The 141240-nt window shown below is 44.8% G+C and overlaps 11 protein-coding genes and 2 long non-coding RNA genes across 26 annotated transcripts in view; 5 read left to right on the forward strand and 8 right to left on the reverse strand.

Annotated features, from left to right (window-relative positions):
- The window catches only part of lhfpl2a (LHFPL tetraspan subfamily member 2a), a 34789-nt gene extending 17356 nt beyond the window's left edge, over positions 1-17433 (reverse strand). The window contains exons 1-2 of one of the 3 annotated variants that reach the window (XM_037117974.1): positions 17179-17433; positions 4427-4493 (exon numbers count right to left, since the gene is read on the reverse strand). The gene's annotated coding sequence lies outside the window, so the exon portion shown is untranslated. Of the gene's footprint in view, positions 1-4358; positions 4494-17178 lie in introns of all 3 variants that reach the window. The other 2 variants (XM_037117975.1, XM_037117977.1) reach the window with 2 other exon arrangements.
- Positions 17434-23000: 5567 nt separating this feature from the next.
- Positions 23001-36086, reverse strand: arsb (arylsulfatase B). The gene is made up of 8 exons (XM_037117947.1): positions 35570-36086; positions 34701-34887; positions 34014-34204; positions 33335-33542; positions 30789-31032; positions 29428-29498; positions 24574-24687; positions 23001-23845 (listed from the first exon to the last, which is right to left on the reverse strand). The coding sequence occupies exons 1-8, from the start codon at positions 35828-35830 to the stop codon at positions 23592-23594; spliced, it is 1530 nt and encodes a 509-aa protein (XP_036973842.1). The 5' UTR covers positions 35831-36086; the 3' UTR covers positions 23001-23591.
- A 938-nt stretch (positions 36087-37024) lies between these two features.
- On the reverse strand, positions 37025-50662 carry dmgdh (dimethylglycine dehydrogenase). Its single transcript, XM_037118051.1, has 17 exons — positions 50375-50662; positions 49904-50072; positions 47969-48067; positions 47725-47889; positions 46560-46764; positions 42364-42612; positions 42054-42252; positions 41391-41560; positions 41147-41300; positions 39650-39815; positions 39420-39550; positions 38602-38819; positions 38356-38513; positions 38156-38215; positions 37942-38076; positions 37468-37676; positions 37025-37281 (listed from the first exon to the last, which is right to left on the reverse strand). The coding sequence occupies exons 1-17, from the start codon at positions 50494-50496 to the stop codon at positions 37227-37229; spliced, it is 2664 nt and encodes an 887-aa protein (XP_036973946.1). The 5' UTR covers positions 50497-50662; the 3' UTR covers positions 37025-37226.
- Positions 50663-53279: 2617 nt separating this feature from the next.
- On the forward strand, positions 53280-57881 carry LOC119030198. 6 transcript variants are annotated; one of them, XM_037117610.1, is made up of 3 exons: positions 53280-54509; positions 54750-55829; positions 55890-57881. In XM_037117610.1, exons 1-3 carry the CDS (start codon positions 53439-53441, stop codon positions 57165-57167), a joined length of 3429 nt encoding a protein of 1142 aa, XP_036973505.1. In that variant the 5' UTR covers positions 53280-53438; the 3' UTR covers positions 57168-57881. The 6 variants fall into 6 exon arrangements, with proteins under 6 accessions (XP_036973505.1, XP_036973506.1, XP_036973508.1 ...); XM_037117611.1 differs by having other exon boundaries at positions 53280-54506; positions 54747-55850; positions 55911-57881; XM_037117613.1 differs by having other exon boundaries at positions 53280-54431.
- Positions 57882-62709: 4828 nt separating this feature from the next.
- On the forward strand, positions 62710-67051 carry LOC119030143 (betaine--homocysteine S-methyltransferase 1-like). Its single transcript, XM_037117531.1, has 8 exons — positions 62710-62877; positions 63009-63141; positions 63234-63346; positions 64071-64262; positions 64516-64663; positions 65849-66031; positions 66299-66527; positions 66604-67051. Exons 1-8 carry the CDS (start codon positions 62854-62856, stop codon positions 66782-66784), a joined length of 1203 nt encoding a protein of 400 aa, XP_036973426.1. The 5' UTR covers positions 62710-62853; the 3' UTR covers positions 66785-67051.
- Positions 66852-73882, reverse strand: LOC119030142. The gene is made up of 2 exons (XM_037117530.1): positions 68775-73882; positions 66852-68685 (listed from the first exon to the last, which is right to left on the reverse strand). The coding sequence occupies exon 1, from the start codon at positions 72063-72065 to the stop codon at positions 69222-69224; it is 2844 nt and encodes a 947-aa protein (XP_036973425.1). The 5' UTR covers positions 72066-73882; the 3' UTR covers positions 66852-68685; positions 68775-69221.
- A 923-nt stretch (positions 73883-74805) lies between these two features.
- LOC119030144 lies at positions 74806-75460 on the forward strand. The gene is made up of 2 exons (XR_005078185.1): positions 74806-74838; positions 74931-75460. It is a non-coding gene; the product is annotated as an uncharacterized LOC119030144 (long non-coding RNA).
- Positions 75461-76733: 1273 nt separating this feature from the next.
- On the forward strand, positions 76734-79687 carry LOC119030620 (tripartite motif-containing protein 16-like). Its single transcript, XM_037118375.1, has one exon. The coding sequence runs from the start codon at positions 76775-76777 to the stop codon at positions 78452-78454; it is 1680 nt and encodes a 559-aa protein (XP_036974270.1). The 5' UTR covers positions 76734-76774; the 3' UTR covers positions 78455-79687.
- A 2636-nt stretch (positions 79688-82323) lies between these two features.
- On the reverse strand, positions 82324-85694 carry LOC119029423 (tripartite motif-containing protein 16-like). The gene is made up of 2 exons (XM_037116232.1): positions 85400-85694; positions 82324-84591 (listed from the first exon to the last, which is right to left on the reverse strand). Exon 2 carries the CDS (start codon positions 84410-84412, stop codon positions 82751-82753), a length of 1662 nt encoding a protein of 553 aa, XP_036972127.1. The 5' UTR covers positions 84413-84591; positions 85400-85694; the 3' UTR covers positions 82324-82750.
- A 3046-nt stretch (positions 85695-88740) lies between these two features.
- On the forward strand, positions 88741-111777 carry jmy (junction mediating and regulatory protein, p53 cofactor). The gene is made up of 10 exons (XM_037116972.1): positions 88741-90452; positions 95947-96120; positions 104503-104653; positions 105631-105800; positions 106074-106239; positions 106651-106841; positions 106934-107020; positions 107265-107357; positions 107859-108381; positions 109089-111777. Exons 1-10 carry the CDS (start codon positions 89655-89657, stop codon positions 109397-109399), a joined length of 2664 nt encoding a protein of 887 aa, XP_036972867.1. The 5' UTR covers positions 88741-89654; the 3' UTR covers positions 109400-111777.
- On the reverse strand, positions 90462-104598 carry LOC119029828. Of its 5 annotated transcripts, XR_005078102.1 has the most exons (5): positions 104461-104598; positions 103857-103947; positions 101054-101244; positions 97790-97868; positions 90462-92619 (listed from the first exon to the last, which is right to left on the reverse strand). It is a non-coding gene; the product is annotated as an uncharacterized LOC119029828 (long non-coding RNA). The 5 variants fall into 5 exon arrangements; XR_005078101.1 differs by lacking the exon at positions 103857-103947 and having other exon boundaries at positions 104461-104547; XR_005078099.1 differs by lacking the exon at positions 104461-104598 and having other exon boundaries at positions 103857-104451.
- Positions 111778-115045: 3268 nt separating the features above from the next.
- Positions 115046-131673, reverse strand: LOC119030512 (homer protein homolog 1-like). 3 transcript variants are annotated; one of them, XM_037118178.1, is made up of 11 exons: positions 131540-131673; positions 129317-130579; positions 121662-121818; positions 119905-120036; positions 119699-119791; positions 119284-119337; positions 118566-118708; positions 115966-116125; positions 115768-115878; positions 115599-115679; positions 115046-115364 (listed from the first exon to the last, which is right to left on the reverse strand). In XM_037118178.1, exons 2-11 carry the CDS (start codon positions 129319-129321, stop codon positions 115176-115178), a joined length of 1125 nt encoding a protein of 374 aa, XP_036974073.1. In that variant the 5' UTR covers positions 129322-130579; positions 131540-131673; the 3' UTR covers positions 115046-115175. The 3 variants fall into 3 exon arrangements, with proteins under 3 accessions (XP_036974073.1, XP_036974074.1, XP_036974075.1); XM_037118179.1 differs by lacking the exon at positions 131540-131673 and adding an exon at positions 131333-131430; XM_037118180.1 differs by lacking the exon at positions 119284-119337 and having other exon boundaries at positions 115048-115364; positions 131540-131672.
- Positions 131674-134645: 2972 nt separating this feature from the next.
- Positions 134646-141240, reverse strand: part of fgfr1b (fibroblast growth factor receptor 1b) — an 8725-nt gene continuing 2130 nt past the window's right edge. The window contains 15 exon segments of the mRNA XM_037118175.1: positions 134646-134787; positions 135110-135215; positions 135554-135691; positions 135985-136055; positions 136146-136268; positions 136688-136878; positions 136971-137081; positions 137354-137475; positions 137571-137716; positions 137977-138167; positions 138258-138402; positions 139112-139302; positions 139614-139737; positions 139822-139994; positions 140084-140185. Coding sequence (XP_036974070.1) covers positions 134704-134787; positions 135110-135215; positions 135554-135691; positions 135985-136055; positions 136146-136268; positions 136688-136878; positions 136971-137081; positions 137354-137475; positions 137571-137716; positions 137977-138167; positions 138258-138402; positions 139112-139302; positions 139614-139737; positions 139822-139994; positions 140084-140185 — 2018 coding nt within the window. The 3' untranslated portion in view covers positions 134646-134703.

The following is a 141240-nucleotide window of genomic DNA, read 5'->3' on the forward strand; positions in this document are numbered from 1 at the left end:
CTCAGATGTTTTGTTCTGTCCACAAACAGAAGATATTCAGTTTAATGAGGAAAGGATCCATCATTTTCTTTCTTTTAAACAATTACTAACAGATTAATTGATTATCAAAAGAGTTGCTGGTTAATTCAAGAGTTGACAACTAATCAATAAATCACTGCAGCTCAACACGTTCATGTCAGCGCTATAGAAGCATTAAGTTTGGATGTCCAGCCTCAGTTCTACCTTCTACCATCTGCTTGATTTTAACATAAAGTTTAGAGTTTAAAGTTGAAAACTTATATTTTCTGCTTCAACATCCTCAACATCTTATTTCATATATTTCACACCACTCTACTTATTTCATACGACAGCTGAGGTGGACAGACAGAAACATTTCCCCAGCTCGCCCACATCAGATCATTTTTATCTGCTCTCCTCTTGTCAGCGGCGGCTGTAGCTCAGCGTGGTGTGGGAGAGTTACCATCTCTGCGGCATATCTGCTAATTTATGAACTTTCTCTGGAGTACAGCTGGAGCGTAAACACACGGATGTGTTGAAGGTGAGGAAATCCCAACACTGAGCTCCGGGGGAAGTGAGACGGGAGCGTGGGAAAGAGAGAGGGAGGGAGAAGGAATAATGGTGCAGAGACGCGAGTGTTGAACCGATCCACAGCTGGCGGTCAGCGGGGAGTTCACCTGTGAGAGGTGTGTGGCTGACAGGCAGGACTGGAGACTTACAACACCTCCGACTGAGAGGAGAAGCTGGACGAACTGTGGAGAAACAAGCAGTCTGAGGGGAAAAAGAAAACAACCCCACCAATCCCAAGAGTGTTTTTTAGTCCAAATACATACAGAGAACATAATGAAAACACAGCGTAGCACTGCACATACAAACACATGTGGACGTGTAGACGCCTCTATATGATCCCAGTGTGAGCGGTCAACTGTTTATACGCTGCGACTGACGCTGTGTCGCTGCGTCGGTCTGGTTTGAGGGCTGAGGTGGAGTCACAGGACAAAGGTTCAGGTCAGCCGTCCCAGATCTTCTCATGTTGACCATAACAGCCCTCGCATGGCGGGCCACGCCACGAGGGTTAAGAGGGTGATGGAAAACAAAGACCATCTGACACATCACAGTCGGGCCTCAAAGTGGGTGGCCGACCGGAGCGCGGCAGACGAGGAGGGTCTCGCTGGACGGCCATGTTGTGAAAAGATTGTTTTCTGCTGTTTGCCATGAAGCAGGTTTTTGTTTCCCCCTGGTCTGATTCTGTCTGTGTGGCATCTGTCAGGATTAAAGAGCCAAAAAAAAACTGAGATAACATCCATCACAAAGGAGCGATGATGTCAGAGAGCGACAACAACACGGCAACAATCAGCACCGTTTGTTGTGTGCAAACATCCAGAACCTCCAGGGCTTCTCAGCTCCAGGGCAACATTTCTTTCTTTTTAAATGCATATTGAACTGAAGTAGTAGTAAAGAAGTACAGAAAATATGTGACGTCACATTTACAGCCATGTTTTCACTGCCTTTCTTTGTCACGTCTGACTGTAAGTGAAGAGTCTTTGGGTTTTTAGCCGCAAGTTGGACTCAAGAAGATGTTTGAACGCGTCACTTTGGAAAAATTAGGGATATTTTTCTGATATTTCATATGAGGGCTGTATCATTATCCATCTTAACAACACAATTCAAATACAATAGGTGCTTCTTTTCTTCTTCTGGTTTCATGTTTGTGCACCTCTGACCTCAACACAACAAGCAGCAGATTAATCAGCAATGAAAATCATGAGTTGCAGCTCATGTTTGGAAACTTATTGACCTCTTCTAGCAGCTTACAACTAATCTCAGATTATAACTGATCACCTCTTAAACAAACATTAACTTTATATTATAACAGTTATTCTAAGTTAGTTTGACTATTTGTTTTTGTTATCATGCTTCACACATTTAATGAGTGTCAAAAAATAAAAGAAACTGGTGAAACTGACTGCAAAGAAATAAACAGCTACATCCTCACACCTATTTCTTCTGACTGTTGATGGACCGAAGAGTCCGGAGGAGTCCGGAGGAGCCCGGAGGAGCCCAGAGGAGCCCGGAGGAGTCCGGAGGAGCCCGGAGGAGCCCGGAGGAGCCCGGAGGAGCCCCACCACCCCTCCTCAGTTTCCCACTGCTGCAGAGTCCGGGGCCCTCAGGCTGAACACTGTCTCTATTATGCTTAACCATTTCCAGCCCCGCCTCGGCCCTGCAAACAGCCCCGGGGGCCATAAACACAGGGGGTCACGGGAGGAAAGTCCATCCACTTCTGATCCCCCTGCTCCTGTTTCCAGGCCAGACTCAGGAAATCAGTGACTGTGCTGAGCTGTCGGTATTTGACCGTCTTCTCTGGGGGGATAAAAGCATTGTTCTCGCTGTGTTTTGTGCTCAGTTTAATCCCAACTTCCCTGTGGCTCCGACACAAACTCCCCTGCAAACCGAGACCTGGCTGGCTGCTTTATCCAAACGCCCCCGGGGGGGGCAGAGCTGTTGTCGGGCACTCTGAGCTAAAACCTGATACTCCGCTCTGAATCAAAAGTAAGCATGTCTGAGGAGCGCTGGCACCAGAGCCTCTCCAGTTTCAGATAATAAAACTATCAAGTGATATCATCCCCGCTGTCGAGGCTGTTGGCAAACCACGTTCACGGCATGTGTAGGAGGAAGGAGAGGAGGGATGGAGACAAATGAGGGGAGAAGTCGCCTGAAAAGGAGACGCTGAGGGCACGAAGAGGAGGCGGGAGGCTGAGAGATGAAGAAGCGTGCTGCTATTGTCAGGCTGGTTTCTGGGGGAGTAAAGAGAGAAGCACTTTCACTTCAGGACAAAGAGACGAGTGTTGAGGAGTCAAAGAAGAAAAACTCAGATGATATCTAAAGACTGGAGGCCAGCGCAGCATCCTACAGACACAACAGGAGGAAGGTCTGACTCAGAGCCGACACGGCAGGAAAACAAAAAGAAGAAAGTGAAGGAATGAGCTGAGACGTCGTTACATAACAACAGATCAACAACAAAAACATGACAAATTCACGTAACCAGTCTGAGCTCAGGTCCACATCCTCTTAGCGACAGAACTGATCTGTGACCAGCGTCACCGCAGACGCCTCAAGAAAATCTAAACCTTTCACAAAAAGTTTCTGGTGACGTCACTGCGGCTCTTTTTCTTTCTCCTGGACGAGGTGATAATGTTCACAGTGTTTTTCTCCTCCTGACGTCCTGACATCAGACAGTAAACCTCAGAGGATCCATCACACTGCAGAGATGGTTGCGGACCTTTAGTCAGCCTGGCCTGAACCATGCCGGGCTCATATGATCTAGAAGATGAGTCAGACCAGCTGAAAGACGCCTGGATTAACTAATAAGAGTGTCTGAAGTTTATAGATTTCATTCACAAATGAGGCCTCGTTATCAGCCTGTTTCTATCTTCCTGTCCGTCCACAGGACAAAGTGAGATAACAGGAAGTGGAGCGCTGTCACGAGGTCGGCCTGTTTTAGAAGCAAAGTGACAAACGGGTCTTCTGTTTATTATCTTAGCGGGGGCTTTCCACAATGAAACGACCTTCACAGGTGGTCCCGCTCATTATCTCTCAGCCCGCTTTGTTTTTCCTCCATATTGGAAAAACACGCTCGCCCCCGACTTCCTCCTGCGTCCAGATAAATACACCGTCAGCGAGGCAGACAATGAAAATACAGCGTGAACTTGAAGCCGTCGAAGGCAGCAGAGAAGATCGTCTGAAGAAAGACGATTCACAGTGAGGTGAAGCGGAAAACACGCTCAGCTTCCAGTTAATGAGCAACAAGAATCAGAACTTTAAATTAAACCCCAAACTTTAAAACATCTTAAATAAAAACGGAACATTAAAACAATTATTCAGGATTCATCACACGACTGTGTTAGTCACAAAAATCTACTTTATCTTTGCTTTTTATTTAAATCTTTGGGTATTTTTACCTCCAAAGACTTTCGAAAGAAATACATCTAAGACGGAAAAACAACTCTTTAGCTAAATATTCAAAACTAATGTGACAGATGCACCTGCGACAAGAGGCTGCAACTAATGATTATTTCTAATTAGACCAAACTCACCAAATAATCAAGATAATAACTGATCATCAGCTGCAGGCCTGACGTGAGTGAGTCAGGTTTAGTTGACACAGAAATATGAAGAACTTGCTGACAGTAAGAATCCGACTGAGAGGAGAAAAAGGGGAACACCTGGCAGGAACAATAGGAGCCTGGGGACCAGCTTGTGTTTCCACTGGTAGCTGACAGGTGCCAGGAACCCCAAAAACATCATAACAAGAAAAGCAGGAAACCACATTTCTGTGTGTTTGGTTGGTCGGCACAACTCACAAGGGCCTCCTGAGGAAAAAAGGATCTATTCTGGACCCAAACAGCACCGATGAGAATAAAAGACAAACCTCCTGTGTGGAATCTCGTGACAAATCTTCAGGTTGAATCGGAATGATGTCAGAGTCGTCTGTGGACCTGTAGAGAGACGGCAGAAACAAAAGCAGCCGTGAGTCCAAAGCACAGAACCGCAGCGTAAATGAGCATCTTTTTTTTTCTCTTTTTAGCTCGTTTGGTATTTTCCATCCAAACCTGAGACGGAGGAGCAGCCGCACCTGGAGAAAACCTTTAAACTGTTTCACATGTTCATAAAAACAGAAAGGAGAAGGAGAAACGCTGATGTCTGCGTCCCTCGTCTGGCGTTACGACGGTCCCAGTGGTAGAGTTGCATAATGTGCAGCACAACAAAACACACTGAGTTATATAAGACAACCAAGTCACTGAAGAAAAGGTGAGTGACCACAAACACTCTGAGATCAACTCAGACAGACTCATCATCATCGAGTCGGTTCATAAAGAACTGATCTACATACAAAACAGCTCAGAATTAAATCAAATGTTTGACATTTTCATTTCTGCAAAACATCACAATCACGTAACATGTTAATGTGACTTTAAAGACGAGCTGCAGAGTTTGAGCCTGAAACCGCTGGATATTATCCAGAGGAACTGAGGTGTTTATACATTTGTCAGCATGAAACCGCTGGATATTTTTAACTAGACTTCAGGACACTTTGTGTCTGTGGCGACAGAATCAGGTGTTTTGAGCTGAAACATGATCTTTTCTCAAGCAGTTTTACTTTTTGTTTTACTTTTAGACTCATTAATTTTCATGCCCTCTGTGTTGTGTGACTTCTCGTCTGTGGTATTGAATATCAATATATTTCACTCCAGCATCACAGCAACACTGATCTTCTGGGTGATTAACGAGCTGATTTTCTTCTCAGCAGCTCGCCGCAACAATTTCCTGCCGTGATGAAATGTCGGCGTTTTGTTTACAGCTTTCCCCTCAAGTGGTCAAACAATCAATCACTGCTACTTTAATCTGGAATTTCATAAAAGTGTAATGATTTCTCCTGACGTCAGTGGAGGCGATCCGCCCCTTTAATAACAGTAAACAGCAGCACTGTCACAAACACTTTATCTAAATCATCACAGCGTCCTCGAGGCAGCAAACAACCCGTCACTTTCAGAGCTAATCAGAGAAAACTCATCCGGACGACCGATCAAACAGTTTCATGTGACTCTCTTCACACTGACGCACACATACGTCAGGATGTAGATAATTAACTAACGGCCGACTCTCGTCCCTTTGACTTTTTAATGGCTCCTGTCCAGAGAGCAGCAGCACTCAGCTCGGTTAACTGTCGGGTCAATAGTCACGATGTTAACAGGATTGCAGAGCGCTCGACCAACTGAGCAGATGAGACGATGATTTAATCAAACACAGAAGAGGAAGCTGAAGGTAGAGTTTGTGCTGGCGGGCGGATGATGTGACGGTGAAGGAGACGCTTTTATCTGACAACGCTCTGAATCGATCAGTGGACTCAGCGACAGTCCTCTCTAATCACAGATACATGAACGGCCTCCAGTACCTGCTGTCGGTTTATGTTTCCTGACAGATTCCTTATCGATTCGACTCTGAAACACTGAAACACTCACAGTCCAAACAGTGACGTCAGGCGTGGACACGTCGGTCTCCACGTCTGTCGGAACACCAGCTTTGTTTTTGTGCGAAGTGAAACTCTGATAAGGAAATGTAACATAATCAAATAAGGTGAAATCGAGATTTATGAGCAGCGTAAAAACTCTGGAGTAATGTTGAACCAACACACAGAAGCTTCACTGGGATCGCCGCACTAATAAACAGCATACCAGCCGACAGCAGGCCTCTGAACCGATGCTTTCAGCGAATAACACGGTCATCACTTTGTATTTTTGGAGGATTAAGACCTGACAGGTATCACAATCTGTCACACCTGACTCGCTTTCTCACGCTGTGATCTGATGGAAAACAGGAACCTCAATCCTACAGATAAATCCCATGAAATGTATTAAAAACAGAGAGAAGAGCAGAAACAACGTCGGCCCTTCTTCACGCCGACGCTGTCGAGTTTCGTCCTCTGCAGCGCAAAAATTCTTGTCGGACATTTTCCAATTACAGAAGTGGATACGCAAATTGAAGGGGATTTTCCTCTAAGCGGCACAATCCAGCCCGTGCAGGCGTGAAACTCTGGAAACCTCCGAGTTAAGACGGTGTGAGAAGCGGCAGTTCGGGGCTGAGCTGTTGAACCCTTCCACAGCTGGGGGCAGGTTATTATGTGGGGACGTCTGCTGCCCCACCACAAAAGGCTCTTTCTTAAAGTATTTAAGGGCTTTGGGAACAGGAGAGCTGGAAGGGGAAGTATGTGGGCTGTCGACGGTTCAACGTTTGGGAACTCCACTTATTAGTTTTCTTGCCGAGAGACTGATCCTGACAAAGATCTCACCTGTGGTCAGGTTCATCCATCTCGACTGTTGTTGTGTGAGCTGTCGAGATTTCTGTTTTCTCGCTAATATAACTGAACTCGACGGCGTTAAAACACTACATTTGAACTTCACAGCTCAACGGCTCTTTACAGAAATCCTGACCCAGATGCTCGGCGTAATCCAGAGGTTTTAGTGAGCAGCTTCATGGAGGAACTACTTTCTTTTCGTATCATCGCGCAAAAGGAAACATCCACTCACAGACGAGAGGCTCGATGATGTAAAGATTAACGACGTCCTCTTCGGCAGAGCTAGATGAACGCGTCCTCGCCCTTCTACGATATAGAGCGGCGAAAAGAACGACCTGAAGTTAGCATCACCCTGTTTCCCTCTCTGTTTCCAGTCTTTATGCTAAGCTACGCTAACTTCCTGTAGCTTCAGTAACACACACACACACACACGAGGGTGATGTCGATCTTCCCAACGTGTCAGAGTTTGTTCAGTGAAAGTGTCGAGTGTAAATCAGCGGTTGGTTCTGTCGAGGCTGCGACACACGGAGCACAAACATTTACATCTGGAAGCAAGAAGGACAAAACGACTCGTCCTCCTCTTAACATTCATCCTCATTCCAGTCTTCTTCTTCTTCTTCTCCCCGGGCAGTAATGAGAGGCATGTGAGGCCGAGCAGAGACACTCTCATTAAAATAACCAGCTGAGGAGCTCACACACACACACACACACACACACACACACACACACACACACACACACACACACACACACACACACACACACACACACACACACACACACACCGACTCTGCAACACTGAAGCTTCAACAAACTGTTCAACGAGTGATTCAGAGTCCTGAGCAAAGAGCAGATCGTCTCCTGACCTCACCTGGCCGATCCGAGAGGTCGAACCTGTCAGAGTGATTTACAGCTGTGAGTCACGAGGGAACATCTGCATCTGCAGCACAGACACACAATCCGAACTGTACGACTAAATAAGACTGCAAGTGAACGAGCATCGCAGCTGCTGCCCGACACAATACAAAACAGACGCGAGCAGCGATGACCTCATCACTGGGCTCAGGCGTGTGTGTGTGTGTGTGCGTGTGTGTGTGTGTGTGTGTGTGTGTGTGTGTGTGTGTGTGTGTGTGTGTGTGCGTGTGCGTGTGTGTGTGTCACTGGAATATTTTTATAGGAGTAGGAAACTGTTGCTGCATCAGCACCACAGAAACCGCTCAGTGGCAGCTCGGTGGACTCAGTTCGGTGTCTCTCAGTCCTGCTGAATTAAAGAACCAGCAGCAGTCGATGACGAGACGCGACTCTGTCGTGCAGAATGAAAGGAATGTGCAGGATAATGGTGAGGCATAAAAAAAGCATAAATAAAAGCAATTATTGTTCTGGAGAATAATGAGTATTGTCTGCGCTGCTCAGCTGGGCAGCTGCGTTACATTTAGCACACATTATTCCAGCAGCCAGCGTGGAGACAGAGCAGCTGTGAACGCTCTGCCAGCAGCTCTTCAAAGAGACGAGGGGAACCGTCGGGACGCCGGAGCCGGAGCTGCTTCCGCTCCGGGCTCGGGTGTGATTTGGTCTGTCGATGCCGACACAGAAACAATGTAGACTGCAAAGAGTCTCGTGAAGATTTGGATTTATGTGAAGGAGGTGTTTCCCCTTTCTGTGTTTCCAGTCAAACCACTTTAAAGGTGCAGTCTGTAGTTTGTTCATGAGCAGAGAGAGATGTTCACTGACTCAAACTAAATAGGTAAATTAATTTGTTTATCTATGGCGGACCCTGCCACCTTTCTGGCTCCAGTGTTCTGGGAGCATATTAAAGCTTGTTTATTCACAGATGGAACAAAGTTTGTTTTATTACCTCATGAATATTGTCAGTACTGAGACTCATGCTAACGGTGGCGTTCAGGGTTCTTTAAAATCGATCCTCAGCGACAGTTTGTCCCCTTCTGATGACATCACACCACTAACATCCAGCTCTGCCTCCTCAGTCAGCAGCTAATGCCCTTGGACACAGACACACACGCCTCCTCAACCACTCGCACAGAAAACACTTAGCGCTGCAGCTCGAGCCGTCACAAGAGGGCCGTAAAGTAAAAACACAAGGTGTGTTTCACTGCCTGAGGCGCACACTGATTGCACACTCTGCACTAATGCAATGATTATCCACACTCTATCCAATTTCCTCTGTGTGTGTGTGTGTGTGTGTGTGTGTGTGTGTGCTTATATGCATGTAAACCACAGACCGCACACAGAGATGACATCAGCGAGCAGTGATTAGTCTGTTAAACACAACAGATGCTGCAGCACGGCTGGTTTATCCTCCTTATTAAGTGAAAAATCAAAAGAGGAAGAAGAGATAAAAAAAAAAATAACGACCGTCAGGCGACTTTAACTCGTCTTCGTACAGGTGTGGTGACGTCATCATCGACGTCCTCACAGCTGATGGCAGACAGGTGGATTAACGGCCCTGTAATGTGGGCAGGAGGGTCATTTCTCTGGACTGGATGTTCGCCAGATCTCTCCCAGACATGATGACAGACATAATGAGCAAAGGGGCTTCATGTGAGCACACACACACACACACAGACACACACACACACACACACTTGCTAATGTTTGCCAAATTGTGTTATCATGTCTGGGAGACAAACATCGTCTGAACCTGAGCCCCTCCCAGCGTCACCGGCTGTTGGCCTGCAGGAATCCAACAGCTCTGCAGCAACAATAACGGCCATAACGGCTTCTTTAACGTGCCTCGCCGTCCAGAGACGAGGGGGAGATAAGATCAGGTAAGTGTTTACATGATCGGAGAAGTGCATGACTGCTGTTTAACTGCCTGAACTGAGCTGCGAACACACTGAAGTGGATACGAGCTCAAAATACCGTTCAGGTGTCGACAGTGTTCAGTCGACACTTGAAGAAGCTCAAGTCAACCGAGACACAAACATTTTCTCTTATTTAGTTTCTGGTATGAAGTGATACAGAAACAAACTTCCATCCCCGACATTTCTGCCTCCTCCGCGCTGAAAAGAAACAGAAAATATTCCACAACAACACGTCTTGTGTTTCTTGCTCGCTGTCTGCTAGACAATAGCTCTTCAGTTGGGAAAGTTCAGATGTAAACTGCTGACAGGGAGGTCTGACCTGCTGCTGGATACAGACCAGACTGATTTAAGTTGATGGCGAATCATTAATTCAGTCATGTGACAAGTGACTACACTAACACATGAGACACGGTTTACAGAGTGGAAGAAAGAAAAGCAAATCATGCATTTTTCAGATCCATATTCGAGCGATCTGGTGTTGACTGAACATGGTAGATTTGATACAGATGGACAGAATAACGTGTGGAGGTCAGCGGCAGCCATTACAGCAGCGGCGGCCCTCAGAGTGAATGATCTGCGGGGCAGTCGGGTTGTTAAAGGGAAGTCAGGACGCTGGCAGGAGGAGGGGCGACCGAGGCAGCTGCCCTGGAGATGGATCACAGATGTCTGACCTCGGCCGCTCCACTTAATTGTGAAACAAAAGACCGTCCTTCTCTTTCTCCCTCCTCCTTTTTATGAAACTTGTTTTCCTTCATGCCTGCTCTGTGTCTCCCCACACTATCATTACTCCGCTCTATGATTCACTTTTCTTGCGCCTGTGTTTACTCTCTTCACGTCATCTCTGCTGCCTGCAGACGGCAAACAGCACTGAGCTGTGGAGGGCCGGCCGAGAGACAACAGCAAACAAAGAAATGTCTCACCGCCTGCTTTCTTTTTTCTCTCTGTGTGAAGGCTTCAGACGAGTCAGAGCAAAGGTCACGAATTGAAAACTCGAGACAACTGCAGGAATCTGTTGTTGCGTGGATGCTTTTCTGGATGTATCCATGTAACTCGAGGAGCGGTGAGCCGACTCTGAGCTGAAGATAAAACTGTGTCGGTGTTTGTCTGACCGGAGCAGGTCGCCGCTGATCGTACCTGAGATCCTATCAAACAGGATGCATCTGTTGACGAGCCCGTGGCTGGGAAAACCAGCCTGGCAAATTCCAGTTAAATTCAATTAAGCCTGTTCTTATCAGCGCGGTGAACTAACTGGAGCGTTGTTCTGAGATCGTTTCAAGTCACAGCGAAGAAATCAAGCCTGACTGCGTCTTTCCTGTCATATGAAATCTGTAATTTTACACCACAAAACAACAGGAAAAAGATCTGAACACTGTGTGTGTGTCTGTGTGGTCCCACAGGTCCGGTAACATTATCCCGTCCCAGTCCAGTGGAGTCGTCACCCTCACCTGGAGAGAGCTCACCCTACAAATCAAATCACAGCTGCACACATCATTAGACGGACCTCAGCTGACCCGGAGACCAGTCCACATCAGTGAGACAGAAGTCTTTCTGTAGTTTTACACAAAGGTTTAACACTCAACAACCCAAAAGGTTTCTGCTAAATAACTTCTTTGAATAGTCACCCAAAAACAAAACAGCTAAAGTGTAATTATTGGATTAAAACTGTGTGTTTAGCGATCATTAGCATGTCCAGCTAACTAGCTTACTGCCAGCTGGAGTAACTGAGCTTCACTTCTAAATGTGAGGAGCATCTCTTTAACTATCAGACTTTAGTTTAAGGTTCTGTTAAAGAAAGCCCGGTTCATGATGATCACTTCTGATTATCATCTTAAAGAGCAACTAGCTTGTTGGATCTGCGGTGAATCATGTGCAGAGATGTAGAAAACAGATTTAGTTTGCTGTTTTCATTTCACCTGGAGAAACTTGTGGCTTCCTGGGTAGAAATTAGCAGTTTGTCAGTTATAAAGTTGGACAAACGGTGAACTTCTGTGAACACGGTCTGTAATGTGAGCAGGATCGGGTCAGAACCGGCGACCTGCCTTAGATCTCACATGAGTCACCTCCATTAAAACTCGGCTGCAGAGACAGACGGACAGCCGTCGGTCCTGCTGCTGCTCCGAGGGTACGGCGGTGATAATGACGGGTGACAGTCTGCCAGACTCAAACCAAAGCTGGGTTTCCATGGTGCCGCTGAAACCAGAACCCAAACATGAGCAGTTCTGGTGGAGAGCAGCGTGGGCTCAGACCGGCTGCAGGACGTCCCAGGAGAACAGAGTTAAAAGTGAAACAATTTAGTCGGAAAGCTAAAAAGTTGGACAAAGGAGATCAGGGGATTTTTTTAATAAATGAAAGTCGACTCAAAATGAAACTACAGATAATTATTTCTCATCCAATAAGAATGCAGCTGGTCATTTGTGGATTTCAGGTTAGAAGACACAGGTTTTGTGTTTATCCGAGTTTTATTTTGTGGTTTGTGAATTATTTTGGTCCCTAAAAATAATGCGACACATTTCGAGAGCACAGCTGCAATATCAGTTAATCCATGAGAAAAGAATTTGGAACCATTTTGTTAATTTTTTATTGGTTTATTAGTCACAATTTTCTGATTCCAGCTTCTTAAATGTGAATATTTTCTGGTTTTTTTTCCTCTGTGACAGTAAACTGAGTATCTCTGCCTCTGAGAAACAAAATCAATATTTAATCGACCAAACTAACGATTAACTGACAGTGAAAGTAATAATTACACTCCTACATGATATCAAGAAGGTTTGTAAGCAAACTCTTAACTGAAAAAACAACAATTTGATAGAGACAATAATAATAATAATCACTCTCAGCTTTGTTTGAACAGGTAATAAAATCATAGACTGTTTCTGTCTCCTGATTATTTTCTTTGTTTACTACGATCTGGACCCTGAAAACACTCGATGCACCAACAGAATCTCTTGTAATCTCGTTCAGACGGCTCAGAGAATTTTCTGTGACCCGAGACCGACTGAACACACGATACCACCTTATCTCACATCACACACAGGCGGTCCATTGTGGCGGGTCACAACCTTTCAGCATTATCATACAGCTGTGAGTCTCTGAGTGAGTCCAGCCCGGTCGTATTCAAACGGGTCAGATACGACATCACACGGGATCCAGGAGAGGCCGCGCTGACAAAGAGACGTCAAGTGAAGTGAATGTTGAACACAACCGGCAGAGTTTAACGAGCCCACGGTTGCTCAGGGACCAGATAAGTGCCGGAGGCCATGCAGCTGCAAAACCCACCGCCCGTCTGCCGTGCGGTCCCCTGAGACCGACCCCCAGCCCGCCACAAAGGAACAGAACCCTCTCTCCTCATTTCACCCGGCAGGAGGGTCCTGCCCCCCCCCCACAGTCATCCACCCTCTTTCTCTCCACAGCCAGATCTCAATGGATAGAGAGGACAAGTGTGGGGTGAGGCCTTTGTTGTTGTGAGGACTCCACCCTGCTGGTTTCCAGTAAACAGCCGGCTGTAGAGCTGCTGGAGGCAGATGTACCCCCCAGGAGAGGCTCAGCCCGGGAGCCACGGGGGGCTCAGAGGACGGAGAGGGCCGGAGAACATGGAGAGACCAGGAGAGCGAAGAAAAGAAAGGAGAGAGGAGCCTAATCTAATCAGCGTGCATGACTGCCCACAGCGAGGCCACGTAGAGGCCCGAGAGTCAGAAGGTCAGAAGGCTGCTGGACACCGTCACCTCCACCTGCTGCCTCCAGCTCTCTGAAGAAAACTGCACGTCAAAAACAAGTGAAAACCAAGTCAAGAGGCTGACGAGGCTGATCTAATTCCAGTCGCGTGGGCACGTTCGATAAGTCACAGTCACACACACCAAACCAGATCCATCTGTATGGACCAGAACTAGTCCAGAACTACTTTGCAGTGCTGGATGACCTCACACACTTCAACACAGAATCCATACATGTCCCCAGAACTCATTAAATCTAATTACAAAACAACTTCTGATGAAACTAACTAACTTAAAAGCTGCTCTGTGTTCCTGTCTTTACTACGACATCAGCCTCAGAGTTGTAATGATGCACTTTGAGTTTAATGTTTAGGCTGTTAGCTTCACGTTAATGACAGCTCAGGTTATGACCCGGTCAGCTTCATACGTTGCGTTCAGAGGACACACGGCAGTAAAAACACGCCTCGCTCGTCCTCTGCATGTGACAGACGTGACAGTCCGTCTCTGAACCGCCTGTATTAAAAAAGAAATGAGCTCGGACACGGCGCTGCTTTTAATTCCCTCAGAATCCTTTTAGAAGCTCGGATGGAAAAACCTAATAACGTAATGTGCCTCAGTTTAGACCCGCCTGAGTTTTAAGACTGTCCTCTTAGCATTACGTCAATTTTACAGCCAAATAAACAAAGTTGAGGGCAGCGAGACGGGAATTAAAAGCAGCCTGTGAGATGTGCTGGTTTGATCAGAGCGCTTCCTGGATGCTCCTGTTGAAAGTTTTACTGAGCAGCAGAATAATCCTGCGAGGTGAAACAACGAGTTCAGCGCCGACTGTCAGAACCAGATGTTGTTGGGAACTAACTCCATGTACAAGTGCAGCAGTGACAGTAGTCTGAGGAAATACAGCACAAATAAACTGGCCTTGTTATCTACAGAGGAGATCATCCGTCAGACAAACTGTATTCCAGATGTTAGACCCAGCCGGGCGGAGTCGTCGGGTTTAACCTCTGACCCGGGAGCAGCCGGTCATTCAGCTGATTTCACGCTCTGGTCACGGTGACACCACGATCCCGGCTTTGGTTTCAGAACCACACTGATATACTCGGGTCTGATTTCCATCAGCAGAGATATTTACACTCACAGACGCATAAAAGTGAGTGTTTGACTGCGTAGAGACGATGTAAGATCAACTCATCCACTGGAATTAATCTTCAGTTCAGGAGAAATATACCGACCGAGTCCATAAACTGCAGCCAGCATCCTGGATTCATGACAAAAGCAGATCTGGAACGCTGTCGGCATGAACTTCTGTTGGATTCTCTGTAACGTTCATTAGAAGCATCACAAACTGCTTCCTCTGCACCGGGCAACAAAAACAGCGGCTGCTGATTTTTTCCGTGCTTTGAAAGTTTCTGTTTTGGAAAGGAGAGGAGAAGAAAAAAACAAAACATGAAAGAAGTTTTCCAAAGCATCTGCGCTGCCCGGCTGCCAGGGAGAGAGCAGCAAATGTATTTTTGCTTTTCCTTGTGGCCGACAGGAGTTTCTCTGCAGGGTGGTAATGAATGAACCAAAGGGCTCGAACACGGAGCCCTGAGGGACCACGTGCTCTGGCACATCAGCTCAAACCACCCGGCAATCCCTGACCCATCCACCCGACCGCCATCTTTCAAGGCTGGTCCCTCGCTCGGTGATGACCTCAGCGTCGTTAAAACATCTGAAGCTCAGTCAGGAGTTACAAAGACACAAGCTAATTACAGAATATAGACTTGTGAGTGAAAGCACAGCAGCTGCACACACAGCTGCTAATGGAGCTACAACAATACGTTCAACTACAGAGAACAGATGTTTAATCAATCGACAACTATTCTGATAATCGATTTATCACTTTGAGTAACTTTTTAAGAGTTTTTGGGGGTGATATGCTTGTTGGCATTTCATTGGCACACGCTTAGCTAGCAGTTAGCTTAGCTTCCTAGCAAGATGGAAACAGCTAGCATGGCTTTGCAAAAGTTACACTATATAAATGTCATCATCACGTGATTAGTAAGATTTAGCAGCGTTTCTTTTTTACGTATGTACACAGCCGTGGCTAGCTGTTACGCTAAGCTAACTGCCTGTTGGCCCTAGCTTCATAATTAGCATAGGCTATGTCCACGAGAGCACGGCTGCAACGATGAATAAGTCAGTCGCTTTGTTGACTATTTCATCAGTTTCAGTCGTGTTTTAAGACAATAAAAGTCTAAATTCTCTGATTCCAGCTTGTTAAATGTGAATATTTCCTGGTTTCTTTCCTCGTCTGTGAGCGTAAACTGAACATGTTCATCTGAAGACAAACACTGATCTACATTCATCAACAGCAGATAGAGAAAATAAGCAGTCATGGCAGTTAACTGCAGCTCCACAGTGTTAATCTATTAGCAGAGAGAGTCCACGTGGAACAGAAACATATGGCTCGGATGTTTCCTACCGCAGCGATGAGGTCTGGAACAAAAACACTGCGTCTGTTACAACACTGCAATAAAAGAGCATCACACGTGGAAAAGAAGGAAAAAGTCGCTGCTTGTGGGGAAACACGTGGATGAAAAGTGAAGCAGAACTTCCTCGTGTGAAGAACAGAACAGAACCTGACGTCAGCGACACTGAGATCCACAGAGAGAGAGAAAGGTGTTTTTGTCCCAGGAGACCTGAAACAGGCCCACAGGTGAGACCACATCTCAGGTTTACTGCTGAAACACAACAAAACCAGAATCTGGGTCGCACTTTGTCAGACTCACACCTTCGACCCGTCCACAGGATCAGGTGTTCAGGTCAAACGAGCTGAGTTTTAAAGGAACAGAGAGAAAGTTCCAGCTCCTCATGTCGTCTATCGACAGGAAGCTTCATATATCTGAGCTCTGGACTGCAGATCGGACCTAACAAGACACTTACAAACGTTATCGTGATCTTTGGAGAATTCAGGGCGGACCGAGGCAACGTTTTCTGTCCGGTTTTAAAACATTACAGTCATTTTTGAGTCTTAATGCAAACAGAAAATGGTAATTTTGAGTCATTTTATGAGATTTAACACAGCGACCCAGCTCCTATTTGACAGTAAACTCAATATATTTGGGTTTCAGAACCACAAAAAGACATTAGCAAATATCATCTTGAGAAATTAAGAACCTTTGTCACCATTTTCTAGCAGATTTTAGAAGATTAAAGTCGTTGTTGAGTGAATAATCCAACCATTGTCTAGTTTAATTGATTTAAACAGAAAGTTCCAGCTCCTGGTGTCCTCTCAACAGTAAACTCAATACATTTGACTTCTGGACCAAAACTTTGACCAGAACAAGACTTTTACAGACGTTATCTTGAGTTCTGGAGAAATTCGGAACCTTTACACACTTTTCTGACAGATTATTAACAAATACTTTGATGGACTGAAGTCACATTAATCCAATCATCGTCTTGATAATAATGAATGTTTCTGTATTTCTGACCTGAGACCAGCTTTAACAAACGCCTCTGTTCTGGTATCAGTCCGACCCAGATAGAACCGACAGAACCGACGGTCTCTGGAGCTCACAGGGTCTCAGGCTGAGCTGCTCTGCCCACACAAGCATCAGTCTGCTCGGCTTCCCTGCCACGAGTTTCCCCCCCAACAGCTCCGAGAGCCCGAGAACAGAACCAGAACCCTGGAGAAGTCGTGTGAGAGTCACACTGAAGCGTCAGAGAGTCTCTGCCGAACCTCTGCCGAACCTCCCACACAGATCATCTCTGCTCTGCTGTAGAAAAGTGAAGCGGATCTTTTCTCTCTACTCACGGTTGAGTTCTGCTGGATCGGTTCTGCAGCGACGCGTCTGGAAATCCACAAAGTTGAAGTTTCTGCTGGATTCTTCTTCTCGGAACTTCTGGTCGGGTTTATTCCTGGGTTTATTGTTCTGTTCCGTCAGTGTCTCGGCTTCATCCTCCACGTTTTCTCCGGACGACAGAAGAATGAATGGCTCCTCCGTCCTGCTGCCGGACTCACCGCTGCTGGATGGGAGTGACGCCTCCGGCAGCTCCGTCAGCTCCGTCAGCCCGCCTCCACCAATCAGCGCGGCCCATACTGAGCCCGGGCACTCAACTGGGTTTAATGTGATGTCACGATAAAGTCTTTATTTGTCAGATAATTAATTTATCGTGACATTAAATAATGTCAACTCATAATACATTATTTATGTAATGTGATGTCACGATTGAATCATTTTTCATATTATGTCAAAATAAAAAGTAATATTTTATGTTACGATAAAGTAATTATGTCATGATAAGTTCATTGTCAGATAATTACTTTATCGTGACATTAAAAAGTGACTATCGATTTAATGTCAGAGTCATTATTTATTTAATGTCACGATAAATTATAAATTCAGTGTGATGTCATGATAAAGTCATAATACCTACATTATTTATGTTATATTGCAATAAAATGTATTTATTTTTAAATTCTATGTCACAATAAAGTAATTATGTCACAATGAATTATTTAATGTGATGTCACGATTAAGTCATAATACATTCATTATTTATGTTATGTTACAATAAAAAGTATGCACTTTTTAAATTTAATGTCACAATTAGTAATCATATCATGATAAATTCATTATTTATTCAATGTCACGATAAATGACATCACTGCAGAACCATGATAAAGTCATTTATTTAATGTCACAGTGAAGTTATTGCTGATTAAATGTCAGACACCATCTGAAGTATCTGCACATGAAACAAAGATTAAAACCGGAAACCTTCACCTGTTTAAATGTGGAAACACTTTGATTTGAAGGTGAAGAGCAGTTCTGTTTTTACTACATTTAATTACTAGTTACATTTCAGATTCAGTTAAATAAAACAAAATGAAATGCAATCAACAAATAAATTATCTGATCTCCTCCACACTGATGCTAATGTTCGCGAGCTAATGTTAGCAACTTTAACATCAGCAGTCGCATATTTGGTTCTACAAACTGCCGACCGCTTGACGGGGCAGAAATAAATACAAAATAAAACAATAGTTATTTGCACCTTGAGTGGCTGATACACTGTAATCTGAATTATTGATTTCCACATTATTTTCTTCAGTCTTCATTCAGTGACGGTACCTGAACATGTTGTCGTCTCTGATTACTCCTCAGTCTGTAAAGCAGTTGTTCACACAGCATTACAGGAACATTTAGACAGTCTACATGTCACATTCTCTCTAAATCTGTGACTTAACCTTTACTGGGAGGCTAACAGCTGAGCCAGACTCACACCAGTCAGTCACACACACATTCTGCAGCCTCCAAGTGTGCACAGAGACACACTTAGCATTATTTCCAGACGTGTGTCTGAGCGATCGCCATCTCCAGCTCACAGTCTCCATCTTCTATTGTTGCCGGGTTCAGTAGAGACACACCAGGACCAGCGTGAAGGCTCGGCCCGCTTGAGAACAGGAACGCTGCAACACAACAACTTTTGTATATTCATGCACGCTTTGCACGACAGCGAGCGAGTATGAATGGACTATTTTGAGGCTGTTGTGACTAGGAGGGGAACAACTGGTGCCAGGACCTCGCTGCCCTCTTATTTGTGCTCCTTGGTCGGTCAAACGAGACTTGAATGGAGTGAAAACAGAAGGGAAGTCTCATGACTCGCTCTGGGAGTTTCTGGCCAAACAACTCTGCAGTCATTGTCAATAATAACAGACGTCCTGGGATCGCACTGACTCTTGGTTTGACACTCACAATATTACACGCTCGTACAAACATGAAGGATTCCTGTGATAAAAACAGTTTGAGCTGCAAAATGGAAATCCAAATCTCACTGGTTTAAAACCCTGCGTGAAACTTTTTTCTCCGTTTACAGATTTTTACTAAATAAACTTATTGCTACATGTGGGGTATCAATAAAGTGCTTCATGGGTATTTATACTGGAACAAACATGTACTGCGAGTAGAAGGAAGAGAAACTAAGAGGAATGATAGAGTTGAATAAAGACAAATCACACTATAAATACTTGTACTGCGTTATGACAGGATGAAATAAGGAAGCCCTGAGGGGCCAGAGAGGAAGAACTGTTTTTCCCAACATGTGAGACATAATGAACTGTTATTATTAATATGAAACACATTATTGGATTAAGTCATAACTTGGCCTGCAAAGGAGGACGTTGTTTTTTTTTTTATCTGTACAGCAACACAATATGTATGTTTTTCAAAGAGTCTTGGTTTTGGTGTCCAACAATACAACAAACAATCAAAACTGATGTTAGAGAAGAATCTAGAACACAATGTCCTGTTATGTGATCAGATTCAGAATTATTCATGTTCCCCAGAGGATGAACCGACCTTTGTGATTCCACTTTTGGCGTTTACGACAATATCAACAAATCTACTGCACTGATGGCCATGAAATTGTGTGTAGATATCCATTGTCCCCTGAGGATGAACCACAGCCACCTTGGTCATTATCTGCCTTTACCTAAAGCACCATCAGTCGGTCATCTCGGCTTTTACCACAATATTTCCACAAGTTCTCTGAAGTTCTCTGTTATCTGAAGTGTAGCTGAAGGCTTTTGAAGGACAAGATAAAGGAAGTGTGCTGAGACCTTCTGTCACAAGTATAACTCAGGAACAAGTGAGATGGGATGAACCTTCTGCCATCTGAGAGAAGCAGGAGAAACATTATTTTATCATTAACACAACAACTGAAGGCTTGTATCAGTTTCAGTCGACACCGTGAGGGAACATTTGGGATTTTTTTGCTGTGAGGTGTGATGAGCTGTTGGATTTCCCCCCTCTGAGGCTCAAGGTTCAACACATTCCTGGCTGCAGCGGTCAGTATGATTTTAATCTGTTTTCACAGGCAGGCAGCGCAGACACACACCATCTTGTTTGGAATTCCAGTCAAACTTCCCTGTGAGTCCTTCAGTGTCTCCTTGTGGACATACCAGAGGAGCATCAAGGGTGGCAGACGTCTTTTTGAGTCCCACATGTGCTCGCCATCGATACTATGAGCCTCAGGCCGACTATCATATCTTTCCACTGTCATATCTCTCAGGGGCATCACACTGGCTCTCACATAGCTCTGTCACAGCTGAAAAAACAAAACGTAAAAGGGTCGAGGCGACGTCACAGCCACAGATCACACTGTTGATTCAGCAGAGGCAAATCAGAGCCGGAGTGTGTTTGTCACTTCACAGGGCCGAGACCAGAGAGCAGGATTAAGTGTGAAAGACACACCAAAACCACTGAGGAGGAGGAGGAGGAGGAGGAGGAGGAGACGAGCTGTGACACCGCCGAGGTTGTGCTGCTCATAATCACGAGAGGGGGGAAGATGGAATAACTTGTCAGGAGGGGCAGCTCACCACAGTCGGGCGACGAGAAGCACAAAGTGGTCTGCAAGCCCAGCTGAGAAACTATGAAGCGTCGGTTTTAGATGTCTAGCGAGAGCGGGCAACATCTAATTAAATGAGCTATCCCATCATCGAAGTGTGGAGTTTTGATTGTAGAGTAAACTAACAGAGCAAGCGAGTGACAAATTTATAGCCTCAGAAATATCCAACGTGCTTCCTGAGGAATATAAAATAATCATGTGGTATTCTGGTAGTCGCCCGTCACCGAAATCCCAGTTCAAGTTCCACTTAACAGCCACGTTGGCAGATAAACACATACACACTTACAGCCGTCAAATCAGAAACTGCTTATTATATAAAAAAACAAACACAAACAACAGATCAGGTTTTTAAAATTTAAAAATGTTACTGGCATGAAACAGTGGCCTCGAGCCGGCCATATGTGCTGGACTGCCTTCATGAATAATTCAGAGAAATGACCCAAAATCTCAAAACACACATCAATTAAACATCAACAACAGTCTGACAACAAAAAGATATAATGTGCAATAATTCTGCATTAAAATGTCTAAAAACTTAGAGACATTTCTTCTGTATGATGTTTAGTTGTGTTTCTACATAATCAATAAAGTCTCCAACACTGTTCGTAACAGAGAAATGCAAAGTTTACTTGTTGGATCAAGTTTAGAGGGTAAACGTCTTGTGTGTTTTAACTCTCTCACGCTCATCGAAAGCGTTTGATATTTAAATGGGAAATATAGTTATTCAAATAGTTTCCATGGAGGAAGTGCCAGATTGTTCTGTGCAACAAACGATCTGGTGAATCAGGTTTTTTATTCATTTCCTGGACATCCCTGTACTGTTTTCTTTTTTGTTGAATATTGATTATTTTTTATCCTCTTCGGCACTCAAACAGTTACATAAACGCGACCATGTGAGAACTTCAGAGTTAAAATGTTTTTTTACAGGCTGCCCTTTTTTCCAAACACTTTCTAGATCCTGATAAACAAATATATAATTACTCTGGGCTTCCTCTCACTCTTTTCCTTGTTTGTAGTTGTCTTGTTTTTGAAACTGCCCTTTTCCGAAACTTTTTCCATTGTACATTTGCCAGATCTTCCTGAGTAACAAACCATCTGGCACGTCAGGTGTTGATACACAAATTTATATTCATTTTCTGGATTTTCCTTTCTTGTTTAAGTTAAATATTGGATTATTTGACCGTGTTGTTACTCAAATATGTTTTTCGTCTTCCCTCCAAACAGTTTCCACAGACGCCTTGCCAGATTGTCTGAAGATCAAATATGTGAGCATCTTTGACCAGAGCTAGGCTAGCTGTTCCATCCAGTTTCCAGTTTTCATGCTAAGCTAAGCTAACTGCCTCCTGGCTGTAGCTTCATTTTGAGCATACAGACACAAGAGTGATAAAATCTTATCGAAGCAAAAAGGCACTTTTTACAAAATGTCCAACTATTCCTTAACTAGCTGTGTGAAATGTAGTTCAGTGAAAGTTTTTGATTTGATTTTTTAAAAATGACCAAACCAAAACATGAGAACCGTCAGTTTTGACCTCATGTCGTGATGTCTAACAATGGTTTCATGAAGGCACATTTTTAAGGAAACAGGAGTCGGCGACATAAGCGACCTGCGAGTGTCACATGACTCTCCACAGTAACCATCATTGTTGTTTGCCTCGCTCAGCTGCCAATCAATTCACACGGCAGGTTAGAGGTCACAGCCCACATTAGGACGGCGCCGCCCACTCTCTGCAGGGAGCATTTCCTGTGGCAGTCTGCATGCTGCTGCCGATGGGAGGTCAGTCACCGCGGGGGTCAAAGGTCAAACAGGGAGTATGTTTCGAGGAAATTAGTTCCTCTCGCCAAGAATCCGAAAATGCAAATGATCCCTTTGGAAGTATCAGATTTTGACCCTTAAGCATGTTGGTTTTCTGTCATGTGGCAACTCTGACCGATCAAATATGTGGGATAAAATCATTCTCCACAGCAGCAGCAGAGATTTAGCACCATGACTCTGTCTAAATCAGCTCCGTGAGAACTGTACGTTCACAAACGTCCGGCATGTGGGAGTTGTTGCCGAAGCCACAACAGAAAGGATCGCTGGAGTGCACGAGAAATTCTTCACATTTTCACCCTCTAAACAGAAAAACACATTTAGAACCTACTCACTAACTTTAAGACACCTAGAAGAGAAACGGGTGACCTTAAAAAAGCATTTAGATTATCTGAACATCAGACCCAGAATCAGACTATCACAACACTTTGGCCTCTTTATTCTGTATGATTTCTTTTCCAAGCAGTGCAGTACGAATCATTAAAATAAAAAAAATAGAGCACAGTTAAACTCATTCTTTGGTCCTTGAGGGGGAATACGACAAGTTGTAAACTCTGACACATTACCACCTGATGCAGATAACATGTTGGCAATCAGTTTCCTTTGTAAACATGCAGCAGACACACATTAACATTTATCTGGAGCCGTGTATTTGTTTCTGGCCTCCTCATCAATGGAAGTCAAATATTTGCTCTCCTGATTTTAAGCTTTCTCAGCACTTTGGACGCTGCACAGTGATTCAGTCACATGTGGTTACCAACAGACATCTAAGATGGAAGATGATTTTCTTGTGATCCTAAAAAGTTTTTTATATTCTAAAGACATCAAAGTCTTTAGTGTCTCCTGAACGGTCGGGAAAGATCTTGACAAAGACACACGAGTGTGGTAGGTGAAATCTTTCTGTCCTGAAAACTTTACGTTGATAAAAATTCTAGAACTTCATTCGTGTTGACAAATCAGGTTCCAGCTGTTGTGATTCTCAGTAAACAAAGCTTCATCACTGTTATCTAAGCCCAGGGTCCCCAGGCTCCAGTGGGGCCCGGGTCACATCTGGGGTCATCAGCGGGGAAGTTTATCGGCAGAGCGCTTTTCTGGTGGTGCTGGAGCCGACTGAGGAGATACTCCACCACCATGGGGAACTGAGCGGAGACTTCGTTCCTCTCCTCCGGATCTTCCTCGATGTCGAACAGCATCACGGGCTTCAGTGGATCCTCCGACTCGGAGCTGTTCTGACCCGGCCGCGGGAACCAGACGGCACAACCTGCAGGAATCAAGATGGAGGACACAACCACAATCTTTAGCTTCTACTACAAAACTATAAAAAGATGCTGTAGTGGCAGATTGAGAGAGTAATGACAGATATAGGTTTGTGTATTTCAACAAAAGGAAAACACAGAAACTTTCCCATTTTAAATCATCTATGAGGCTCTTAGAGTTTTGATTTCAGAGTCTCCATGACCTCCATGTGCAGAGGACAGAAGCATCACCTGCATTAATGACACCAACATCTCAGCGCAGTTTTAAATCTTATAACTGTTTTGGTACAAACATTTATCCATCAGTGTGGTGGAGCCACATCTCTCCAAGATTTAGTGAAAGATCTTTTATGATTCCATATCGTTCGATTGAAACGTTGCTCAGCACGTCTCAGCTTTCTGTTTGTGGACTAACAACAGAGGACAAAATGTGACTTTATTCATTCATTCAGTTTAAAACAGAGACGTGGAGGCAGAGAGAAAAGGCAGCAGCCTTCATTCTCCCAGTGGTTTCATGCTCAGTGGCAGGGAGCTTTATAAGGAGAGGATCTCGTTATTCTCCAGACCTTCATAAGAGACCGTAAAGTAAAAACAACTCTTCTCTTGCCAGTTTAAGTTAAAGCCTCTGAATATTTGTGATTAGCAGAGATAAGACGTGAATGTGTGTCTGCGCCTGATTTTCCGCTTCCCACTCAGACTAAACATGTCATTACTGCTGCGAGGAGATACTGACCCGGGTATCCAGTCAGCAGCTTCCAGTTGGAGGATCGGATGGCGGCGTGAATGGACACATTGAAGCCGGAGCTGACCGCCCGAGCCAAAGTTAACTGCCGCCTGGTGCCAGGACCTGCGGAGAGCAGAGGACGGGGCTGATCATGGAGGTCATCCACTTTATTTCTTTTTTAAAAAACTAGAAACTGCTGATTAAGGTGCTATTGGAGTACCGCTGGAAACAAAAGCCCTCTGTGGATGACAGACTGGCAGCGAGCTCCAGCACATACCTGGGACTCACAGCCAGTGTCAAGTGAAGGTGTGAAAATAAATATACCAACAAGAAAGACGTCTGTTCAAGCAGTAAAATCAACAGTGACACAGCACGAAGTGAGAGGCTCCAAACAATCCTTCCCTTTAAGATCACACATTGTTGTACTTGTGAATTTCCTCAAATTAATGGAGCTCTGGACCAATGAGGAGGTAAAGTGCTCGGGTCAGCACCAAGAGTTCTACTTCTGCCAAACACAATGAATGATTAGCCATGAGTGCGGCATGGAGGAGCTCAGCTGACGATACAAAAATATAAACAAATAGATCAATAATCATTAATAAATTGGCTCTAAAGACAGGCTGCCTTCATTTGTGTGATGAAGTGGAAATAGAGATGAACGTGTTAAAGGAATAGGGTACATCACTAAATAAAAGTAGGGGGAATTAATACAGACACAAATTAAAACAGGAACATAAATTTAAATTTCATTTTATAATTAAAGCTGCATTAACGTTACCATCTGAGCCCAATGGAGGAGAACAGACAACAACAACAACAGAGCCGGACAATGCGCCACCATTGTCCAGGTCAAAGAGAAGAAATAAGAAGACTGATGAAGAAAAGCAGTGTAAAAACAAAGAATTGGACCGAGCCAGAGAGAAAACCAGGATAGATATCAGAGTGTCATTTCAGAGGTGGAGGAGCTGCAGGATCTGTCGGGACTTTTCAGCTGGACAGGTAAGAACCTGCTGGACATGTGATTCATTCTATGTTTTAACCACAAGGCTGAGATGGCGACGGTTACAGTAATACTCACAATAGCACATATCGCCATACGATGCTGCAGTTGAGCTACATAGCTTGCTGCAAAATCTAGCTTGTTAGCTTGTTTCTACTGTTTCTTTGATATTGCATGTATGTTCAATGTATGTTCAATGTTTGTTATTGCTACTGGATGCTTGAATTTCCTCTGGGATCAATAAAGTAAGTATCTATCCATCTATCCATCTATCTATCTATCTATCTATCTGTATGCTAACTCCGGTGTTTAGCTTTGTGTTTATGGTTGATACTCTGGATATCCACAGTGATCTGCATGAGGCACTCGTCATTGTAATTTAGTTGTATTGATCAGAAATAGACCAATCAGGACTTATGTTGTTGCTGTTATTTTGAATGTGACATCTTGTTATCTGATAGTACACAGCAGGCTCCTCCTCTGTGGGAGGGGCTTAGAAGGCAGCAGAGAGGAAGCAGCACTGACCTGGGATCATTCAAATGTTCTGACTAAGTCCACTTTTTTCTCAAAGCTCCAGACTGCAGCTTTAGTCCGGAGGATGTTCAGAATCTTCTGCAGCTGCCACGAGGTATTTTTGTTCTCATGGAAAATATCTCCCAGAAGTGAGCGCACCGATCCGGCCTTGAGAGTATTCTCAGGTTCATGTTGTGGTTGACCCGGAAAATATGGTCCCGATTAGTCAGATTTGAGGGTAATTTTGGCGTCCTGACGCTGTCATAAACAAGTATTTCCTCACATTCTTAGCATATGGACGGATCCCCACCCACTCAGATCCCACGTTCCCATCGGAGCTGGTTTTACAGTGTCGACCCGACCACAGCGACATGACTGCAGAATTAAAACATTTCCGATCTCAGCGTTTCTGCAACCACAAGATAAAAGCTGTGACACTGTGAGTTCTTCACTGATCGTTGCGCAAATGACATGTGGGCATCTTAATTGTTGTCACATGCACCGAGCTGCTCGATGTGATCGCAGCTTTGTGTGAACATCAGCCTGGCAGAGCTCAGATCCTCGCAGCAGAGCAGCAACAGTCCTCAGGTGGCAGCGCTGCTATGAAAGCAGGTGGGATGATGAATGATTTGGCCTCTGCGGACATCAGGGTCGGATTTATTTTGGGAGGCTTCTTCTACTCTCGCTTTGTTCAGGAAAGGGGCCTCAAACCCTGATGCACACACACACACACACACACACACACACACACACACACACACACACACACACACACACACACACACACACCCCTTTTCTTGAAAGCCCGCCTCGCTCATCTGGATCCACAGCAGGAGAATCTGCGAATGGGCCGGGAGGAAGAAGGGAGGGGAAGAGGAGCACGGAGGGGAAATTTGGGGGTGATTTAAGGCCTGGGCCGAGTCCAGGGTCCCTCCCTCCACGAGCGAGAGGTTCAGGGACCCGTCTGTGACCCATTTAGTCGGGATCCCTCTTCTCACACAGAGCACAGAGGAGGGATTCTGAAACTTGAAAGGAGAAAGTCTGTAGAAAGGGTCCGAAGCCTTTTCATGAGTTAAACAGAGAAACTGAAAGGAGCATGAAGAGAGAGGAGAAGGAGAGCGAGGGTCTGAAAGAGAGGCTGGTTAATGAAAGAGGGATCTCAGGCTGGAATGTCTCAGGAGGAGCAGAAAGACAAGAAAGATTCAAACGTAAAAACACCAAGCTGCTGTGTTGTTCTTCATCCAAAATGAATTTGATGGTAAAGACCAGCAGTGATGTCGGGGGAGAACTTCTGAAAATGCTAGCAGCAGTTCTTATTGACTGTGTTTACCAGTAATTTAATGTCATTGTCATTATTATTATTTCAAAGCCAAACAAATGGACAAATGAAACTCAGCGTTACCTCGAGTACATTGTTGGAAACATTCGGGATGATGTAAGAACGCAACAACAACATTTAGAACAACGGTCGAGTCGTTTTAATGCTGAAATCTCACGTACTATACCTTTAAGTTAAAGCTGCTTATCTGTGTGACCTGTACACACTTTCTATGACAGGTATGTCAGGTGAAGGATTTTAATTTGTGCGGTTAGTGTGTATGTGTTGTTACGACGACCCACGATGGTACATCTGTGAAACGTTTCAGCACAAGAAATGAACTCCTCCTGTACTATTACTAGACCAGAACCAGCACCAGGACCAGCACCAGGACCAGCACCAGGACCAGGACCAGCACCAGGACCAGGACCAGGACCAGGACCAGCACCAGGACCAGCACCAGGACCAGCACCAGGACCAGGACTAAGACCAGTTAATATGAAGTGGTTAAACAAGAATGAGGCCACTCCACCTCTCCACTGTGTCTGGGCCGTCATGAGACCCACTTCCTGGAAACCTCCCGACAATCACAGTGTTTAAACTGTAAACACACACACACACACACACACACACACACACACACACACACACAAACCCCCTCAGATGTCAACCGTCTCCGATTTCAACCCTGCTGACAGATTCAACAGCGACTGATTAGAATTTCCACCCTGTGATATCAGAATAACAAATACCATTTCATGAGGTACAATAATCACTAAAACATAAAATATGAGTAGAAAATAAAGCTTGTTAAAAGAATGTTTTCTTCAGCGCTTCAGATAACGTATGACTCACGATCATCTTCATAAAACATCTCACAGGCTCCAGCTGACGAATCACCAAATTAAAACATCATGCGAACACGTTTCACAAAGCAACGACCTCCTCGCAACCTCGCAGTCCGCTCAAACAAATTTCAAACACTCACAATAAACGTAACGTTGATGTCTAATATGTTAATGTGAGTTTAGTCAAATGTTGTGTAACGTGCTGTTTTCAGGCCACAGTCAGTTAATTAGATTCAAGATGTCTGGTGCAAACAATGAGCCCTTGATGCTTGTGGAGAAAAAAGAGAAAACAGCAGAATTACAACATCAGAAATGTAGAAACACACACACACACACACACACACACACACACACACACACACACACACACACACACACACACACACACACACACACAGAGGTAACATGAGGTTTCCATCACCTCAACATGATTTATCAAATTGTCGTCGCCGGCACATGAAGACATGAAAATGGTTTCCGCATGTTTTCCTGTGTCTGTACGGAGACGTTCAGGAGCGTTAACCAGCGAGAACGTAACGTTTCACAGAGTTTATAAAGTGTCTCCAACTCAACAACTCACTAAACTGACACATTTGTTAAGGAAGTCTGGTGAAACTGTGGATAATAGCTTCATGTATAACATTTAATGCTGAATTTACAAGAAGGCACCAATGATTTAGAATTTGCTGTAGCTGTTTCATTAAGTGTCTCCTAACTCAACAACTCACTAAATTGGGTGATTTTTAAAGGGAGTCTGGTGACGTTCCCTACAAACGTCCACAGAATGGACACAGAAGCTGACAGGCTGGTACAAACTGAGAGACAGAGTTTCACAAAGTTTGTTATCTCTTTAAATCTGGTGATTTGTTAAGGGAGTCTGGTGATGTTGTGGTGACCAGTTCAACGATTAGCGTGTTCACAATATGCTGCTTGTACCAGAGTCTGTTGTTACACCAGCATCTGAGCTTCTCCTGGAGGAGAGGATGTGTGGACTTTAACACCTCTGCTCACTTGGCAGGATTTATTCTGCTGTGAATATTTTCCTTCAGTGAAGTGAAGCTCTGCACCTTCTGTCAGCTAATGTTTGTGTTTCACAGGATCATATTTCATAATTCATGTCAGAACTCTGTCTGACATTCACACAGTGTGAGCTCCTCTTCAGGTGTCACATGTGCTGAACTTACATGGAGCGATGTCGTTGTACAGAGGGTCGATGTTGTGCAGCAGCTCCAGTCTGGGCGAGGCGAGGCCTTTACTGTAAGATAAAAAGGAGTGTAACTCTTCAACATGTGGGTACACAACACACACACACACACACACACACACACAGCATGCTGTCTGACTCATGCACTGTAAAATCCACTGGGATCTGTAAATCTAAAGCAGCTGGCTGCTGTTCAGCAGGCAGTCATACGCTGCGACCGCACTCCACCACAGAGAAAACACTCGGCTCTCTCTGACCACAGTGTCTGATAACACAACTAAAATAACTCTCGCTCTCTGCTGCTCTCAGCTTCAGTCCCCGTTTCATTTCTGCTGTTTTCTCAAACAGGACAGCCAATTAGAAACAAGATGAAGCTGTAAACAAACGGCAGCCGGTGCACCGCGTTGTTGTGCTGCTCACACGGCAACGCCAGCGGTCAGCTGACGTGCGTCGGCCAATCGAGTCAAGTGCAGGCTGCGAGTGGTAGTTTGTGGTCCGGCTGAGTCTTGATTTTCTGCTGCAGCCCTCAATTTCACCTTCTTCACTGTGTCCACATTTAGTTTACAGATATAATGTGTCAGTCACACAGAGACAGCTGCAGTGACGAGCTGTTCACAGGCTGACATGCAGAGTTCAGCACGCGTTCTCATTAAAGGAACAGTCCGCCCAAAATTAAAACCTCAGTCATCCTCTCCTCCCTCCACGCTGATATAAAGTCAGGTGAAGTTTCGTAATACACAAAACATTTCTGGATCTTTACAGTAAAACAGCATCGCATCATTCAGCTAAACAAGGATTTCTGTTTATGTCTTCTTCTGTTTTAAATCAAGTCTCAGCTGCTTCAGTTGTTTAGCAGAACGCTGCAAAACTATTTTACTGTGAAGCTCCAGAACTGTTCTGTGGACTACGACACTTCACCTGACTTTATATCATCATGGGAGGAGGTTTTTGGGTGAACTGGTCCTTTAAGTCAATAACAGTTTCTTTGTAAAGTTCTCCAAAGCCAAAGTTCAACAACACATAAGTGAATATATTCAGTATGAAGGTATGTTGCCACATAAATGGATTTGTGCCTAAACTAATTAGCGATCCACAGCCGGCTCTGATCGGTCTCAGAGGCAGCGCTGTGGGATGGAGAGAGGATCAGGCCAGAGAAGAAAGAGAAGGATGGAGGGACTACAGATTTGTGTGAGAATGACTGATGGAATTTCCTTCTCTTTGAGCTCCTCTTGCCTCAGTAACAAAGGGCTTATTGAAGGAGCGGAGGCTCCGACAAGAGGAGACGCCGGGTCAGGCAGAGTTGGAGTGAAGGATGGGAAAGAGGCACAAAGACGCGCTCACCTGATTGTGTTCCACATGTCGAATCCATCCAGCGGCTTCGTCCCGTTGGTGCTCCCTCCCGCCAGGCCGACGAGAGTTGGCAGCCAATCGGAGATGTGGATGAGCTCGCGGCTGACGGTTCCTGGTTGCTTCAGCAGCGGGCTGGCGACGAATCCTACGCCACGGATCCCTCCTTCCCACAGAGACCACTTCCTCCCTCGCAGAGGCCAGTTGCTTCCACCGTGCAGTGTCTGACCGCCGTTATCTGTCCAACAAGCAGACAAGACGAGGAGATTTAAAATCAGTAACCTGTGGAGACGCACAGGTGTGATATCAACATGGTGAAGGTAAAAAAACAAGGGTGATTAAATATTCACTCGAGTTCATCCAGATCACTTGTTTTCCTTAAACTTCCTGCAGTTACAGCATTTTACAGTTCATCAGTATTTCTGTGCGGTTACTGTTCTGCATCCAATATAAAACTAAATGTCCATAAAAATATGTGTCTCTTAAGGAATCACTGACACAAACTGCTGCTGTAGAATATACAACCATTACACAAGTGCACACACAGGCAGTCAGACCCACTGTCATCATCCCAGCACGCCCGTCCAGTGTAAACACACGCTGACCAATCACAGCGCAGCAGGGCTCCCCTTTCAGCAGCAGAGACTCATGCAAGTCCAGGAAGTAGTCTGTCCCGATTCCCGCACTGTTCTGGAAAAGACCGTCTGCCCCGTTAATGTCTTCTCAAGCTGCTCTGGATGCTGACGGGACGCAGAGCGCTCCTCGTTTTCTTACAGTAACGTTTCATCGTGGAGGAATTTCAAGGTTCAGGCTCATTGATTCAGACCCGACACACGCGGGTCAGTGATAACAGCTTCAACGTGAAAATGTTTTAAATTACAAGCGCGATATAAGACCAATAAAGCCACTGAAAGACTTCACTGATCAGTCATGTTTATGGATTCAGGTGATACAGGAAGTAGTTTTCCTCAGAAGATGACTGACTCATTAGTGTTTCTGATGACTTCACTGAAGAACCAGCAGGAAACTACTGAACGTTGGACTGATAAATTATTCACCTAATCGAGAATAACTTATCAGTTTTATTAAATACCGTGACAGGTGGACGACCAGACAGTCCTCAGTAGAGCTGATGAATAGCTCACCTGGTCACCTGCACGAAGACGTAGAAACTACGAAGTCACAACTGAGACAAAGTATTAGGGCCATAAAATTAAGACTCTGACAAATAAAGTTGTTCTTTTCATGTAAAATACAACTTTATTCTTTATAATATAATGTTTTTCGACCCTCACTTTGGCCCTAATACTCCACCGTACACTTTTCCACAACACTACAACGTTCTCCCGGCTCTTCAGCGGACATCTTCTCTGCAGACGTTGACTTGTGTTCCTGCTCGGTGGGTTTCTGAATCCTTTTGAAGCAGATGTGCAGAAGAACAATGAACCACCTACCGCAGCTCAGGAACCTTCTCACTGTAGTTTCACAGCATTGTTCCGGTCCCATAATTACCCTTTAAAAGCCCTAAAAATAACCCCTCAAAAGGAGTTACCTCCACTTCATGTGCAATCCATTACCGGTTCCACATGTGGAAACCTGAGAGCGGTCGATGTTTACACGATGCTGAAAGCTTTCGTCTGAAGTCTTTACTGATATTTTTCAAGGTTAAACTATTTTCCAGTGATGTGTGTGAAGAGATGTTTTCCTTCAGAGTGATTCTTCTCCTCTGTAAACCTCCACATCCTGCCTTCCACTGACACAGACCACAACACTGTCCTCTAGTGGACATCCAGAGTGTTACAGGAGATACGTTCACTGCTGCATCGGTGGAAGAACGACTGAAAATCCTCAGAATAAAATCTGCTCCAGGTTCCCTCTTGACCGTGTTGTGTTTTCTGACTCTCTGATGCTGTAATTCAATAAACCACCTGAGTCACCTGAACGCCTCTCAGCTCAGGAACACTGGCTTTGATGTGAGGACATAAAACCTAATTGCTGTTTGACTTTGCACGCCGTGATTTGGTTTCTCCTCTGGCTCACTATGAGAGAGAAAAAAATAACAGCTGTGGGAAATATATCAACATTCCGGCAGGCGTCCATCTGATTATCCCGTCTACGTGGAGCGCTCGCTCTAGTTAAATCTAATCAAGTGCTTCAGCAAAGCTCTCACTGCTACATGTCAGTGGTTTAAAGGCTCCATCTCATGTCAGAATCAATTCATTTTGGTTGTCGACCAGCAAAAAGATTTATGTTGGATTTATGTTAATTTATGTACATCAGGGAAGTTTTGACTATATCAAGATGATGACGTTCAGCTCATCTGCTGTGGGTGATTTTTAAATGTTCTTGTTGTTTGTTTTTGTGTTTTTTATGTTGATATACAGTGTAGAAGAACATTACTTGACCAAGCTCTTAATTACAGGATGGATATGAATCAGTTATTAATTGGACCTTTCCTCTACTGCCACCCTGTGGTCAGAAGGATTCTCACATCTCCTGTACAGACAGTTTGATGTCAGGGTGTTTATCTTGTCTCTGACCTGTGGAGAACACGAGCACGGTGTTTTCCCACAGTCCTCTCTGCTGCAGAGCCAGAGTGATGTTGCCCACCGCCTCGTCCATGGCCGACACCATGCCGGCGTACGCCCTGCGATGGGGGTCTTTGATGAAACTGTAAGGAGCCTCGTAGCGCGCTGGAACCTGCAGCGGTGAGTGGACCGACTGCAGCGCCGTGTAGAGGAAGAGCGGCTGGAAGATAAAGAGAGAGTTCATGTTGTTAACCAGGATGATGGCAGCTCACAGCACAAACACAACACTCAGAAGACTCATTTCAAGTCATAGTGCTCAAATAATACTGAAGGATGATGTCAGAGCAGCAGATGGAGCTGCTCCGAACAAATACAGTAAACATGAAGGCCTCTGATCACCAGACTCCCTTAACAAATGTGTCAGTTTAGTGAGTTGTTGAGTTGGAGACACTTTATAAACTCTGTGAAACTCTGTCTCTGACTCATTCTGCATTATTTGGACCTTCTTGTTAATTCAGCAAATGTTCTGCATGAACTTCTTTCTGCCTTTGTGTTAAATCATCGTGTCTGTTTGTTCCAGTGAAGCATGTGCGAGTGCAAAATGGCTAATTCGTTAAATACAGCAGCAAAAACTGTGTAAAATTAAAGAAACCCTGCAGAATACACAGTGTCTTGTGCGTGTGTGTGTCACCTTGGTAGGTGTGTGTTTTTCAATGATGCTGACGGCCTTCTGGCTGAACAGCTCAGTTGAATACACTCCTTTGTACCCGGTGGCGACTTCCTCTCCGTCCCGCAGGTCCAACACGCAGCGAGACTGATTCAGAGCCGTGATGGGAACACAGCGGATGTGAGTGTAATAATCCTCACTGCCTGTCAGGTAACCTGGAGCACGAAGAGGACAAGAGGTCATGTTTTGCATCAACACACTATTTTCTTTATTAACTAAGTAGTTGTTTGGTTTATAAATGTAAGAAAAAGGTGAAAATCCCCAAGATGGCGTCTTTAAATGTCTTGTACGGTCCAAAACCCAAAGAGTTTTAGTTTATTGTCGAGGAGGAAAGAAACCGAGGAAAGTCAGTGATTAATTCAGTAGTTAACTGATAGAAAACTGATCGATTTCTTGCTGCAGCGCTATATTAAAGGAACAGTTCGCCCAAATGTGAAAATCCAGTCATCGTCTCCTCCGCCCGTGATGAAGGAAACCCTAAACAACCAAAAACAAACAAATCTGTGTCCGTACAGCTCATCTGGTGTCTCCAGAGACGTTATTTACACCCTTATTTGATATGAAACGTTCGCTGTAGCTGCTGAGCTCCGAGAGAGGAGATGATGACTGAATGAAACGTTTGGCTGAACTGTTCCTTTGATGAATTTTTACCAAAGTAGGAGTCGAAGCCGCGGCGTGTGGGCAGGCAGTCCTTCTTGTACATGCCCAGGTGCCACTTGCCCACCATGTGCGTGGCGTACCCCGCCTCCTTCATCAGCTGGGGCAGCAGCTTCTCCTCCAGAGGGACGCAGTACGGCTGACAGGGCCAGATGATCTGGTGCTGCATGCCCGTGTGGATCTGAGGAGAACCAAACAGAGACAAACACGTCGTCAGGAAACAGGACTGTGATGAAAATGCCACAACAGTAAAAAGAGGAAGCAGCAGCGTCTGTGGGGACGGTGATGCAAACTGAAGGTTAGAACAAAAAGAGAAGAGATGTTCTCGTTTCCACCAACTTAGATTTTATTTTCTCCCTGGAAAGTTTTTCTGAACATGGAAAAGTGAACCAACACAAAGTCCTGCTGGAGTTTGTTCCTCATCAGGAGGAGGTGAGGAGCTTCACACAGACTGTGATGATATCCAACTTTTATATCACGATACTGAAAAAGACGATATCATCATGGCTCGTCTGCAGCAGATGTTATCGCCTGGTTTAAAATCCCTCCGCTCGACATGTTCTCCCACTTTAAACCAGAAATAAGACGAGCTGAGCTCTTCTTCTCCTTTTTTATTTAAGCATTAAATATTTTGTTATAACAAGATAAATACTGTTTATGATGAAAAGTGTTATAATGTGTTTATAGGACGTAACAACATGAAATGAAAATATCGACAACTTCACAAACTTTTCACATCGGTCTGTTTTTCTTTTCCTGTTCGGCTTCCGTACTGAATTAACGTGCAGCAGAAGCATCAAGTGTCAGAAAAAGTAAACACTCAGATGCAGTATAAGTATCTGACGGCGGTACTGTGAGAGTACCTGGTACCTGCCGGTCATCAGCTGGTTCCGGGAGGGGGTGCACAGCGGCTGGACGTAGTAGTTCTCCAGGCGGACTCCTCCAGCCGACAGCTTGTCCAGGTTCGGGGTTCTGATCTCGGAGCGGTGGTATCCGACATCGTACCAGCCGAAGTCATCAGCCAGGATGAAGACGACGTGAGGCTGCTGGGCCGCGGACAGAACCGGAACACTAACGAGGAACAGCCCGGTGACGAGCGAACACAGAGTCCGGCTGTCACCCATGATGAGTTTGTCAGTGACGAGCGGACACAAAGTCAACCGGAAGTCAGAGAGAGTTCAGCGGGAGAGAGACACAAACATGGCGGCCTGACTTCATCTCTCTGCTCTCATTAAGTAACAAAAACCTCCCTGAACCATAATAAAGTTACGAGCAGCTCACAGCCGCGTCCGGTTCCCACTTCCGGGATCTGTAACTTGAAAACACTGCCTCGGCAGCAGCAGCCAATCAGATGCCTGGAAAGAAACGGCAAGTCACGTGAATGTACGGAAACCCAGTAGTGTGACTGTTGGCGTATCATACGCGAAATAAAGTAAATAAATCTGCTGATTCCTTCAGTTAGATCTGAAACTGTTGGTCAGTTAATTGATTGGCGGAACATTGTAAGTATTTTAATGATTGATTATTTTTATCAAACAGTCAAGAAACAGTTTATATCCTCACACAATAATTAACAGTTATAACTTAAATATTAAAGTTCATTTTTGAGTCTCATTCCCAAGTGGGAATTTTGTTTTTGCAACACAGCGATTTACTTATAACACCATATAATACTCTATTATTACTTTACTGTTATTATTGTGCTTTTCTGTAAATTACAATACACTTCTCTATTATATTACTTGTAATATTTAGAGTTTGATGAATACATACAGTATACTACACATTTACTTGTACATTTGATACTTCAGTATATTTAATATCAGATACTTTAAGACTTCTACACAAATGCCATTTGTATGGGAGACACTGTGTTGTCCTGACATTTGTTTAGATGTACAGTATATATACATACATTTATATCTGTGCTGAGTAATTATCGGGCACTTTGCATCAGTCACCTGTATAAAAGACTGAATTACTGAACAAAAAAAAATCTCTCAGGGGTCACAAGATGTTGTGTAAAACGCCTTTATGAATTCAATTTGTAAAACAGGTATCATGAAATAAAAATGTATGAGATAAAAATCAGTTCCAAGAAAACAGTTCAACACATTATTGTTTTATTCTACACAGATTTATTCCTGTGCTAGTTTAGTTCACTGTGTCTGAACACTTTGGGCTTCCATACCTCGTCCTCATGTGATGTGTGTCAGCGTCTGTAGTTTATGGTCCTAATCAGACAGACGAGGTAGAAATAAAGACTGTTGCCGTGGTGACGAGTGGAGGAGGAGAACTGAGCGACACCAAACACGAGACAGTGAGCTCATTGCTTTAATTATCAGGTTATTAATGTACAGAATTTAATTACATCACAGTAAAAACAACAGATTTATAAAACAATCTTTGTACAAGTTTGTGATTTTTCTGGGGGTTTTTTTTTTGTGTTATTGGTGTTAAAATGTTGCGTCTCAGTCACAAAGTTCTTATGAAAAGTACGTTGGCACCATCGATTAAATTTCACATTGACTCTTTTCTTTCAGCTTTCTTCTGCAGAAAAGGTTCCACTGTCGACCTGTAAACATTCACAGAATTACAAAAATTAATTTACTCTCCAAACACTGTAACATTCATAAGGAGCACTAAGTTCTCTCACAGACGAGAGAGGAAGAGGAAGCTGTGAACCGGCCGCTTGGTTCAGCTCTCCTCCATCACAGTGACATTGTTCTTCATTAGCTGGTGAGAAACTCATCGTGTTTACGCTTTGCTCTTCGCCTTCTTCTGCAGGCGAGTCCGCGTGGGCTCGGTGAGGACTAAAGGCTCCTGGATGACCATGGCGGGGTACTTCCTGCCCAGCAGCTCCACCTCCACCTTCTGGCCCACGGAGCACAGGTCCAAAGGCAGGTAGGCGAACGCCAGGCTCTGCTGGGAGCTGTAGCTGTAGGCTCCGGACGTCGTGTTGCCAACCACCTAAAGAGAAACACCAGGGACACCGAGTGAGAACAACCACAGACCTGGAACACGTCAAGAAGTTTAGCGTGTTCCTGATGCCTGGTGGGTGAAGACTCAAAACGACCACTGGAGCTATCAAAATACCAACACAGGCCGGTGAAGTCCCGACTCCTCTGAATCCTTTCAGCTCTGAAGATTTCTTATAGGAAACGCCCAAAAATCAGACGGAAGTTATCACAATAATATCCCAAAGTATGACGCTAAATGATCTGCTGTTGCTAACCTTGCCGTTGTACCACACGGTCTCGTTGCCTTCAGGGTCGATGTCGTCCGTGTCCAGCGTGATGTAGGACAGCTTCCTCCTCAGGCCCTTGGCTTTAATCTCCTGGAGGGCGGCTTTGCCAATGAAGTCGGCGGGCTGCACAAACACAGACGCACACCATGTTGACTCAGAACTTATCTGGAGTTAAAGAGGTTAATACATCCTGGAGACTTGCCTTGTTCAGTTTGATGAAATAATCCAGACCAGCCTCCAGAGGATTGGTGTCACAGTTCATCTGGAAGAGACGAGGTGATCTGATCAGCACCAACATGACCAACGATACCACTATAGCTGGTTAGCTTAGCTTAGCGTGAAGTGTGTGCATGTGTGTGTGTGTGTGTGTGTGTGTGTGTGTGTGTGTGTGTGTGTGTGTACCTCGGCTCCCCAGCCTCTGAAGCCCTTCTCCAGTCTGAGGGAGTTCATGGCGTAGGTGCCGAAGTTGTCGATGCCCTGGTCCTGTCCTGCTTCCATTATGGCCTGATACACGGCCGCCATGTTCTTCTGGTCGATGTAAAGCTCCCAGCCGAGCTCACCTTAACACACATGCATGTTTACTGTCCCTGTACAGCATCTTAAGATCCACTGAGGTTGAACATTTAATGGGACAAGCGTGGTCAGTACCTGTGTAGGAGATCCTGATGGCCCTCACAGGGATGCCGGCCAACTTGATGGACTTGCAGTGGAGAAATTTGAATCCGGCGTCGCTCAGATCCTCGTCCGTCAGTTTCTGGAGAACATTGCGGGAGTTCGGTCCTGCGATGCCGAGCACGCCAACGTCCTCCGTGATGTTGCTGATGTCAACGTCGTATCCGCCGTCAGCAGCCTCGGCCTCAATCCACCTGGTTCACATCAGCAGAGATATAAAGTCAGGTGAAGTGTTGGAGTCCACAGAACAGTTCTGCAGCTTCACAGTAAAACAGAGTTGCAGCGTTCTGATGAACAACTGAAGCAGCTGAGACTTGATTTAAAACAGAGAAACAACCTCTGCATGTTTACACAGCATATCTTTACACCTACCTGCAACTCCTCAGTGAGAAAAAGATTTAGATTTGGTTAAATATCTTCAAGTCAAGACGTCACACTAATATGTTACATAACTCTTCAACACCAGAGGGCGCTACATAGTCAGAAGCTGTCCTCGCCTCCCTCGGGCTGATTACAGAGAGGGAAGGAAGACATATACTTTTAATGTCCAGCCTCCTGATTGGAGCAGACGGAGGGGCGTTGAGTTAATGGCTGCTGAGAGGTTTTAGGTTTCTGTGGAATAAAACAAGAGTTTCATTCAGCTCGAGCCCGGAGCTGCTGTTTCTCTGGTTCCATCATGCAGTCTGTGTTTCCTGCAGTGTTGCATGACACAAACTACATGAAGGTATCACGCAGGCGAAGAACAGACACCTGCTTCTACCGATCAGTCGCGTGTTCAGTTTGATGCGTCTCACCTGAGGTCGTGACCCTCTGAGCCCGAGCCGGTGATGAGCAGGAACTCTCCCGGCGTCAGCTGGGTGATGGTGACCTCGGCGAACACTCTCCCAGCGGGGGTCAACATGTGGCTGATGTTAGTGAGGCCCACCTGAAAACACACAGAGGACAACGAGCCAGTCAAGAGGAGCCGACAGGTGACGTGCGGTGGATTTCAGCTGAACGCTGACGTCAGTGAAGCGCGTCATACCTTCGGCATGTTGTTAGCAAACAGGCGGTCCAGCAGCTTCTGGGAGTCCTTCCCCTTCACGATGAACTTTGCAAAAGGCGTCAGGTCGATCACTCCCACCCTCTCCATCACCAGTTTGCACTCTCTGCCGACCGGTCCGAACCAGTTGGTGCGATGGAAACTGGGCCTGAGCACAAACATGAATGAAACTTCTTATTGTCTCAAAGTCAGAGTATAAGAAAAGACAGAAGGACAGAACTATCATCCGTTTCAACGTTAAAGGTCCAGTGTGCAGGATCTGGTGACATCTAGTGGTGAGGTCACAGACTGCAAACAACTGAACACGCCTCTTCTCACGGTGGCGACAAGAAAAAGATGAAGGCCGTCTCTAGAGTCTGTCGCCACATTCACACGGGATTCTCAAGTATTCACATGTCTTTGTCTTTTCCAATAAGGGAAAGTCAGTAATTCAGAGCAAAAAGCTTCTCTTCGGTGGGTCAGGATCTCCATCACGACACGTTATAACAGCATCCATACGATTTTAAACAGTCATTAGTTGGTTATCGGACAGACGTTCACTCCAAAGACACCCAGCAGCATCTTCTTCCTCAGTTTCCCCCCCAAGTGTTGGCAGCAGGAGGCGGTTAGCATGTAGCACGCTTATTCTGAATGCTGAAAGTATTTCAATAACATAATTGCAATTTATTTGTATCACAGCTTCCATGTCATGTGACCCAGTGACTCCAAACCAACATCCAGTTGTATTACGAAATGGGACCTCGAATATCTGTCCAGTATTTCATCTCAGTGCATCCGACAGCTGATGAGATCTCGAAGTCTAAGATAATTTCATTTCTGGAGCCTGAAGATACGGCATGACGTTTGGGAAAAAAGGTAAGAGTGTTTTATGACTGCAGCTTTGCTTGTTTTGTTTTGTTTTTTTATAGAAAGAGAAAAAAAAAAGCAGCCACTGATTTGAGCTGACAAGTTCCAGCTGGACTCAACGCTCATCAGATTATCTCAAGAAGTCTGCGACAGTGTGGTTTCTAAATAATGTCACGGTGCTCATTCAGAGATCCTGCAGATGGCGAGGAGTGTTCACAGCTGTTCTGTTCCCTCAAGTTCTAAATGGTTCTCTTGTGCTGCTGCTCAGAGTCCGAGGAACCGTTAAACGATGTGTGCTGTTCTCTCGCCCGAGAACAATGTGTCCATATGTTTCCACCACAGCTCCTTTTTTTAACCGAACTCAATGAACTCTGTGAATTCTTGAGCCGCCACTATATCATCCTTCCTCCACGGTGACTGTAGAAGCGGGTGGTGGATGTGGTCTGACCAAAGGTTTGCAACAGCAGTTAGCAATTATGACATATAATACAATATAAAAACAGCAGTGGGGGGATGTTTTGTTCACATGTTCACTTCTCTGCTGTTGTTCGGGTCTAAGATAGTTTCGGTTTGCTGATTTCCAAATCAAGACAACAAGATTTACAATAAGCGCTCCCTAACTAGAAGCCTTACTTGTATCCAATGTCATCTCCAGGTTTGTAGAACCAGTGAGGTTGTTCCCAGCCGGCGTGAAAGCCCATGGACGCTTTGTCCTTCAGCAGCTCGTACACGCCACTCAGCCGATAGGTCGGTCGACCAGCGAAGCGCTCCTCCTTGGGGTAACCGACTGCAGAGACCGAGAAAAGAGTTAAGCAACAGAATGAATGAGGATTTTTTTTTTTTTTTGTCCGATGAATGAGCGAAGTGTTGTTCTTACCCACATTGTTGAAGCCGTAAGATTCCCGAGCTTTGGCGCACATGAAGGGCACATCTGCCCATCGGCCGTAGCGGTTGGCGTCGCATTCAATCAGGTCGTAAGGAGGTTCTCCGTTCCTGATCCAGTCGCTCAGGAACTTACCGATACCTCCAGCATGGATGACTCCATACCTGGAAACAGTCCAAGATTTGAACACTATAAATCATGAACCCACAAAAACGCCATGTCTTTGTCTCTATATCGACCGTCCAGGAAGTTAAACATGTCAGCTGTTTAATAAAGTAACAGTTGAAATGATTAGCCAAAAGTAATGCATATAGTTAGCTAAGAGTAACGCTAATGGATAAGCTGTTGAAACAGTTAGCTAGGAGTAATGGAAACATGGTTTAACATGCTAGCTGTAAATAATGATCATAAGTTGTTTGAAAAGCTAGCTAACAGAGATGATTCAGTGGGTGAGTAATTTACTAAAAGTAAAGGATAAATAATTAAGGTAGTTAAAAATCAAATATAAATTGTTTAAATAGATAAAAGTATTTGATGAACTGTTAAGCTAGTTAAGTTAAAATAATGGATAATCGAGTAGTTTGCAAAATTTGATGGACAAAAGTTCTAAATTGTTTATCCGGGACTCAGCTAACCGATCTGCGTCCGCACACGTACCCGAAGCCGATGGCAGCCCAGTAGTTACGAACTCCTTGGTGTGGCCCGACCATGGGCAGGAGGTCGGGGGTGTACGTGATTGGTCCAGACACGACGTTGATGATGTCAGCCTTCTTCAGCACAGGGACCATCTCCATGGCCATCTCGACATGCTCCATTATCCTGTCAAGATCCGACTCAAACAGCTCCTTACCGAAACCTGCCGGGAGCCAGAAACAGGTGAAACTGCTTGAAAAGACAAACAGGTTGAGACAAATAAAATATCCAAGTGTTCAGTGGATGGACAGATCTTAGACCATGGCGGACCGACCTGGAGGCACCCCCTCTCTGACCCAGGAGTCCTGGAGCTTCATCTTCTCCATCTTTTCATACGGGCCGAACAGCAGGCCGTCTCTCTCCTGACGCAGGTAGTAAGACGCCTCCAGGTCCCTGATGACGGCCAGCTCCTTCTTCAGAGCCTTCACCTCCGGTACCGTCGCCGTCACCACGTACTGGTGATGCACTGGGATGGTGGGATGATCAAACCCGACCATCTTGCCGACTTCACGGGCCCAGAAACCTGAACACCAACAGATAAACAATGACGACTTCATCTTTATCTAATAATATTTGTTATTAAATTTGCCAAACGAGCTAAATTATTGAATTTGTGTGATGCTTACACAATCATGACTGTTCCTTATAGCTGCACAGCTCGTACAGTATGTCCATGTTTTACTGAGCTATAATAAATAGTTTATGTCTCTCAGGAAGCACATAAAGTTTGATGAATGAAGCCGTTTGTTGGTGGAAAGCTTCGCCCCTCTTTCTCCATTTGTCAGGAAAGTTCATTTTCCTTGTGAACAGAAAGTCCTGGACTCTCTGTACCACCTGAGGCCCAGCTGCTGCCTGTTAGACCAGGATCAGAATTTCTTAGGTGTCAAGTTTTTAATGACTTTCATTGTCTTTGGACGTTTATTTCAGAGACCGATAACTCAACAGTGTGATGTAGCTTGTAGTCCTAAAGGTCAGATATCCGTTAGCATTTTAGCATATTAATAATAGAATTCAGGAGTTTGGACTTCTTCTACAGAACTACGTAATGCTCCTTTAACGTCCTGACATTAAAAAGGAAGTCTGTAAAGTTGCGTTGCATCACGCAGGACGGATGTATAACAAGTTAAACACAGTGTGAAGACTTCACAAGCTCAAACCTTTCGCTGCCCCGGGCCGTTTGTGCTCACAGGACACGGTTCCGTTTCAGCTCGCCTCGGGGTCGTTAGCAGATCGACAGTCTGGAAAATCAAACCAGCTGTTTTCTTTCTCATCGTGTGGATTCTTGGAATTCCTCTCGTCGTTGCAGCGAACGCTCTCAGTGAAACACATGTAACCGTGTAAAGAACACACAGGTGGATTTCAATTCACTGCAACAAAAAGCTCCAGGCCTTAACTAACTTTTTGCAACCTGGGCGCTGCAGGAAATCACCTTTTTAAAGGAGCAGTTCCCCAAAATATGTAAATCCGGTCGTCATCTCAACACAACGGAAGCATCTGGAGACGTGAAACTGATCTGAAAAGATGTTCTTTACTCCCTCGTGCACGTAGGCACGTTAACTTATCGCAGCATATTAGCCTGTTAGCATGTTAGCATGTGTACTTTGTTGTGAAACTACAGTTTCCTCATTGCTCGCTCAGCGGGCGGCGCTGCTCCCTGAATACAGTATTTCCTTGTAATGTGCCATTTTTATTTTTTTCATTTTTATAGTCGCTTCAGAAATTCACAGCAGCTGACTGTAATATTCCAAATATTTACCCATCATGCAATGCAAGTGCATGTTACATGGTTACAGGACTGCACTGTGAAAACCTGGTGTTTGTTAACAGTGTCAGCAGGACAACAGACATGCTGTGTTCTGATCAGTGAAAGTGGGTCACTCAACAAAGATCAACGTGGATTTTGTGCCAACTCAGCTGCTGTGACCTGCAGTGTGAGGACAGACCGGATCCTCAGGAGGGACACTTTAAATCCATTCAAAATGTTGTAAAAGTGTTTTAATTGCACGCAAGTCTACAGTCAACTTACAGTCAAACATCTATATGTTCTCCATACATGAACTTTATCTCGGGTCGGGGCGCGTACACAAACATCCAGATAAGGTCCGAGGCAGTTCAGGCTGGAGCCGGGCTGCAGAGGAACATGTTAACCAGACGCCTGCACACAGGCCCGATTCACCGGGTCACACAGGAACAGTGATGAATGTCAACAAGCTCACAGAAATGAAATAACAACCTTCCTGGCTGTGAGACTGCATTCATGTGTAGAAGTTCATCGCAGAGGCGGTTCTGTATGTGGATCGGCTGTGCAGAGGCTGAATTAATGTGATAAAATAAAATTTATTTTTAAATCCATATAGTCAGCTTTAACTTCTTACATCATGTCTTCCAACTAAGGGTGCAAAAACTACAATTAGGAAGCGTCCAGAGAAGAATAAATAGTTAACTTAATCATGTTACTGATCACATTCGCAGGTTTCTCTTCACACAAAAGGGTCAAACTGTTTCTTCCTCCTTCTGGTCTCAAGGCCGATATATTGAAACTGATCCCATGGGGTCACATTCCAGGGAACATGACCTTCAACCTTAATTTGGACTCTGAATGTTTGGGAGATTTAGTGGGGAGGCCAACAGTGAGGAGAGGTTGTGAAAATGAGCCGTTGGCCGGACAAAAGCAGTGGTTACGGTTCTGGACGAGGTTCTGTTGGGGGGCGGCAGCAGAGGGAAAGTATGCAAAGGAAAAAAAAGAAGTCGACAGGAGCAGAGAGTTTATCTAAAGATGGACGAGGTTGTGCAAGCTCAACAAAAACGACCACTTGCGGGCAGCGAGTCTGAGGCAATAAGGAGAGCACAATAAAAGACTGAGAGGTTGCTGTTGCACCCTGGGAAATGTTCTCCTCCTCGCTCAGGGGATTTTCAGGGATGAGACTTTAAACTAGTTGCTGATTTATTTCTGCATCTTTAAATCACACAACAAACTGCAGTGACCACGAGTCTGAATCTACACAGTACATATCGAAAAATGTTGCTGTGGGAGAAACATTCATGCCAAAAAACACGTGATATTTATCAATCTGATGAGTCCCTGAATGCAACACGCTGCCAGAACGCTGTGTTTCAGGAGGTGTGCATGAGCTGCAGCTTCAAGATTGGATGCAGTCTGAGCTGCTGGCCTGTTTGGATTGGCTGTTGGACACAGCGAAGGCAAACAGCCAACAACACAACCGGCTTCAACCGGAGTACAGAATGTGCAGATTCAGGGAGAATATATGGAGCGTTAAGTCGTGAATCAGCTGAAGAAGATTCGCTCTTCGGGGTCTTTACGATGCTTTTCACAATATGAAGCTTGTGAGTGTGCGAGAACACGTTGAACATCCACATCAGCATCACCAAACATGAATTACAAAGTATTTATTGGGACTGAGCTGCAGTTTCTGTTTAATTGCACCTTCTACTTTTTTTAAACCTGACTCTTACTGACTGAGGTAAAACCTGCATGACCTACATACAGATCAATATGTTACACAATCCCCCCGACAGGCAGAAGAGAGACTGAAGCGAATTCCTGAATGTTGCCTGATAAACAAGCAGCGACAGCGATGGAAAGACTCTCTGCCAACAAAATCCACCCAGAACTGGACTGACCCAGTCTGAGCCAAAAGTTTGTTTCTCTGAACTCGGTGGTCGGTGTGGTGAAAGGTCTCCTGTTAGAGAGCGTCCACAGATAACAGGAAGTCTCTGCACTGAGTCTGAATCTGCAGAAATTAAAAGCAGAAACTTTTTGTGATCTGACCTAACAGACCACCTGAGAGAACATCTGAGCCTCGTCTCGAGTGAACCCTCTTCACAAACAAATCGATAAAGGATCTCTGACACCCATAATTGACTCGCTGTGTTGTCTTCAAAGTATGTGAAGGCAGAGAGAAGGTGATCACATTAAAATTTTAGATTTAGAGGATAAATCGTGACGCCTGTCACCCTGTTGTTGTTGTTGTTACTATCCGGACACAACAGCTGAACTTTTAAACCTTCTTCTTGTCTTAAATTTCACCAAAGATTCAATCAGAAACATCAACATTTTTGTTTAATGTGCATTTTAAATACGAGCATCACCTTTCAATCTGGCTTTGGGTTTTTTTGGGTTTTTTTTGTTTTTACCTGTTTCAATTTGATTTTCAGCTTTTACAGCAACCGCTTGACTTTAAGTATAAATAAAGATCCCAGAGTTCAAAGACAAAGTAAATACCAGCCTTCAGTGGTTCAACAACAAACAAATAAAAAGTCAGATATTCAGTTTGTGGCAAAGTTCAGTTTCTCAGATCCGTCCAGAGTGAACCCTCTTCTCAAAACAAGTCGATAAAGGATCTCTGACAAAAGCAAACAAACAAAAAAAACATCTCCGTGCCAGCAGTAAGCTAGCTGTGTTATATTTTAAATCACAACACCCTTCATTGGAAATATTCAAATACGAACCTGTAGCATTGACGATGCGATTGGCCCGGATGGTCCCGTGAGGAGTCTGGACGTCCCACTTGCCGTCGGCGGTCGGGTCGAGGCTGGTCACCGGTGCCGGGTTGTAGATCTGTGCTCCGTACATACGAGCGCCAGCAGCCAGAGCCATAGTCAGAGAGTACGGGTCGATGTGGCCGTCGCCTGGTGTGTACAGACCCGCCAACACCTGGAAACACACAATACTTCATGTGACAACAACGTTTCATCAGGATTGATACCGAGGACGCGATTCTTGACACATTGTGGCTATTGTGTGTAAAAAGTTGGCATATTTGAAGGAGGGTCCAAAAAGGTTCTTCCTCTGAGGAGCATGAAGGGCTGAATGGGCTGAATTGAATCATTGATTCTGTAGATTTGGAGAATTATCATGCAAAAGCAATTTTGTGGTGGTGCTGGACAAAATGACAGGGGCTTGTTTAAGTTAGAGGATATAATCTTCTGGGGACAATGAATATTCAGTCAAGGTTTTATGGGAATGTGCCTAGATTTTATAATCTGAGGAGGTTTTTGGACATTTGTCCCAGGGGTAACACAAAAGGAACACTGAAAAGTGCAAAAGGTCCAAAATAAATGAGGTGTTTCCTCTGAGGACCATGATTGAATAATTAATTGACAATGTGCTTTTGTAAGTTTGGACAGTTCTTGTGCACAAAGAGCAAATTCAGTCTTGTGGTGGCGCTTGTCAAAATGACAGGGGTTTGCTAAAATCAGAGGTCATAATCTTCAGGGGACCATGAATATTCCCTAAAGGATTCATGGGGATTAGCCGTATATTTGATGATTTAAAAAAGTTTGAAAAGTTGGCTCATGGGTGGGGCTAAAGGAAAAGAAGAATGTCCAAAGCCCAAAAGGTTCATCCTTTGAGGAGCATGAATGAATTATTGACAATGTTCCAGTGCAAAATGTGATGTTTTTTTTGTTTTGTTTTTGCACAAATGGCGATTTCAGTTCCTGACAAAAGTACAGGGGCTGAACTCAGAGGTGATAATCTTCTGGGGACCATGAATATTCATTGAGAAGTTGCCACAGCAACACTGAAAGGCTCGTGATTGGAAACTCTTTTCCTCTGCAGACTAAAAGTTTAAAAGAACAAATTCTAAGTAACGTTTCCACGATTCACGCGGACCTTGTTGATATCAAGCAGAGGGAAAAGCTCGAGAACTTTCTCCGGTCCGATCAGGTACTGCTCCGTCACGTGCCAGTGTGTCCGGGTCATCTGGTACTTCATCTCATCCACCCGAGCCGACGTTGCAGCGATACGAACACTGCCGGGCGTATGGAAGCCCACCGCCTACAGAGAGAGAGAGAAGATACGGGTGATGTCACCACAGAAACACCTGAGGTTATGAGAAATGAGCGAGGCGCCTCACCTGTCCGGTTTCAGCCTCCAGGGACTCGTATAACTTAATGCTGTCATAGTGGACTTTCTTGAGGTTGATGCCTGGATGGTAATATGTCGTCAGACCAGCCTGAAACACAAATCAAACAGTAAACACACTAACACATCATCTCTTTAGCTCCTGAATGCTTCACCGTGTTCACTAGCTGGTCGCTAAATCTGTCTGTCGGGTTAGCTAACAGCTAGGTGACGGGCTGTAAGAACAAAACCATGAGCTGAAAGATGCTAATATGAGTCACATTAGATTCTGTTCTGATCCGGAGACATTCGGAGACGAGAGGAGAGCTCAGAGATCTTCACTCCTGTTTACGAGGTGTTTTAAAGTTTTATTCACGTTATGTTTTGTCTCGTTCTCCGACTTCCTTCCTCGAGACTGGATGAAACACAACGTCACCTCGAGGACACATTTGGGAAAATGAAAAGTACACAACTCAACAACATGTAGAACGACGCTCTCTGTGTTTTTAAGACATTTCAATGCAGAATTCTTACATGTTATATGTTTAAATTTGAACATGTCTTGAACTCGGAGTGAAGATAGAGACTGATTCTGGTTCAGCTTGTAATCAGAAGCTCCTTCTCACTTGTTCAGTCGTTTTACTGTGTTGGCTTTTAAGTCTTTTGGACAAATTATCCTCCTCGCACTGTTAAACTTGTGTATGTAAAACATGTACAAAGACGTTCAGCTCTCTGGTTTTGCTGCCAAACTGCTGAACTTCATAATATTTTTCAAATTAGTCCTCCATAACCTGAGTTCTTCCTGACTTCCTGTCTGATTCTCACTACAAAGAGCACAGCTGCAGGTTTATTCTCCCATTATCTGTGTTTTTGTTCCCTTGCAGCCCCCCTTCAAAAAAAATCAACCTAAAATCCCCCACGGGTGTAAACGTCGAACCGGCAACCTGCCTGTCACCACATGCATGCTGGGATAGGCTCCATCCCCCTCCTGTACAGTAACTGAAGAAGGGTGCGTTCCCCCTCTGACGCGAGTATTAATAGCTTTACCGTGAAGCGCTGGTGGTTGAATGAGTGAAAGTGAGTCAAGACCTTAACTGACTTGAAAACTTCTAGCAGCTGCCAACACGACGCTGCGACGCACCCAACACAGTAAACGCCTTCAGCCAACGAGGCTGTCGAGGAAGAAGCTCCACAACACGTCTGCAGCTTCACCGCAAAACAGCTCGGACGATGTTTCTCTGCTCGTTTTAAATCAAATCTCCAGTTACTTCGGCTGTTTAGCAGAATGCTGCTGCTCTGTTTTATGTTTTGTGGACTTTGACACTGAGACAGCAGTCAAACAAACAAGGATGATTTGGAAAAGTGAAAAAATTTAAAGGAAACAGCTGAAATAAATCAGTGGATTGATTTAAAAACATTTCTTCAAACAAAAACACTAAATATTCCTTCGAGCTTCTGGATGGAGATGATTTGCTGCTCGTCTTTGTCTTTAGTGAAACATAATTATTTTAGTTTAGTTTTGGATTCTTGGTTGGACAAAAAAAAGCAGTTTTTATGAAATTAAAAGTTGTCATGATACCAACATTTTTCATCTTTGATTCAATAGTAGTATAAAAACACACATGGATATCTGTGCAGGTCTGGGTTGAAAATCTGATTGTGGTTCTTTGGACAGGTATCGATCAATACTTTGATACAGTTAATCAGCAGATTAATCAGACATTAAACATCTGGTTGGCTGCTCCTGGTTGTAGGTGACGGAAGCTGAATTCAGATGATTTGACGACATAACTTTTGGATTTAGTGACTGATGATGTGCAGTGAGTCAGGCCAGCACAGGAATCGACCTGTCAGTGTGTTTGAACAGGTGCTCTGTGACCCGGATCACTGAAAGCTCCTCTGACTTCATGAGCTTCACACATTACAAAGTGGACTCTGGGAGACGTACAGCGTGCCAGGTGGATCCAGCCGTCAGCTCGGTCTTCTCCAGCAGCACCACGTCCTTCATGCCAGCTTTGGCCAGGTGATAGGCCACGCTGACCCCCACACATCCACCACCGATGATGACGGTGTCCGCGGTGTCCTTCCACCTTTTCCCCAGAACTGTGGCTCCATCACTGAGGGGGGAGAAGCACAGGTGAGTGATCACAGCTGCAGCGTCAGCACTGGGTTCACAGCAGCTGTCTCACCTGCAGCCAGACCCGGTGCATCTGGGTCACCTGTGTGACAGGATGCACGACCACCAGAAGTGGACTGACTTCAATTACAGCTGCTCTGCATGAGGTCTGGCTGCGTGGATCAACCTGCTGCGCAACTTTACGCGCAGATTTACGCGCGTCAGACGCACAGACGGCTGATTTCTCAGTGAGACGCTGCGACACTAGCAGCGTGTTTAATGAATCCTGAGAGCAGAACTCACCTCTGCTCAGCTCGTCGCCTTGATGTGCAGCAGATGGTCCTTAAAGGAAGCCGAGCGATCGTCCGACAGGCGGATGATTCTCTCCGCAGCTGGACGTTGATGAGGTTCAATATCCGCGACATGACTACAATTAAAAAACAAACAAACTATAAACTAACTACACATGCGACTCCGAGCACACGCTGGCCCCCTGTCACTGACCCCGCACCGCCGTGTGTAGTCACAAATATCCCAGTTTTACACGCCCACAGGTCGAAGGACCGAAACTTTACCCGCTACAACCGCGAGCCAGTTAACTCTTTGTGTGCCAGGACACCAAATGTAGGTCAACACGCTGCTGACAGGGAGCCAGTGTGCTCAGTTAAAGGGGCGATATGTTGTTTTACAGAATTTCTATATTTACTGTATCAACGAGGAAGTAACACAAACTGTTTCCATCAGTGAATAAACAAGCTGCTTTTAGAGGAAAACAAGGTCCCAGAGCAAAGGTGGCAGGGTCCGCCACATGTAAACAAAGTAATGCGGTATGAAGCTGTCAATTAGTTTATTCAGCATAGAAAGTTTGTTGATTAAACTACGTAGTGCACCTTTAAAACAGAAGTAGGGGGGAAAAAAAAGAATTTTAAAAAGGCTGAAAAAAATCTAAAAGTTCAAAAAGGGATTTTTGGGGTTTGATGCCGATGTGACAACGACAAAATGTAATTTTTGAGCAGAGATCAGTTGAAAAACACACAGCACAGTATTTTACAGTTTAACATCAAACTTCACTGAGAAAGTAATAATTCAAAATCAACTCAATCATCTTTTTCTGCATTATATCAGAATCAGAATCAGATGTCCTGCAGACGGGGAAATGTGTTTGTATAATCTCTTAAAATAAAGTTTTCATACCGGCACATATCGGCAATGATGTTGTGTAAGTAAGTACTTTTACTTCAGTGTTGTACTTAAAGGGGCAATATGTAGTTTTAAACAATACAAACTCAAAATAAGAACACTGTTTGAAGCTAGAAAGGTGGCAGGGTCCGCCACATGTAAACAAAGTAAAACAGTATGTTGTTTTAATAACCTCTTTAAGGTCAGTTTGTTTGTTCAGTCATGAAGACAAAAAGAGTTTGATTATTATTTTGTTTATTAGTCAGTGAGGATCTTTTCTCTGCTCATCAACATTTCTGCACCAAAACTTCAGACTGCTCCTTTACATCAGAGGACGTGAAAGTGCTGGTTCAGCAGTAAAATGGACACTGTGAGTCACATTAGTGTCATTATTAATAACATGGGATGTTGAGAAAAGTTCCCAAAGACAAACTCGAGTAAAAGTAAATCTATTGAGAAAGACTTTATTTACACCCTCGACACTTTTAGCTTCGCAGCTACAGTGAAGATTTTAGATTAAAACGTGTGTAAATAAAGTCACATCAATTTGTTTACTAAGTTTACCGTCTTCAGTTAGCTGGCTAACATGCTAACATTTGCTAATTAGTGGTAAACACAATGAATGTCCTCAGTTCTGCAGATATTTAATCAGAAACTGATAAACTTTTAACATAAAAAACATAAATATACATATGAACACTGATGCAAACCTTTCTGTTGCACCGTTTGTTTGTGTCTGGATCATGTAATCTGTGTTCAGTGTCAGAGGAGCGGACCGGTTTGATCCGGTCTGAGCGAACCACACTGACACATTTATCTCTGTTTGGTCCTTGAGCCTTTTCATTGCAACACAACCTGGAACTCACCTGGATCAGCTGCAGCAGGTCTGAACCGGACGTTTATCTCCAGCTGCTGAAACACAGAGAAACAAATCGAAACTCAAAACTTCACAGATGATCTGATTAAAAAATTTTTTTAACTGATTCATCTAAAGATGAACTCAGGAGCAGCGTTACCCAAACTGAAGCTCTGATTTGAGTACGAACAGCTGATTGATTGATCTGATTGATCTGATTGATCTGATTGATCTGACGGAGAGTGAAACTGATCTGGAGTTACTGAATCCACTTGACTGAAGTGTTTAAAGTCATACAGCAACACGTGGCGTGTCTTCAGCAGGCTGCTGAGTTTACTTTAAGGAAGCCCCCAAAACTACGGTGGCCCTGAGGGGTCAAAATGCAACAACATGTAAGAAAACAAAAACCTACATAACACAACGTTTCTCAAAAAGTAGTAACATTTGATTTAAAGTTAAACGAGTCTGATCCATGGGGGTCCCACCTCGCGTCCCAGAGGACTCAAAGGACCCAGACACCTCTGGATACCCTCAGAGGTTCCGTGTCCATGACCCGACGGGTCAGAGCCAAGTTCACTCCACAGTGTCGCCTCCAGGGATCCAACATGTTCCATCACATCGTAACAGATGTTCAGATGGATTGGCATTCTTATTTATTTTTTATTTCTTGTATGTAAAAACCACATAGAGCTGATGAAACAGGTGTCATATTTATTAGTGATCAGCGTAAGAGATGTGTTTGACAGGTACTTTATATTTCATACTTGTTCTGTTAGCACCAGACAAGCTGCGAGCAGGGACAGCAAAAAAATAAATAAATACAATAAAAATATAAAAATAAAGTGGATTTAAGACCGAACAATTCTTTGCCCAGCCATTTTTTATTTGGTTACTGAAACATCTGTAAGAGATTTGTTGGTTCTCCACTGTGTGCTGTTAGACAAGGAATCAGATGTGTGTGTGTCTGTGTGCGTGCGTACGTGTGTGTGCGCGTGCATGTGCGTGCATGTGTGTGTTTGAGATCAAAGCAACAGAATCAAACCAATAGAATCAAACCAATAGCATCCAGCCAATAGAATCGAAGCAACAGAATCAAAGCCTAACAGAACCTCCATTCCATCAAAGCAACATTCTGGTGAGTCTGATTTAACAGCAGGTCAACAGGACAAAATCTCTTCAGTCCAGCTCTTAGTCTACCACTGACACAGCTGCGAAACGTGAGAGCACGAACACATCGAGAAGTGTTAAGAGAAAGACGTCTGATACAGACAATTCTTTGACAACAGCATTTTTCAGAGTCAGATTATATAGATTATCCATTTTATATATAAAATGGACTCTAAGGACGACCACAGAGAAACATCTTGGCAAGGTCTTCATCAAGAGGTCGAAGACACAGAGTCGAGCCAGAAAAGGCCGATACATGTGCCTGAAATCCCTCCCAACAGGGTAAAAGAAATTACCTCAGAGATAGAGAAGCGGTTAAAAAGCAGCGGTGACGAAACTGTTAGCGATCCAAAGACAGCCACTCAGTTGAGAGCTAACACCAGGCAGATGTCTCAAACTGACGCCGAGATCGAGAACGAGCTTCTTAGAGCTGAGCTCCAGGTGGAGAATGAGCTTCTTAGAGCTGAGCTCCAGGTGGCGAAGCTGAAGAACAAACTTCTCCAAGAAAAACTGGACACAATCCATGTGCCACACCATGATATCAGCGGATGGTATGAAACTGAAATCATGACGGTGAAACAACACGCTGAAACTCTCAAGCAGGAGCTCGACGAGGAAGCCAAGGCTCACAAAAACTCATTGCTGAAATGCGTGGGGCTGCTTGACAGCGTTAATGCTGAGTGGACTTGCCTCCGTCACAAGATGACCGAAAAGGAAGAATATTATAAGAGACAGCTGGAGGAGCTTGAAAAACAGCTTAATATTCAGATCTCTTTCAACGTTGAGCTCTCCGCAGAGCTCGAGGTCTTGAGAGAATCTAAAGTCCCGAAGCAGAAGCCATGTGAGCAGGAGTCCGTCACCACTGCACCGCACCCTGAACTCTCGGACGAGACTCAAGTCTCTGAGGTGAAGCTGTGTGACCAGCAGGAGTCCGTCGCCACCGCACCGTACCCTGAACTCTCGGACGAGACTCAAGTCTCTGAGGTGAAGCTGTGTGACCAACAGGAGTCCATCGCCACCGCACCGTACCCTGAACTCTCGGACGAGACTCAAGTCTCTGAGGTGAAGCTGTGTGACCAGCAGGAGTCCGTCGCCACCGCACCGCACCCTGAACTCTCGGACGAGACTCAAGTCTCTGAGGTGAAGCTGTGTGACCAGGAGGAGTCCGTCGCCACCGCACCGCACCCTGAACTCTCGGACGAGACTCAAGTCTCTGAGGTGAAGCTGTGTGACCAGGAGGAGTCCGTCACCACTGCACCGCACCCTGAACTCTCGGACGAGACTCAAGTCTCTGAGGAGGAGCTGTGGGACCAAGAGGCGTCCACATCCATTGCACGGGCCCTTGAAGATTTTGATTTGTCTCTGGACTTTGAGGACGACGACCTGTGTGATGAGTGGGGGCTCCCCTTAATATCACCGGCTCTTCAACAGCTTGACGCGCCTCTAGACTTTGATGAGGGGAAGCGGTGTGACCAGCAGGAGTCCGTCGCCACTGCACCGTACCCTGAACTCTCGGACGAGACTCAAGTCCTTGAGGTGAAGCTGTGTGACCAGCAGGAGTCCGTCGCCACTGCACCGCACCCTGAACTCTCGGACGAGACTCAAGTCTCTGAGGTGAAGCTGTGTGACCAGCAGGAGTCCGTCACCACTGCACCATACCCTAAACTCTCGGACGAGACTCAAGTCTCTGAGGTGAAGCTGTGGGACCAGCAGGAGTCCGTCGCCACTGCACCATACCCTAAACTCTCGGACGAGACTCAAGTCTCTGAGGTGAAGCTGTGTGACCAGCAGGAGTCCGTCGCCACCGCACCATACCCTAAACTCTCGGACGAGACTCAAGTCTCTGAGGTGAAGCTGTGTGACCAGCAGGAGTCCATCGCCACCGCACCATACCCTGAACTCTCGGACGAGACTCAAGTCCTTGAGGTGAAGCTGTGTGACCAGCAGGAGTCCGTCGCCACTGCACCGCACCCTGAACTCTCGGACGAGACTCAAGTCTCTGAGGTGAAGCTGTGTGACCAAGAGGCGTCCACCTCCATTGCACTGGCCCTTGAAGATTTTGATTTGTCTCTGGACTTTGAGGACGACGACCTGTGTGATGAGTGGGGGCTCCCCTTAATATCACCAGCTCTTCAACAGCTTGACGCGCCTCTAGACTTTGATGAGGAGGAGCGGTGTGACCAGCGGCTGTACAACTTTACTGCAGCATTCTATAAACTGACTGACTGGTCTCCAGACTTTGAGGAGGAGCTGTGTGACCAGCAGGAGTCCATCGCCACCGCACCGTACCCTAAACTCTCGGACGAGACTCAAGTCTCTGAGGTGAAGCTGTGTGACCAGCAGGAGTCCGTCGCCACCGCACCGTACCCTGAACTCTCGGACGAGACTCAAGTCTCTGAGGTGAAGCTGTGTGACCAGCAGGAGTCCGTCACCACCGCACCGTACCCTGAACTCTCAGACGAGACTCAAGTCTCTGAGGTGAAGCTGTGTGACCAGCAGGAGTCCATCACCACTGCACCATACCCTAAACTCTCAGACGAGACTCAAGTCTCTGAGGTGAAGCTGTGTGACCAGCAGGAGTCCATCACCACCGCACCGTACCCTAAACTCTCTGAGGTGAAGCTGTGTGACCAGCAGGAGTCCATCACCACCGCACCGTACCCTAAACTCTCGGACGAGACACAAGTCTCTGAGGCGAAGCTGTGGGACCAAGAGGCGTCCACCTCCACTGCACCGGCCCTTAGAAAGTTTAATGTGACTCCAGACTTTGAGCTGTGGGACCAGCAGGCGTCCACCTCCACTGCGCCGGCCCTTAGAAAGTTTAATGTGACTCCAGACTCTGAGGCGAAGCTGTGGGACCAAGAGGCGTCCACATCCACTGCACCGGCCCTTAGAAAGTTTAATGTGACTCCAGACTTTGAGCTGTGGGACCAGCAGGCGTCCACCTCCACTGCGCCGGCCCTTAGAAAGTTTAATGTGACTCCAGACTCTGAGGCGAAGCTGTGGGACCAAGAGGCGTCCACATCCACTGCACCGGCCCTTAGAAAGTTTAATGTGACTCCAGACTTTGAGCTGTGGGACCAGCAGGCGTCCACATCCACTGCGCCGGCCCTTAGAAAGTTTAATGTGACTCCAGACTTTGAGGCGAAGCTGTGGGACCAGCAGGCGTCCACATCCACTGCGCCGGCCCTTAGAAAGTTTAATGTGACTCCAGACTTTGAGCTGTGGGACCAGCAGGCGTCTACATCCACTGCACCGGCCCTTAGAAAGTTTAATGTGACTCCAGACTTTGAGCTGTGGGACCAGCAGGCGTCTACATCCACTGCACCGGCCCTTAGAAAGTTTAATGTGACTCCAGACTCTGAGGCGAAGCTGTGGGACCAAGAGGCGTCCACATCCACTGCACCGGCCCTTAGAAAGTTTAATGTGACTCCAGACTTTGAGCTGTGGGACCAGCAGGCGTCCACATCCACTGCGCCGGCCCTTAGAAAGTTTAATGTGACTCCAGACTTTGAGGCGAAGCTGTGGGACCAGCAGGCGTCCACATCCACTGCGCCGGCCCTTAGAAAGTTTAATGTGACTCCAGACTTTGAGCTGTGGGACCAGCAGGCGTCCACCTCCACTGCACCGGCCCTTAGAAAGTTTAATGTGACTCCAGACTCCGAGGCGAAGCTGTGGGACCAGCAGGCGTCCACCTCCACTGCACCGGCCATTGAAGATTTTGACTTGTCACTAGACTTTGAGGATGACGACCTGTGTGATGACTGGGCGCTCCCCTTAATACCACCGGATCTTCAACAGCTTGACTCTTGGAAGAATCTCCCAGTCACAACAAAAAAATCTTTCTGGAAGAGAATATCTGACTTTTTCCAACGGTTGATGTCTAAGAAATAAGATGCAAGCTGTCACCTTTGCTCATCGAAACATGAGCTTGAGTTGATCAAACTGCAGACTTCTCTACTGTGGACAGCCAGTAGATACCACATGTCACCTGTGGTCGGGCATGAGGGGGGCAGTACATCACCGTTACCTCCCACAGCAGCACACATATAACTTGCAGACATTGTAGGGGGAGCTAATCAGAAATGTTCCCCACACTGTGTCAGTAGCTCTGAGCTGTATGTGTGCCGTCTGTGTGGGGTCAACATGTCCTCCCCAGGCCTCTGTGGGTTTCCTCCGGGCGCTCCGGTTCCCCCACAATTTTCAAAACATTTGTTTACATTTGGATTTGAATTTAAAAAAAAAAAAACAGAGAGAGACAATTGGAATGTGATGGCTTCAACAACTCAAGCTGTAAAATTTGTCATCAACCATCAAACTGCAGACTTCTCTTCTGTGGACAGCCAGTAGATACCACATGTCACCTGTGGTCGGGCATGAGGGGGGCAGTACATCACCGTTACCTCCCACAGCAGCACACATATAACTTGCAGACATTGTAGGGGGAGCTAATCAGAAATGTTCCCCACACTGTGTCAGTAGCTCTGAGCTGTATGTGTGCCGTCTGTGTGGGGTCAACATGTCCTCCCCAGGCCTCTGTGGGTTTCCTCCGGGCGCTCCGGTTCCCCCACAATTTTCAAAACATTTGTTTACATTTGGATTTGATTTTTAGAAAAAAAAAAGGGGCATGAGGGGGGCAGTACATCACCGTTACCTCCAACAGCAGCACACATATAACTTGCAGACATTGTACGGGGAGCTAATCTGGAAGACGAGCTGTCAGCCAAAGTGCCGACATCTCTCCAGTCAGAAATGTTCCCCACACTGTGTCAGTAGCTCTGAGCTGTATGTGTGCCGTCTGTGTGGGGTCAACATGTCCTCCCCAGGCCTCTGTGGGTTTCCTCCGGGTGCTCCGGTTCCCCCACAATTTTTAAAATAATCATTTGGAAATTTGAATTTGAATTTTTAAAAAATAAAGAAATAAGAAAAAATAAAATTCTTGTGCAAATAGCTTTATTTTGTAGTGTGTAGTAGGTGTAAAGTAATGTATGGAAAATGTCAGACAGTCTTTCTTGAGGTCAGAACACATTTTACCCCTCAAGAGGTATTTAAGTTTTGCACAGAACGCTAACATGTCAACGCAAAGTTAAGTTTATTATGTTCAATATTACTTTAATTATGATAATAATAATAATAAACTTATTTTGCATAACACCTTTAAAAAGAGAGTTTTCAAAGTGCTTTGAAACTCAGCAAGACAATATTACAGAATAAAGTCGAGCCAAACACAAAGAAGCCGATTTGAAAGTGTGTTAAAACAAGAAGGCAGAACAGAGAATGTAAAAACACAGAAAGACAATTTGATTAAGTCCAAGTAAAAGAAATAAAAGCATCCTGTTCTGTCATGCCGAGGTTACTGTTGCACTTGTATCTGTATTCAGCAGATCGTAAACATCTCTGCAGAAACTACAGACAGCCCTTTTGTATCAAATGGGAATGTATATTGTATTTTTAAAACAGTAAGAAGTCTCGACACAACATGAAACTTTGCTGGTAGCATCACCAGGGTATCTACACATGAACACCAGCACTGAGAACAATGTTTGTGTACACAGAGTTACTAAAAAGAAAGTTTTTGAACAACTCATGTTAGCAGTAGCTTGTTCCACTCGCCGCCGTCCTGCCAGTGGAGAAGAGTCGATCTCAGAATGAGACGTAACCTGGAGGACAGTCGAGCCTTCTTACTGTTTTAAAAATAGAGATTTTGATGCTATGATAAAAGTGCCTGTAGCACTCCCATTGAAAATGAGTTTGACCTGAAAATGTTAATATGACACAGAGATTCACGACAGCAGACCAGATGAAATGCAGCAATACCTCGAGTAAACTTGCGGATTTCTCCGGTTTGAACATTGTTGAAACATTTGGATAATGTAAGAACTAACCCTGACAACTCAACAACATATAGAACAAATGTCAAATTGTTTTCTGACATTTTCATGTCGAAATATTACACATTTTATCTTTACTGCACATTCCAACCCCTTCGTGAGACACAAACATGGTGTTCCTCCTGAGGTATACAGAGATATAAACCAGTTTGTGAACAAGAGTTTAGGTCAGATCCTCCTGGACACAAACTTTGGACACTTTAGTTTGAACATTATATAAGTATGGTCTGGTTCATGCAGCCCACAGTGTTTCTCTCCAGACTCCTCGGTTCATTAAGGACAGCCTCCTCCCCTCAGCCTCACATTCCATCGGTTGCCAGGACTCTTTGTGGTGTGTTGATCTTGGCTTGATTACAGAAGTCCTCACTATGGATATGTAGACCAAGAGAGCTGCAGACTGCTGCAAGTGTGGAGAGTAAGTTTTTTCTTCTTAGTTTTGGACTTTTAGGATTCATTTTTTGGAGCTGTTATTGTAACAAGATGTGGTGGTGGACGACGTGTTAGGATGGTGAAGCAACGAGCTGAAAAGTAATTTATTGAGAAAGTAAAATAAATGTTAACCTGTCTCCATCATCTTTACACAGACCTGTCTCCATCACATCTTTACACAGACCTGTCTCCATCATCTTTACACAGACCTGTCTCCATCTTTACACAGACCTGTCTCCACCATCTTTACACAGACCTGTCTCCATCATCTTTACACAGACCTGTCTCCATCATCTTTACACAGACCTGTCTCCATCTTTACACAGACCTGTCTCCATCATCTCTACACAGACCTGTCTCCATCACATCTTTACACAGACCTGTCTCCATCATCTTTACACAGACCTGTCTCCATCATCTTTACACAGACCTGTCTCCATCATCTTTACACAGACCTGTCTCCATCTTTACACAGACCTGTCTCCACCATCTTTACACAGACCTGTCTCCATCATCTTTACACAGACCTGTCTCCATCTTTACACAGACCTGTCTCCATCTTTACACAGAACTGTCTCCATCATCTTTACACAGACCTGTCTCCATCTTTACACAGACCTGTCTCCATCATCTCTACACAGAACTGTCTCCATCTTTACACAGACTTGTCTCCATCTTTACACAGACCTGTCTCCACCTGACTTTTAGGATTCATTTTTTGGAGCTGTTATTGTAACAAGATGTGGTGGTGGACGACGTGTTAGGATGGTGAAGCAACGAGCTGAAAAGTAATTTATTGAGAAAGTAAAATAAATGTTAACCTGTCTCCATCATCTTTACACAGACCTGTCTCCATCATCTTTACACAGACCTGTCTCCATCTTTACACAGACCTGTCTCCATCATCTCTACACAGACCTGTCTCCACCATCTTTACACAGACCTGTCTCCATCATCTTTACACAGACCTGTCTCCATCTTTACACAGACCTGTCTCCATCTTTACACAGAACTGTCTCCATCATCTTTACACACACCTGTCTCCACCATCTTTACACAGACCTGTCTCCATCATCTTTACACAGACCTGTCTCCACCATCTTTACACAGAACTGTCTCCATCTTTACACAGACCTGTCTCCATCATCTCTACACAGAACTGTCTCCATCTTTACACAGACTTGTCTCCATCTTTACACAGACCTGTCTCCATCATGTCTTTACTAGACAGACCCTGAAGTTCTTGGCGGACTGGCTGCAGGACTACAGCTGAACGAGGAGCGGTGGACTCTGTGTTGACCACGTGTTTGATTCAGATATGAAGATGCTGTGCTGTCATCACCATCTTGTTGTTAACATACATTCCAACACAAATTCAAATTTCAAACTCTCATGTCATTGGCCAACCCCGAGTTGTTTCGTGACCACTAAACTGTCATTAGTCAAACAGCTTGAACAACTTTGTCAAAATAGCTAAATATGGTTTATTATGGTCCAGCTGGATTACAATAACTCTAATTTCAGGTCCAGTCTCTCCGTCCCGCCATGGATACACTTCTTTCAGTTAACCACTATACTACACAACAGCCCATATTCTAGTAATTTCTTGCCAGGTTGTCCATCACACTCCCTCTTCAGTGCTTTAAGCTGTTTGTCTTGTTTCGACTTGTTTCCCTGAGGGAAAGTCTTTATAATCCCACCTGTGAAAGAATCTGGTATGAAACCAGTTTTTCTACCTCATGGCACACAAACACAGAACCTGTCTGTCAGATCAGATTCAGCATGTTCAGTTGTACACGTCCAGTATCACCAGGAAATATTCATGTTGCTCACATGTCACCGTCCTGCTTCTCACCTGCTGCAGCAGCTCAACATGAGACGCATCACCTGTAAACAGTATCTGACGTTGGTTTAACCTTTTCTGCTCTGGAGTGACTCGAGAGAGGATTACAAAACCGGATCACCACGAAAATGAACTTTGTGTTGTGTTCTTAATAATCTCCGCTCCAGGGCCCTTATTCACAAAGAATAATGGGCGTGTCAGTTGTGTTGTCAGTTAGGCCTGAAAGTAGCACCTGAGTCTGGGAGACCTGAGAAGTAGTCCAGAGGACTCTTAACTCACTAAGACCTGGTGACAGCTGAATGTTCTGGAGACATTAAATGACAGCGAATTATTAAAACGATGTCGGATGGACCGTGAAGGGACTGAAGTTGTGGTTGAGCTGGTGACAGACGCAATAACGTCCCCAACCAACCGAAACAATCCAACAACGCCGGAGTTCAAATGTTTGGCAACACTAAATGAGTTTTCATTGATCTGCCCTGTCACTCAACAGCCAATCAGCTGTCACCGCTTCTAAGTGCGTCCTTATAACATGACGTCATCCAGAGCAGCAGAGTTGCTTCTAGTTTAGGAGTTCAGTGTTTTCATAACTAACAGTTGGTCTCAGTGGCTTTGTGAATTACTTTTAAAAAACGATTCCTACACAAACATTTTTAGTCCATTTTTAGGAGTACGCTAAGATAAAAGTCTTGGTGAATACAGTCTCAGACCTTCTGACAATATTTCTTACATGTTTGAAGACGTCTTCCAACACATTTAGAAATTATGAGATAAAAGGTAAAAAATAAAACCATAAATAGAGTAAAAACTAGACAAATCGACATATAGATTTAGTAGAAAGGGTCTTAAGTATAAAAATCAATATATCATATAGAGTCATCATACTGACGTCAACACCATCAATTAGAAATATGAGATCAAATGTATCATATGAGATAAATTAAGTCAAAATCATGAGATGAAAGTCATTTTTATTGCTAAATAAAGTAAAAGATTAAAACAATTGTGACATAAACACTCAAATCACGAGTTAAACTGAGTAAATGAGACATAAAATCATCAGTTAAAACTGTAAAAGTCATAATTTTATAGATAAAAAGTGAAAGTTACAAAATAAAAGTTGTTTTAAAAGATCAATTAAGTACAACTGTTGAAATCATTAGTCAGATAAAGTAAACAAATGTCATAATTTCAAACTATAAGATCATGTGACTCATTTTGACTTCCTTGCGTTTGTTCTGGACCTGATGAGCTTCCGTATTGTCTTGTGCGTGAGGAACAGAGAAGGACGAGCCGTGCGGGAGGCAGGCGGTGCTGCGGTGACATCAGGAGCCGCACATTATAAATCCGGCCTGATGGCAAGCGCACATCCTTTCCGCCGTCAGAGAGCCGAGCGGGGATCACTGCTGCAGGAATCATGGCACCAGCTGGAGAGAAGAAGGTGAGCAGGACTCACACGTTCAGCCGTCTGTCTGCACACCTTCTCACGCTAAATTAAGTTCTTTTCAATTAGTTTCAACACACAAATGGCAAAATGTCACAAACTTTTACGCAACTTTTACTCTCCCGCAGGGAATCCTGGAGCGTCTGGATGCGGGAGAGGTCGTGATCGGGGACGGAGGCTTCGTCTTCGCCCTGGAGAAGAGAGGCTACGTCAAAGCAGGACCGTGGACACCTGAAGCCGCAGCCGAGCACCCTGAAGCGGGTACTGCTGCTGCTGCACGCCGTCCTTTATTCACAGTCTGTGTGTGCTTCAGCCTGCAGCTGCGGGATTAACGTGCGCTCCTGTGGTTTCAGTGCGTCAGCTGCACCGCGAGTTCCTGCGTGCGGGAGCCAACGTCATGCAGACCTTCACTTTCTACGCCAGCGACGACAAACTGGAGAACAGAGGCAACAAACAGCGCTTCACCGTGAGTACCGCAGTGTGTGTGTGTGTGTGTGTGTGTGTGTGTGCGTGACTGCAGCTGCTGTCGAGCTTCATCCTGACTCGGAGAGGATGGCACAGCGCTGGCATCAACCCAACCTGCAGCAGCAGCAGCGTGAACTGAAGTGCACTCAAACTGAATGTGTGACACATGCCGAATTTACAAGAAGGCCCGAATAATGAAGACCGAGTCAGAGACAGCGTGTCTTTTAGTTTGCAAAGTGGCTTCTAACTCAACAACACACTAAATTACGTATTTTTTTTAAAGGGAGTCTGGTGATTTTCTCAAATAATGGCAAAGAAGTAGCCGATCCTTTTTTACTGCACGTGTAAAACTGGTATCTTTTTGATAAAATGTTTTCTTTCATAAACTGAGTGTTAATTTGTGAAATCAGTTGAAAGACTCAGCTGCTGGATCAGAAGCAGACCAGCTGGTGAAGCTGTCAAACACTTTTTTTTAAAGGAAACAACTTCATGTTTGATTTAATGCTGATCTTACAAGAAAGAAACAACAACTTAGAATTTGTTGTAGCAGTTTCACAAAGTTTGATAAGTTTCTCCTCCTGCATCAACTCTTAAAATCAAGCGATTTGTTAAGGGAGTCTGGTGATGTTGTGACCCGTTCAGTGGGTCTGAAATGTGTCCTGATTGAGTTGTTTCACACCTGTGCTCAGATGCCTCTGACTCTCCTCCACCTTTCTGACCTACAGGGGCAGCAGATCAACGAGGCAGCTTGTGACCTGGCCAGGGAGGTGGCCAATGAGGGAGATGCTCTGGTGGCGGGCGGAGTCTCTCAGACGCCCTCCTACCTGAGCTGCAAGAGCGAGGATGAGGTCAAGGCCATCTTCATGAGACAGATCGAGGTCTTCGTCAAGAAAGATGTGGACTTCCTGATCGCAGAGGTGCGTAGTGACCTCAGGTCTTAGATCCCTGCAGCTCTCTGTGGCGGCTGTCACACTTTAAATCTAATGCAACTTCCTGTTTTGGCCACTTGGGGGCGACAGAAACAAGCTGTGATCAGTTTTTGATTAAAAAAGCAGCTTTAAAAACGATCACATCAGCATTATGGATATCTTGCTTTGTTCTCAATAAATTCAGCTCCATCTTTCCAGAATATTTCAGTTGACTCGATGTGTGCGTTGTGTTGTGTTGCAGTACTTCGAGCACGTGGAAGAGGCCGAGTGGGCGGTCCAAGTCCTGAAGACCAGCGGGAAGCCCGTGGCTGCGTCTCTGTGTATCGGACCTGATGGAGATCTGAACCGAGTCAGCCCCGGAGACTGTGCCGTCAGACTCGTCAACGCCGGTACGACAACGTCTCAGTTCACTGTCTGTTTAAACATCCAGAGCCTGACGAGCCGGAAAATGTGACGCAACAACCTCCTCAGGGTTTCTCTTTATCTCATGACACCAACTGAAACATGGTTCAGAGCTCTCAGCCTGAGGGGGGACACGTCTGACTGCGATGTTAAAGGAGCAGTCTGTAAGATAGCAATGTGAACATTGGGTAAAGACGGGTTCAAACTTCTTGTTACGTATTGCTGACATATTAAGAGTCAGTGATTATCTTCACAAAACAGAAAATGCTGTCAGCAGCCATTAAAAAAACAATTTTCTCCATGTGTCTGGTAATAAAATCTTCTATAAATGGAGAGTTTGTCTGTAAGAGCTGCTGAAGTGTTCATAGTATGAATAATTTATAAAGATATAGGACAGAAAATGGTGAATAATGAACAGATATCATGAAACATCCCCGTTGATGACTTTAACTCAATTATTTTCTTCTATAACAAGTTTACTGATGTTTTCTCAGGCTAACTAGTTAAATGTTTATTAATCGGCACAAACGTCCAGAACAGAAACACCTGACAGGTGAGAAGCTGAGATCCTCCCTGCTGCTGCTGTGGAGGTTTGAACTGTCCGGGTTAAACTCGTGACTTTGGCGCCACTCAGTGGAAACATGACAAACACGTCTTTACACTGCAGGGGAAACAATGTTTTTACAGAAGGATTCACGCGGATTCAACAGACGATGAACTCGATGTGAAAAGTAAATGTTGTCAGCGTGGTGATTAAAGACGAGGAGCAGGAAAAGTCTTTAATATAAACTGTAGTGACCAACAGGAAACTTTGTCCTGGAGTTGATTCAAAGCAACGTAAAACAGATGCTCAGCTCTCGTGGCTCTAGTCTGTAAAAATATCATCTGGTTTAAACGTCCATCAACACAAAGGACAGTAACTTTAAATGGATCAGTTTAAAGACGTCCGCTCCACATCTGACACGTCAGTGGACGATATCGTTGGTAAGACACTTTTTGAATAATCAATTCTAATAACTGTCTTTTTTATTTATACAACTAATCAAACACTCATAAAATTTAAAGGCTGCAAGTTTAACATTAAAATACGCCTGAAAACAAACTGCCAAACAAAAATTCTCCAGAAGTCTGATCATTTGAGAGCTGATGGAAGTCCACGTCTCCCCTCACAGGAGCTCACATCGTGGGCATTAACTGCCACTTCGACCCGGCGACGTGTCTGAAGACCGTGAAGCTGATGATGGAGGGCGTGAAGAAGGCCGGGCTGAAGGCTCACTTCATGATCCAGCCGCTGGCGTACCACACTCCTGACTGCGGCCACCAGGGCTTCATCGACCTGCCCGAGTTCCCCTTCAGTATGTAGACACACACCTCAACGTCTAAAGAAACAGTCCAGTCATCATCTCCTCCCTCCTGATGATATAAAGTCAGGTGAACTGTCGTAGTCATCAGATTTTTTTTTGTTTGTTTTGTCACAAGAATGCTACCAGAAACTTTTTTTTGTGGGCTATGACGTGTCAGCCGGAGGTGAGGGGATGATGACTGAATTCTCATTTTTGGAGGAACTTGTCCTTTAGTTCCTTCAGTCCAACACATTAATCCCCTGGTGCGATGTCCGACAGGTCTGGAGCCGAGGATCCTGACCAGATGGGACATGCAGAAATACGCCCGGGAAGCGTACAACGCCGGCATCCGTTTCATCGGAGGCTGCTGTGGGTTTGAGCCCTATCACACCCGGGCGCTGGCTGAGGAGCTGGCGCCTGAGAGGGGTTTCCTGCCCGCCGGCTCCGAGAAGCACGGCAACTGGGGCAGCGGCCTGGCCCTGCACACCAAGCCCTGGGTCCGAGCCAGGTGAGACTCCTGTCCTTTCATTGTATCTTTAACACAAAGTCCTGCCAATAACCTGACAACGTCTTCCTCTGCGCAGGGCCCGTCGTGACTATTGGGAGACGCTGAAGCCTGCGTCCGGACGTCCCCTCTGTCCCTCGATGTCGACGCCCGACAGCTGGGGCGTCACCAAAGGCCACGCTGACCTGATGCAGCAGAAGGAGGCGACCTCCCAGGAGCAGCTGAAGGCTCTGTTTGACAAGGCCGCCCACAGCCACTGAGCGCCTCCTCACGACGTTACACTGAAGGTTACACACCAAAAAAGATCAAAATGCTGAAGTTTGGGTCTTTTTTTTTTTTAGGACCATTTTTACTCTGTGGAAGATGGTATCGCTTCAAACTCGCTTTCTAGCATTTACCATCAACGGGTGCCTGTAAAGAGCAGCTTTCAATGCACACAGATGTCTGTCAACACTCCAGAAGTGCCTGATGTCTTACAAAAAGGAAAAAATAAAGATGTGTATCAGTAAACTTCTAATTGAACGAAATCTGTGTGTGAGCATCAGTTTTGTTCTAAACTTTGGACCTGTTGTGTTGTAAAGATGCAACATGACTTCACTTCAGAATGGCTCCTGTGGAAGAAGACGATGACTTCCTGCACCGATCATGAAAAAGCTTAACAAGTATATTTTTAATTTCTGTACATCCACAGAAGTACCTTTTTTTTTGTCATTTAAGACATTAAATGGCCAAGTGGTTCCTTTAAACTTGGATAATCAGCTTTAATCATTTTAAGTAACATTTTCAGAAAGGACTCAGTGACGTAGCTGCTCTGACAAACTGATACAGACAGGATTTGTATTTATCACGGTGGTATTTCACTCTAACATGAGTTGTTCAAAAACTTTCTTTTTAGTAACTCTGTGTACACAAACATTGTTGTCAGTGCTGGTGTTCATGTGTAGAGACCCTGGTGATGCTACCAGCACAGTTTCATGTTGTGTCCAGACTTCTTACTGTTTTAAAAATAGAGATTTGGATGCTATCGTAAAAGTGCCCGTAGCACTCCCATTGAAAATGAGTTTGACCCGGTAAATACGATACGGTAAATCTTAAAAATGGCACTTTAGTTGTAATTAGGCTTTTAAACAAAGGTTTGACTCATATATTCACAAAAACAGCCCAGGTTGCATTTTGGCGAGAGTTTCACTTTTACTACATTAAACTCTGCAGACAGAGAAACAAACATGGTGGATTCATTTTCTGCAGTTTGGTTCAATAAAGTCTGGAACAAAGAGACGGTGATGCTGCATTCAGGTACCATCCGGATGTAACGGACAAACGGCCTATGTTGTCTTCTGACCTGCCTGAAACACGTCTGCCTCAACATTAATCTGTGAAGGAATACTGGTTTATAAAAAAAATAGTAGTGAGTGCAAAGAATCAGAGTACAGAGCACATTTAGGAAATTAATAAAATGTGACCAGGCTCCAAATAAAAGTCCTGATTCTTGGCAAGAACACATTGTAAATGGTAAATATTACATCTTTTATTCAGTAAGTTAACTTAAATGGCAAATTAAACAACTTTATATGCACAAAGTTAGAGGGAATAAGAAAATAAAGAACTATAATGAGTTTTTGATTCTGGGGGTATTTAGAGGTCAGAGTGTGGCAGGTTTTTGTTTTTACCAGGTGCCTGAATATTTCCTCACAGGTTAAGTTTTATTGTCAGTGCTATTATGATCAAATTTAAACTTGGACCATGTTAAACTATATGACGGGGACACATTGTGTTGAATCAGCTAAACGGGACGCTGAGAGCTCATCTGCAGGATTATTTTTGTGAACAGAATCAGAGGAAGAGTTGGAGAAACATCAGCAAAGTCTGAGGAGCCAAGAAATATTTTACAACTAAAAACTTTGATGTTTTCAAATGTGGAGCAGGTTTTAACTGAGGCTTCGATGTTAAACAGGAAACAAAGTTCAGATTGACAGAGCTGCTCCTCGTCCTGGACTGAGTCACAGCTCCATCAGCCCTCCATCTTCTTCATGTCCTCACACAGCATATGACTCCCTCCCAAGCATGTGCAGACGCAAGTGTTCCTTTTACGGGTTTATTGAAGTCTCCGTCGTCTCTCCAACTCTCCACAACCATCCAAGGACCTCCGCAAACCGTGAAACTGGCAATACACAGTATTACAGTTCACATTAGCAAACTTTAAAGTCTCAAGTACAAAGATTCATAACGAAAATAAAGACAAATAAATACCTCGTTGGCTGCATGCTATGAAAGGAAATCTGTAGGTCTTCTATCTTCAGTCTTCACTGTAGTTTATGCTATGTTCTTTTGATATCAACTTGTCTATCACATCTTAGCTGTTCACACGAAGTGACCATGTTCACAACTCTCTGCCGTCAGACAAACGCTACAGGCAGCCTAGCAGCAACGTAGGTGTCAAAATAAAAGTACCCTTGACTTTCATAATAAAAGCATGGAAAAATGACAAAAATCTAATAATTCTCAAAATGAGTTTCTTATACAAAATGAAAAGAAATCTTACATGAATATGAAAATAAAAATAGCAACAGTTACACTCCCATCAAATCGCACCAATCTTACTGTGGGATTTCTCAATACTTAAAGACTGTTGCAAGTCACTCTTAAACATTATCAAACTTTACCACTCAACAAGGAATGATGGAAACATTAAGCATCTTAATCTGCTTCAATTAAGGTCACAAGCTTGTGTATGGGTCTATCAAGAAACACTGTTTTAGTTGTGGGTTTACCCTTGCCATCGAATGTGGTGTCACTAACCAGCAATCTGACTTTTCTCACCCTATCATCTGACTCTGGATAGACTTCTGCTATTTTGGCCAGCTTCCATTCGTTTCGTGGTGCTTGCTCATCTTGCAAAAGCACGATGTCGTTCACTTTCATGTTTCTTCTGTTCTTCTGCCATTTTTGTCTTGGTTGTAAACTTAGTAGGTATTCTTTTTTCCAACGAATCCAAAATTCATTGGCCAAATATTGAACTTTGCGCCACCTCTTTTGAAGATACAGGTCTTCTTTGACGAACTGTCCAGGTGGAGGAAGGATAATAGTGGACTTCATCGTGAGAATGTGGTTCGGGGTCAAAGGTTCGGGTGCAGATGGGTCATTCAAATGTTCAACGGTGAGTGGTCTGCTATTGACAACTGCCATCACTTCATATAAGAAAGTTCTTAGAGAGGAGCTGTCCAATCTTTGTGCTGACTCGTCGAGAATGGCAGTGAGAACACTCCTTATTGTTCTGATTTGTCTTTCCCAGACGCCACCCATGTGGCTTGCCGCTGGGGGATTCATTAGAAATTCACATCCTAGAGCCTTGACTCTTTCTCCTTCCATTCCTTTCATGAGTTCTGTGAACTCTCTCCTTGCGCCGATGAAGTTGGTTCCTTGATCGCTTCTAAGTTGACGAACATTTCCTCTTATGGCAATGAACGCTCTTAGAGCATTGATGAACGCATCAGTGATCATGTCGTCGAGCACTTCTATGTGAATAGCTCTTGAACATAGACAGGTGAATAAAAGTCCATATCTTTTAACCTCTTTTCTCCCGTCTTTTACATAGATAGGGCCGAAGCAATCTATGCCGGTGTAGGTGAACGGAGGGGTCGTTTCCATTCTGTCTTGAGGTAAGTTACCCATCTTTTGTTCCTCAGTACATCTTCTGTACTTTCGACACTTGACACATTTGAAGATGTGTGACGATACTACGCTACTACTTCCCAGGATCCACCATCCGTTAGCTCGCAGTTCGTTCAAAGTCAGTCCACGTCCCTGATGATGAACCTTTTCGTGGAAATGCTTGATAAGTAGAGCTGATATGTGGCTGTTCTTCGGAAGTATAGCTGGATGCTTTATGTGTGGATGTAACGTGGCTTGACTTAAGCGTCCTCCCACTCTTAGCACTTCGTCTTCATCCACCACTGGACTTAACTTGTTCAGGTTGCTGTACTTGGTCTTGGCTATAACTTCCCTTACTTTCAAGCTCTTTATCTCATCTGGGAACGCTTCCTCTTGGACTAGCTTGATGATAGCAATTTCTGCTTCCTTCCTTTCTTCTAAACTTGTACTCTCATTCGTTCTTTGTTTCACACCTTTGTGTTCTTTGACTCGTCGTTTCAATCTGGCAACTGCTTGTACTACCCTTGACCAGTCGGAAAACTTCTCAAGGCGGTCCAGTAACGATCGGTCTTCTTTTGCCTTAGTGTTAAACACTACAGCCTTACGAAGCTCAGGATCATCATCTTTAACTTCTCCCACCTTGCATTCTCGGACAGGTAATTCTTTGTGCCAAAGAAACTTCGGTCCAGAGAACCAGTTGGATGTCTTAAGTTGCTCTGCAGTCAACCCTCGCGAAGCATGATCTGCCGGATTGTCCTCAGATGCAACATAGGCCCATTGCTCAGGCTTTGTGCTTGACTTGATTCTCTGTATTCGATTGGCTACGAATACTTGGAATCTTTTGGCGTTATTGTTTATGTAGCCAAGAACGACTGTGGAATCCGTCCAGAAGTATTCCTTCAGGTCTTGGATTTCCAGCTCGCTTCGAAGCATGTCGCTGGCTCGAACTGCAACTACTGCCGCAGACAGCTCAAGTCTTGGTATCGTCATGACTTTGGTTGGCGAAACTCGTGACTTTCCCATCACTAAACTGCAATGGACTTCATCGGATTCGTCAACAGCTCGAAGGTAAGTACATACACCATATCCTGAGGTACTTGCGTCACAGAAGTGGTGAAGTTCATACTTCTTGATGTTCCCGAAATTCGTAGGTAAGTAACATCTTCTGACTTCCATGTCAGCTAAGTTGGGTAGATCTCTAATCCAAGACTCCCACTGAGGTCTTAGGCTTTCTGGCAGCTCTTCGTCCCAGCCGATCTTTTCTCTGCACATCTGCTGGAGAATCTGCTTTCCAAGGAGGACGAAGGGCGCCATGAATCCCAACGGGTCATAGACTGAGGCTACAGTAGAGAGCACACCTCTTCTTGTCGATGGATTGGACTTTACTTGAATTCTGAACTTGAACGAATCGGACGTGATGCACCACTCTACTCCTAGCGCTCTTTCCATGTGAGGCAGACTCAAAGCCATGTCTTGATCTTTGATTACAGCACATTCCTCTTCTGGAATGGATTCCATCACTTTCTCATTGTTAGAAACAAACTTGTGTAGTCTTAACTTGCCTGCTTGGCAAAGTTCGCTTGATTCCTTCACAAGATGAATGGCCTCCTTTTCTGTGGGAACGCTCGCGAGCCCATCATCTACATAGAAATTTCTTTGAATGAAGCGTATGGTGTCTTCGCCGTACTGACCCTGCCCTTGAGCTGCCAGGTGTTTCAGGCCAAAGTTGGCACAACCAGGGGACGAAGCCGCACCAAACAGGTGGACCTTCATTCTGTAGGTAGATGGCTTGCTTTCCAAGTTACCGCTCTCCCACCAAAGGAATCGTAGGTAATCTTGGTCTTCGACTTTCACGTGAAATTGATGAAACATCCTTTCAATGTCGCACATCACTGCGACTAAGCCCTTTCGAAATCTGCACAAGACACCCACCAGTGTATTCGTCAGGTCAGGTCCAGTGAGCAGATGGTCATTGAGACATGTTTCTTGAAACTTGGCTGAACAGTCAAATACCACCCGTATTCTCCCCGGTTTGTGTGGATGATAAACTCCGTGGTGCGGAATATACCAAGCGGGACTGTTCTCAATTTATTCTTCCGGGACCTTCTCTGCATCACCACGTGAAATGATGTCAGTCATAAAATTCACATAGTCTTTGTAGTATGCTTCATTTTTTCTTAACTTCCTTTCAAGACACTGTAAGCGATGTACTGCACATATTTTATTGTTGGGTAGCTTTGGTCTTTCTTCTCTGAACGGCAATGGCATTTCAAGGTGACCATCGTCTTTCTGTCTTATGTTTTCTCTCAATTTAGACAGGAACTTAAGATCATCTTGAGACACAATATCCTCTTCTCTAGCTCTTTCTGAGAAGTCTAATTCAAGGACTTTAATGATGTCTGAAGGGGTAATTTCCTTGACTTTGGATCTGTTCACATAATGAACTTCTGTCTTCAGATTGAGAGAAGAGTCGACTCTTGGCGTCACTTGTCTCACTACTATGCGGTGACTAATTCCAATTGCATCTCCATACTCTACGCAGGGATTCCCATGGCCGACAATACTCCATCCGAGATCTGTGCGTTGTGCATAGGGCTGATTTTCTTGTCCAGACACAATTTCTCTTGGCAGTAGCGCTTCTGAGCAGTTGTAGCCGATGAGCAAGCCTACCTCACAGTCCTGCAGAGGGGCTACTTCATCTTGGAGGTGCTCTAGGTGCGACCAAGCCTTTGCAGTTTCGCCAGTTGGTATGTGAGTTTTGTTGGCTGGAATAAAGTCACGCGTGTAGGATGGTGGTAAGCTGATTCTTTTGCTGGAGTAAAAGCCTCGAACATTCAGGTTCTTTACTCGCTGAGAATTAACTACTGTGGTTCTTGACGTCATAGTAGAGAGCTTCAACTTGACTTGTTCTTTATCTGCCTCCAAAGCATCAGCTACTTCACTTAGCACGAAAGTTGTGTCGCTTTGGGAATCTAACAGTGCATATACAAGCACCTCTTGTGCTGGCTGAGAGGCGGACGATAGCCAGACAGGAATTATTGCAGCTGTTTGCACAGTAGCTTCATCCTGGATGACTCGTAGAGTAGAAGCTGTAGCAGTTTCTTTAGGTTGTGCTGCTTGAGGTTTTGGTTTATTCTTTTCTTGCTTTTGGTTATTTGACTTCTCTTGAGCTTGGCTTTGCTTAACTTGTGGTGCCTTTTGCTCTCCTTGATCTCTCTCCTCGTGCAGACAGGTAGGATGCCGCTTGTTGCATGTGTCACAAACACTCCTACTGTTGCAGCTCTTTGAGAGATGACCTGGCTTGAGGCACCCAAAGCATAGCTTTTCAGCTTGAACAAACTTCACTCTATCTGGAACGTCTTTCTCTGCAAACTTCCTGCATATGTGCAAGGTATGCCCATTCTTCTTACAGAAGACACACGTTTTCACAGTCTCTTCATTAGAAGATGTAGTCAATGTCTTTGCTTTAACATTTTGTTGTCTTTGTTGCTTTGGCTTTTCAGTTTCACCTTGCTTTAGCGCTTGCAACGATGTAACTGGGTTACAGGCTATTTTCGCTTCTCTTATCAGAAACTTCATGAATTGGCTGAAGGAGGGGAACTGGCCACTCTGCTCCTCCATTTCCATGACTCTCCGGTTCCATCTTGCGGTTAGCCAGTCCGGTAACTTTGCAAGAATCCTCCTATTCTCATTACAGTCATTGAGGATCTCAAGTGCCTTGACATGGACCATGGTGGCTTCGCAGCTCCGGAGAAAGTCGACAAACTCTCTTAGCTCAGTGCTGTCTTTAGGTCCAATCTTGGCCCATGCTTGAAGCTTGTCTCTATATGCCTTTGCAACGGTGAATGGATTTCCGTATCTCTCCTCCAAAATCTCCCATGCCGCAGCATAGGCAGACTCGGTTCCGAGTAGGAAGTAGCCATCCAGTGCATTCTTAGCTTGTCCGCTCACATATTTGCGAAGATAGTATATCTTCTCTTTGTCTTGAATGTTCTTTTGGTCGATCAGAGTTTTAAACGACAGCTTCCAATCACTGTACTTTAACGGATCCCCGCTGAATATTGAAGGCTCAGGGACTGGAATTCTATTGTTGTTTAAAGCATCTGCGAGTACCTTTATGAGCTCTACTGTGCTCTGATTTGAAGAGCTGATCACAGGTTGTGGGGCAGAAGGTATGGACGAGGGCAGACAACTTGTAGGACATGGTGGCTTAATGTCTGCTACTGTCTCATGACATGGAATGCCTTTAGATTCTTCCTTTATGCCAAGACCTTGATCATACACCTGCATTCTTGCACGTGCTGCAGTAAGCTCCTTTACTGCTTCTAATTGCTTTAATTTTCTTCGTTTTTCGTCTAAAGTTATCTGTAGAGCTGTGTGCTCCTCCTCTTGTTGAGCTTCCATTTTGGCTTCCTCTTCTTCTCTCTTTATCCTCCTCTTCACCTCCTCTTCTTCTTGCTCTAAGCGACGCTTTATGGCCGCTGCCTCCTGAGCCGCTATCTTCCTTTTAGCCTCTGCCTCTAGGCGCTGTATTTCCAATTGTTCTCTTTCTTGTTCTTGTAACACTTGTAGAACAGCTTGGCTTGCTGCAGCATCCGCAGCGGCTTCTTGGCGCTTCACGGAAGAGGCTCTTGAGTGCTCTGAGGGACCCTTCAAGATGGAGGTAACTGAGTCGAATTCACTTTTACTTGAATTCCAAAGTGAGCCTGCTTCTGGCCAATCTTGCTCTTCTTCTTCTGGAATCTTTCCATCCAGGCGACTTGAAGCTCTAGAGAGGATGAAGCCCGAAACCTCTACACACAGGTCTACCTTTCGCCGCACTTCTTGGTCTGGCGTTGAGACTCTGCGTAGATCGTCATAGATGCGCTGCACATCAGCAGAAAGGCCACTGACATCTCCGAGGATATCATTAAGCACACTCTCTGATAACTGTGTTGACTTTGTTAATGACTGCTTAGAGAATTTAACAAGCGTTCTCCATTTTCTGTAAATGTAGTCAAACTTTTGTTGAAGTCCTTTAATTTTCTCGTCTTGCAGTGCTTGACCCTTCTCTGTTAGTGTACGGATTCGTTCACCACGTCTGGGCTGCTGCGCTTCCTCCTGCTGAGGCTCAGCATCACCTGCTTCATCTTCGGAAGGGCCTTGAAGATTCTCACTTTCCCTAACACTATCCTCTACCTGAGTAGTGGACTCACTTGGCTCTGCCATAATTAAGTGACTGAGTTAAACTAAGTGAATGTCAATATCAAAATGTAAAATGTAAATAAAGTTTGCATTAACTTCAATGCCTTATCAAATTTAAAAGTCTGTTAAATGTCCTTATGTTGAAATGTTATGAACTATACTTTTAGGTAGCAATATGCTCAAGTAGCTCAGAAAGTATTTACAAACTGAAAATGTAGCTTAAATAAATGGTTCTCTTAGAACACCTCTGAAACTTAAATATCAGTAATCAGTAATATCAGCAAGTAGCCTTCACTTTACATTACCAAAACACACTTTAAATTGTGAAATTCAAAACGAAATATTTTCACCTTTAACTTTTAAGCATTTATCATGCACCTTGAAAAGTATTCACTTTTAAATTTAAACCTTAAACTTAACTTAGCAAGCCTCAATTCAGTGTTTTCTGGGCAAATGCATTACAATAACACATTAGATCAACCAGCCATCTTATCCATGAACCTTTAAAACAACTCTTAAGGCTAATGCTTAGCACACTCTTAACGTTAATGTCCACGTTCTTATGGCTTGATCGACCACGTGTTCAATGCACACTCATTTGCTAGCCACCGGGTTGAAGTTAGCTTGCTCTTCAACTTGCTGCTTCACCGCCGTCGGCGAACGTTCCGAGCTTCACTGGCGTCGGTGAACAGCCCGAGTTTCACTATGACTCCCTCCCAAGCATGTGCAGACGCAAGTGTTTCTTTTACGGGTTTATTGAAGTCTCCGTCGTCTCTCCAACTCTCCACAACCATCCAAGGACCTCCGCAAACCGTGAAACTGGCAATACACAGTATTACAGTTCACATTAGCAAACTTTAAAGTCTCAAGTACAAAGATTCATAACGAAAATAAAGACAAATAAATACCTCGTTGGCTGCATGCTATGAAAGGAAATCTGTAGGTCTTCTATCTTCAGTCTTCACTGTAGTTTATGCTATGTTCTTTTGATATCAACTTGTCTATCACATCTTAGCTGTTCACACGAAGTGACCATGTTCACAACTCTCTGCCGTCAGACAAACGCTACAGGCAGCCTAGCAGCAACGTAGGTGTCAAAATAAAAGTACCCTTGACTTTCATAATAAAAGCATGGAAAAATGACAAAAATCTAATAATTCTCAAAATGAGTTTCTTATACAAAATGAAAAGAAATCTTACATGAATATGAAAATAAAAATAGCAACAGTTACACAGCAGCTCCACTCTGTCACTAGATTTCCTTGTTCCCTCCCCTTCAGATCTGCAGTCTGTGGTTGGCTGTAACTGAGCTGACAGACCTCACTGCACAAACACACCCTGTTCAGATCAGAGCTCAGCCTAGTTTCCATTATCAGGAAGTGAAACTCAGACGGTCGTTGACACTGAGAGGTGAAATGGAGCAGAAAGCAGTTCAGCTGGACCGAGAGACTTTCTCTTGTCCGATCTGTTTGGATCTACTGAAGGATCCGGTGACGACTCCCTGTGGACACAGCTACTGCAAGAACTGTATTAATGATCACTGGGACACAGAGCATGAGAAGAGGATCTACAGCTGCCCTCAGTGCAGGAAGAGCTTCACACCGAGGCCTGAGCTGCTGATAAACACCATGTTGGCAGCTTTAGTGGAGCAGCTGAAGAAGACTGGACTCCAAGCTGCTCCTGCTGATCTCTGCTGTGCTGGAGCTGAAGATGTGGCCTGTGATGTCTGCACTGGGAGGAAACTGAGAGCAGTTAAGTCCTGTCTGCAGTGTCTGGCCTCTTACTGTGAGAAACACCTCCAGCCTCATTATGAATCAGCTGCTTTGAAGAAACACAAGCTGGTGGAGCCGTCAGAGAAGCTCCAGGAGAACATCTGCTCTCGTCACGATGAGGTGATGAAGATGTTCTGCCGTACTGATCAGCAGTGTATCTGTTATCTCTGCTCTGTGGACGAACATAAAGGCCACGACACAGTGTCAGCTGCAGCAGAGAGGACTGAGAGGCAGAGAGAGCTGGAGGGGAGTCGACACAACATCCAGCAGAGAATCCAGGACAGAGAGGAAGATGTGAAGCTGCTTCAACAGGAGGTGGAGGCCATCAATGGCTCTGCTGATAAAGCAGTGGAGCACAGTGAGAAGATCTTCACCCAGCTGATCCGTCTCATGGAGGAAAGACGCTCTGATGTGAAGCAGCAGGTCAGATCCCAGCAGGAAACTGAAGTGAGTCGAGTCAAAGAGCTTCAGGAGAAGCTGGAGCAGGAGATCACTGAGCTGAAGAGGAAAGACGCTGAGCTGAAGAAGCTCTCACACACAGAGGATCACAACCAGTTTCTACACAACTACCCCTCACTGTCAGCACTCAGTGAGTCTACACACTCATCCAGCATCAACATCCGTCCTCTCAACTACTTTGAGGATGTGACAGCAGCTGTGTCAGAGCTCAGAGACAAACTACAGGACGTCCTGAGAGACACATGGACCAACATCTCACTGACAGTGACTCAAGTGGATGTTTTACTGTCACTACCAGAACCCAAGACCAGAGCTGACTTCTTAAGATATTCATGTGAAATCACACTGGATCCAAACACAGCAAACACATATCTGTTATTATCAGAGAGGAACAGAAAAGCAACAGTCACAAGTCAAGAACAGTCTTATCCTGATCATCCAGACAGATTCACTGGGTGGCTTCAGGTCCTGAGCAGAGAGAGTCTGACTGGACGTTGTTACTGGGAGGTGGAGAGGAGAGGAGGAGTTGGTGTAGCAGTCGCATACAAGAATATCAGCAGAGCAGGAAGCTCAGAGGAATGTAGATTTGGACTTAATGAAAAATCCTGGATGTTATATCATAACAGAAACAGTTATATTTTTTGGTACAACAAAGTCCAAACTCCCGTCTCAGGTCCTCGGTCCTCCAGAGTTGGAGTGTACCTGGATCACAGTGCAGGTATTCTGTCCTTCTACAGCGTCTCTGACACCATGACTCTCCTCCACAGAGTCCAGACCACATTCACTCAGCCGCTCTGTGCTGGACTTCGGTTTTATGGTTTCTATTTACACTCAAACTCTGCTGAGTTTTGTGAACTCAAATAGTCTGAAGTCATTTCAGGGTCAGTGGGTTAAATTTTGTGTTTCAGTTCTTCAGACTTGTGTTTCCATCATTGTTGCTGAGAGCTGATTGTTGTGGCATTTCTTCACTGCACACAGATCACCTGTCAATCAAACACTGTGGGCGGTACTTTGACGCCTTCTTGTTCTGTAAATGTTGGACTTTCTTCAGGCGGCGCTCCTTCCTGTGTCTGTTCAGCCACGGAGGCTCTCGCTGCTCATGATGACTTCACTTCACATGATCATAATCAATAAGGAGATGCTTCATTATTTGCTTGTACATAGCTGAGATTCTGCTCCAACACACTGACTGTGTGGATGAAGTGAATCTGCTGTTTAACAGACTTTACTGACGGAACGTGTGAACAAACTGTAAAGTGTGTCGGTGTTTTGCTGTTTTGAACAAAGGACGGTTCAGATTTTGATTTTCTTTGTATTTTGTTCAATTCACTGATTCTTCCATATTTTAAGGTGCAGGGAAACTCGTCTGTGACTCGTACTAAACCTTTGTATGTCTCAGAGAAAAGAGCAATAAGACTTATTATCAAGGTGGATGTAAGAAAACACAGCAACAGACTGTTTATCAGGTCACACGTGATGAAATTTAAAGATTCAGTTGATTTAAAAACATCATCAATCGTGTGTAAAGACAGAAATCAGCTAAAAATCTACAGAGGATGTTTATGTTAACGAAATTAAATTTTGAAAGTCTTTATAGTGTAGTGATTTAAAGCAGAGAAACTGTGTAACATGCTGCTTAATTATTCAATCTGAGAGGATTTAAAAGGTAAAAATAAGAAGTCATGAGCTTATTGAGTAACATGTATGTTAAGATGACTGTTATTGATCGTATCTGAGTTGATTTGTGAAAATAGAAGTGAACAATAAAGTGACGTTCATCAGTATCTACAGTATCTGGTGTTGTTGTTAAGAAAGGAGCAGCTCATAGAGGTTTTTATTCTTCCAGCTCCTGTTTGGTTCATTGAATGTGTTGAAGTGTAACTGGGTGAAGAAGCTTTTCAGAAATAAATTCTCACTCAGGTTAAGGATCGCTCTCCAACACGTTCAAATGTTCACGTGTTCTTTTTTTGTTTTTTGTCGAGTGTTACATAGATGTGACAACACAGCCGTGTTTTCAGAGACAGTCTCTGTTTTCAAAATAGCGCCATGTAGTTTTGGAGTTGTCAGAATTTTAATACTACTAATTTTAATGTGATATTTGTAATAATACACTCAGAAATATAATGTTTTACATCACACACGGGGCACCATATGTGGTACTTTAGTACTGTAGTAAATGTAACATCAACAGGGAGTTTCGGGTTAAATTTGGCTATCAATAATAATGAATGACTATCAGGGATAATTATTAATTATCATAACTATTAAAATCCAATGATATTATATCACCTCGGGGCAAAGGCATGGAAATCACTGAACATGTGTCGTTTAACAGATTTTACTGACGGAACGTGTCTTTTCTCCTCGTCTTCATTCAGGGTTTTATTAGATTATTTATTAGCTTATTTCCCCGATAATGACCGCTGGTCTATACATTATCCCGCTTATTACACGGCTCCTCGCCAACACGGAAAAAAAATTACACAGTATGTCTCTTTACGATTTATTTGTTACAGTTAATGTGAAACTCATCCATACTAGTGGCCTAGGAGTAGTTTGTTCTGATATGAAGTAGATTACAGATCAGCTGACGTCGATTAGTGACCGAATATGCTGGGGTGATAAGTGACCAGATCACTTGTGGAGCAAAGATTCAAGAGCGCGGAGTGATACAAAATGTGTGAATCAGAGGCAAAAACTTTCCTTGCCTAGCGGCGGTCAATTATACAAAAATAATTGACCACCGAACGCTGGTAAGGCCCATTCAAGTGAATGGGGCATTCTACAGCATTAAGAAGAACCATGTAATAAATAATGATATTAATGATAATAATAATGTTTGTTTCCATATGTTTTCTGAACAAGGTTAAATTGTTGCACAGAAAAAGAAAATAAAACCAACACGCATGAAGAGAAGCAAATTAAAAATATACAACAAAAATAAAGAAAAAGCTCATCATGAGATAAAATAAAGGGTAACTTAGGAACTTTAAATGCTTTCCTGTAAAAGACGTTTGAAGAGAACGTTTTCTGGTGCTGATAATCGTCCAAACCGGAAGAACTGTCATGTGTGGCTTTATACCCCACAGCACAAGAGAAGGACTCCAGCTGATGGCTCCACCTGCTTCATCCTGTCACACTGCTGTAATATTGATGTAGGGACATTAAAATGTGACTCCATATGCTTCACCACAACAAGCAATTGATCAGTCCAAAGGAAACGTGCGTCCAGGACAACATTTCTCTCCAGACTTTGAGAATTATAACCACCTTCCTTCAGCAGGGCTCCAGACTACGACCAAATTTGAGACAGTGCAATTAAATGTAAAATTAAGCGGAGTGTTGTTTTATTTACACTGGTATGTGGAAGGGGCGAATCAAAGAATCTGGAATCTGGAATTACAGGTGGCGACTCGTGTGGAGGGGGAGGGTCCTAAAGTTGATCCGAGCGCAGAAGGAGAACAACGATGCTGAGCTGAGGCTGCACCACACCAGCAGAGCTGATCAGTTTCACTTTAGTCTCTGTGTTAACTTCCAACCTCTCGATCTCGCGTGGCCAGCTGTGGACAGTCCTGCACCATGGCAGACTCAAAACACAACAATGAGTTATTTATATTCATGTAAATAAATAATTGATTTACAGTATGCTTAAGCATTTGATTGTATATAGTTCTCTGTTTTATTTGCATATTGTGTATAGAACTTTTTTATTATTTTATCATTTATATTTGTCCTTACATTTTGATTGTATCTGTATTGTATGCTGGTATAATGACCTAATTTCCCCTTGAGGATAAAGAAAGTTATCTATCTTTTAGGATTTTAATAATGTTTTTAGAGAACATAAATAAGCGATGTAGAAATGACCATTCAAGTTAAACTCTTAGTGCTGTATTGTAGTCAACTGGACGTGCTGCAGTTTCTTGAGGATGTTTGACATCTATTCCAAGAGGCTTCTTCAGTTTCTAACTAATTATAAGGGAGTTGTTGGGTTTTAAACTCTGTAAGGACGTGTCCTTATAAAGATGTTGCTCGAGCTACCTGAGCTCAGGTGAGAATGGTTGTTAAGCTGTGTGGGGAGAAGACCCAGTGCTGCATCGTAGGCCACCTCCAAAAAAGACCTCACAGACTTCAGCACTCTATTCATATCAATCCAAACATTATCACTGACTCAGGGTCCAGACAAAACACATCAGAGAACAAATCACCAACAAAATTACTTGTTTGATGTATTTTGTATTGTCTTATGTTGATTCCCTGTTGTAACAAGTACCTAAAAGTCAAACTTGAGTAAAGTAAAAAATATTGTAAGTGTTTCAGTAAATGTAAGAGTCTCCTGTAAAAATAGAACTTCAGTGAAGTCTTGAAGTATCTGATATTAAATGTAATTAAGTATTTTAAAAAAGTAAAATAAATTATACATCTATTTACAGGAGTGTAAATAATGTCAACTTAGACATTCAACATTTTTCTGATAATCACCATCAAATACATCTAAAAATGCACGATTTTGGATGCGCATGTAATCTGCCAAGTAACTACTAACTAGTTGGTGAAGGTTCTATATTTGACTCCATGTAGTGGAGTGGAAGTATAACAAAAGCAGGAAATGAAAATACTCGAGTGAAGTACAAACTCTGCGCCCAAACTTCACCAAATTAACTCTCATATTAGTTTGACATGTTCTCCGTCAGCTCTGTATGAAACCCTGAATGAAGACGAGGAGAAAAGACTTTGTTCACGTTTGTTTATTAATGATTTAAAGCTCCAGGATGTTCACACGTCCCGTCAGTAAAGTCTGTTAAACAGCAGATTCACTTCATCCACACAGTCAGTGTGTTGGAGCAGAATCTCAGCTATGTACAAGCAAATAATGAAGCATCTCCTTATTGATTATGATCATGTGAAGTGAAGTCATCATGAGCAGCGAGAGCCTCCGTGGCTGAACAGACACAGGAAGGAGCGCCGCCTGAACAAAGTCCAACATTTACAGAACAAGAAGGCGTCAAAGTACCGCCCACAGTGTTTGATTGACAGGTTGATCTGTGTGCAGTGAAGAAATGCCACAACAATCAGCTCTCAGCAACAATGATGGAAACACAACAAGTCTGAAGAACTGAAACACAAAATTTAACCCACTGACCCTGAAATGACTTCAGACTATTTGAGTTCACAAAACTCAGCAGAGTCTGTAACCGTCCCACAAAACCGAAGTCCAGCATAGAGCGGCTGAGTGAATGTGGTCTGGACTCTGTGGAGGAGAGTCATGGTGTCAGAGACGCTGTAGAAGGACAGAATACCTGCACTGTGATCCAGGTACACTCCAACTCTGGAGGACTCAGGACCTAAGGAGGGAGTTTGGACTTTGTTGTGATGAAACTCATAATTATTGGTTTTACGAACTAACATCCAGGATTTTTTATTGAATCCAAAATAAGAACGTTCCCAGTACTCTCTTTTGTATGCGACTGCTACTCCATTTGCAGTCCAACTCGATTCTGTCTCTCTCCACTCCACCTCCCAGTAACAACGTCCAGTCAGACTCTCTCTACTCAGGACCTGACAACAATCATTGAATCTATCTGGGTGATCAGGAAAAGACAGTGGTAGCCTCAATAATGTTGCCTTTCTGTAGCCCTCTGATAAGAACAGACGTTTGTTTGCCGTGTTTGGATGCAGTGTGAGTTCACATGAATATTTTAAGAAGTCATTTCTGGTCTTGGGCTCTGGTAGTGACGGTAAAACATCCACTGTCAGTGAGATGTTGGTCCATGTGTCTCTCAGGACGTCCTGTAGTTTGTCTCTGACCTCTGACACAGCTGCTGTCACATCCTCAAAGTACTTGAGAGGACGGATGTTGATGCTGGATGAGTGTGTAGACTCACTGAGTGCTGACAGCGAGGGGTAGTTGTGTAGAAACTGGTTGTGATCCTCTGTGTGTGAGAGCTTCTTCAGCTCAGCGTCTTTCCTCTTCAGCTCAGTGATCTCCTGCTCCAGCTTCTCCTGAAGCTCTTTGACTCGACTCACTTCAGTTTCCTGCTGGGATCTGACCTGCTGCTTCAAATCAGAGCGTCTTTTCTCCATGACATGGAACATCTGAGTGAAAGTCTTCTGACTGTGCTCCGCTGCTTTATCAGCAGAGCCATTGATGGCCTCCACCTCCTGTTGAAGCAGCTTCACATCTTCCTCTCTGTCCTGGATTCTCTGCTGGATGTTGCGTTGACTCTCCCCCAGCTCTCTCTGCCTCTCTGCTGCAGCTGACACTGTGTCGTGGCCTTTATGTTCCTCCACAGAGCAGAGATAACAGATATACTGCTGATCAGTACGGCAGAACATCTTCATCACCTCATCGTGACGAGAGCAGATGTTCTCCTGGAGCTTCTCTGACGGCTCCACCAGCTTGTGTTTCTTAAATGTAGCTGACTGATAATGAGGCTGCAGGTGTTTCTCACAGTAAGAGGCCAGACACTGCAGACAGGACTTAGTTGCTCTCAGTTTCCTCCCAGTGCAGACATCACAGGCCACATCTTCAGGTCCAGCACAGCAGAGATCAGCAGGAGCATCTTGGAGTTCAGTCTTCTTCAGCTGCTCCACTAAAGCTGCCAACATGGTGTTTTTCAGCAGCTCAGGCCTCGGTGTGAAGCTCTTCCTGCACTGAGGGCAGCTGTAGATCCTCCTCTCAACCTCTGTGTCCCAGTGGTCGTTAATACAGTTCTTGCAGTAGCTGTGTCCACAGGGAATAGTCACCGGATCCTTCAGTAGGTCCAAACAGATCGGACAAGAGAAAGTCTCTCGGTCCAGATGAACTGCTTTCTGTTCCATCTCACCGCTCAGGCTGAGCTTCACCTCCTGGTAACTGAAACTAGTCTGAGTTCTGATCTGAACAGGGTGTAAAGAGTACCACTCTTCATTAAAACTCCATCTTCTGTCTCCCTGAAGAGTCCTGAGGAAAACCTTCAGGTGTGGCTGTTTCGGCCCCTCTGCTCTTGACTGAGATAGATCTAGGACACAAGAGGAAAAAAATTAGATCATACTTTTCCATTCAGATTATTCTTAGCCTCACCTACTGATAGAGGTGAATCATTAAATATTTTATATATAATTTCCATGACATTTCCTCATACACTATAAACATAAATTTATTCAAATGATGTTTCCCTGTAGCCATCCACTTCATCATCATGGGCACACACAGCTTGAGAGGCTGAAACTTCGCTGCTCTCTGTGGCTGAACTTTCTCTCTGTTCCACACTTTCAGGTAACTGATCTGTCTGAGTCTCCTTCATGCTGCCTTGCTGCTCCTGCCTCGCTACATGCTCCTCCACCTCCTCACTGCTGTTAGGAAACTGTCGCCTGAGTCCTTTCTGTGCCTACTGTCTGTACAGTTGTGTTGTTATACTGTCTGACCACACTGTGTTGCCGTACCTGGCGACAGTCTCGCGAGAGTTAACAACAGTTTGCTGTAACAACACATAACAACACAGCTCATGTCTCATAACGTTCCTGTGAACAAACACCGTTCAACAGTTCATATTTCTCCCAGTCATTAAATGTCACTTTCTCCTTAGAAAAACAACATGAAGTTGTTGGTGCGGCGGACTTTCTCTCTATTGTCTGCAGATCAACATGGCGGCCACGCACCTCCCGGTCAGCAGCACACACACTGACTATCGTTGCTCATAAACTAGACCACCGTCCGTTAACGTAACTCTCTGTCAGCTGTATGAAAACCGCCATAGAAAGCCACGATAACACAAAGGCTCAGGCTGAAACTGATAAACACGAAGCTTACAGCATTCACCTACTTACCGGTTACTGCCGCCGTTAGCTCGCCGCCGACCGTGTCCGTGTCCGTGTCCGTGGACCGCGGCAGAGAGAAGAGTCTTCCAACGGAGAAGCCGGAGAGGAAACTAGAGTCACACCGTGAGAGGAGACTGAGTTGTTGTGGTCAAAGTTTACAAGATGAGGCTTCTTTTAAATCTGCTTTGGCGCCCAAACTGCAGTTTCTTCTTCTGCGTCTCGCGCTGATTTTCCGGCAGACGGCTTTCAGCTCATCAGCGCCCCCAGTGGTGGAGACTGAAGCTGCAGCTGCTCTGTGAGCAGCGCTTCAGTCAGTCAGTGCAAATGAAAAAACTCATTATAGTTCTTTATTTTCTGATGCCCACAAACTTTGTTCTTATTAAGTTGTTTAATTTGCCATTTAAGTTAACTCACTGAATTAAAGATTTTATTATTTATCATTTACTTTGTTTTCTTGCCAAGAATCAGGGCTTTCATTTGGAGCCTGGTCACATTTTACTAATTTCCGAAATGTGCTCTGTACTCTGATTCTTTGCACTCACTACTATTTTTTATAAACCAGTATTCCTTCACAGATTAATGCTGAGGCAGACGTGTTTCAGGCAGGTCAGAGGACAACATAGGCCGTTTGTCCGTTACTTCCGGATGGTACGTGAAAGCAGCATTACGGTCTCTTTGTTTCAGACTTTATTGAAAACCAAACTGCAGAAAATGAATCCACCATGTTTGTTTCTCTGTCTGTGGAGTTTGACTTCTTTAAGCTAAAAGTTTCTTTGTTTTCTGCTCCTCGATCCCTCTGTCTCTCACAGACGTGCACGAGGACCATAAACATCTGCACGTGGGAAAATATATGACGCAAGCACGCAGAGAACGTAGCTACTGCAGGATGCAGTATGACAAGCAAACTGGGACAAAAAGGCGATTCAGTACAAACATATAGAAACGTCCTTCTATGTTGATGCGAATTCATCTTCTGTTATTATTATACAAATATGTCTTTCATTTATTTAGATATGTTATTTGAAACTATTCTTTTTGTTTTCACTAAGATTGTAAAGATGTTTAGTTCATTTACTATGATATCTGCACTAACTACAGTGTAGCATTAGTACTTAAGTAAAGTATCTGAATACTTTCTCCAGCACTGATGAGGCTCAGTGATGGAATGTAACTAAGTGCACTTACACAAGTCCTGAACTTAAGTACATTTTGGAGGAAAATATTACATTTATTACATTACATTACATGTATTCGTTAACTGTAGTTACTGCAAAACATGTTTTAAATTAATCTATTTTATTGTGAATCAGATAAAATAAGTGTGATGATAAGTCTTCACATAGTAAATACTTACATGTATATTTTACTTTTACTTATACTTTTGATATTTAAGTACAGTTGTGTGATTTGGCGCCTCCTGCAGTTTCTGAGTGAAACGCCACTGTGAGAAATACAAATCCCAAGCCTGGATCAGTTTGTCAGACCAGCTGCATCACTGAGTCCTTGAAAATGTTACTTAAAATAATGATTTAATATGATATGATGTTTTTGTTTATATTAATATTGTTTATCTAAGTTTACATCAAACACTTGGATAGACGACCAGCAACAAAAATACTTCCCATATTGCCGTATAATGGTCTGTTTTGTGATGGATTGGGACGTGTACAGTGCTCCTTCATTGAATTGAAGTGAGGTAAACATTTCGCCAAAGAAACAGAATCAGCCTTCTTACAGGCCCAGGGTTCGGCCCGGTTGGAGAACATTTCTATACATACAAGAATATTCTCACATCCATGACATTTTCAAGGTACAAGGAAGCTGGTGCCACAACGCTGCTGTTGTTGTGGAGCCACACGTTATTTCCATCTTTACATCCATGGGAAAGCCTCAGTTTATGCTTCCTCAAATCAGCAGATCTTTGTGACAAGAGAATGCAGAAGGACAGAGCTTTACAAGGACAGGAATGCTAATTTGGCTGCATGGTCAACCAGAGCATTTCCTAAGTAAATATGGGAGTTTACTGACGGGACGTGTGAACAACCTGGAGCTTTAAATCATTAATAAACAAACGTGAACAAAGTCTTTTCTCCTCGTCTTCATTCAGGGTTTCATACAGAGCTGACGGAGAACATGTAAAACTAATATGAGAGTTAATTTGGTGAAGTTTGGGCGCAGAGTTTGTACTTCACTCGAGTATTTTCATTTCCTGCTTTTGTTATACTTCCACTCCACTACATGGAGTCAAATATAGAACCTTCACCAACTAGTTAGTAGTTACTTGGCAGATTACATGCGCATCCAAAATCGTGCATTTTTAGATGTATTTGATGGTGATTATCAGAAAAATGTTGAATGTCTAAGTTGACATTATTCACACTCCTGTAAATAGATGTATAATTTATTTTACTTTTTTAAAATACTTAATTACATTTAATATCAGATACTTCAAGACTTCACTGAAGTTCTATTTTTACAGGAGACTCTTACATTTACTGAAACACTTACAATATTTTTTACTTTACTCAAGTTTGACTTTTAGGTACTTGTTACAACAGGGAATCAACATAAGACAATACAAAATACATCAAACAAACAAGTAATTTTGTTGGTGATTTGTTCTCTGATGTGTTTTGTCTGGACCCTGAGTCAGTGATAATGTTTGGATTGATATGAATAGAGTGCTGAAGTCTGTGAGGTCTTTTTTGGAGGTGGCCTACGATGCAGTACTGGGTCTTCTCCCCACACAGCTTAACAAACATTCTCACCTGAGCTCAGGTAGCTCGAGCAACATCTTTATAAGGACACGTCCTTACAGAGTTTAAAACCCAACAACTCCCTTATAATTAGTTAGAAACTGAAGAAGCCTCTTGGAATAGATGTCAAACATCCTCAAGAAACTGCAGCACGTCCAGTTGACTACAATACAGCACTAAGAGTTTAACTTGAATGGTCATTTCTACATCGCTTATTTATGTTCTCTAAAAACATTATTAAAATCCTAAAAGATAACTTTCTTTATCCTCAAGGTGAAATTAGGTCATTATACCAGCATACAATACAGATACAATCAAAATGTAAGGACAAATATAAATGATAAATAAAACAGAGAACTATATACAATCAAATGCTTAAGCAGTCACAAAAATAAGAGGAATAGAAGAAGAAGAATATCTTTATTTTCATTGTAACAGGTTCCAACGAAATGAAGTGCAATCCTTATTTAGTGCAAAATCATCTATTGAGGTAGTAGATGCATAAATACATACACAGATTAAAAAAAAACCAACTACTGTATGCACTACTGTATACTGTATTCAGAATCAGAGTCATTAATCCTTGCAGGTCCTGCAGACGGGGAAAGTTGTTTGTCACAGCAGCGACAGAATATTGCAAGAATATAAGAAAATTAATGCTAAAAACACATAGGAGACACACCCATACATACATCCACTTTAAAAAATCGCACATAGCCCCTTTGACAAATTAAGTGGTGAGAACTTTGCTTTAGCAGCACGATTTAAGATAAAATACTGAGGTAAATAAAATACAATGTTGAGCAAATGATGTGACATTTTCTTCGTATGTGTCAAATGACCATGTGTTCTTACATCTGAAGAACAAGACTTGTAGGTTTACCTTTAATAAATAACTAAACATGACTTTGGCTCTGAATTGACTCGCAGAACGCTCGTTGTTCCCACTCTCTCTGCGGACCGTGAACGCGGCGCCGCGGAGGGGGTGGTGCAGCAGTTAAATCCCTCCCCGGATTTGACAACACGCACCTTCACTGCTTGTAAACAGAAGCTCACACGTGACACCGCGAGCCGAGCGGAGCCGCGCGACCGTCCGCATTGTCTCCAACGGACAAAGAGCGTCACGGTGAGCGGCAGGGAGCGCGAGCCAGGTAAACGGACAGGTGTCATGACAACCGAAGCCCCGCGAGGGAAGCCGACCTCTCAGCCTCGCTCTCACCGCGCTGACCGAGCGCGTCTGGCCGCCTGAACTTCTTCATGTCCGGACGTCGAACCGGACCGTGTGGACGGAAAACGACGTCAGCTGCGATCTCAGCAGCTGCGCACGAGCGGCGCTGGACGGTCTTTGTCTCGGTCGTGTCCGCGGCTCCTCCGAACAGAACAGATTCTAGCTCTCATCCGACGTTAGCTGCCCTCAGCTAGCGGCAGCCGTTAGCCTCCGAACCAGAACACACTGTTTTGTTGCTAAACGCGGATCCCGCTCGTCGTGTTTTCACTGGCTGGATGAGATGTCATTCACGATGGAGGAGAACTTGGAGTCCGGGTGGGTGTCCGTCCGACCCAAAGTCTTCGACGAGAAAGAGAAGCATAAATTCGTCTTTATCGTGGCCTGGAACGACATCGAGGGAAAGTTCGCCATAACCTGCCATAACAGAACCGTACAGAGGCGGTCCACGGTCCTGGACCTGGACCTGGACCTGGACGCCGCTGCGCTTCCTGTCCCCGAAAAACACAGCAGAAGTCCGATGTCGACGGGTAAAGTCAGACCGCACTCGGTCCCTAAAGGCACCACGAAGGCTTTAAAAGTCTCAAAGACTGCCGAGTGTTTGGGCTCGTGGGATGTTGTGACGCCGCCGAAGGTGCTGGACATCGAGATCCTGGACCCGGTGGATGTCCCGCTGTCTCCGGATGATCCGGACCCAGGGGACAGTGAAGGGAACGGCCGTGAGGACTTCAGCTGGGCCGGGCTGTTTTCCATCCAGGACCTGCGGGCGGCCCACTACCAGCTGTGCGCCGTCAACTCGGACCTGGAGCCGTGTCTACCGCCGTTCCCCGAGGAGCAGTCCGGCGTGTGGACGGTGCTGTTCGGCGCCTCGGGAGTGTCTCAGCGGGAGACGGACGCCCTGTGCTACCAGCTGCAGGTGTACCTGGGTCATGCCCTGGACACCTGCGGCTGGAAGATCCTCTCACAGGTGCTGTTCTCCGAGGAGGACGACACGGAGGAGGAGTACTACGAGAGCCTGAGCGAGCTGCGGCAGAAGGGCCACGAGGACGCAGTGGAGCGGGCCAAGAGGCGCATGACGGAGGTGATTTACCTTTTCTTCAAGTCTGAGGGATGTTTGTAAAAAGTGGCACTGTGTAGTTCAGGAGGAGGAATTAAAACTGTAGAAAATCAGTGATGGGAACAAAACAAACTCAGAAGCATCAGTGAATAAACAAGAAGGTCCCAGTATTTGAAGCTGGACAGGTGGCAGGGTCCGCCACATGTAAACAAAACAGTATGAAGTTGTGTTGTCCTTTTAAGATCAGTTTGTTTAGGCATATATATAGATTTTAAAAACTACTTCCTGCTCCTTTAATGTAGCTGTGTGAGTGTTCTGTGTGTTTATAAAGGTTTATTACAGGAAAAGGTTTTCCGGGTCGACCTCGGGCTGCTCAGACTCATGAAGCTTTCAGAGCATAATTGTGCCTCATGGTCTGCTGCTCTCTCTCCTCCTCCTCTTCCTTTGTCCCCCCTGTGATCCACCATCTGTTGCTGCACGTTCTCAGGCCTGTAATATGATCCGGCCTGGCCAGACATCACACTGAGGGGCGGCTGGAGGGAGTTACACAGAAAACATAGCAGAACAATCAGAGGTGGAGTTACAACAAAAAGGGAAAAAAAAAAAAATGGTGTGTCATCACAGCTGTTGAGATGGTTTCAGTGTTTCAGTCCAGACAGCTGACAGACTCGTGGGGCTGCCAGCAACGATTATTTCACTCTGGATTAATCGGTCGATCGGTTGTTTGATCTTTAAAATGAAAATGGTGAGAATTGATGGATCGAGATGACATCATCAAATGTTTTCAGTTTGATGTCATAGAGGAGGAGTCATAGAAAACAGACGCTGGTTATTACTGCAGAACCCGCTTTAGAATCTGCATGTTTTTAAGTTTTGGTCTAAAAAATGCTTAAAAACATGCAGATAAATGTTCCCCCAAAGCTCAAGGTGACGTCCTTCAATGATTTCCAGTTTGCTGTCATAGAAAACATTCACATTTCAACTTTACTCAAATCCAGACAAACTATAAATCATAGAAGACAGAGCTGCAGAACTTGATTGAGAATAATCGTGTTTTTTAAGTTTTCCCCAGGTTCAAAGTAATCCAGTGATAGATGTCTGTACGTCCTTGAGTTCACTGCAAACAGGAAGTGCTAACGGCTAATTCGGCATACTTTAGGTGGAGCTGATTCACCAGAATGTAAACAAATACAGGCTAAAATGCTGCTGAAATTGTGGCCTAAAGCTAACTGCATGTGAGAACTCCAACTAGACGTTGAGTCAGACAGACATTCATGTAATTTAAAACTCATTAATATAATATTAAGGCTGCAACTAACAATTATTGTCATAGCTGATTAATTACCTGATTAATCCATCAGTTGTTTGGCCTATAAAATGTCAGAAAATGGTAAAAATGCTGTTAAATGTTTCCCCAAAGTCTGAAATAACCTCCACAGATACCTTGTTTTGTCCACAACACAAAGACATTCAGTCAGCTGTAACATTCACATCAGATAATTTAGACTTTATATTCTATAAAAATCTCTCCACGCAGTGAAGACATTTAGCATTTAGCTCCACGAGCTACGTTATATTTTCATTCATGCCAGTAAGAAATGTGTCAGATACTACAGAGAGCAGACAGGAGTGCCGAGCTGTGCAGTCTGAATGAAACCGTGGTGGTGATGGCTGAGAGGAGACGAGTCCGCCTCCTTGTTTTTGTTTCTCTGATTGACACGTGAGGCACAAACAGCTGGTGAGCGCTCGGCCCAGCCGGGAGAAATCATTTAATGACGTAATGTCGCACTTCTTCCTCTGAGGGAGATGCTCAGCAGCTGGTTTTATAAGGACGACACAGAACGTCACTCAGGCAACACTTGATCTTCATGAGGACTCCCCACAGCCGAGGGTGAAATCCTTCGACATGTCTCGTTTGACCTGCAGTCCAAAGTTCACTCTCATGTCAGAAGAAAAACCTCTGAGACATCTAAAGCTCAGACGCTGAAGAGCATCACAGCTGATTCGATGACGTATCTCATGGTTGTAGATAAATCAGGTGAAGATTCGCAACCAAAACAACATCAAATGTCTCGTCCGACATAATCCAAGTCTGCAGAGGCCCAGAGATCCCTTTGAGAGGCTTAAATCTTCTCAATGGTTTTAATGAAGTCTGTTTTGGCTGCGGCGGTGGTGGTGACTTCAGGGAGCTCTGGAAAAAAACGCAAACACAGTTCTTATATTTTGCAGCTTTTAAATCAATTTTGGCCCAATAATCCTCCAGACTGATAACTGGTCTGTCTCCTGTGTTTTTTTTTCCAAGGGAATAAAAAGATTGTATTTTTTTTTATTATTAATAATGATAATGATAATAATATCACCACGATTGTTTCTATAACATAAACAAGCAATATCAGAAAATATTGCCAAAAGACAACAGCGTATTCTGACAGACGGAGGATGTCGCGCTCGCTTTGCTAAATTCAAAGAACAACTGGACTTTATTGTGTGGAGAGTCTTAATTCATAACTATAATGAGTCTTAAAACAAAAGCTCTTTCAAAGCTGGAGGGGAAAGTGTAAATCTATAAAACAGAGTAAAGAGTGTGAGCGCGGTGTGTGTGGTCGGGAACGATGCTGTAAAATTCGTTTGAGTTCGGAACAATGAGAATAATTTGGCCCGGACTGTTGCTGATTCGTTCCGTATGTCCTGCCCTCCACAGGCCGCTCATTGTTTCCTGACACAAACACCATCAGAACAGCTATTGTACACGCAGATACAAGTCATACTGTACGACACGTCAGCGTCACTCCGGCCTCAGAGGATCCTGAGGCGTAGCACCGCCCGGCCTGCGTGCAGAGCGCCGGATGAAGTGCTCCCCTCTCTGCGAGCAGCTATAGATATGAATGGAGACTCTTATATGAAGTGCAGGCTGCTCCTCCACGTTGGGGACTCGGGCAGACACTGAGCGATTCAGCTGGAACACTGTGCCCACTGTTTACCTTGGGTCTGTGTCTCCGTGGTAACCACCGGCCGACCGTGCAGCGACTCCCTGCCCCCCTGCGGCCGCCGGACGAGCCGGGAGACGCTCAGCACCGGAGTTCACATGCTGCGTTCACTCAGTAATTAGACGTTTACTGGCACAGCTGTTTATAATGCAGCAGCCTCGGTTCCTGCTGTAGCTGTATTTACATATTCAAATCTGTCTGCTGCTGCTGACATACAGGAAGTCAGAGCGCCTGTGATGGACGAGTCTGAGCGTCCAGCAGCAGGATTACCTGAGGATCAAACACTTCATCTGTCAATCATTTTCTTTATTAATCGATTGATTATCTGGTCAGGAAATGCCAGAAAAATGTCGCTGACTCAAATCACTGAATAGATTATCAGGCGATTAATTTAATGGTTGACAAATCAATTAATAGTTGCAGCTCTTCAGGCTTTAAGAACATTATGACGTGTGAGTTACTGAATGCTGTGAGATATTCCTGGAGACAAAATTAACTGAGAAGTATCGTTTGTTTAAACCCTTAATGTGTTCTTGTGTTGTTAATGTAAATCTTCATCAGAATGTTGTTCGGTTAAAAGCAGCGAATGTGTCTGATAGTTGATCTTAAACTGAACTACTTAACATTTTTATATGTTTTGTTGTGTTTCCAAGCACAGCCACTGACTGAACAAAGGAAAAGGTGTCACGAAAAAAATGACTTCCATCTTTGTTAAGAGATGTCATCTAAAAAAATGTTCACTTGCTATATTTAGCCGTCAGTCTGCAGAGAGCGCGCTGATGTGCCATGAGTACATAATTACAGGATGTTCGGGGTGACGTGCAGCCCTGTCATCACGACTGACTCTTCCAGTTTGTCGGCGCTCCGTCTTGCTGGAGCACTTTTTGCCTTTTAATTGAGCGGGAGGAAGTCGCCTGGACTGATCTGAGCAGACGCTCTGTTGAACAGCTCTCTGAATGAACTGAAGGATGTTTGGTTAAAAACACACATTGCTTTGTTCTGTGATTTAGCTGTTGGTTATTTCCTCGATGAGGTGATTGGTTGTTGTGTCATTAAAACGTCCGTCAGCTCAAAGATGAGAGACGACCAGTTGGATGTGTTCCATACTCAGTGCTGATGGTGCATATAAATGTGTGTCAGGCGGTAAAACCAGATCATAAAAACTACCCGTACACTCCAACGTGAGCTGTGTCATGTAAACAGCTGAAGTAAAGCGGCGCAGTCGGCGGCTAACGAGCACCACGCTAACAACAAACACAAACAAAGCATAAAGTTTGCACGCCGAAGTGAAAACATTTCAAAGTGGGAAGTGTGAGAAGTTCGTTAATCTCTATCATCTGTGACTCAGTCTGCAGAAACTCTCATTAAAACTGTGTTTACTGCTGAATCAGGATCAGACAAATACCACCAACATCTATCACCTCTGACAAGGAGGGTGTGTTCTCACCTCGTCTGTCTGTCGGTCGGCTGGTTTTAGGACTGGTTGGTCGGTTGGTTTGTACGATCTGAATATATCTCATTTGATATGGGATTGGTCTTGATTGAATTAAGCGGGCTGTTGGGCTTGGCGGAGGTATACTCTCAACTGAGTGCCTCTCTAGTATTACATGACCGACAGTACAGGATGTTTGACTTCATCCAGCCCTCAAAGTTTCAGCTCTAGTTAATGTTTCATCAGTGTTCACGCTCTTTACATTATCACCACTCGTTAACAACCACAGCGAGCCATTAAAATCTGATCGATCAGCTGACGCCGTGTCGGGTTGACGGCAGGTGAGCCGTCAGTCTAGTTCTGCTGACCTCCGGGACACAGACGGGGAAAAACTGCAAGTTTCTGGTCAATGATTGATGGATCTGTGGCCTACATCTGTGGAGTGTTTTCAACCAGCCGGTCTCTTTTTGTATCTTTGGCCCAGTTTTCACAAACAGGCTGAAATTCAGATGTGATGAAGAAACAGCGAATCTCTCCAGCTGCTCTTCTAAAAACACCAAACAACCAGAAGACACGATCGCTGGGAGAGAGGATGAGTTAAAGTTGGGGCGATATATTGATCATACATCGTCATCCTGATGTGAGACTGTGTATTGTTATGTCATTGCACCAACAGTCGTCCCCACAATATTGATTTCGAGCCATTTGGTCAAAAATGCTGTGATGGTTTTGATTTTGTGAACATTTATGATGTGTTTTTGAGGAGATTCCAAAAATACAGCGATATAATCTACAGGCCATATCGTCTGAGCCTAACTCGTGGATGTCTTTGGTTTTGAGCATTGTTGGGAAACATTTGGGATGATTTACACAACTCAACAAGATATAGAACAAAAGTCGAGTCATTTTAAAAGAATGTTTGCAGAAGTCTTACATATTTGTACCTTGAGAGGAGGGAAAGAAACACCCTGGTTTTGATCTTTTCATGTGATTTTCGGCTGGTATGAAAACATCATCAGCCTCGTCTCTAAACCCTGGAGATCTTATTGCTCCACAAGTTTTCCCAGCTTCATGTTTTCTCTCCTGGTTTGCGTCCCAGGTGTTGGACCGACACAGAGCCGTGGACAGCATGGTGGAGCTGCTGCAGGTGTATCCCGAGGAGGACGAGGCGTACGGAGGGCTGCTGGAGGCGACGACTCAGCTCTACCACTACCTGCTTCAGCCTTTCAGGGACATGAGGGAGCTGGCGATGCTGCGCAGACAGCAGATTAAGGTAATACACACTGACACACACACACGGATACAAATACCATCTGTTTTAGGGCTTGATTTAAGTAGGTTTAGAGCTGACTGTGGCCGGCGTGTTGTGTCCTGGAGCACAGTCTGACTTTAGTGTTCGACTGCCTCTCTGTTCGCGTCTCATCCACCAGTTAAAGTGCTATTTTTGCGGTCTGGCTGTGTTAAAAGCCGAGGTCGGTGTTGGGAAATGAGCCCTGAACCGCTGCACGTTAATGTCCTCGACTGAGCTCCTAAGCCCGCTGTAATGACATTAGCATTAGCTGCTGAGGCTACATGTGATGATGCCGATGGTGTAGTAGCTCGGTGCTACCCTGCAGCTCTGCAGCCGAGGTCTGTGGAGGGCAGAGGATCAGCCAGAGAGGCTTTTTTCCCTCTCTGCCCAGAGCGGCTTAACAACCAGCATAAGTATTATTACAGCAGCCACTAAACCACTCAGTAATTCTGCAGCTTCAGCACACTCCTCTGTTTCCACACTCGCTCCCCACTCACTCTTTGTTGTTTTTCTTCATTAGAGGCTTGAAAAGGGACGTAAATCCGCAGACTTATCCCGACTGTCTTCGCAGAGCTGCGTTCAGTCTTAACACATGCCTGGAGAGGCCAACAGGTCACAGCGCTTCACACGACTGCTGCACTTGTTCAGCAGCGCAGCAGGGCGAGGTTACATACTTTTAAACTATTCAGACAGTCTCAGTTTCATACGGATGCCTCCTCATGACCTACACAAGCAAAGATGGTTGTTCTCCATGTTTATTTGTCTCACCATCGTTATTTATCCTACATAAGACAGATACATCACCTCATGAGGTGATGTATCTGTCTTATGGTTATTGCGTATCTATTCTATTTTTATGAGGTAATGTAAGCTTAGTTTAAAACGTTAAAGTTACATTAAAGTCACTAAGATTATCCACAAAATGTGAAAAAAAGGAAGAAAATAAGTCGAAGACATCTGTGTAGTGTTGCTATGAAGTTAGCATGCTAACCAGCTAGCCTGTTAGCCCCCCTAATAAGTCAACAAAATAAACTTAATAAATGTGAAGAAAGGAAATATTTCGACACCTATTTTCCTGCTAAAGAGAACCAAGAGCAGACGTCTTCACTGGGAGGCTGCTGACCCTAACGAGGCCACTTAGCTTCATGGCTAAATGAGCTTATTGGCTAATGGCAGCTAGCTCCAGTGAAAGAGTGAAGTGAGCGGTGTCGGTGTGTGTGACTGCAGTGTAGCTGTAAATCACACTGACGTGTGATGATCCGGACACACTCCGTCTCTGTGTCGCTGTCTTTGCTTCTCTCTCGGTCTCTCAGTCGTTCTCAGTGTTGTTGTTAGTACTTTTCCCTCGTCTGAACTACATTCCTCTCACAGCATGCTCGTCCAGCGTCGTGCCACCAGCCAACACTGTGACAGTGTGGGTGTGTTTATGAGTGTTCATTATGATGGTATTCTGGTTACAGGGCGGCTGCTGATCTAAATTAAGAAACTTCACAGCAGCACTTTTTTTCTTCTTAAAGGATCCGTCTGATTCTTTTGTTGTTGTTGTTGTCAGTGAGCAGGTGGATGATCACACTGTCATCACCACGAACACACACCGTAGTTTCATTTGACTTAATCTCACACACACCGTCCTGCTGCCACAAATACTCACCAGAGCACCAAATGTGGATTAATCCACAGATGAAAGTAGTCCACAGCAGATGTACTGCGTCCTCCTGTTTCAGTGACATCTGTAAAAAAACGCCGACTCAAACAGCTGCATCTTGCTGCTCTAGTCTGGTGAAGTGTAGGCACAGTAAACACTGGGTTCTGTCGTTCTGTCGGCACAAACACAGCTGGAAAATGTCTCCACGTCTCATTAAAGATATCCGCTCTCCAACACCGTCTGCCTCGCCTGACAGGAAAGGTGTTTCAGGAAATGATTCAGTCTTTTCAAGAATAAAACGATATTTTAGTGACCAGTTCATCCAAAGTTTTCATTTTAGGGTGAAGTGTTACTGTAGAATATATATTTCATGCATTATTTTATCAGTAACTGAATCATCCTGTTTTTGTTGTGTGTCAGAAAATAGTTTAAACAATCTGTCACTGACTGACCAAAAGCCAAAAATAGCGAATTTATGAATGAAATTTAGTTTTAATATAAAATCTAAATAGTAGCAGAATCAGTTGACTCTGATTAGACGATAACATGATCAGACTGACATTCTGATCGTGTATATTAGACGAATAAATCTGAAAACGTTTTATTGACTCAGGTTTGAGACTTTGAACAGAAAGTCTTGTTACAAACGAATGAAAGATACTTCTGAGCTGCGTGTTTGGAGCTCGTCCTGCTGCTTCTGCTCATATCTGTGAATATTATGAGTCAAACTCTGTGGAATTACATCAGTAAATAGCTGGAAACAGCTTGTTCAATCTTTCAACATGTCTTTAATGTGAAAACGTCCCTCTGACGTTCTGTAGTTTTCAGGGAAAAATGTTTGAATGTTGGAGTCACGTTCACCTTCAGGCGTGTAACCTCTGAACCGCTCTGCTTCTTTCCCGAGAAGCTGAACCCTGTTTTCCAGTTTTCAGCTCCAGCACCTGCCGCCCTCAGGGCGATCCAACGGCTGAAAACAAGCTGCATGCAAATGAATTCTTGATGCTGGCAGAGGCGGTTGGTTTCTCCCAAACTGATGAGTCAGGGTATCATGGAGAAGAAGAAAAGGCAGGGAGAGCGAGTCAGGAATCAGAGCGCAGGACGCTAATTTACATACAGTTTGCATCCGACTTTAATGTCGTAAAGGTGAACTGGAAACGACCGGAGCAGCCGAGTATCAGCTGCCTGCGAGAATCACAGACGACTCTGAGCTCATCAGCAAGTGTGAACAGGCGACACGTGAGCTTGTTGTGAAGCATCGCAGTGTTTCAAGGTGAAAGACTGGTGAGAACATCCAGGTGATGATGATCTAATGGTGTTTTCATCTGGGATATTTTAAGGTGGTTCTGTTCAGAGGCTGCACAGCGAGTGAGAGCTTTAACTAATGATTAGTTTTAATTTATAAAACGTCCATCAGAATCTCTAAAACAAGGTGACATCATCAAGATTTTCCATCAAGGCATGGAGCGATGTGAACGTTTCATACCATGATTTGTGATCTGCGACAAAATCTTTCACCGTCCTATCGTTAAATCCCTTTTATTGTCACTAACATGGCAGAGATTCAGCCATCAATCGATTAGTCGACCAAGAGGCGATCAGTCGCAACAATCAACTCATCGTTTCGGTCGAAGCTGTGCTGCTTCCTCAACGTGAGGATTTGCTTTTCTTCCTCCAAGGCGACGGCTGCCGTGTGACAGTCGATGTGAAACCGTCACCGGAGCTCAGAAACCTCATTTTTAATTCACGGCTGCCCTCTGACCTCCCAGGCAACAGGACACCGACGCCGCACCATTCACCAAACTACCCGACACCCTTTGTTGTTCCTTCATTCATTCATTCATTTGTTCATTCATTCACTCGCTGCTCCATCTGCTCTGTCATCGACTGCAGTTGAATGTGTCGAGCAGATAGAGTTTAAAAGATCACAGGAAGCTTCAGCTGAATGTTCACCACAGGTTGGTTGGCCATGTTGCCCTGCAGTAAGAAGGTCTCGGGTTCGAGTCCTGGCTGGAGCAGGAGTTTGCATGTTCTCCTGGGCCTGTGTGGGTTTTTATCCAGGTTCTCTGAGTTCCTCCCACAAACCAAAGACATGCAGAAATGTTAACCGGTAACTCTAAGGTGTCCGTAGGTCTGAAAGACATTTTCTACGTCTGACGTTTTAAAGGGCCACTACGTGGATGGACCCAGGAACGTTGTCAGTCGGGACAGTTTTATTGACAGTTTCTATTCTCAGGGAATAGATCTGGATCTTGATGAGGAGAATCAGACGTCTTAACGAGGCTGGTGTCTGTTAGCGAGTAGCAAAGATCTAGTGAACTCGTTGGTGGTTTATATAGAGACACGGGACTAAAGAGTCTGATATGTGTTTTAAGCTTGATTGTATTTATTCACAGCAAAAGGAAAAATAAGACGTGAGAAGTGAGAGGCCCTGCCGGCGTTTTCTGTCCATCCTGGTAAAGACGTGCTATTTTAACCCAAGAGATAAGAACCACCGTGACCGCTATCCTCGCTGTAATCGCAGCACTTAACCAGAGAAACTGGCGTCACTTCTATTTGCAGCGAGTCTGACACATCTGTGTTGTGTCACCAGCAGCTGTTGAGCTGAGGTGTGAACAGCCACATCGCTCCCCCGCTGCTTCCTGCCGGCTGTTAGACACAAGCAGGAGAGTAGAAACAACGTGCGAGGAGCCGAAACTACACCGGCGTGAAAGACCTCCACACCTCTCAGGTTACCACAGTCTTTAATATGAAAGGATACGGTGTGAACGTAAAGGTGTGCAGACCTGTCCTCAGTGACCTCACCTGTCCTCAGTGACCTCACCTGTCCTCTGTGACCTCACCTGTCCTCAGTGACCTCACCTGTCCTCTGTGACCTCACCTGTCCTCAGTGACCTCACCTGTCCTCAGTGACCTCACCTGTCCTCAGTGACCTCACCTGTCCTCTGTGACCTCACCTGTCCTCAGTGACCTCACCTGTCCTCAGTGACCTCACCTGTCCTCAGTGACCTCACCTGTCCTCTGTGACTTCACCTGTCCTCAGTGACCTCACCTGTCCTCAGTGACCTCACCTGTCCTCTGTGACCTCACCTGTCCTCAGTGACCTCACCTGTCCTCAGTCACACTGTGAGAATATAGATGACTGATTCAGCGTCACATATTTAACAGCAGACGTTGGATTCTTCCTTTTTCTGTGATTTGTTTCGTCTACTGTTGTTACTGTCACAACATAATTACAGTGTCAGTCCTGAATGTTGAAGTATTTCCTCTCACCTGAAATGTATCTGAAGTCCAGCAGCACAGTGTCCTGCTCTGTACCGCTCCTCTAATGTCTGTACAGACTGGCATGTTATTATGAATCCTGCTGGTTTTCTTTCAGTGCTCGTCCTGCTTCATCTCAGCTTTGTGGCACTAAATACATTCATGAAATTGATCCACAACTCCAACTGATAGATGCCTTCTTCCTGTCAGATAAAACCACAACAAAATCAGTGTGACATTAAAATTGTTTTTAAAAAAGTCCAAATTAATAATAATCTGAATTAGATGCACCATCTTTTTCTGGAGCTGATAACAGAAGTTGCTAAAGAGTGAGACATCTTGTTTTTTTTTTAAAAATATCTTCAACTCCAGTCTCTTTCAAACTCGGCGCCGACTGAACGGAGCTGATGGACGGAGAGATATTAAGAAGCTGGAGGTTTTAACTTCAACACACGTAACAGCATCACGTCTGAAGCGTGGAGAACGTTAGTGTGTTCACCCGGGCGATGTGTTCACATTAAAGCTGATCCGAGGTGGAGATGATTAAACACCCGTGACTTCCTCCTGCAGTTTGACCCGAGAGGGTCCAGAGTGTTCACATTCACACTGTTCACATGTTAGTTTGTGTTGGTCTGCTGGAGGAAACCAGAGGGAGGAAGCATTGGGCCACGATGATCTACAGCTTAATGACACACATGAACGTTTTTAAGATGTCTTTTCAACATGTACCAGTGATGTCATCTTAATAAAACACCATGTTGTGTTCACCCAGGCTTCATGAAGAAGGTCCCATGGTCAGAGGACCGGATTTGATTAAGCTGATAAAAGTAAAACTGACAAATCCATCACGTAACTTTTGCTCTACGGAGTAAAATTGGCCTTCACTAAAACATTAAAAAAGCAGAATTGAGAGACAACTTGTTGCATCGACGCTCAACTTCAGTGTGACAACAACACAAAAAGGTGAAACACCAGGAGACAGACGGGGTGACGTGTCAGCAGGTCCGACTGATCCGCTCAGGGCCAGTTTCACTGCCAGTTGTGGTTCTGCTGGAGTCAAAGGTTGGACTCTGTAGAAGAATCAGGTTCGACTGTTTCAGGGCCGAAAGTGACGAGTTCACATTTTCTCTCTCGTTCCTGAAGTGATTTTATTTTCTTTTCTGTTGGAGTTTTTCCTCTCTGGTCTCTGACGTAATCTCTCCTCCCCCACTCGCTCCCGGCTTCACCCCAAAACCACTCCCTGTTCTCGTGCCTCACGTGCAGACACACACACACACACACACACACACACACACACACACATAAATCCAGGCCTTCTGAGGTTTGATGGTGATAACTGTGTTCTTGTTTATTTTGAGCACCTCCACACATCTGTTTTACATTGAGATATTAACAGTGAACGTGCACGAGGCTCACAGGGAGCTACTCTGTCTGTCTGTGTACATTTTGTTCCATGTGGTCTTTACTTGGAGGGTGGAGAGTGAGGGGTGGGGGGGACAGGACTCCACGTGGCACTGCCTTTTTCCCCATTTCTTACTCTTTTTCACATGGCCCAACACGAGTGGCTCCACGGCTCCGCTCAGGTCCACATGTGATGACGTGCCTCGGAACATAAGCTCTCGTCCAAACGTGCGATCCGATTCGTCCTGTTTTGTTATCAGAGCGTTGTTTTATGTTTGGTTCCAGCGGCTCAGTAGGACACTGGGTTAGTGTCACTCTAAACACAAACACGCACAGACATGCCTGCTCACTGTTACCACCACCTGCTGTGACTCTGTGGTATTACACAGTGCTGCAGTGAACGCTTTATAACAGGCCTTTTCAAACGACGAGGCACCTCTGTGAGCACAGACATCACTGGAACAAATGATGGTTATCACACCAAGAAAGAAACATTAATGTAGAACATTTGCAGAATTAACAAGAAGGTCCAAATAATGCAGAATGAGTCAGAGACAGAGTTTCACAGAGTTTATAAAGTGTCTCCAACTCAACAACTCACTAAACTGACACATTTAAGGGAGTCTGGGGACTTTCTCCACGGGGACAAAGAAGTCGCCTATATTGTTCCTGTTTAGTGTCTTTGTAACATGTGACATGTTTAGATCAATAACATGTTTCTTCTTTCATAAATGGAGTGTAAATGGTGAAATCAGTGTAAACAGTGTGTTCAAACAGCTGATCAATGTTGGCAGGTAAGACTTTAGCACTTTAGACACAGAAGCAGACAGGCTGGTACAGACATGCTGCCACAAACTGACACTTTTTACAAGGAGACAAACAACTTCAGCTGAAAGATTTAATGCTGAATTTACAACAAGGACACAATGAGTATGAATCTGTCAGAGACACAGTTTCATAATGTTTATAAAGTTTTACTACTTAACAACTGCTAAAATGAGCTGATTTGTTAAGGGAGTCTGGTGAGATTGTGGTTAATAGTTGGCTTCACGTATTACATTTAATGCTGAATTTACAAGAATGTTCTAATGATTTAGAATTTGTCAGTTGAATGTTTTACAAAGTTTATAAAGTTCCTTTTAAGTCAACAACTTACAATATTGAGCAATTTTTAAAGGAAGTCTGGGGACTTACTCCGCAAGCATCTTTGTTGTTGTTGTAGAGAAAGAACACAGACTTTGACATCTGCTCTATTTAGTGAGTTATTGAGTTACACATTCAGAACTATTTGGGCCTTTTTGTTAATTCAGCAAATGTTGTACTTCTGTTTCACAAAGGTTAAGTTTCTCTTCTGCCCACAACAACTCTTAAAATCAGGTGATTTGTTAAGGGGGCCTGGTGATGTTGATGTTACCAGTTGACAGCCTCCTCCTCTGATCTCAGAAGTGTCGGATGTCAGCAGGAGGTCTGAAAGGAGGTGAAAGCAACAGGTGGATGCTGATGCTCTACAAAACAACAGGAAGTTAGTTACTGTAGTGCGACCTGCTCGCAGCTCCTGCAGGCAATCGCTTTAAAACCCTCGCCGCCCCCAGAGTGCTGCGTCATGACCGCAGAGTCATAACTCAGTCAGTCATATTTATAGCTCTAGTGTGACTTTCCACGGAATTAATTTTGATGTCTGTTGTGAATAAACATCCATTAATCTGCTCAGCTGTAGCACAAAGATGCTTCTGATGCAGAACTTGGTTTGGAATCTTGGCGTTTTTACATTTTCTTAAACATGAAAGTGATCTGGCAGCACGTGTCTGTACATCCAACTCTGCAAACAGGAACTGCTAACGGCTAATTTGGCATATATTTAGCTACACTGTAAACAAATATAGAGTGAAAAACAGTGTTAACAGCTAACTGACTCAGAGGTGAAATTAGACATTAAACACACAAATAAAACATAGAATAGAGTAAGAACAGTAACGACTGAAAGTGTTGCTGAAAGTGTAAACTTTTCTTTGCACCACCTCTGTAAAGGATGTGAACACTGTCTGTTTGACCCCCGTCAGATCTCCTTGGAGACGGAGCGTCTGGGTCCTCGTCGCGTCGACAGCCTGAGGAAGGAGGATGAGGAGTGGCAGAGGAAGGCTCACGCCGCCGTCCTCTCCATCCAGGACCTGACCGTCAAGTTCTTTGAGACCACGACTCGAGCACAGAAAGGTAAACACACCAGTCGTTTCCTCTCTGCCCTGCAGCAGCTTTGTCTCTGACCTTTGAACCTTCGTGTTGCGTGTTTACTCCATAACAAAGTGCACTTAATGTTCCAACAGGCTGCGTCACATTCCAGCCACTGTCACACCAAAGTCCCTTTAACTTTTATAATATTTAATCCTGAAAATGTGTCTGAACTGCCAGGAAACATGTCGACATGTTTATGTTCAGGCTGTAGTTCACACAAATCATTTCAGTTGTTGCTCTATTCATTCTGTTTTTAATAATAGTGGGTTTTTTGTATTTTTAATCTTATGTTGTAATTTTGAGTGCTCTCTGGTGCAGTTTACTTTATAGATCTTTTTAAATGTTTTGTTTTTTCTTTGACTTACCATCCAAGACCTGAAGATTTTCAGTTGAGCTGCGACAATTAGTCAATTTATTTACAATTTATTACATTAATTGGCAACTACTTTGATAATCAGTTGATCAATTTGGGTAATCTTTGAAAGAAAACAGTGAATATTCTGATGTCAGCTTCTTACATGTGAATATTTTCTGGTTTCTTTCCTCTGTGACATTAAACTGGAGATTTACTCCAGTTACAGAGTCAAACACTGATCGATTGATAGAGGAAATGATCAAACATGAAAATTAGTATCAGTTGCAGCCCTGATATTAAGATAAAGTTGCTCCTAAAAGTAATTATTACAATAACTGCTTCTTTAAAAGTTCTTTAACAGACAAAGCAAAAGCAGGAAGACAACATTTCAAAATAAAAGCCAAAAAGGAAGAAGCTGAAATCACATAAGAGGAATTAAATAGAGACGACTTCACATAAATCTATGAAATGTGTTTCAGGAAGTGATTTCAAAGAAGTAACAGATCGATCGATTATCAATCGCAGGGTTGCCTTCTCATTTCTGTCCATCAATGCATCAACAACCAACTAATCGTTCCATCTCTGACATTGATGCGTGTTGCAGCTTTGTACGAGCGGATGCGCGCCGACCAGAAGAAGTTTGGAAAGTCGGCGTGGACGGCGGCCGTGGAGCGAATGGAGCGGCTGCAGTACGCCGTCTCCAAAGAAACGCTGCAGCTGATGAGGGCCAAAGAAATCTGCCTGGAACAGAAGAAGCACGGCCTGAAGGAGGAGGTAAACTACAGCACACACTGACCTGAGGTCTGAAGGCCCTCAGTGAGTTTCACACAAACAAGAGAAAGCTGACAGATAACGTTCGTGGTCGAGCTGTGACCTCATGGCTCCGGCATCCTGTAGCGGACTGAATAACATCCTGGTGAGCGACAGTGGAAATGAGTCACTGGGAGCGACTGCCGGGGTCAAACGCTGCCTCTACATGTGTCAATATTTCCTCTGGGTGCGATTGTGTGAGGGCTAAAGAGTGATGTCGTGTCTCTGTGCTTCCAGATGCAGAGTCTGAGAGGTGGCGAGGATGCCATGCTGCGTCTGGACCAGCTGGAGGCGCTGTACTACGAGCTCCAGCTGCAGCTGTACGATATCAAGGCGGAGGTGCTGCGCTGTGAAGAGCTGCTGCTCAACGCTCAGCTGCAGAGTCTACGGAGGCAGATGACAGGTGAGACGCCGTCCGTTTGTAGCTTAATGTGACAGACTGGAGCTGTTAAACAGTAACACTGGAGGGCGCCGCTCAGTCAGAACAGTCTCACACAGACTGAGAACCTTTAATTAAACCTGGATATGGAGGCGGAACCATGGGCGTTACTATAAAGGCTCAGTGGCGTTTTGAAGCTGAAACAGCTCGATTATCTGGATATAAAATCACCTGGAGCTGTCCAGGTGTTTGACTCCGACCTCCACTTCTCATAGGCCAACATCTGGTCTCCTCCAGATGTCATAGTAACACCATACAGATGTTTACAACTTCTTACCCATTTAGATCTCCGTCCTCTCGCTGTGCTTGTGTCTTGATTGAACTGTTGGATGAATCTTTCCGAGTCTAAACTTCATGTCCATGATGTCGTCTCAGAGCGTCAGGACGAGGTGGTGTACTACGACGCCTTTGAGAGCCCCGACGCCATGAAGGGGGAAGAAGACCCCGCGACGCCGCCGTCCCCGCTCAGAGACGAAGAACTGGGCGTCCTGCAGCAGAGGACGCGGCAGCTGGAGGCTCGCCGCGGCCGCATCACCGCCAAGAAAGTCTACCTCAAAAACAAGAAGGTGAGCGCCGATTGAACGAGGCTGGAGAAGGTTTCATCAGAGCTGCACCGGTCGGGTCAGCGCTTCATTCACACGCTCTCTGTCTTCAACAGGAAATCTGTATCGTCAATCACAACCAGAAGACACAACAGCGACATGGTAACCATGGTGACAGCAGCAGCCTGCCGACGCTGCTACAGGTGAGACTCGTTCAACAGAGAAAAGTTCTGAGGTTCTTACAAAAAGTCTCCTGGTTTGTTTCTCTGCAGCAACAAAACACTTCAACACTTAGCATTAGCCTGCAGCTGCGCTTCAGACACGGATGTTTAATTTTTCTTTGTCAAAGATTCTTTATTGATTTGTTTGTGAAGAGGGATCACTCGCGACAGTCTCAGGTCGTCGTCTCTGCTCGTCACCTCATCAGATCTTTGTTGTCTCCTACAGGGAGGAGAAGCCGACGAGGACGAAGCCCAGAGAACTTCCAGCATGAGTCAGGAGAGGACGAGGACTCTGGACCGACTCCGCAGCCTCAAACAGGTGAGACACAAACTGTGACCTCAGGTTTGACCTCTGACCTCCGACTGAGGAGAAGTGAAGCTGATGCAGACGTCACTCAGACCTGCGATCCTTCTCTCCTGATTCATTACAACAGTTTCCTGATGAGCTGATGGTCTCAGCGCTTAGTTTCATGTCTTCTTCATCATTAAATGGTCTTACATTAAATCTGTGAGGTGTTAATTGCCTTATTTTTTATGTGTTGTGCTCTTCTGCGTCACCATCTCCTGAACCAGATCTTTACTCTATATACTTGTACTGTGTCTGTGTGTAACATGTAGAAAGAAAAGTCACTCTTAAATTTGGTTTAAAAGCATCTTGTAAGTGTCAGGTAAGTGTTAAGTGTGGACATCCTGGCTCCTCCCTCTCATCCAAATATGGTCACTTCTGGCTCCAGAAAGCCAAGATGTGGATGACTGTAAATCCCAACAGGTGGTGATGTCGTTGCCTCTGACTGACGGTTGTGTCTGACTCTCCTCGCAGCGTTATCCCGGTCAGGTGACGCTGAAGTCCAGCCGGCTGCGTCTGTCTCAGCCTCACAGCCGGAGGCGAGGCGTCCAGCAGCCCAGCACGCAGGCGGCCGGCGTCCAGACCGACTGCATCTCAGATCTCCCAGAACTCTCTGCTCCGCCTCCGGCCGACGCCTGCGCCTGCGACAGCGTGTCTCTACCTTCAGTCCAGCTCCAAACTCTGGACGCTTCGGCTCCCTTCCTCTCCCTGCCTCCCCTCTCAGCCTCCCCGGCTATCCTTTCACTGGCTCCTCCTCCCCCTCCGCCTCCTCCTCCCCCACCTCCTCCTCCACCACCTCCACCTCCCCCCTCAGAGGAGCAGCAGGATGAAGGCCGGGAGACGGGCAGCCCACTGCGACATCTCACCTGCGAGTCTGAATCTTCTTCTCTGCCTCTGGCTCCATTTTCCCCTCGATTCTTCGACAGCAGCCAGCTGCTGACGGCGAGGAAGAAGCTGAGGAAGACGGCCTCGCTGGACTCCTCGCAGTGGAGGAGAGGTGAGGAAGAAACATCTCTACTTCATAACAAATGTCTCTGCTCAAAGTCATAATCCTCAGGGGGCCTTCAGGCTTTCACCTTTTCCTGTGAAATAAACGAAGAAATGACTCATTTGACTGTCAGAATTTGGGCCATCATATTATTTCATCATTCACGTTAGCCAGGTGCTAAACTGGAAGTTAGCCGGCTCAGTCAGGGTGTGAATGCTGTGACAGCGTCTTTACCTTCAGCCAAACTCATGACGCTCCGTCTCCAACGCTGCGTCCAGGTTTTAATATAACATCTTTAGTTCAATGTTCTGACTGCTGTGATTGGTCAGATCTGCAGATTGTTTGGATTTGTATGAATTGTTTATTACAACACCATGACACGTCTGCTGTTTAGTGCCCCTTTAATGTTTCACAAAGTCAGAACTGTAATATTTACAATATTAATGAGGTAATAACACAAACTTTGATCCATCAGTGAATAAACAAGCTGTTCTCAGAGGAACATCAGGGCCCAGAACTCTGTTTGAGGCTAGAAAGGTGTCAGGGTCCGCCACAGTATGAACTGTGCTTTTGTCCTTTAAAGTCAGTTTGTTTATTCAGTCATGAGAACAAAGAGTGTTTTGATTATTAGTAAGTAAAACTACAGACTGCTCCTTTAAACTGAATTGTGCAGGATGGTGACAGTGTTCAGCGTGTCGGTGTCGTTGTGTCTGCAGCGAGCTCTCCGATGGACGAGGTCCTGGCCTCCCTCAAGCGGGGCAGTTTCCACCTGAGGAAGGCCGAGCTGCGAGTCCTGGCGCCCGACCCGGACGACGACAGCAACAACATCCTGGCTCAGATCCGGCAGGGCGTCAGGCTGAAGAAGGTCCGGACCCGGCCCGAGCAGCCGCGCCACGCCAAGAGCTTCACCCACTCCGCCGACGCCCTGACCCGCAGCATCCACGAGGCTCTGAGGAGGATCAAAGAGGCCTCGCCCGAGTCCGAGTCCGAGGACGAGGGCCTCCCGTGCACTGACTGGGAGAACTAGTCCGGCTCATCAGAGGAATGTGTTTTTTAAAGGTTCATGGAGCCGAAGCGGCTCAGGAGGACGAGCGGGGTTGAATCACCTGGAGATACCTCGGTGCAATCTGAACAAAAACCCTTGATTTCTTTTTTTACCATCAGAAAACTGCTCAGAAGTGCGTTTTCTTTCTTTTTTTTTTTTACTTCTGTGTGTCGTTTGTAAAGATGGACCACTAATCTTTTTTATGTTGGTGTTGCTGACGAGGATACAACCTCTAACCTCTCGTTACGTCAGAGTCGTACTGTAGCTCGCTGTGATGGGTTTGTTTCAGGACGCCAGTGTTGAGTTTTCACTTTTTTCCTTTCAGCTGACGACCCAGGAAACGTTCAGACTCTCGTCACTGAACGCAGCTGCTGCAGCTCTTTACATTCACGTGTGACGACCGTCTGTGCTGTAAACTTTAGTGCATGAAGACGCCTGAACATGTTCACAGGATCAGATCCCACATCGAGGAGAAATTCATTCGATACAGAGTGAAGAAACAACAAGACGTCTACTGAAGTTAGCATGCTAACAGCTAGCCTCCTAACAGCCCTGTAGCTCAGAGTCGAACAAGCCAACAAGATTAACTCACTAAATGTCAAGAAAGGAAATATTTCGACACATATTTTCATTATAAACAGAAAAATGCAACAAGATTCTCTGTTTAATCTGCTTGTTAACTCATCGTCAAACTCACTCTTGGAAAATATAACGACAGAAAGATCTCTTAACTAGAAAACATCATCACATTATTACGTTACTGAGGGAAAACGTTTGTTTTCTCGTGATGACAAAGTTAATTATCTCATCATCATCAAACACAAACACATTCAAACTTCACGTGAATGAAGTAAAAAGTGTTTCAGGTGGTTAAAATATTATTAAAGCTGAAACAAGTTAGCAGAAAATAAACCAGCAACTATTTCAATAATAAATTATTCATTTAATGACTTTCTCTTAAAGCAAAAAGTCAAATTATTCTCTGGTTGTGAGAAAAGTTTCTGTAAACTGAATATCTGTTAGTTCAGAAACTGATTTTCACTGAAGGATTCATCGATAATCTGCAGATGAATCGATAATAAACATCCAAAGACAGACAGGAAACATTCAGATGATCATGAATCTAAAACCATCAGCTGATGCAGAAGCAGGTCGGCGCCCCCTGCTGGTCGCTGACTCATCTCTTCTTCACTGCCTTCATTGTTTTCAGATGCGTTTCAACTTTATTTGCTGTTGTTGTTTGTTGTGAGTGTGAATTTATTTTTTATTGTGTGTTAACTGTCAAAACGTTAAACTGAAAAGCTGAAGTCAACAAGTCGTGCACTGATGCTGAATTTAAATGAGTTTTAGTTCCACGTGTTTGTTTTTTTTTCCTTCTGGTTTGAAGAGATCGATGAAGAGCTCAAACACGGTTACAGTCACGGCTACGGAAGCCCTGAGCGGCCACGTTTCACACATTATTTCCTCCATTTTAACTTGACAACACCTTAATGTTTCACACATTATTTATGTCGCTGCCACAAAATAACAAATGTCTTCCTAAGACGCAGCAGCAGGTCAGTTCAGTTTGAGAAGCAACGTCAGATAAAAAAATTAACTCATTAACACAAAAACATTTATCTTTTCATGATAATGACTTTCTTTTCTGGAGATCGAGAATATTGTCTTATATTCTTAGTAAAATATGTCATTTGTCATCAGGAAATGTTAATAATCATCTCTGAAAAAAAGTCAAAGTTCATTATGTGGAGCTCTTGAGGAAAATGTTCCTGTTTTCTCAGTAAACATTTGTTATCTTGTGATAAAGACATAAATAACTCACCATCTGAAGAAAACTAAATGTAACCTATGGCAGAAACTGAGAGGAAATAATGTGCAGCGGGTCCGTTCAGGCCCAGACGTGACGACGGTGTCACAGAACTTCACGATGTCGCTGAACGTTGTCAGTCTGTCGTGTTCGGCAGCAGGTTATCGTCTCTCTTTACGTCACTTTGTTTTTATTTTCTACGTTTCCGTTCAGCGTGTCGTCATCGTTCTTCTCCCGCCCTGAAGTTTGACCTTCATGACCTTATGCATGTGAGTGGTTTTAGGACGAACCCATCACAACGTAAGTGCAATAATAACGAAGACGAAAGTCATTTTATGAATTATACTGTAATGAAATGTAAATCATGAAAAATATATCCGCATGCCTAAATGTATTGAAGTATTTATTTAAGACTTCATATTTGAAATGATTTTTAAAGCATACAAATGTAAATCGACTTTATAATGTTTTTCATTTTTCGTTGTTTTCTTTCCTCTTTATATCCCAGTTATATATTTCCTTTCCTTTCAAAATAAAATGAAGCACCAACCTGTTCCTGCTCCTTTGTGTCCCTCGTCCAATCAGAATCACTGTTTGCTTTTATGCGTGAAGTAAATAATATAATAAAAACATTCATGTAGTTAGAAGCAGATTTAACATTTTAAATGTGTATTAATGTATTTGTCCTCCTGAGGGCGACGCGTGTGGAGAAGTTAATACTTAAAAACGTCCTTAAAACTGCTCAGAACTGCCTGACAGTGTTTTTCTTTTTAAAGGTGCATTACGTATGAAATGGTCAGAATTCAAAAGGCAGCGTCACCGCTACCTGCTGCTAACTCAGTTTCCATGGTGACCGGACGCTCATCCTCAGAGCGACTGGTTCACCGGTGACGGACTGTAACTGAGGACATTTACTCGAGTTTTGTTTTTAAGCCGAATCTGGAGGTTCTTTAATCGACGTCGTCCATTTTCTGCCACTGACAGTCTGTTTCTGTGTCCCAGTTCAGGTCTGCGTCCTCTGAAGGACTCGGCCTCTGGGGTCTGTGAAGGTGAGTCCTTCAGAGACCTTGTTCACCTGGTCAGCTGTTAAATGTGACGGTCGAGCCTTTGGAGCATTTCCTGGTTGCATCACCTGATTTTTAACTCTTACGTCATGATTTCTGCTCGCGAAAGTGACGATCTACGCCACGCGATGTCGCCATTTTCTCTCTTTCTTTCTTCTTTTTCGGGCGCGCAAAGAATCTTGGGATATGTGAGGCCACGAAGGATCGTAGCGGTTCATCCTCCAGAAACAGGGAGCAGAAGGAGCCTCTGGAGGAGCTTCAGACTGGGACAGACTTCAGATGCTCCTCTGGAGGATTCAGACCTGAACTGAGACTCAGCAACAGACGCACCTGAACGTGTTTCAGAGGGAAGGATTTGTCAGTGACACACGTGACTTTAACTTCTCTAAGAATTATATTTACTCAACATCCTGTTCTTTGATACAAATGTATGATAGTTGTACTTACTTACTTAATTCTTCTTTGCACTTGTACTCCACAACACTTCAGAGGAGAATATTCCTTTTTTGTTTTTCTTTATCCACTTTAAACTTCGGCTTCACTACATTTTGTCGTCCCAGTCTGAACGAAGTGACGATGAGTTAACAAGCAGATTAAACTGGTCTGAGTTCAGTCAGAGACACAAACTCGAGTTCAGACGGTTGGATTTTTCTGTTTATAATGAAAATAGGAGTCAAAATATTTCCTTTTGTCACATTTATGAGTTCATGTTGTTGATTATTAGACTCAGTAGTGAACTGAAGCTCCAGGCTGTCAGGCTAGCTGTTAGCATGCTAACTTCAGTACACATAGTTAATTGAATTACAAATGAGCCCTTCAATGTGAATAAGCTGTAAAACAAAAGAACGACACGACTTCGTGAATATTTCATTTGGTTTTGTTTTACTATAAACTCAAAATTACAATTTGTGTTTTGAAGCATGTTAATCAACATTTAAAAGTCTTTATTCAAATGTTTGTTTTTTTTCCCCTTTCAAGCTGCAATATTCAACATTTTCGTAAAGTCGTTCAAGTCTCCCAAACGTACCAACAACAAGCCCTTAAATAGTGTTCTTCAGGTGGAGATGCTGGATTCTTCGTAACGTCGCTGAATTTTTGGCAATAGTAAAATCCCACAACATAAAAAGAACCGCTAAGTCAGCTACCAGTGATGCATCTCTGTACCAAAGGCAACGTCAGCAAAGATTCAGATCTGTACAGGAAAACGTTATTTGGCAAAAGAAAAAAGATTCTCTGCAAATCCAACCTGCGACCGATCGCCTGCTGCGTCGTCTCCGCCGATAAATACTCCAAAAATATTGCCTTTTTTTTGCTTCTCCTAAAAACAGAAACCACCTCGACACTCACGTACCAGACAATAAAAAAAGATTAAGTGAAAAGAGGATGTAAATAAAGATCTTTTGCTTTTTGTACAACTTCAATCAGCTTCAGTAACAGTTTAGTAATAAATTAACAGAACAAGGATTCAATCATTGCACTTCAAGTTGCAACAGAAACAAAGAAGGAAAAGATTCACTCACACACACAAACTCCATTTTTACAAGTGCACTATGAAGTCATCAGAGAAGTATTCGTTAAAAAAAGTGTATAGAAAGAAAGACTGTTGAGTAAAGTCGCGCCTCGCTTGTGGTCGAAACCGATCGGAGTGTAAAATTACCTGAAAGTGAGAGTGAAAGTGTCCGTTTACCCTCCGACGCTCCTTTTTGTATTGCTCATAGATTGTAGAAGAATAGGAGACGACGTCCTCGTCGTCGCTCGCAGGAGGAACACGTTTCTCTTCGTGACATTCGACCCCTTCGGAAACTTCAAATAAGTAAAAATCGATAAACTCAGAGTTTAGAAAAAGTCCAACCGAGTGATCGTCTGGCTGATGATGATGAGGAGGAGGAGGAAGACGATCACGGTGCACCGAAGCTCAAAAAAACAAAAGCGCAGGTCGTCTCAAGTCTTTATGATTGTAGGAGCAAAATAAATCAAAAAGTCAATGTCCCGTCAGACGGAACGACATTCAGAGAGAGATGAAAGCGATTCGTTCAGACTGTGAACGTGTCGATCAGAGCGGAGGGAAGGCAAGAGCCAAGCAGCGCTTCACCTGGCTGGTGTGTAAACGAGTACCGAGCAGAAAGTGAACCGTGAACGCACCGAGTCGAGTGTAAACAAACTGTTTCATCGGACACGTGTGGAAAAAGAAAAGAAACAATCAGACAATTCAAGTTTGGTGTCTGTGACGATGTACCGACATGCAGGTGATTCTTCTCTGAGTGCTGGCTGAGGAGGAGGAGGAGGAGGAGGAGGAGGAGGATGACGAGGACGAGGAGGAGGACGAGGAGGAGGAGGACGAGGAGGACGAGGAGGAGGACGAGGAGGAGGAGGAGGACGAGGACGAGGACGAGGACGAGGAGGAGGAGGAGGAGGAGGACGAGGACGAGGACGAGGAGGAGGACGAGGAGGAGGACGAGGACGAGGAGGACGAGGACGAGGACGAGGACGAGGAGGAGGACGAGGACGAGGACGAGGAGGAGGAGGAGGAGGACGAGGAGGAGGAGGACGAGAACGAGGACGAGGAGGAGGAGGAGGACGAGGACGAGGACGAGGACGAGGAGGAGGACGAGGAGGAGGACGAGGAGGAGGACGAGGACGAGGACGAGGACGAGGACGAGGACGAGGAGGAGGACGAGGACGAGGAGGAGGAGGAGGAGGAGGACGAGGACGAGGACGAGGACGAGGAGGACGAGGAGGAGGAGGAGGAGGAGGAGGAGGAGGACGAGGAGGAGGAGGACGAGGAGGAGGAGGAGGAGGAGGAGGACGAGGACGAGGAGGAGGACGAGGACGAGGACGAGGAGGAGGAGGACGAGGACGAGGACGAGGACGAGGAGGTGTCTCCTCTCTAGCTGCCCTCCAGCAGTTTGGCCAGCGTGTCTCGCAGCTCCGTCAGCTCGAAGATCTTTCCGTCCAGCAGCTCCAGCAGCGAGCGGAGGCTCTTGCGGAAGGCCTCCCTCTCCCGCTGGCTGCTCTCCAGACGCTGCTCCAGCTCGCTCAGCTGAGCCTCCAGCGTCCGATTCCTCGACTCCGAGTCCTGAAACCAAGCGAGAGAAACACGAGTGTCACAATCTGCAGCGCACGCAGCCTGTCGCCAACAAAACACCTTTAGCTCTGGTGCAGCATGTAATCTGTAAAGTAACAGCTAACTAAAGTCATCGAAGTAATGTACTGGAGTAACAAATACTGCAGCGAATCTGTAAAGCAGCAGAAGTGAAGTACAAATACCTTAAACATACTCAGTTACTTTCCCTCAGTGTGCTGCACCCACCTGCAGTTTCAGAGACAGCGAGTCTCGTTGGGACTGGAACTCGTTGGCACTCTCCACCTCCGCTTTCAGTCTCTCTAGCTCCTGCAGTCGTGACAGAAACAGGAAGTGTTTGGATGTAATCAGATTACATGTGAAGATACTCGTCAGTACTCTGACTCTCTCCTCGTACCTCCTCCTTGGCCTTCAGAGCCGCCTCCAGCTCCTCTATCGTCCGGTTCAGCTCCGTCTTCTGGGATTTGATGACCGTCGTTTGACCGCTGACACACTCGAGCTCCGTCACCTGGAGACACAAACGTCAGCGTCATCACGTGTTCAACCAATCACGGTGTCCGACAGTCAACGTTCAGCCAATCGCTGTGTCTGATACCCGCTTGTGCAGCCTCTCAGCCTCGTCCTGATAGGCCGCCAGCTGCTGCTTCCACTGCTTGACGTTGGCCGTGGACTCGAGCAGCGCCGCCGTCAGCTTGGCGTTGTTCCCCTTCAGCGCCGCCAGCTCCGCCTCCCAGTGCTTATTGATGCTGGATGAACTGGGACGAGAGGACGCGAGATGTTATTCTTCTTATCATTTTCCTGATTGTGCTTTTAATTAACCGTTAATAAAAGTGTCCAGGAGGAGAACAGTGTCGAGTGTTTGGTTTTAACTGTTTTAAACTGAGGAAGTCTCTCTGCTGCATCAACGTCCCCTGAAGCTCAGCTGATCCGCCCCGCTCACTGAGTGCTTTATAATTAATAGGAAGCATGTTTTACTGTGATGTGTTTCTGCTGTCCAGAAGCCCGCGGACCGGATTAATAATGAACCAACGAATCGACAGAACGAGTCGAGCTGCAGCGTTCTGAGCTGCACTCTGACAATTACATTTTAAATCAGTTCTCCAGAGAGACGTCACGACTTCACACAGCTGAGCCTGAAGTTAAAAACATATCCGAGTCTCTCTGGACTCTGGACTCTCTCTGGACTCTGGACTCTCTCTGGACTCTGGACTCTCTCTCTCTGGACTCTGGACTCTCTCTGGACTCTGGACTCTCTCTGGACTCTGGACTCTCTCTGGACTCTGGACTCTCTCTGGACTCTCTCTCTGGACTCTCTCTGGACTCTGGACTCTCTCTGTGGACTCTGGACTCTCTCTGGACTCTGGACTCTCTCTCTGTGGACTCTGGACTCTCTCTGGACTCTGGACTCTCTCTCTGGACTCACTCTGGACTCTGGACTCTGGACTCTCTCTGGACTCTGGACTCTCTCTCTGGACTCTCTCTGGACTCTGGACTCTCTCTGGACTCTCTCTGGACTCTGGACTCTCTCTGGACTCTGGACTCTCTCTCTGGACTCTCTCTGGACTCTGAACTCTCTCTGGACTCTGGACTCTCTCTGGACTCTCTCTGGACTCTGGACTCTCTCTCTGGACTCTGGACTCTCTCTCTGGACTCTGGACTCTCTCTGGACTCTGGACTCTCTCTGGACTCTCTCTGGACTCTCTCTGGACTCTCTCTCTCTGGACTCTGGACTCTCTCTCTGTGGACTCTGGACTCTCTCTCTGGACTCTGAACTCTCTCTGGACTCTGGACTCTCTCTGGACTCTGGACTCTCTCTTTGTGGACTCTGAACTCTCTCTGGACTCTGGACTCTCTCTGGACTCTCTCTCTGGACTCTCTCTCTGGACTCTGGACTCTCTCTGGACTCTCTCTCTGGACTCTGGACTCTCTCTGGACTCTCTCTCTGGACTCTCTCTCTGGACTCTAGACTCTCTCTGGACTCTCTCTCTCTGGACTCTGAACTCTCTCTGGACTCTGGACTCTCTCTCTGTGGACTCTGAACTCTCTCTGGACTCTGGACTCTCTCTCTCTCTGGACTCTCTCTGGACTCTGGACTCTCTCTTTGTGGACTCTGGACTCTCTCTTTGTGGACTCTGGACTCTCTCTCTGTGGACTCTGGACTCTCTCTGGACTCTCTGGACTCACTCTGGACTCTGGACTCTGGACTCTCTCTGGACTCTGGACTCTCTCTCTGGACTCTCTCTGGACTCTGAACTCTCTCTGGACTCTGGACTCTCTCTGGACTCTCTCTGGACTCTGGACTCTCTCTCTGGACTCTGGACTCTGGACTCTCTCTCTGGACTCTGGACTCTCTCTGGACTCTGGACTCTCTCTGGACTCTCTCTGGACTCTCTCTGGACTCTCTCTGGACTCTGGACTCTCTCTGGACTCTGGACTCTCTCTCTGGACTCTGGACTCTCTCTCTGGACTCTGGACTCTCTCTGGACTCTGGACTCTCTCTGGACTCTGGACTCTCTCTTTGTGGACTCTGAACTCTCTCTGGACTCTGGACTCTCTCTGGACTCTGGACTCTCTCTGGACTCTCTCTCTGGACTCTGGACTCTCTCTCTGGACTCTGGACTCTCTCTGGACTCTGGACTCTCTCTGGACTCTCTCTCTGGACTCTGAACTCTCTCTGGACTCTGGACTCTCTCTGGACTCTGGACTCTCTCTTTGTGGACTCTGAACTCTCTCTGGACTCTGGACTCTCTCTGGACTCTGGACTCTCTCTGGACTCTGGACTCTCTCTGGACTCTGGACTCTCTCTGGACTCTCTCTGGACTCTGGACTCTGAACTCTCTCTGGACTCTGAACTCTCTCTGGACTCTGGACTCTCTCTGTGGACTCTGAACTCTCTCTGTGGACTCTGAACTCTCTCTGGACTCTGGACTCTCTCTGGACTCTGGACTCTCTCTCTGGACTCTGGGCTCTCTCTCTGGACTCTGGACTCTCTCTGGACTCTGGACTCTCTCTTTGTGGACTCTGAACTCTCTCTGGACTCTGGACTCTCTCTGTGGACTCTGAACTCTCTCTGGACTCTCTCTCTGGACTCTGGACTCTCTCTCTGGACTCTGGACTCTCTCTGGACTCTGGACTCTCTCTTTGTGGACTCTGAACTCTCTCTGGACTCTGGACTCTCTCTGGACTCTTCCTTACCTGTGTGAGAAGAGCAGTGCATTCTGGGAAGACTCTGCTCTGGCCTCCACGTGCTGCGGTGTGTCCGGTGTGACTCTCTCATCGTCTGTACCGTTGATGCTCTCTGAGGTCAAAGGTGACTGCAGGTCACCTGGTGCTGACTCCTGATTGGACGTCAATGGAACAGAAAATACATAATTAGAAAAAAACTAAACTATTAACGCAAAAGTTGAACATTAAAGACGGATTGACAATTCCACTCTATTATTCCTAAAAACAAAGCTAGTGCAAGGAGGGAGTTAGCTTAGCTTAGCATAAAGACTGGAAACAGAGGGAAACTGCTAGCCTGGTACTTTAACAAGCTCATTAACTAAAACATGTTAATTACTGAGCTTTTAAAGTGGTGACAGGTCAATTTAAAGTTAACTATGTTTGTCCTATTTCCTATCTTTGTGCTAAGCTAAGCTAAGCTAAACTAGCATCTGCTGGCTGTAGCTTCACATGTAACAAACTTCTATGAGAGTGACATCAGTCTGATTATGGAGGGTCGTCTGTGGAGGACTTCCTCTGGTTGTTAGGATGATCGACAAGACTGATGACGGAGTTTCAGGAGAAGAACAAACGGATCGTTATTAATTATTCATCTGTGAGTTGGGGGGCTGAGGAGGGTTTGATTAAGGATAAAACAAGAGAAAAGGGCGATCGGACTCATGAAAATGATTCCATCATTTCGTTTTACCTTTTTTTTAACAGGTTTGCTGATTGACAACACATTCCTCTTTACAGCGGCACCCTGAGGAGCGTCATCGAGGAGAGCAGAGGAGGTAAAACAAGCCACAAGGCGTTAGCTTAGTGGCTGAACGTTAGCGCAACGTGGAGCAAACTTCATTAACACTGAATCAACACTGGATCTGAACCCAACAACACACTAGATGAAGGCAGATCCACTGAGAGATCATGAGGAGATCAAGATGAAGAGTTCATGTGTTTTAAACTGCGTGAAACAGAAATCTCAAGAAGAAAACACTGCTGGTACTGAATGATTAGCTGTTAGCATCTCTTGGTCTGTTCCTATCATATTCTTGTGTGACACATCAATCAGCCCCTGCAGAGACTCGTCTCCACAGAGAGATCCAGGAGATCGTGGTCGGTACCTGAGAGGGAGTGCTGGTGAGCTCCATCTTCTCCTGAGACTTCTCCTTGGCTAACCGCGCCGCCTCCTTGAACTCAGCAAACTTCTCTGCAAACTAAAAATAACAGCAGCGAGTGAAACAGCTCAGCAACAGCTTCATGTTTCTCAGAGAGCTCTGGCACATTTATCAAAGTCGTCTCCTGCGGGTCGGAGCGCCGCCGCTCTCACCTTCGCCAGGTGGCTCTCGGACGAGAAGCCGAGGCCGTAGACGGTGTTGGCCCGGCTGTCGGCCCACTGGCCAAACTTCTGCGATGTCTTGGTGAACGTCATGTTGGGGGTGATGGTGCTGTTGATGATGGCCTGTGGAGGAGGAACCACATGAGACCGGCTGACAGGACAACACGTCAAAATACATAAATCGTCTGCTGGAGTCTCGTTTCAGGGGAAAAAGAGCAGATGGAGGCTCGATGTGTGTGTGTGTGTGTGTGTGTGTGTCTTGTATAATCGTGGGTTTGGATTCCCACTGTTTGATAAACAGCAGCAGTCAATGAGGAGTTCTGAAGTTGAGTCCAACTGCCTGTGATGTTATTGATCAGTGTGGGAGGACTCTGGGAGAGAGGAGAGCACAGATGGTTCTGAGAAAATGTTCAGATTTACTGTTCAGATTCCTTCAATATTCGGTTCTGAAGAGATCTCTCAGCCGGGTCAAACTAAATTTGGACGATTTCATCAGCAGATTCACTGGAAACTGTAGCTGATTGAGCTTTCAACGATTCTGAGCCTGAAAATCTCCAGAACGTAGAGAGGAAGATGAGACGGTTTCATCGCAGACGTCTTTATTGACCTGCAGTGATTTCACCTCTCACACTGCTGCAGGGACATCAGACGTGAAGCAGCCTTCAATATTAGAACTTAAAATGAGTCCTGTGTCTCTGATGGCTGCGAGGAGTCGGTGGTGAAGAGACACACACAAAAAATCAGCTTGAAACTGCAGTCGTGTTATTATCAGCAGCCGTGTGGTGCTGCTGGGCCCAACCTGCCGGGTCAGGACTCTAAATAAAGAGGTCAGAGGATAAATGTGAAGTGTTAAGATACAACAAACAGAAGCTAACCTGCAGGAAAACAGATTTATGATAACTTAACTGTTTTTAACGCAGCATTACTTGTATGAAAGAGATGCTTTTAACTCCACAGGAAGAAAAACAGCAGAATCTGTTTGAACATCAGTTTTTAAGATATGAATGTTTCCAGTATTTAACTCATGTATCAGAAAACCTGCAGGAATCATTTCTACCGTTACGTCTTTATGCTAACGCTGCTGCTGTGTGTTGAGTCAGTGAGCGTCGTCTCTGCTACCAGGAGAGGAGAGACTGTCAGTCAGCAGGAAAACGATTTGGAAATGTGAGGATGTGGATTCTGTGATCTACCATCACAACAACTTTATCATTCTGTTATTTATTTTAATATTACTCAGATTTTCAGAACCGTTCTTTTCCAATCAGGACAACAACACAGCTCAAGTTTTTCACTAAAGTTTTCTGCCTCCTTGATTTTGTTGCTCCTCCGTCTGTTTCTCTCTCCGGCGCTGACAGAACTTGTCTGGATCCGCGTGTCCTCCAGCACCAGCCCACCAATCTCTGCTATTTCCAGCAGAACTTGCTGGTTCAACAGCAGCAGCAGTCACCCAGAGAGGCGCTTACATAACTCTGCTAACTCCACCCCTGCACCTCCAGACTAAAATAATCACTGCCACATAGATATGACAGCACCAACGCCCCTTCACTGCCTCAGCTCAGAGAGGCCCGGCTGAGGCAAACGGGCCGAGGCGAGCTGAGACGTGGAGGATATGATCCACGTGTTTACAATTCTTAACATATCTTATCGTCCCTCATGACTCCTGATCCTGTTTGTTTGCAAATGGAATTCACAATCTTAAATTCCTTGACTGAGACTGAATGACAGATGGTATATAACCGTACACACACCTTGGATCCATCCAGGCTGATGATCCGATATACATTCCTGGTACTGTCGAAGAAGTAGGACACGGTGACAGCATGCTTACTGGTGGGAACCCAGTTCTTCTTGGTAGACGGGTCGATCTGGAAGACGTGGGCCCGTGTGCTGAAGATGGGCTGCTCTCTGCGCAGAGGAAGACAGAAACAGGAGACATGAAGCAGTCAGTGAAACTGGTTAAACTCTGAAGTATGTGGAGCGTAACTGAACACCGAGCCAGAGCTGGAAAACAGGATCTGGTCACACAGAAATAGATAAAAACATCAGACGAGCAGTTTGTGTGACAAAACACTTTCGCTCCGGTCGCCACTGCAGCCGCATCGACCGCTCAGAACGTTACTGTGTTCAAGCTGACGCCAAAAACACAAAAACACAAAGAGTCTGGAGTCAACCAAGCTAACGGCTGTGAGGAACAACTCTGCTTTTAGCCGAATGCTAACGTCAGCGTTCATCATCAGGTTAGCTGCTGAACACAAAGCAAAGCTGAGGCTGATGGGAGTTTCTGCAGGTGTTCATCCATGTCGTGGCAATCCATCAGACAGCCGACAGACGACCTTAAAGCTCCACGTCAGAGATCCAACACTGGCCCGCCCAAGAAGGATCTCAGCACAGCCAGAACCGGGCCTGCTGCCCAGTGACCCAACAAACCCGTCACACTGAGAGCGTGAACACACTCTGTATCTGCTCAACAAACGACTCAGTACAACAAATGAAATCAGTTAATTCTGAAAATATTAAAATTTGTTTCATCATGTAGATTTTCTCCAGCAAATAAACAAACAGATAAAGTTCTGATCACTTCATTACTCCGAGTTAATGGACCTCCAAGTCGGCGCGCGATGAAGTCGTTAAAAATGATTTATGTTGGGGAAAAAAAAGCCTCGACAACATAATGTCATACAAACATTCATAATGCTGCGATCAACACGACCTCCATGATATTTACTCTCCAACAGCAGCAGCAGCTCTGCAGCAGGGCCGGAAAAAAGAACTGGGTCGTAATGAAAGTTCTGTTGGTGGAGACCAGGACGGCAGCAGATATGTTCAATTGTTTTACTTCTGAAATACCGGAGCTGAACGACGCAGCAGAGCCCACACAGACGTGGACGTCATCGCGTGAGTGCAGCGGGACTCTGAACGCTGGCAGCAGTTGTGTTGACGTGAAGGCTCGACATGCCTCCCGTCAGCGCCGGTGCCGCTCCGGAGATTAGACTCATTAAAGAACGACGGGTCGATGGGTTTGACGAGGTCACGTGGAGGAAGCTGGCCTGCTTCCACATTTGTCTGGCAGCTGCGGAGACGCTGCTGGAGTTTGATTGTCGATCGTTTATTGCGAACTCCCTGAGCGATCACACAGGCAGCTCAGAGCGACACACTCCAACTGTTCGGCTGGAACTAAGCAGCACAAAGTCGTTTCCGATGCTTCGTACGTGTGAGAGCGTCAAGTGAGGTGACGATGCTGAAGGTGAGCTGAAAACACCTGAGCCACCGAGCAGAGATCAGCAGGATCTGGACAGAAAACTCCCATCAGCCTTTGATGAAAAGCAGAACAAGCTACAGCTGTCTGGTTCTGACCCGTCTGAAATCCACAAAACACTGAGAGCAGATTTTTGGTGCTGATGTCTGCAGAAGACAACTTCTCCAGCAGATGGAACACACTCATGTAGAGCTTTACACTGAATATACGTTCAATTAAACACAAGAAAACTTCATCTCCACCAGGAACTACAAACACCTTTTATTAATTCCATCAGCGTCTTTGCTGCGTGCCACATTAACTGGAGTCTGGACACAAGCTGAAGTCAACATTTTAAATCACTGAATATTTATGACATATATCCACAGTCTGTTCCATGAAGTGTTTGACTGAGCAGGTTTACAGTGAATACATGTATGAAGTATTTATCTACGTATAGTTTAGCAGTAAAAGTACTTCATGTCCTGAGAGACAGATTTATTTTTTGAGTCTTGGCGCCAATATAAATGAACTTTTCACACCAAAATCAAACTGTTGTCTTCCTCTTCTTGTATCATCTTTAGTTTTATTCAGTCTGGATCTTCTGACACGTGTCCTGCAGACAGGATCGTCTGCTTTGGTTATCGTTCTGACACATTATCTGAAACTGGTGTCAAAATGCAAACTGGGTATCCAAAATGCAAAAACATGGCTGCCTCCCATCTCTTGGCTCCCAGATAATTAGGATCCTTGTTCACACGGGACGACGTCAAACAAGACGATCCAGCAGCTCGAGTCCGGCTGCAGTCAGTCAGTCGATAAACTGCTGAAGTAAGATCAGATTTCAGCTCTTTAATCTGCGTACAGGTAGCCGTATAATCTCCTGATCGTGTTTGGTTCGGTCTAAAGAAAAAGGCTCTCGTCTGAAAGCTTCTCTGCAACACCAGTGACAACAGACCAACAATAACAGTCTTCATCCGTCTGATCCGAGCCGTCTATCTGCTCGTCTTCAGGGAAACCAGATTTAATTGCTGGGCTGTGAGCCGAGTGTCTCTGGTGGGACGGTCCGCTGTCCTCTGTGGGAACCTCTCGTGTCTCAGTGTTAATTAAGTCATCAGACTGCAGATGTTATTTAAAGACAGACACTTAATCAGAGTCACTGTGATGTGAGGGAGCGTATGCAGCGCCTACAGGCCGGCAGCTCGACAGTGAACAGGCTACACAAGATATTGGACTTCATATTGAATATACTGTTCTGTATTCTGAATGTACCGGGCCGGTCATGACCTGGATGTGCTGCTCTCATCTTTGTTCTCAGCATTTGTCTCTGGTGTGGAGGCTTCGAGCCGATCGCTGATCATCATCACAACATTTGACTCTGACATGATTTGCTTACAGCAGCTCTTCCGTGACGCCTATCTGGACCCGTTCAGGACCAGGTCTCATGGAAAACCAGCAGAGCTGAAGACAGGAGAGTCTGGAGGTTCGACCCTCTGCTAACCCTCCCGTTCTCACTCAGAACATCATGCAGAACGACGAGATCAGCTCAGATTTACCGCTAAAGTTCTCAGGAATTTGTAGGAAAAAAAATCGGTTCCTGGTGCTGCCTGTCGTCACCAGAGCTCCAACACTTCATCCATTAGTCAAACATCTGATTAATCGGCACCTAATTTGATACATCAGACTGAAGGATTTCTTTCTCTCTCAAAGAATAAACTGCTTCTTAAATGTGGATATTTCCTGGTTTCTTTCCTCCAGAAACAAATGATTTGAAGGAAAAATAATATTTCAACTGGGTCAAAAATACAAGAGAAAATATGAATTTAATCAACTGTAACTGAATCATCCAATCTGGAACAGTTTAATTGCTGTATTATTATTTAATATGGAGAAAAAGATGATTAGTCAATATGTTAATTTGATGACTGTAAACCAGCTGAAGTCTCAGTTACTCGTCATTGTTTTGTGGTAAAGAGTCACTTTATATTTCATGGTGTTGTTAGTCCAACAGCGTGGCCTAGATCAGAACCTGCCCCGGCAGTGTGTGTGTGTCGCTGTGAGAGTGTGTGTGTGTCTGTGAGAGTGTGTGTGTGTCTGTGAGAGTGTGTATGTGTCTGTGAGAGTGTGTGTGTGTGTCTGTGAGAGTGTGTGTGTGTGTCTGTGAGAGTGTGTGTGTGTCTGTGAGAGTGTGTGTGTGTCTGTGAGAGTGTGTGTGTGTCTGTGAGAGTGTGTGCTGATTGTTAGCCTATAATCCCTTCTCACAATGAAGCGTACTGTGGCGAGTCTCAATGATGAGTGCTTCGACAGAGGAATCTGACCGCAGATGTTATCATATCAGCAGTTCTCCACGTCCAACACACACACACACACACACACTTAAAACAAAGGCATGTATTGTCGGGGACTGAAAGGCTAATGTATTCAGATTATCCTCTAACTACGTACAGTGTGTTCTCTATCAGAACCGGCTCTGGTTACAGACTTTAAGTGGATTTACGCCACAATCATCTGAACAACAACATGAACGCTGAAAATCACGACTGTAAATTATCTCAGTTTATCATAGATGAATTGTTTTGTGTGAAAAACATCAGGAAACCTCATCAATTCATCTGATCGATCACTTTGTGCAGCAAACATCATAAAGAAGGAAAAAATTCCTGTCAGAACAGTCAAATCTTTGGTCCAAAGTCCAAAATACAAATATATTTATTCCATTTAATATCGTAAGAAACAGCTGATATTAACATTTAAATAAAAAATACTTTTTTTAAGCAATACTTTTTGCCACTGAGCAAACTGTCACGTTGGACTCATGATTAAGATCTTATTTGTTTAAGATTGATCTCGTTTCCTTAGAGAACAGTTAAAGAAACGTCCTTCACAGTTTCCTACAGCTCATGGAGACATTATCAGATGTCTCTACTGTCCTAAAATATCTCAAATCCCTCAAATATTCCATTTATAACAACATAAAACAGACAGAAGCAGTAAATCCTCACATTTGAGATGTTTCAGTCCAAATTTTAAGGCAACAATTATTTTCATTATTAGTTGATTATTTTCCTGATTGATTAATTTTCTGTCTATAAAAAGTCACAAAAAAATATCCCGACTATTTTGAGGGACACAAATCTAAAATCCTAAATGACAAAGAAAAGCAAATATTCTCTTTAGAAGCTGAAATAAGTAAATTTGAGTCTGTTTCCTTTGAAAATAGTGAAAAATGATCCACTCCACTATCACAGAGCTCAGGGAAACATCATCAGATGTCTTCCTGTGTTCAAGAAATAGATTAAAACCATAAAATACTAAATTCATCATCATATACAACAAAGAAAAGCAGCAAATTCTCAAATATGACATCAAGGAAATATTAACGTTTGAGCATCTTTCACTTCAAGATGATTTCAGTGCAGCTCTGATAAAGATTCATCAGTCACACGTCCATGAAAAACACTCAACAGGAGGAAACTCTGCTGTCGGGCTCTGAGATAAATAAAAAACCCTGCATTACTAACTTAGTTGCTGCGTCGTCATGGCAACAGCCATGTGACACGTGCCGGTCATGAGCCGTGAACATCCTCCGACTCGCTCCGTCCCTCTCCCTCCCACATACTCCCCTCGGCCAATCCCATCGCAGCGTGCCCGACGGTTAACCCACTCACAGAGGGAGGCGGCCGGGGCTTGGCAGGCCGCAACCTCCAGTTTAAAACACCCATCTGTGTGTGTGTGTGTGTGTGTGTGTGTGTGTGTGTGTGTGTGTGTGGTCATGTGAGGAGGATTTCGACCGACACTTCCAATCTTTTTTCTCACAATTTCTCAAGATACAGAGACGCACTGACAGCTGGAGCGCTGCGTCGTTTACAGAGTGAATATATATTAATTCATGTATATAAAGAGACATTTCAGATCTCTTCTTCTTGACCTCCACAGATTTATAATTGGATGAAGAGCAGAAGTGAAAGAGAAACAGTAAGAGGTTATAAAATGACAAGCATAAGAAAACGTGACGCTGACAACATGTGAACTTCTCTCCACTGATCTTCGGGTCACTCTCACTCTCATCTTCCACGACTGCTGTTACCGTCTCTGGCAACTTCGATAGAAAATAAAATCACCAAATTTATAGAGGACATGTCAGCAGCACGGTCAGCCTGACCCAGCGACTCTTCAGTGAACTCCCCCCTGAAGACAGAACCCCTCTGTGGGACTGAGAGCCGGACCGGGTCCATAATTACTGACAGTGATTATGTGACGTCATCTAAAGCAACAGAATTCGGTGGTGGGTCAGGATCTCAATCACAACCCTCAAGAGCATCCACATGATTAGAAACTAGCAACCCTGGAAATATTCTGTCTCTTTATGTGCTCGATCTGCTCGCTAATGACCCGAGCTGATACTGATTATTAATAATCCAGGAGACCGATCATTGAAACTGATGACAGAGACAGGACGCTACATCAGAGCCAAAGTGCTGCATTTTCAAATGTATTTATTTCATCAGACACAAACAAACTGAATACCAATAATCAGAGAAATGCTGAATATCGCCTCGATAATCAGCCGACCTCGACTAATTACTCCAACATTCCTGTGAGGCAGTCGGTCCTGCTGCCACCGTCTGAAAACACGCCGGTGGTAAATCAAACATTAATCCACTGGCCCGAGCAGCAAAGTAGAAAACGTTGCCTGCACACTGTTTTATTCAGAGCAGCCAAGTTCCAGGAGGACAGCTTGTTAATTATACGAGAACAGAAGCTGCGGCGCTCGTCGGCACGGCTCAGTGTGACTCGCTAATTAAGGATCGGACCGGCTCTCTGTCTGTTCCACGTCTGGGGAATTGATTGTTGACTGGATTATAACCATTGGCCTTGAGAATTACAGAGGATGTAAGCAGTCCAGCTCCCCCCTCTCCTCCTCCTCCTCCTCCTCCTCCTCCTCCTCCTCCCCTCCAACCACAATATGACAACAAACCAATCACATGGTACATCATCTGCTTTCATCTGGAGTAAGAAGTAGGTCGCTGTAGATCAGGAGAATCACCAAACATCTGCAGGTTCAGCCACAGAGAGATGCTTCTTCTGCCACAGCTGCAACTATCAAATTCATCCACCACTGTGTTAATGATCAAATCATCAGATCGGATCAATTTAAAAAAAAAAAAAAAAAACAGGAAAAAATAATCTTATTCCTGCTTCTTAAATGGGAATATGTTCTGGTTTCTTTCCTCCTCTGTGACAGTAAACTGAATGTGTTGAGGATGAAAACACAGATCGATTTAATCATTTTCTGATATTTTCAAGACCAAATAACTAATAAATTAATCCAGAAAGAATCAACGGATTAATCTGCAAGGAAAATAATTGAAAAGCAGCCCTGCTGTTTGGTTGATAAAAGACACTGAACTGTGGACACTTTCCCTCCTCACAATGACGGATTAGTTGTCAACTATTCAATTAATCACCAGCTGTTTTGCCAATCAATTAATCAGTTTGAGTGAACTTCTTCTTTGACATTGTGAAATCAAGTTTTTTTTAGATTTTTGACTATCAATTCTTTGGGAAAACTGGTTCTGACAGTACAGAGGAGCCTGTGAGGGTTTGCACTCTACTCAGAGTCATTCCAGTTGATGGACTGTAAAATATCCTGCCTTCATTATTCACGTTTTTTTCCTCACAGAGGTTTGAGAACCACATTTGAGGGACAGAGTGTGTGTGTGTGTGTGTGTGTGTGTGTGTGTGTGTGTGTGTGTGTGTGTGTGTGTGTGTGTGTATTCAGTGTACAGAAGAATATCGACTGATAAACTGAACACTGGCCACAAAAATCTTCTATTCTAAGTTATATTAACCCATGAAACTATGAAGACAACTATAAAGCAAATGTTTTACGTCTCAAACATTATTCTAAATTACACACTTCACTGAAGCCTCATGTTTTTATCTGAGCTGTGAGAGGAAATCATGATGGACAGCAGAGTCTGTCAGCAGTGTCTCTCTGTGTCTCTGTGTCTTTGTGTCTCTGTGTCTTTGTGTCTCTGTCTCTGTGTCTGTCAGGCTGTCAGGAGCTGACAGGAGGACTTCACACAGTTAGCCATGGGAGGCTAGCTAGCAGCCAGCAGAGACTCCACATGACTATACTAACAGTGCAGCGTGTTGACTACATACCCCATTGTTGCTGGATTTTCTGGCTTGAGTCGACAGTGATCCTCGGTCTGTGGTCTCTGGAGGAGGGCGGTGTGAGCAGCTGGAGGCTAGCTGATCCCCCCTCTCTGTCTCCGGCTACAGCCGCGCTGCTGGTCGGGACTTCACGGAGCCTCCACCGCGGCGCTGCTCTCAGTCCGACATGGCTCTCTGGTGGTGGAGGAGGTGGAGGTGGTGGTGTTATGTCCTGGGGTTCATTTTGGGACCTGTCTCATCCGAGCGAGCTGGCCGGTGCATACATGATGAGCCCGCCGCTAGCTCCCGTCAGCTAGCTTAAATCAAACTCCTCAGTTTTTGAGCACAAACGAGGATTATCTTCATGGAGCTGTGACTGTGGAGGAGACTGACAGGAGAAGGCAGGCTGGTCTCAGTCAAGCTGCTGAAGTTTTAAAAATCCAAACAGAAAACGTCCGGAGAGACTAAAATGAATGTTTAACCGGTGAAAACAGCGCAGAGTCTCTAAATTAGCGAGCTTTATCCGTCCGTCGCTAGCTTAACGTGAAGTGAATCCTCCGTTAGCTGCTGCTGGTGTGTGTCCGTGTGTGTGTGTGTGTGTGTGTGAGAGAGAGAGAGAGGACAACACTGAAATATGAGCAGCTACACACACACACTGTACAGACAGTTATCTTATCCACCGCTGAGGAAAAAAAAAACTCCAATCTCAGCTCTCAATCTCAACAAACCGACCGTCCATTAATCCCACTTTCAGCCGCGGGCTGTTTCTCGCCATTAAATTCCTTTAACGGACAGTTTGACTGAGGTGAGCCGGTCAGCACCGCTCGGTGACGGAGGTGATGGAGGTGATGATGATGATGGTAGACATCTTCTCTCCAGACGGAGCTTCATCTCTGTTTTTGGACAGCGGACAGAAAACACTCGGTGCTCCTGTAACACAACAGCTCCACGGACGTCGACGTCAGCCAGAAATCTGTAACGTTTACAAAGATAACTTTGCACTTTTCTGCTGTCCCGTCTTCTTCTTCATCTTCTTCTTCTTCTCCGCTTGTAGTCTATCCGAAGTGTCACACCGGGATGTCAAAGAGAGACGCTGCCGCTCCGCCGGCCGGTTCATCCTGTCATCAGCCCGCAGCTCATTCATCTGCTCGGCTCCATCCTCCTCCTGCCGCCGCCGCCGCTCCGCCGGGAGCATTAAAGCGTCGACGTCATCACGCAGCCTCTGGATTTTGACGTATTTGGTAATATGGTGTTTCCTCACATCCGGTTTGGCTGCAATAGAAATTATGTATAGTGGTGACGTTTGTATTCATAAATGTAAACAAACAAACAAACAATAAATAAATACACGTTAGTCAAGGACACATATGAACGGAGCGTGCGCACTAGAGACTTCCGCCGAACGATTACGCTAACTTCCGGTTTAGCGCCCGGCCAACTTGAGTGTGGCTAACAAACCTTAGTCGTGCAGCTCTTCTAGACTTTCCACATGTTATTGCACCTGAGGACAGGTGCTAATGAGAAAAGTCATTTTGGGCCGCAGTGTGTCACGTCGCCATGTAATTACACAGTTCGGCCACTAGGAAAACTGGCCTCGGAGCCCGGCGAGCTTCCTGGGGCCTTGTTAGCACTTCCGGTTTCCTTGTCTCAACGTCTGAGATTTTTGGATTGGTTTTCAGTTAAATGTGTGAAATTAGGTATTTTGTCACTACAGGCTGAAGATGTTCACATGTTTTGTTTCACAACACCATTAAATGTTAAATTATAAAGCTTTTTATTGTGTTAAAAAAGGTTTCTCTAAAGTGTCTGAATGAGACTACAGAGGTTGTCTATCGGGGACATGAAACATCATCACACTGCTTGTGGTTTTCTCACTGCTGGTTTGTAAAACAGCAGCAGAGCTGATGCATCAGATCGTGAGCTGTAGTTTCCCGGTAAACACACCGACCTCTGACAGTGACGACCGGCTCCAGAGAGGAGCAGCAGGAGTCCAGCGGGCCGCATATCCTTGCATATAAATCTTACCATCTTGTCGGTGATGGCGTCTTTACGAGCTGCTGGCAAAGGGCCTGCTGAAGCTGAGTGTGCCGAGTGCAGTCAGTCGAGGTTGTACGCTCACCTGCTAACGCTAGCTTAGCTTACGAGGTTGTAAGCTAGGTGAGTCCACAGATTTGTTGTCGTTGTAGAGTAAGACAGCTGCTTTGTATAAAATACTTACATACACTAACTTACTTCTCAGATGCTTTGGTGTCGTGATTGTCCGCTCAGGACGGCGGTGGTCGCCAGCGTCCACCTCCATTTTCGTAGCAAACAACATATTATCACCAGCTGAATTGACAGGTCAAGGGTCAATAGGTCAAGCTGATAGTGAAGTTTTAGAGCGCCCTCTGTTGGATGACAGATGAACGACATCAAGCGGTCTGTTGCGCTTATTTACTGGGAAACTACAGCTCATAACCTGCTGATCAGAACCAAAGTTAAACAGGCAGAACCAGAACTGAACCACAGTGAACACTGTTCTAACTCTGACTTTACAACTTGTACATTAATTTAGCCTCAAACATCAGAGTGGTGTTCACCTGTGGAGATCATCTGGATGAACACAACCTGTAAATATCATAAAAGGTTGCCGGTTAAATTCCCCTGGTCTGCATGTGCTGGTTAACACTGCATGGCAGCCACCACCATCAGTGTATGAATATATGTATGAATTACTGTAAGTCACAACAGCATCTGATAAATGCTTTAAAATGTAAATATAATGATTTCACGGATATGAATCCACTTCTCTTCACATTCAGTCCTTCATCCTTGTATTTCAGTTTCCTTCCTGCGGTGCAAGTGTTAACCGAGGAAATCTGGTCCTGTGGAACATGTGAAGTGTCACCAGATGGTTCTGAGAGACCATGAAAGAATAAAAACAGTCCCAACAGAACTTCACCTGTAGTGTCTCACAGAGCCACAGGTGGGCGCCAGAGGACACCGAATAGACCAGACTGGCCTGACAGAGACTGGACTGAAAAAAGTTCTGTTAGTTGGTGAAATATGAGTTTTGGGTACTTCTAACTGCACTTATACAGATGTAGTGTATGAAACTCATAAATACATGTCAATGAATATATAAATAAATGGTAAGAGGGGAAAGAAAGAGAGGGACGAGTGCATCAGATCATCAGGTGTGAGAACAGGTGGTACCAACATCTGTGTCAGGACCACCAGCAGGTCGGTGCTGGTTGAGGATGTTTCTACTGATCCGGTCACGGTGCAGCCAGGACCAACACGACTTGTCATGCAGGCCAGTTGGTGCTGCTGTCTGCAGGGTGGTGATCCACTTCCTCTCCACCCTTTTCCGTTGAGCAGAGCACAGGGAGTGTTGTCTCTGCAGGCCGTTAGTCGACGGGGTGGGCGAGGACAAGTTCAAAGAGCAGAGTGGGATAATTTGTTGTTTGTGTGTTTGATTGAGACGATTTCTCACAACGACTTCTCGCTTATATCTCATCATTTTGAACTTTTCATATTATAGTTGAGACTTTTTGTATGCTGAGACTGACGCAGGGTGTAATTATTTGTGTTGGGGGTATTTGATGTAGATGTTGTTGAATAGAAGCGTGCACGACTCCTTCCAGTAAAAGTTGCAGTAAAAGTCCAGTGAAGCGCGACTGAACCAGATTTCACTTGGAGCTCCAGATGTGTCTGCAGGAGCCTCATCCAGGAGGAAAACCAGAGAAATGTTGGTGGGAAGTCCAAAGCTGCTCAGACGGATTCAGCTTGGTTTGATGCTGGAACAGAACACACACGCAAACAGACACACACCAGTTGTGTGTTTGTGAAGTCAGCCAGAGGCTACAGAGGGGGGAGGACGTCACAGACTGAAGGACGTGATGTATGGATCCTCCTGAAAGAAACACAACATCTTCTCTGTTTCCTCTCTGAGGGAAAGAGACGCTGCTTCAGGAGAAAACCAGCCGCAGGACGGTGTGTGTGTGTGTGTGTGTGTGTGTGTGTGTGTGTGTGTGTGTGTGATAAGAGGCCCTAAATAAACGTCTCTTCCCACAATTAATCTCTTTTTGCAAAACACACACTCATATTCAACAAGTGGATGCTTCCTGTGGGAGTCTCATGTTTTATCTTCATCTGCAAGGCCACTCCTCACACACACACACACACACACACACACACACACACACACACACAGTAAAGGTTGGGTACCGCTCGATCTGAACTAGTTTTTGTGGTTGATTCCAGACCACGAGTCAATCATTACTTTTTCAGTGTGATGAGTATTTGTTACATTAATGATTAACAGGTAGAAGGAAACATAAGGCACCATATTCTCTCTGAATGACAGACAATAACTCCGTCAGTCTCTCTGTGTGTGCCGTCACACCTTTTCATATTTAAACTACACAACTGTTGTTGTTAGTTAGAGACTGACCACAGACGCTTTACACAGGAGGAGACACCATAGTGTTTAAATGTGGAGATAACTTTATATTTTCAGTCTCTCCCTGAGAATATTCAGAGTTGTGACACGACAGCTGCTGTGTCTCTAACGTGTTTTAGTCTCTTCAATCACATCAAAACAATTCACCCGGAGTAAAAAGTCAAAAAGATTTTAATACTGTAAATCAGTTATTTTACACATTCAACGAGAAGCTTTATCTGTAAATGGCAGCTGGAGGATAAGTGCAATGTTGAACTGTAACACTGGCAGACATCTTTGGCATCATGACATTACTGCGAGGACCAAACCCGACAGAGAAACACATAAATATTAGTGGAAAATAAATAAATGATTAAAAAACTTAAGAAACGAGTAATTAATGACATCCAGGTGGACGAGGAGGCTGCTGATGGATCAAAACAAACATTTAAAGTTGATGTGATTTTTATTTTTTTTACACATTTCTCTAGATGATTAATTTGACATTTCGTTGAGTATTTTAATTCATTCAGCTTTTCCATTACGTTTTTCTCTCATAAGTCCAGTTTGGTCTTCCATATAACAAACTATTATTTACAATATTCACACTGAGAACATTATTATTAACAGGAGTGAAGCACTAATGCAGAACAGGAACCAAACGCAGCTCTCACAGTCTTCTCTCAGTGGGTGAACTCAGTCTTTACACCCGTAATGAATCAGATGTGTGTGTGTGTGTGTGTGTGTGTGTGTGTGTGTGTGTGTGTGAGAGAGAGCTGCTTCCTGAGGCCCTGCTGGGGAGTCCAGCTCGGTCCAGCTGTTCTTCACATCAGGCTGCTGCTGCTGCTGATAGACGACGGTGAAGCGGCTCGTCTCAGCTCCCCCGCCCGGCCTCGTCTGGGACCGCCGCCGGCCCGCGCAGCACAGGAAACGGTATGAAGGTGATCCAGGAAGAGAACTGGTCCCTGGACGCCTATGTGGAGTTAGAGGAAGGAGGCGAGGAAGAGGAGGCGACCTGAGCATACTGGACCAGAGGAACGGCCAAGTCCAGGTACTCCTGCAGAGACACAAACGGAGAGACAGGATCAGTCCCAAAGAGTTCAGTTAGAAGACCAACATGACTCCAAGTTCAGAGCGTCCCAGAGAACTTCTTCAGGATCTTGTGGACATTACAGCTGTAAAGATGAAATAAAACACCGACAACTTTGATCATCAATTAATCAGTTAGAAAAAAATCGCAAAATTCTGATTCCAGGGTTGTAACTGAATATTTCTGTGGGCTGTGAACAAAACAAGACATTTGAGATCATTAACTTCTGTGAAATAATCTGAACATTTAAAGCTGTGAATGCTTATAATGAAGATTAACAGCACAGTACCTGGTTTGCCATGAGGGACAGAGTGCGGTCTAAATCTTCTACCAGCTGTTGGAAAGTGGGCCTGTGAGATGGGACGGCGTGCCAGCAGTCCCTCATCATCAGATACCTGAAGGAACAGAAAACAGTGTTCAGACAGGAAACATGGCGCGGAGGTCCTTGTTTCAACTGAACTCACAATTTACACTGAATTTATGAAAGAAGACAACATTTTAATAACGCTACCATTGTGAAATCTTACAAATACACTAAACATTAACCAATAGAGGCTACTTCTTTGCCACTTGTGGACAAAGTCCCCAGACTCCCTTAAAAAAAACATGCAATTTAGTGATTTGTTGAGTTAGGAGACACTTTATAAACTTTGTCTCTGACTAATTCTTCATTATTTATGCCTTCTTAAATTCAGCCCATGTTCTACATTTGTCTCTCTGTGTAAGAACTCACAGCTCCTGAGTGCATGCGGAGGGTTTCTCCATGCGATGTCCCTCCTTTAGCAGCTTGAAGAGCTCCTCCACAGGCACCCCGGGGTACGGAGACCCTCCGAGGGTGAAGATTTCCCACAGCAGGACTCCAAACGACCACCTGCAGCAGCAGCAGCACACACAGACGACACGACAACAGTTTAACTCGAGGAATGTGTAACATCATGGCACAATGGACACACTGAGATTTTAAGACATTCGTAAGCACTCGTTAATAAAAGTCCTAGGAGTTTTTTAGTTTTTTAGTTTAAAACAGCATCACAAACACATTTACTGAGTTGAGCTACTTGCATTATTTTTTTGCATTTTTTTAAATTTGATTCAACAGCAATTACATAGAAAAAACACAAAAGAAAGTATAACTGACAGAAAAGTGTTAAAAGTTCAACTCACACATCACTCTGGTGTGTGTAGACGCGGTCGAACAAAGCTTCAGGTGCCATCCACTTGACCGGCAGACGACCCTGCAGGAACATTAAAATATCCGTCAGAACACTTCTCATTAAATCACATTAACACTGATGTTCAGTCTGTTATCAAAGTGTGTGTCTTACGTTAGTGGTCTTCTTGTAGTAGTCGATGTGATGGACGTCTCGAGCCAAACCGAAGTCAGCGATCTTCATCACGTTGTCTTCAGTGACCAGCACGTTTCTGGCTGCCAGGTCTCTGTGAATACACTGAAGGACAGAGAGGAGGGTCAGAACAGATCGACTTCCTGTCTCTGAGACCCAGATGAGATCGAAACCCAACCCAAAAGCTGCGAGCGTGGGCTGCGTCTGAAGCGGCTGCATGAGCTCGACTGTACAGTGTATGTTTAGGTAACGTCTCGATGTCGATCCTCCTGCAGACTGTGTTCACAGCAGACGAGCTGTATGGAGACATCTGAAGTTTCTGTGGTTGTTTCTCTGTTTTAAATCAAGTCTCAGCTGCTTCTACTCTGTTTTACCCCTGACTTTGGCAGATAATGACTGAATTAAAATGTCTGGATGAACCGTTCCTTTAACGTCATCGCAACAGTGACACGAGTCATACAATCCCCCCACACCTGAACATGAACCTCGTCCTACAGAATCGTCCAATAAGATCGTGAACTGACCTTCCTGGAGGCGAGGTACGCCATCCCTCGGGCCACCTGATAGGCAGCCGACACCAGCTCCATCACCTCCACGCTGCCCAGAGAAACTTCCCTGGAGCCGCTCCAGTACTCCAACCCGACGGGCCGACGAGCCCGGAGGTACTCCCTCAGGTTCCCCTGAGAGGCGTACTCCACCACCACATACAGAGGGCCTGACGGAGACACAGCAGGTGGAGGTGTCACCTCAACATCCGTACGACACACAGCAGTGCTAACAGACGTCACACGTGACGCACACACTCACCGTCCTGAGTGCAGGCGCCCAGCAGGTTGATGATGTTCTTGTGTTTCCCGATCATCTTCATCATCTCCATCTCAGAGATCAGGTCGGACAGATCCTTCTCTGTGGCGTCAGCTGAACGCAACAAGACCACAACACTTTAGTTTCACGTCATCACAACATAGTTACGTCTCTTCAACTGTTTTATATGTAGGAGGAAAGAGGAAAAGGCTGAAGGTGGATCAAAAGTTATTCATCAACTATTCTGACAGTTGATTTATCAGTTTGATACATTTTATATTGTTTTTAAATGATAAAATGATAAAGTGTAATTCTATTTTAAGTTAAAACTCTTTGTTTTTAGAGGAATCAAGACAGTAAAACAAAGTTCAGAGAGTCGTCCTCACCTTTGAGCATCTTCACCGCCACCTTTGTGAGGCGTGTCGGTTTGTTTTTGTCGACTCCGACAGCTTCGGCCAGAACAACCTGACCGAAACATCCTTCACCCAGAGGCTTCCCGAGCGTCAGCCTGAGGACGACACACAGAGACACATCAGAAACACTCGTAGTCACAAAACTGTGTTTAAACTGTTGAAGCAGTGAGACAGGCTGTTGTCGTCGTACCTGTCCCGAGACAGCTCCCAGGCAGGATCGTAGGGGAGCTCGTACTCGGACACTCCGGTCAGGATCGTGGTGGCTGCGCTGGAGAGGCGAGACTGACGCATCAGACACATTCCAGAGTGAAGAGAGGACGAGGACTCGACTGACACCTGCAGATGGAGAGAGAAGCTGTGAGCGTGGAGGAGCAGCTGATCTGTTCTGTCTCTCATCTTCCTGTTAATCTGAATGTGATGTGTAGCTTGACATGAGTTCAGTTTTAGGGGAATTGTCTTCAAATCAGTTTTCTCTAAATAAACAGAATTAAGTGTTGTAGTACTCCAGGTCGGTCCAAGACCTCGTTCTTAAGTTCTCGTCTCCAAATCAATAATGTGTTTCCTCGTCTCGATCACAGATGACACGATGACCTCACCTGTCTCCTCAGAGGGATGCTCTTGGCCAGTTTCTGGACGGCTAACTGGCTGTTGAAGTCGCTCTTCTTCGGGGCGCAGCAGAGTCTGCAGATGACGGCTGTGGCTGTGAGGATGACGATGATGAAGAACCCGAGGCAATAAATGAAGATCTCCAAGTATGTCTGAGAGGGCAGCGGGGAGGGAGGCAGATCTGAGGAGAGACGTCAGAGCAAACAAACCGTCAGCGTCATCGTGAAACTGACGATCATTTCTGCAGAATGAACTCTGAACTCTGACGTACCGTCGACCACAGTGAGCCACGCAGAGTGATGAGACACTCCGATAGAGTTTCCTGCCAGGCAGGTGTACTCGCCAGCATCATGCAGAGTGACGTTCCTCAGAGTCAAAACCTCCATTTCTTTATCTGTTGTGTTCAAACCTGCAGTCTGAGGAGAAATGTGAAGAATTAAACCCACACTGGTTCCTCAGATACACATGCTAAAACAGCGAAGTATCAAACAGAATAAGATAAATTCACACAAGACTAATAAGCAGATCAAACTGAACATAACTGAAGGTAACATTTATGGTTCAGAATCAAGTAAATAACTGAGATTCAGTTTTAAACTCGTTCTTCCACCGTCAGACTTTCAGTGTATTCAGGATCATAATGATACGTGCTGCTGGCCTCACGCCAGACAACAGACCACACGGCCGAGCGTCTTTGATCAGGATGAAGTGAAACATCACAGATGTGGTCTGAACTCGCTCTGTCAGAGAAATGAGCCCAGTGTCGTGACACGCAGAGACTGACTCAACCACCGCCAGCAACATCCACATCACGTCAATGCCAGAGACGCACAGCAGACCTCTGATATGTCATCATCATCTATTTATGAAGGGAGGACGTCTGAGGTACAGCTTATGTTGTGTGTATGTTATATTTTATATTGTAGTAGAGTATTTTACCAAATTTCAAAATAACTATAATCTTCATCTTTTCGGTTTGCATGTATAGTTCTTTAAAATGAACGGATCAGCAGGTTAATGATGTAAGAAAGATCCAGCTCCACTACAGTTACACCTGTCAGTTACCTGGTGTGAATCTAAGTTAAGTTCATGTTTCCATATGAACAGTGATGCGTTCACACAAACCTTGAGGACGAGGACATACGGGTGTCCGTCTGGTCCCTCTCTGCTGCCGTTGACCGTGATGTGTTTGAGCCACTGGATGTGCGGCTGCGGGTCGCTGAACACTCGACACACGAACGCCACGTCGCTGCCGACGACCGCGGTTTGGTTAGCTGGCAGCCCGGCCTGCAGGATGGGTCTGTGAGGAGAACGCTCTGGAACAGAGAGTTTCACACATGTTGACCAGCAGAGAGCCAGCGTCGTTTTCTATAAGACACGTGTTCTGACACAGTATGTTTAAAAATACAAATACTGCATAATCTGATCTGACAGAAATGTGAATACTGGATGAAGCCTTCAAAGGTTTTCACAGAGGGAATTCTGAATATCTCTTATTATCTCTCCATAAATCATTACAAATCTATTTTCTGTTTTTAGTAATAAAATCAACATTATGTTTTAACATTACTGAGAACAAAACACAAACAGATTAATTGAAAAGTTTAAATCATGTTGGACTTCTTACCGACGACATCCAGCAGGTAGGTGTGTTTGAGACTCCCGTGTTCGTTCTCCACCACGCAGGTGTAGTTCCCTTTATCCGACGGAACCACTGACTCCATTATCAGGGTCCACATGTGGTCTCGGATCTGAAAGATCGAGGACAAAAATCTAATTAAAACATCCACTTGGGTTTCTGTTGTTCGTCTTCACAGGAACGATCAGAAACAAACCTTGAAGCCTCCGATTCGTTGGTCCTTCCTGAACTCTTTCCCGTTCTTGTACCAGCGCAGCGAGGGAACAGGATTTCCAACCGCCTGGCATCGAAACTTCACGGTCCTGCTGGCAGGAACGGCATGGAGCTGCTTCTCCATCTTCTCTGGCATCACCCACTGAGGCGCCATCGCTAACGAGGTAAACATCATGATTACAATCGTCTGTGTTTGTACTGATTTATGTTTAAAGCAACAGATCGAGCAGAGGTTTGAGGCTTACACTGCAGTTTCTCGTTGCTTGTTGACAGCTCATTGGACAGTTTATTTTCCTCCGAGGATGACTCATCGTCTTCTTCGTCTTCAGAGGATTTAACTGCGTCGGCTGCAACACAAGTCAGATGTTTTAAAAAACTGTGCTGATGTGTGCTAACAGGACCAGAGTCTCAGACAATGAAACCAGCGAGAGGATTAACCTTTGACCTCTGACCCGCCTCTGTGGACGAGGCTTTAAGTCTTCCTGCTCTGCAGCCGAGCAGACAGGAGCCGTCGCCACAGCGCAGTGCTACACCCAACCACTTCTGAGACTTCACAGACCTCCTCCCTCTCTGCCCCGGCCATTAACAGCACACACACACACACACACACACACACACACACACACACACACACACACACTGTAGTGAGGAGGGCGCTGAGTGTTTTCTCCTCCACAGTGTTTACAGTCACTTTGAATCTCTCTGACTGAGAAGAAAACTTAATATCTTAAACTAGTAAAACTTTGTTTACATGGTTCGTCATGAAAGCTGCAGCTTGTAGAAAACATCCAGAATCTGAACTACGAACTAAGCAGCTACATGCTCGGTGTTTGTAGTGACTAGCTGCTGTTGGCAAGTAGCTCAGTTAGCTGTGGAGCTAAGTGGCCTTATTAGCTGAATCTCGACCCTGGACGACTTCAGGTTTGTAGGTGATTTCGTGTAAACCTCTGATCCTGCTGTATTGACCAGCACATGGCCTGTATGAGACATTTCTAATTTTGAACTGTTTTATTAATTGATCATTTGTAGTGTTAAACTATAACCCTGAGGTGAGGAGAAAATAAAAAATGGTTAAAAAAGCGTCCCGAGCAGCAACAAAGAGAGAAAATCAGAAACTCTCTGCAGATACGAGACACTAACACGCCTTTTCTCCACATTCCAGCCTCCCTCTCTGTCTGTTTACGGCTTCTTACGGCTTTTACGTCTTTGTCTCGTCTCGCTGTGTCTGATTGGTCCACATCAGTCTGCTGATGTTGGGAAATAACAAGAATCCAGAATTCACCTCAGTTGCATCAAACTAAAGTAACGAGGCTGTTGTGAAGCTGTGAGGAGGAGAAAGTTCAGGTGTAGAGAGGAGAAGTCACACAGAGACTCAGAGGACATGAAACATGTACTGAAGGAC

The sequence above is a fragment of the Acanthopagrus latus genome, chromosome 12 (assembly GCF_904848185.1).
Source record: "Acanthopagrus latus isolate v.2019 chromosome 12, fAcaLat1.1, whole genome shotgun sequence".
In the NCBI taxonomy this organism is placed as follows: domain Eukaryota; kingdom Metazoa; phylum Chordata; class Actinopteri; order Spariformes; family Sparidae; genus Acanthopagrus; species Acanthopagrus latus.

Coding starts and splice junctions, on each gene's coding strand:
- LOC119029423 (XM_037116232.1), bottom strand. CDS start 84,412: ATGGAACAGAAAGCAGTTCATCTGGACCGAGAGACTTTCTCTTGTCCG.
- LOC119030143 (XM_037117531.1), top strand. CDS start 62,854: ATGGCACCAGCTGGAGAGAAGAAG. Junction 62,878..63,008: donor CACCAGCTGGAGAGAAGAAG/GTGAGCAGGACT, acceptor ACTCTCCCGCAG/GGAATCCTGGAGCGTCTGGA. Junction 64,263..64,515: donor TGGACTTCCTGATCGCAGAG/GTGCGTAGTGAC, acceptor GTTGTGTTGCAG/TACTTCGAGCACGTGGAAGA.
- LOC119030620 (XM_037118375.1), top strand. CDS start 76,775: ATGGAGCAGAAAGCAGTTCAGCTGGACCGAGAGACTTTCTCTTGTCCG.
- LOC119030142 (XM_037117530.1), bottom strand. CDS start 72,065: ATGTGCGACATTGAAAGGATGTTTCATCAATTTCACGTGAAAGTCGAA.
- jmy (XM_037116972.1), top strand. CDS start 89,655: ATGTCATTCACGATGGAGGAGAACTTGGAGTCCGGGTGGGTGTCCGTC. Junction 96,121..104,502: donor TGCGCAGACAGCAGATTAAG/GTAATACACACT, acceptor GACCCCCGTCAG/ATCTCCTTGGAGACGGAGCG. Junction 105,801..106,073: donor AGCACGGCCTGAAGGAGGAG/GTAAACTACAGC, acceptor CTGTGCTTCCAG/ATGCAGAGTCTGAGAGGTGG.
- arsb (XM_037117947.1), bottom strand. CDS start 35,830: ATGGGTGACAGCCGGACTCTGTGTTCGCTCGTCACCGGGCTGTTCCTC. Junction 34,888..35,569: donor TGATGACCGGCAGGTACCAG/GTACTCTCACAG, acceptor GGTTCTCCTCAG/ATCCACACGGGCATGCAGCA. Junction 24,688..29,427: donor GTACAACGACATCGCTCCAT/GTAAGTTCAGCA, acceptor TGCTCTCCGCAG/GTCCTGGCACCAGGCGGCAG.
- LOC119030512 (XM_037118178.1), bottom strand. Junction 120,037..121,661: donor TCAGCCTGGATGGATCCAAG/GTGTGTGTACGG, acceptor CCTCCTCCACAG/GCCATCATCAACAGCACCAT. Junction 119,792..119,904: donor CCGAGAGCCACCTGGCGAAG/GTGAGAGCGGCG, acceptor TGTTATTTTTAG/TTTGCAGAGAAGTTTGCTGA.
- LOC119030198 (XM_037117610.1), top strand. CDS start 53,439: ATGGACTCTAAGGACGACCACAGAGAAACATCTTGGCAAGGTCTTCAT. Junction 54,510..54,749: donor AGGTGAAGCTGTGTGACCAG/GAGGAGTCCGTC, acceptor CGGTGTGACCAG/CAGGAGTCCGTCGCCACTGC. Junction 55,830..55,889: donor ACGAGACTCAAGTCTCTGAG/GTGAAGCTGTGT, acceptor AAACTCTCTGAG/GTGAAGCTGTGTGACCAGCA.
- dmgdh (XM_037118051.1), bottom strand. CDS start 50,496: ATGTCGCGGATATTGAACCTCATCAACGTCCAGCTGCGGAGAGAATCA. Junction 46,765..47,724: donor CTCTGCTTGATATCAACAAG/GTCCGCGTGAAT, acceptor GTGTGTTTCCAG/GTGTTGGCGGGTCTGTACAC. Junction 37,282..37,467: donor AAGAAGGCGAAGAGCAAAGC/GTAAACACGATG, acceptor GAATGTTTACAG/GTCGACAGTGGAACCTTTTC.